Source organism: Astatotilapia calliptera, chromosome 23 (assembly GCF_964374335.1).
Source record: "Astatotilapia calliptera chromosome 23, fAstCal68.1, whole genome shotgun sequence".
Taxonomy (NCBI): Eukaryota; Metazoa; Chordata; class Actinopteri; order Cichliformes; family Cichlidae; genus Astatotilapia; species Astatotilapia calliptera.
This window is the reverse complement of record NC_137443.1, coordinates 20,765,820-20,909,998: the sequence shown is the minus strand read 5'-3', so window position 1 is coordinate 20,909,998 and position 144,179 is coordinate 20,765,820. Positions and strand designations below refer to the sequence as shown.

The following is a 144,179-nucleotide window of genomic DNA, read 5'->3' as shown; positions in this document are numbered from 1 at the left end:
CACAATCACGAAGAGAAAACACAAAACGCTGGGTCAAAAGGACCCAGGATCATGACAATATGTGAATTATATAATGTTAAATTACTATTAAACAAATGACTGACTAAGTATTTTAGGCTTTAGTTTACTTCAGCCATATTCCATATAAATCAGGTGACATACAAAAATAAAAATAGCTTCAAATACACTCATGACAATAAAAGAATATGACTTTAAGGACTTAACAACATTACTTCAGTTATAGTACACCAACATCTCTGACACATTAGCACTAAGGGAACACTGACTGACCTGGTGGTTTTTGGCCATAAAACTACTCATGTAAGATTACCACAAAGTAAAAGATCTCTCAGCAAAATTATGCAATATTTTAGGCACTATTGCCCTCTATCAGATCAGTGAGCTGGGATCTTTTATTCTAAACATGAACTACTGTTACAGCAACAGACATGGACTACTGGTGCCCCACACAACAACTCAATGTCCACTATGTGAAGCAGCCAAACACATGCCCGCTCCTCTCGTTAGCTGAAATGAACTGCTGGCATATTGGTTTTACATCTATACTGTCCAGTCTCTCCTGGTGGACATGGCATACAGCGGCATTGTTTAATCTCATTTGAGTCATTGTTGACCTTAGCCATGTTTTTAGTCTTCTGAGAGCACTGAAGCTTCTTTCAGCCTCAGTACATGCGTTTTATCCTCAGATTAAAATTATTATTCTGTGCTTGATGTGCCTCACCTTTGGCCCTGGCTCTTCCCCTCTGACTACACTAGGACATATTGCCACCTGATAAAATAACGCATGGATTCGTGCCATATAAAAAGTGAGACATGTCAATTCAGATTCTTTGTCAAATATACACTAATGAATCAATTTACATCAGCAGCCTAACAGTTGTCATGATAATAAATACTAGTTAATCTACAGCACCAAATCATCAGTCAGTCACCTGTGACCTCGCCTCTTCACCTCTGTCCGAGCTACAACATAGCAGAGCTGCCTCTGTCACCTGATAAATAACAGTGAGACATTCCACATACATGCAGTCACACATGTGCTTCAAATACAGTCATGAACCACCAGGTCATCATCCAATTTCACCTGTGATCTTGTATCACCTTTGCTCTCTAAGCTCTGTGTTGGTTCTTCTGTCACCTGACAAACAGGACATACATGACATCCATCCATCCATCCATCCATCTTCATCCGCTTATCCGAGGTCGGGTCGCGGGGGTAGCAGCCTAAGCAAAGAGGTCCAGACCTCCCTCTCCCCAGCCACCTCCTCCAGCTTGTCCGGGGGAATACCAAGGCGTTCCCAGGCCAGCCGAGAGATATAATCTCTCCAGCGTGTCCTGGGTCTGCCCCGGGGCCTCCTCCCGGTGGGACATGCCTGGAACACCTCGCCCAGGAGGCGCCCAGGGGGCATCCTTGCCAGATGCCCGAACCACCTCAGCTGGCTCCTTTCGATGTGGAGCAGCAGCTGCTCTACTCTAAGCCCCTCCCGGATGGCCGAACTTCTCACCCTATCTCTAAGGGAGAGGCCAGCCACCCTTCGGAGGAAGCTCATTTCCGCCGCTTGTATCCGCGATCTCGTTCTTTCGGTCACTACCCACAGCTCGTGGCCATAGGTGAGGGTAGGGACGTAGATCGACCGGTAAATTGAGAGCTTCGCTTTTACACTCAGCTCCCTCTTCACCACGACTGACCGGTGCAGCGTCCGCATTACTGCAGCCGCAGCCCCAATCCGTCTGTCGATCTCCAGCTCCCTTCTCCCATCACTCGCGAACAAGACCCCGAGATACTTGAACTCCTCCACTTGGGGCAGGAACTCATCCCCGACCCGGAGTGGGCACTCCACCCTTTTCCGGCTGAGAACCATGGCCTCAGATTTGGAGGTGCTGATCCTCATTCCCGCTGCGTTACACTCGGCTGCGAACCGCTCCAGTGCGAGCTGGAGGCCCTCACCCGATGAAGCCAACAGAACCACATCATCCGCAAAAATCAGAGATGAGATTCTGAGGCCACCAAAGCGAAAGCCCTCCGCCACTTGGCTGCGCCTAGAAATCCTGTCCATAAAAATTATGAACAGAACCGGAGACAAAGGGCAGCCTTGGCGGAGCCCATCACCCACCGGGAACGAGTCCGACTTATTGCCGGCAATGCGAACCAAGCTCTTGCAACGGTTGTATAGGGATTGAATGGCCCGTAGCAATGGGCCAGACACCCCATACTCGCGCAACACCTCCCACAGGACGCCCCGAGGGACACGGTCGAATGCCTTCTCCAGGTCCACAAAACACATGTAGACTGGTTGGGCAAACTCCCATGCACCCTCAAGTATCCTCGAGAGGACAAAGAGCTGGTCCAGTGTTCCGCGACCAGGACGAAAACCGCATTGTTCCTCCTGTATCCGAGGTTCGACTAGCGGACGAACCCTCCTCTCCAGCACCCTGGCATAGACTTTCCCGGGGAGGCTGAGGAGTGTGATCCCCCTGTAGTTGGAACACACCCTCCGGTCCCCCTTCTTGAAGATGGGGACCACCACCCCGGTCTGCCAGTCCACAGGTACTGCCCCTGATCTCCACGCAACATTGCAGAGACGTGTCAACCAAGACAGCCCTACAACGTCTAGAGCCTTCAGGAACTCGGGGCGGACCTCATCGACACCAGGGGCTCTGCCACCAAGGAGTTGTTTAACTGCCTCAGTGACCTCGCCCCCGGAAATCGGTGGGTCACACCCCTCATCCCCAGACTCTGCTTCCTCCCCGGAAGACGTGTCAGTGGGATTAAGGAGGTCCTCGAAGTATTCCTTCCACCGCCCGGCAATTTTCTCAGTCGACGTCAACAGCGCTCCGCCAGCACTATACACAGTGCAGGTAGAGCACCGCTTTCCCCTCCTGAGACGCCTGACGGTTTGCCAGAATCTCTTCGAGGCAGTCCGAAAGTCTTTTTCCATGGCCTCTCCGAACTCCTCCCACACCCGAGTTTTTGCTTCAGCCACTGCCCGAGCCGCATTCCGCTTGGCCTGTCGATACCTGTCGGCTGCCTCCGGAGTCCCACAGGCTAACCAAGCCCGATAGGCCTCCTTCTTCAGCCTGGTGGCTCCCTTCACCTCTGGTGTCCACCATTTGGTTCGGGGATTACCACCACGGCAGGCACCAACCACCTTGCGGCCGCAGCTCAATGCAGCAGCTTCGGCAATGGAGACGCTGAACATGGTCCATTCGGACTCAATGTCCCCAGTCTCCCTCGGAATGCTGTTGAAGCTCTGCCGGAGGTGTGCGTTGAAGATCTCGCGGACTGGGGCCTCTGCTAGACGTTCCCAGCACACCCTCACTACGCGTTTAGGTGCACCAGGTCTGTCCAGCGTCCTCCCCCGCCACCTGATCCAACTCACCACCAGGTGGTGATCAGTTGACAGCTCAGCCCCTCTCTTTACCCGAGTGTCCAGAACATATGGTCGCAGGTCTGGTGATACGATTACAAAATCGATCATCGACCTACGGCCTAGAGCATCCTGGTGCCACGTGCACTTATGGACACTCTTATGTTCGAACAGGGTGTTCGTTATGGCCAAACTGTGATTAGCACAGAAGTCCAATAACAAAGCACCGCTCGGGTTCAGATCAGAGAGGCCGTTCCTCCCAATCACGCCCCTCCAGGTCTCGCTGTCGTTACCCACGTGAGCATTGAAGTCTCCCAGCAGGACAACAGAGTCTCCAGGTGGAGCACCTTCCAGCACCCCCCCCAGGGACTCTAAGAAGGCTGGGTACTCCGAACTGCCACTCGGCGCATAAGCGCAGATGACAGTCAGGACCCGTTCCCCGACCCTAAGGCGCAGGGAACAAACCCTCTCGTCCACCGGGAAAAACCCCAACGTACCGGCAGCAAGCCGAGGGGATATAAGAATACCCACCCCAGCCCGCCGCCTCTCACCAGGGGCAACTCCAGACTGAGACAGAGTCCAGCCCCTCTCCAGGAGACTGGTTCCAGAGCCCAGACAATGCGTAGAGGTGAGCCCAACTATATCTAGCCGGTACCTCTCAACCTCACGCACCAACTCAGGCTCCTTCCCCACCAGAGAGGTGACATTCCATGTCCCTATTGCCAGTCTTGGCAGCCGGGGGTCGGTCCGCCAGGGCCTCTGCTCCTGGCCGCCACCCGGCTCACAATGCACCCGACCCCTATGGCGCCTCCTGCGGGTGGTGGGCCTGCGGGAGGATGGGCCCATGTCTCCTCTTCGGGCTGTGCCCGGCCGGGCCCCATGGACTAAGGCCCGGCCACCAGACGCTCGCCCTCGGGCACCCTCCCCGGGCCTGGCTCCAGGGCGGGGCCCCGGTAACCCGAGGGTAAACTGTTCCCTCGATATTCTTTTCATGGGGGTCTTCTGAATCGCTCTTTGTCTGGTCCCTCACCCAGGACCAGTTTGCCATGGGAGACCCTACCAGGGGGCAAAAGCCCCCAGACAACATAGCCCCTGGGATCCCTGGGACACACAAACCCCTCCACCACGATAAGGTAGCGATTCAAGGAGGATGCCAAATACATGACAATAAGAATAAAATGTGGAGCTGCTTCAGTGTTTCTGTCAATTTGTGCAGATCTTGACTCATCAGTAATGTTTGTAGGCTGAGTGCATTTTTAAAACAATTTGTGCAAACTGCACTACAAGGTGGATATTTGCAAAATCATGACTACCTCAGGATATTTTGTCTCAAAAATTAACCCAATGAATATGTCAGTACCATTAGGATGAAATTATTGTGTCACCAACATTTTAATATTAGACATATAATTTTAACAGCCTCTGTAAACTAATATCCTGGCTTGCTCAAAGCTGCAGTTTTCTCTGACAGTTTCAATCAAAATTAGAAATGCTACTCTGGGAGACTGAGATAACTAACAGTGCCGCCTGTTGTTGGGTTTGTTTTTCTTTACTCGAAGAGATCAAATTATTGGTGGGGACAATTCAATAATCGCTGGATATTGGTGGGGACATGTCCCTTCCGTCCATGCCAAATCTATGCCCTTGAGTTTTTGTTTCCCCCATGTACCCAGATGTGTGTCATGATATGACCTCCCCCACACATCAGAAGCAAGAAACTCAATAATCTATTAGTCTCCACTCATCTGACCCTCCTGCAGCATTCTGTTCACCCCTGCAATGATTCAATCATCCTTCCCCAAAAATAATAGTTCACTAGTCTATGTATCACCTTTTAACCTACTAAGTGAACCGGACAAGATGATGGTAACAGAAATGCATGGTTAAAAATACTGTTTGATCTTCATGAGCTTCATTGCATGTGTGTATGTGTTAGTAGGATTAATGCATTTTTCTGTTTGTGTAATTTTTGTGTACCTCTCCTCTTTGCGGTGCTCCAGACACTCTTCAATTCTCCACACAAGGCAGTCGTTTTTTCTTCCCAGTTTCTTAAACCCAAATTTCATTTCCCACACTAAAACAGCCTTCCTCCATGTCCTCCCCTGCTCCTTCCACTGTGGTCTCATCTCATCTCCCCCCCTTGCAGCAGTCCAACTATTCACATTTCATCTTTTAACTATTTAAATTTTCAGCTTTTCCTTTTTAAACAAATTTAAAGTGAAACAACACAAAACACTGCAAACCACAACACAATTAAATATAAATTAAAATATGAAAACAAAAAGAAGATGCACATTCTCTGTCATATGGACCTGCATGAATAAACTTTCGGAATCCTTTATCATCCGCAACTGAAAATAGTTGTGGATGATTACTATACCTTTTTAATGTGATGTTGTTGTCCCTGGCTCTCTTTCTGTCTCTTTCCCTCCCGCTCTGTTCCTGTGCTACTGCAAGTGTAACTACCGCCCCTCCCCCCTCTGCTCAGCGCAAAGCACAAGGCTTGTGTGTGGAGTGAAGCGGAAAAAAAGTGCGAGAGAGAGGGTGAGACAAAGGGGGAAAAAAACCCATGGCTCCTGTTGTCCGGCTCACTAGAATGGACTGGAGCCTCCTGCTTGAGGGGAGCAGTGTTTCATCTCATGTCCTACTGCTTTAGTCTGTGTAAACAAAATATGAGTAAAACATTACCAAGCCAGATTATATTTGGCATATTTTAAAAATAGAGTACATTACGGTGAAATCTGCTGTCAATTTGACATTTATATTTACCCTTTTAAAACACATTTTAGTTATATACATCAGACAAACTATTTGTAGAGCACTTAAATGTTTAATATTGTTTTTATAGTTGTACTGATAAGCGTTGATCACCAACAGCTTCATTAATTTTTTTTATTTTTATTAGTCCTTTATTTATCCAGGTAAAAAAAATCTCATTGAGATTAAAAATCTCATTTCCAAGAGAGACCTGGCATCATGGCAACAAAAGTCACATACCACATAGGTATATAACATTTAAAACAAATACAATATCCCATACCACCATGTGTAAAATATACAATAACAGATCAAATTAAGAGTACATTAAAAACAATCACACTGAGTAAAAGAGCTGTTCACTTAAACTCTCCCAAGGTAACCAATTCTGATCATTTCAGTTCCTTCTGCAGATTATTCCAGGAAGCAGGGGCAGCATATTTAAAAGCCTTTTTCCCCAATTCTGTTCTGATTTTTGGGACAATCAATTGTATGATTTTGTTCGAACGAAGGCTGTATTGGTTGTGGTTTTTACACATATAAACACATAAATAAGATGGAACCAGCCATCTTATTTATGTGGATGAACTGGACGGTTCCAGGGAAACTATTAGGATCACTTGCCTCTAGTGGTCACTGTAAGTAACTACAACTCTACACTTGCAAGAATTAAAGATATTTTTTATTGCAGAAAGATGGAACAAAATTTTGTTTCACTCACTGGCAAACAATGGCAAGAGATAAAAATAGTTTGTTAAAAAAAGACAAAAATGGTAACAATAAAAAGAAATACAAACGACAGGATTATGATCAATACAATACACAGCAAATGACAGTGATGTTGCCATGGTGACCACTGCCATATATATATATTTAGTATTTCTGTTACCTCCCTTGTCTTAAACGTCAATATTGGCTGTGTTTCATTTTACTAATGAGTCCACTCTCTTCCCTGTCTTCCTCATGTTTGAGATTCTCTGAGAGAGGATTTAAGAAAGGGCTTTGATGATGGCTGGCTATAGCTCAGGAGATAGAGCAAGGCATCTAATGATCAGAATGTTGGTGGTTCAATCCCTGGCTGCTCCAGTTGGCATGCAAAATATACTTGAGCAAGATACTAACCCTCTCCATCATCCATCAGAGTATGAATGTGTGCAGAAAAGTGCTAAACAAGAATCTGTTTATTTACCATGAAAATATCAAAATAGAAAGCAATGTCAGTTATGGTGGACTGCACAGCCAGATCACATGACCAACTGAGTGGTACAAATAACAGGAAACCTTCTCTTATGGTGTTAATAATCATTTGAATTGATAACTTATGATTTGCAGACTGTTTTATATCTTTTCATTGTCATCTGTACCACAGAAAAAAATCATATTGGAAAATATAATATTTATATCTAGTTTCTAAAGGATGGTTTAATTCTCCAAATGCCACCACTGACATGTTAAAGTTGAGTTATTTCATCATTCTAAATGTACTGAAAATAAAATATCAGCATCTTTCATACATCTCATGATGTGTTTCTGACTGAAAGAGCCAAATATGTACAGACTGAGCTGTTTCTCTAACAGGGGAACGCTAACTACACAGAGTCACTGACTCAAAGTCAAATAATAGTTTATTCAAAGGAGGGCCATAAATGTCGATAATACCCTTTGCCAAACCATCCGATGGAGCCCAGAACCCAAATCCAGGATAAAGAGGTTCAGTGAATGTGGTGTTGAAGGTGTGGAGGTGGATCAGAGTGTCAGAGGAGACTCTGTAGAAGGACAGAGTGCCAGCAGGACAGTCCACATACACTGCTGCTCTGTTAGAGACAGAGGAGGAGGAGGCGGACGTTTTTATGCTTCTGTGCCAGACAGAATGAGCATCATTAGAGCATCTGAGACTCCAGGACTGATCATTTAAACCAAACACACACTCATCACTCCTTCCTTTCCTTTTGATTCCTCTGTAACTCACTGATAACCAAGCCGTTCTTCTCCACTCAACCTCCCAGTAACAGCGACCTTCAAGCTCATCTTTACACAGCAGCTGAGGATACCAGTCAAATCTGTCTGGATGATCAGGATATAATGGAATCGATAAAACACGTGTCACCTTCCTGTTGTTGTCAGACAGTTTGAGGTTTCTGTTCACTGTGTTTGTGTCGATTGTGAGTTGACAGGAATCTGATGGAGAAACAAACACAATCCAGCTGCAGTTATTGATCCATCATCTGTTCATTGATTGACACTTTGATGATGACTTTTGACATCAGAGATGTGAATGAGTGATGTGACAGTTTGAAGGTGGTTAAATGTTTCCGTTTTTTTTTTTATGAATCACATTAAAAACACACTTACACTTCCTCAGACCTGGTGTCAGCCATCGGACTCCAGCAGGCTCCACCCTGAAAGGAGGAGGGGGGTCAGACCAGCACAGTCTCTTTCAGCATGCACACGTGGACATTACATCGCTCTCATACAAATACTGATAGACACTGATAAAGGAAAAATCCAACTTTTTGACACATACACTTGAAGAAAATGTCTAAACTTCAAAAGAGCAAAAATGATTAGCACATTACATCATAATCTTTATTATTAAGCATGATGTCCAGAGAGCATTCAACATGTGCCACAGTCACAGTCAATTTCAACACACTGTGACATTCATTCATGCTGTCAGGGAGTGAGTACATATTAAACATAAAGACTGGGACTGGGTACCAAAAAAATGATTTAGTACAGGTAGAGTGCAGCAGCCAGTGCATCACATATTTTGAGCTACTGTAGCGGTCATAGAATATGATGTGATCCTCATGATCATTAGTGTATCCTTTGCTATCTTTGCTATTGCTTTTACAAAGGTTATGCTTCAGTCAGGATGGAATAATTCATAGATTTTATTTACTAGCTCCACGTATTAGAACACAAATCTGCAATTCCATGCTTTAGTCTGTAAACAATTATAACTGTAATAAATGAGACATGATACAACATGCCATTGTGATATGACACAAACAGCAGGAATAGCCAATGAGCTTAATTTACCTAAAATTAAGTCAACATTCCTGCTTCCTGCCACTCATTCTGAGAAGAGTTCCTCTTTCATCACCCTATAAAATCATCTATTATTTTTTTGTTCAGACTCTGTCTCTGTCTTCTCTCTGTTTGTTCTAAATTGACAATATCAGTGACTCTGTGACCTGTTAATTAACAGGTATGTTGTATTTTTCTGCATGTGGATGATCACTGAGGGACCTGCTTGCTTTTCATTTTCCCATCTGTGATGTGCTGCTACTTAACCTGAATGTGAATGGCAAGAATTCATAAATAATCAGATCAATGTGCAAACAGAAGCAGTTGCAGTTAAGACAAAAGGAAGCAATTGTCACTTCACTTTTCATTTGTTTCTGTTTTTGTATTCTCTTGCTCTGTTTCACTCACTCTCATTCTCATACTTGTCGTTTTCGGATTGCTTCTGTCCTCTGGCTGACCTTTATGATGTATAGATTTATTTCATATTCTCCTAACTGTATATAACAGTATATATCCTAACAAATATTTGTACATTTGAGAGTTCAGTTGAGCACAGTATGTAATGTCAGTGATATTTCACAATATGATGTATCACAGCATCACACTAAAATAATTATAGCAGAGGTGGGACCAAGTCATTGTTTTGCAAGTCTCAAGTAAGTCTCAAGTCTTTATCCTCAAGTCTCAAGTCAAGTCTCAAGTAATGTCAGGCAAGTCAGAGTCGAGTCTCAAGTCACTGGTGTAAAAGTCCGAGTCAAGTCACAAGTCTGAAACTTTGAATTTCAAGTCCTTTCGAGTCTTTAAAAAAAAAAAAACAACGAAAAAATAATGTTGCAGTTATGCTAAATGTAAATATTAGACCATGTAATTTTAAAATCTGTGTTTTTCTCAACACATGACAAAATAGTGAACTTAGAAAATATACACAAATTGTGAAATTGCACCTCTTTAAAATGCAGCTCAATTAAACCTAGCTCCAATAATAATTTTCACCGACAGTTCTGAGATAAGCTGCATGTCATTCTTGGATGCGGTTGTAGGACCGGCTTTAAAATCGCATGACAAAAATATCATACACATTAAAAAAACTGTATCACCAACGTAGCCTGGACAACATTTGCTAGTTAGATGAAGTCAGCTATCTCATCGTAGCATATTTATATGCATATTTATAATCATACGGTTCTTGGAGTGAGTGCATACACTCATGAAGTTTAGTAACTTCAGGTCACTGCAACAAGCCCAGGTACAGTTTACGACGGATGGGTGCAGGACCTTGAAATGCACCGTGTAGAAAGTAAAGACCATCGCACGTATCATAAGTTTACCAGTCTCACAAATCGTCGTCATAAATACACATTCGTTAACCGTTTATTAATAGGACCTTTGAGCTCAACGGTAATTAATTAGTAGTGGAAATCATTTCTGGTAGCATCACAGAAATGTAGCAGTGACAATAATACTGTATGCTGTAATCGTACTGGGCAATTAGTGATACAAAAAACCTGTTTTATCCTGTGAATAAAAGTATATGTTTTTGTCAATGTACCATAATAACAGAGGCGAAACGCAATATTGTGTCAGGACAATTCACTATTTATGCACAATAAATAAAGGAGCATAGCGCGACAATTTCTGTTCAGCGCCAGACTTGCTTGTAACCTATATCACCAGTTATGTTATGAAAGTGACGTATTAACTACTAAAAAACACTGACCTTTGTGTAAATGCTTGGAGCAGACTAACCTGTGAGCTGGAGGGTTCTGGGACGTTATATTTGACCTTTGAATGGCTGCAATCCAGGCCATCCGTCGCGTCTTTGTTACTTCGGAAACATGGCTCGAACAATTTCTCTTCAACGAGGTAATCCGATAACAACCGATCTCTTTACCCGTCGGCTTCCCATGGCTGTCACGCGACCGGCTATTGCAGTTAATAATACAACGGCTTCTTGACATTTTTGTGTTTCTTTTTATCGCTGTGTGACTGATTTTAATTGAAAGCCTGCGTGCGCTAGTACCGCTTGCCACGAGTTCCCAGAATCCTTTGCAGTTCTACCCGTGAATGACGTCACATTTTCAATCTCTATATAATATGCATGTTAAATTTTGTATTTGGGGTAAAATATCAAGTCTTTTCAAGTAAACCGGTTCAAGTCCAATTCAAGTCCCAAGTCATTGGTGTAAAAGTCCAAGTCAAGTCACAAGTCTTAGAACATTTTTTCAAGTCAAGTCTAAAGTCATAAAATTAATGACTCGAGTCTGACTCGAGTCCAAGTCATGTGACTCGAGTCCACACCTCTGAATTATAGCATATGTTTACATGTTCCTTTTGTATGTGTGTTTAAAGGCTCATCATCTTCATTTATTTATGCAAAAATATCAATAACATTTGACTGAAGTGCTGGTTGGCTGCAGGACCACCGTGGAGGCTCTTTCTGGAGCTCTCAATGGCACAGTACATATCCTGCAGTGCAGGCTGCAGGGTAACAGGTTGTTAATGCTAGACCGGCTTTACAGTCAAAAACACCCACTAGTCTGGGCCTAACACCCCAACCGGTGACCCAGTTTGCTCCACCAGCTCCATTCCATTGTTCCTTAGTATTCGCTTTCTGCTGTAATTATTATTTCTTATTATAATTGAATTTGAATTTCAACCAAAGTTAATTAACTTTGACTTTATGTAACTGTGACTGTGTCATCACAAAGTCCAGAAGATCAATTTGATATTTTAGCACAAACAAGTCTCAGATGTAAACGCTCAGAAGCAGCAAACTAGCAATGCAAAGCCTATTTTTGTAGGTGGCCAGTTAGGTTGAGTGACCTAGTAATCCATTTATATTAACAATTCTTTTTTTCTAAGCTAGGCAAACAACCCTAATTCTTCCCCTAATTCTAGTTTATGCTAGAATTAGGGGAAGAATTAGGGGCTAAACATGTCCTGGGCGTGGTCTCTACACACAGATAAAACTTAATCTAAATAAAGGTCAGAGAGTAAAGATGTAAGTTCCTTTCCACACATCAGTTAGAACAGGTTGCACCATTGTTGTTGATAGAAAATTTGCCCTTTGAGACCCCATACAGACATCTACTGTTTATGTTAGACCAGAATGGGAAAAATGTTCCTACATGTGTGATTATTCAAATTACACTAGTTTCCAGCATTAAGTAATCAGACAGGGTCAGTTTCCTCATCTATCAGACAGTGTTTGTGGTTGTAACGGCCATCTACATACCTCAGAGTGTCCAGTCTTAGCTGCTCAAGCATCTTCACTACTGCCTCTCCTGGATTATTGTAGCTCAGGTCCAGCTCTTTCAGATGGGAAGAATTGAGGCTAAAAGCTGAGACCAGAGACTTGCAACCTTCTTCTGTGATCAGGCAGCCTGACAGCCTGTAGACATGACAAATACTCTTAGAGAATAGCAACACAGCTAAATGCAAACAGAAAAATTGCAGCCAAAAATCATTAAAAAATGACATGACTGAAGCAGTAGTTAAAAATAGCCATTAGTCAATCTAAACCTTAAAATCTGCAAATGATAAAAAATTAATGAAATAAAAATTAAGACAAAAAATACATAAAGTAGGGCTGAGACTGTTTCGGGTGTCATCAGCTTTGTTGCTTTTTGGTTCTAATGAAAATATTGGGCAAGCGAGACGTCTGACCAGATTATGACAGCAAATTAAGTCTATATTATAAAAGTCTTTATATCTTATATTACCTTGTGAGGACAACAAAAACATCTGAAATAAATATGTTCAATATGTTGGACAACTTCCAACACTTTATTTATACGTTTTTCATTTTTTGATCAGATAAATCGCACAGATTAGGATGAACAATATAATACAGTAGATAATTTAAATCACAACAGAAAGCCCTGCATTGCTTAAAGATTTGAAATAGTCATCTATTGACCATTTTAAGAATGCTGACCTGAGTGTTTCCAGTTTACAACACAGACTTTCTAGTCCAGAAGACAAAACTTTCACTCCAGAGTCCTTCAGGTCATTGTTACTCAGGTCAAGCTCTCTCAAACTGGAAGGCTGGGAGCTGAGAAGTGAAGACAGAGTTTCACAGCTTCTCTCTGAGAGATTACAGACACTCAATCTGTAGAGACAATAATGAGAAAAATAACAGCATGTTAAACTTTGTGGTCTGCACCTTTGAAAAAAAATATGATCTTGATAAAATATAATCTTAATTAATTAAACATGTTATTAAATAATTTATTAAATGTCATTAATTTAATTTAAAACAGTTATTAAATTATTTATTTCCAAATTAATTAATCAATGAGACATTTAATTAATAATTATATATTTAATTAATCAATTTTTGAAATATTAAATTAATTATTTAATGATGTATTTACTTAATTCATTTTAGCACTCCTGGCCCTGCTGCTTTGTTCATTAATTAATTTCATTTGTCACCCATCAAAGTCAAGGGGTGGGGTTAACACTGCCACTCCAGCTTGTGTAACATCTTATTGCTTACCGCGCACAGTAAATGAAGACAGTTTGATCTTAGACAACCAATTGCTATGGACTGGCGGTAGTGTTGACTTGGGACAACCAGGTATCTCAGAATGCATTTCAAATCACAAGCGGTAATGGTGCTGCTATAAACTGTAAATAGTGATGATGTGATGAAGCCCCATGAATGTGTCGAATCTTTCTGGCCAATTGCTTCACCAAAAGGCAGATCACACGAAGCCTTGTTTAACCGCTAATTTGGAAGTACTGACACCTGCTGGTCCTTCGATGTACAGCAGCCCTGTGATTTGATCTGATGCTCATATGTGTTAGACTGGAATTCTATGACACTGATAACTATAAATATGATAACTTTAAATTAACTAATTCGTACATTTCTTTTGTAATGAAAAATGTAAAGAGTCATATCGCCGGTAAGTTATGCCATCTGTTTAATTCACAGTAGCTTTTCCAGTAAGTATGGTAACCACAGACACTGATCCAGGCCAGACTTTGGGGAGTACCCCTCATGTCTCTTTGAAACTAAAAAAACAGTCATTCATGACAGTCAGCTGTGAAGCGAGTTCATTGATTGTCTTCTGCATCGATGAAAATGTCTCTCCTGTTTATCTCTCAATTCGCATTTATTATAGCAATTATATCATGTTTTATGTGCAGTATAGATATAGATAGTCACCAATTACCATTAATTGCTAACCTTCTAGAAGAGGTTGTGGCTAAGCAACTTATAGCAGTTCTAGACAAACACAGCCTTTTTGACAAGTTTCAGTCCAGCTTTCAGAGAGTTCACTCTACGGAAACAGCCCTTCTTAAAGTCTCTAGTGACATTTTTATGAGTAATGATGCAGGAAAATGTTCTGTTCTGCTCTGTTCTGGACCTAACATCGGCTTTTGACACAGTTAACCACACCATTTTGCTTGAAAGGCTAAAATATTGGGTTGGTATATCTGGAACTGCCTTGGAGTGGTTCTCCTCATAGTTACATAACCAATGTTTTTCTGTGACGGTCTCTTATTTCAGGTCATCCTCTACCTCCCTTACTTACGGTGTCCCTCAAGGTTTTGTTTTGGGGCCTTTATTGTTTTTAATATAGCTTCTTCCCCTCCAACGTATAATGAACCCCTCCGAGGACATTTCCTATCACTGTTATGCTGATGAGATGCAGTTATACATTTTTTAAGCCCCAAGATTTATCTAAGCTCCAGTTTCTGAATGACTTCTTAGATTCGATCAAACGTTGGATGGCTGTTAACTTCCTCAAACTTAATGAGGGTAAAACTGAAGTCCTTGTATGCGCTCCTGACAGATTTTTACCCCAGATAGTGTAAGCCCTTGGTCCTCTTTTGGTCTATGTTAAATCCTCTATCAGGAATTTAGGTGTAACTTTTGACTCGACTCTCACATTGGATGGTCATGTCAAATCTCTGGTTCGGTCTTGTTTTTATCATTTAAGAAATGTTGCTAAATTAAGATGTATTGTATCTCGCTCTGAACTGGAGATTGCTATACATACATTTATTTCTTTATGCTTGGACTACTGTAACTCACTTTTTATTGGCTTCTGACCAAAAGATGAGAACTAAAGGTGATAGAGCTTTTGCCACTGTGGCCCCTGTTGGAGTGATTTTGATAAAAGTTGTCATTGTTGTACTTAAAATTGTAAACTTTGTCCTGAACTGCATGTTCAGATATTTTTCTGTCCCTCCTCTACATGTAGGATGATGGGGAGGCAATAGCTATAGTGTTTAATTGCAGGCACATTCTATGTAAGGTTCTGGTTTGCTTATTTAGTAAGGCATGTTTACTTCCTTCCATTTATGGGCTCACCTGTGCTTGTATATGGTGGACCATTAAAGGAGTTGAGCCATATAGGGGAGATGTACGGTGGCCCTGAGAGGCCAAACGGACTGCAACTTCAGAAAGCACTTGCAAAAAGAAAAATGCTGCAAAAAGGAAAACGCTGCAAAAAGAAAGACGCTGCACTGCAACTTCGAGAAAAACGCTGCACTGCAAAAAGAAAAACGCTACAAAAAGAAAGACGCTGCACTGCAATTTCAAGAAAAACGCTGCACTGCAAAAAGAAAAATGCTGCAAAAAGAAAAACGCTGCAAAAAGAAAAGCGCTGCAAAAGCACACAAAGCACAACGGAAATAGGAAAAAAGACAACGGAAATGTTCCTGGGGAGACAATAACCCGACGGACCAGTTGCACGAACCAAAACATGCTAACCAGTGCGCTAGGACTGGGAGACACTTCAAAGAAGTGGAGGAGAGGTAAATATGTTGTAATCTCATGATTCTAATAATACTACAGATATCTGGATTATATATTCAAAGATAATTCTAACAAAGGTAATGTTTAATGTAGCCTTAGAAATGAAGCTTTTTTAAACTCGAGAACAAATACTAATAAGTCAAAGTCATTAAGGAATATTGCAGTTAATGTGTTCAGGTTTTAATTTGGCATTGCCTTCATCAGGCAATGTATTGTCCATATTGTGGAATCCAGCTAGTGGGGCAAATTGGAGTTTTTTGTGGGTCCTGTGGAACTAACATTCAAGTTTTAGCACCTTTTATAGAGAATGGTAGCACTTCACTTTCCTAAGTTCTAGTATTTATTGCTCACCTTTTAATTGCTTCATAATGACTTATATACACCACAGTAGCTTCAGTAATGCGTGTTAAACTTTTTTTGGGGGGGATTATTATTGATGTGCCATTCCAAAGTACTATATTCATTTGCTTATTCTAAGGTTTTTGTATTGTTAAAGACTCTGTATGCAAAGATAAATCAGAATTCCAAAAACGAAAAGGCATGAACTGGTATGTACTAAGAACTGTATTCTGGTTTAAGCCTGCCACCGGTTCTATGGCATAATTTTAAAAACTAGTTTATGACTTAATAGGGCATATGTACACAGTGACGAAATTCTTCTAACTTCTCTAATTTTGCTCATTTTGAGTTGTCAGCATAGAGGTCTTAATGAGAGTGATAAGTCCTGAATCCTGGTCCATGTTCTTTGAGCTTTTGCTGGCCTTTATTTAAGCACACATCAAGAAGATTAAATACTTGAGTCATGTTTATTGAGACTTGTTTCAGATGTGGTATTTTTTTTAAAAACACTTATTAAGTGCATTTGTGGATTCCTGCGGTCGTAATTATCTTTTCATGTTTTCTCTTCAACCTTAGGCCCAGTCTCAGTCACAGACATCATCAATAAGTATTTCTCTGAGGGCCATACATATGAAGTGATCCTGGATTTTCTTGAAAACAAGCATAATATTTGTATGAGTCTGAGAACATTAAAGAGGAGGCTAAAAGATGCTGGAATGACTAGAAGGACAGACTTTACTCCCACTGACATTGTCATTTCCACTGTTACACAAGAACTGAGAGGCTCAGGTCAGCTTCTGGGTTACAGATCCATGTGTCAGACACTGCGACAAAAGTATAATCTGAAAGTTAAAAGAAATGATGTAATGCACATACTCTCAAGACTAGATCCATATGGTGTTAAGCGTCGCTGTAAACGCAGGTTTGTTCGAAGAGGATATTTTTCAGAAGGACCAAATCAAGTGTGGCATGTGGATGGTTATGATAAGCTGAAGCCCTTTGGTGTTGCTATTAGTGCATGTGTCGATGGATTTTCAAGGAAAGTTATGTGGCTCAGCTGTGGCAGCTCAAATAATGACCCAGGTATCATTGCAAAATATTATATGGAGTGCTTGTCACGGTTTGGTCAACTTCCAGCATGCCTTCACAGAAAATGGCACAATGGCAGCCATTCACTGTGCTTTAAGATCAGACCATGGAGATGAACTTGCAGGAGCCCACAGTCATATGTATGGTACCTCAACTACAAATCAACGGATTGAAAGTTGGTGGTCTTCGTTCAGAAAGCAAAGGTACATGGCTTTTAAAATATATTCTGAAACTAAAATTGAATGGTTCTGAAGGTGTTTTGTGGTCAGCGATATACTTTTTTTTGTGGGTGGGGTTTTATACTCAAATATTAAGTTACAGTCACAAACAAAGAAAGAAAAACATAGTCACCTACACATTTTTCTCATGTGATGCACAACTGCTTCAAAATATATAATAAATGGTTTGGTATACCAGTGACATTTGTTTGTATTAAAACAACTCACTCAAAAAGAAAATCCTACTCAGACATTCCACAAAAGTCCTAAAAAGGAACTATAAAAAACAACAAACAAACTGACATTCAACATTTTAATAAATTATTATGAATCCTAGAGGCAATGGCATCAGTAAAGATTGATGTATTTAAAACTGAGTAAAATTTATTCAAATTTGTGTGCCTACGTAGTACCAAACTAACATCTAGATCAAATAGTTTACCTGTAGGGAGTCATATAAATAAAAGAACAAGGGTTTCTTCAAATTTGAGAACTGTAATATTAGTAATTTAAGAACATTGATCCAACATGACAGAAATTTGTTAGAGGAGGTCATTCGTTTCAGACATTTCTTCGACTTTGTGTGCCAAAAAAAAATACTACTGTTTTCACTAGCTTTTGGATTTCTGTGTGGTATCTAACAAGTGATAACAGCTTCAGTGTTCATGGAGAAACAAAATAGTACATTTATATGGACAGACCTGTATATTACAACTTTTCTTAAGTTCAACCGCCAAATGCAGGAATAACAGAAGGATTAATCATTTTGTTAAATTTTGTTATTTGTGTGAAGTTGCTTTTTTTTTCCTGCAGTGCATTGATGAAACACTTCAAAACATGTGAATAAGCTTTTCTTTGAACGAAATTGCGCACATTTCAATATTCTTAAGATTACGACTTTTTTTTTAAAGAGGACAATTACATTGAATTACTTGTGTTATTAAATTTTATATGCCTTGTCATTCCACCATTAGAACTCAGTTCTGGAAGGGAGGAAAGGATCTTTTGTAAAACAATCCCTATAATTGGACAAATTAAATAACTGAAAACAAAATGTTAATTTCTAATGCTTGAAACCCCTTTGCTGGCAATGACAGTCTTGAAGTCTTGAACTCATAGATATCACCAGATGCTGGGTTTTCTCCTTTTTAATGCCCAGTGACTTTACTGCAGTGACTTTCATTTGCCGTTTGTTTGTTGGCCTTTCTTTTTTTTAATTCAAAACATTTTTATTGAGTATTTGTGGATATAGTTTATAAAGAAAAAAAGAAGACGAAAAACACAAACTGTTTACAATGAATACAAAACAGAATTTCTCATGTTGGAACATTGTTTTCCTCTCTTATTATTTACCAAACAAGCAATGAGAAAAAAGAAAAAGAACAAAAACAGAAAACAAAAAGAGAGATCCCCCCCCCCCCCAAAAAAAAAAAACAAAAAACAAAAAAACAACAACCCCATAAGAGCCACACAGAAGTTAGCTACACCATCACTGAGCTCCACGTTCCCGTTAACACAGACAGACATCTGACCACTATGGAGAAGCAAATCCGTTAGACAGCTGGAACATCCTTAAGTTGAAGTTAAGAGAAGTTGTCCAGAAAGAGACATTTGTTGGCCTTTCTGTCTGTAGTTTAGTCTTCAACAAGTGAAATCCATGCTCATTTGGGTTAAGATCAGGTGACTGACTTGGCCTTTCAAGATACTACCACTTCTTTGCTTTGATAAACTCCTGGGTTACTTTGGCTGTTTTGGGTCATTGTCCAACTGTATTATGAAACACCACCCAATCAGTTTGACTGCATTTATGTGAGCAAACAATACATCTCTGAACACATCAGAATTTATTCAGCTGCTTCTGTCCTGTGTCACATCATCATACTTTTTTTTCTAGCCATCATTCTGGTAGACGGTGTTCTTGGTTTCATCTGTCCAAAAAACATTTTTTGTGCTGGCTTTTTTAGAGTCCAATCTAGCCTTTCTATTCTTGAGGCTTATGAGTGGCTTGCACCTTGCAGTAAATGCAGTCATTTGTTTATGGTAGCCTTGAATATCAATACGCTTACCTCGTGGAGAGTGTTTGTTTACATTGTTGGATGTTGTAAAGGGGTTTCTCTTCAACATGGAAATCATTCTGCAGTCATCCAGCACTATTGTCTTCCCTGGACGTCCTAATATTGTAGCAATTTCTCAGATAGGCTTAAGGATGGCTTGTTTCATGGAGAGCTCCTTTGACCATATGTTTTCTGTTCACAGCAAAATCTTCCAAATGCAAGCACCACACCTCAAATCAACTCCAGGCCTTTTATCTGCTTAATTGATAATGACATAAAGAAGGAATTGCTCACACCTTCCCATGAAATAGCTTTTGAGTCTTTTAGTCCCTTTAAAGTAGCTGAAACTCCTAAATCCTTCATCCAATTTGAATATGAGTACCCTCAAATAAAAGCTGAGAGTCTACATATTATGTCCATGTTTCCATTATATAAATAATTAAATATATATATAACTAAACAGGTAAAAAAAAAAAGAAAAGAAAATTTGTGTCTTATAAGTGTGTGCAAGGGGAATGCACTGCCCACTGTACTAAAATCCACTGAAGTGCAATCTGTGTGTCACATTGTCAAAGGAATGCGCATGTATGAATTTGGGAATTTAGAAAATGTATAAATGTTGCTCTACTTGATTCTGATCTGCTGCTGAATCTCTTTTATGCTGATGGAAATGTAGAGTTTGATCTGTGACACACTGAAACATTAATCTCTTATTGGGCTCTTCAGTGTCTCCAAGAACCTGGGCCTGTTGCATGAAGCCTTGTATGCATGCTGGATGTTTGTGTAAACAAGGTATAACATGTTGTCCCCTCTTGTTGCAAAGTCAATGTTCCGATGAAATTTGGGTAGAACTGATTTAAGTTTTGCATTATTAAAATCCCCAGCGACAATGAGGAAGCTGTCAGGGTGGGCTGTTTGCAGATCACTGATAATCTTGTAGAGTTCACTGCGTGCTCCACTAGCTTTAGCATTAGTGCTAGTACTAGGTGGGATGTAAACAGCAACAATGATCACCACAGTAAACTCTCTTGGGATATAAAACGCCTGCATCTGACTGCTAAGGCCTCCACAAGTTCTAAAAATTGCACAGACACAATTGGAGCATTCCTACTCCAGCTGTTATTGAAGTAAACACACAGTCCACCGCCATGTGTCTTGCCGATGATAGGGGGTCTCTGTCGGCACGGTAGCTATCTAGCCATTTAGCTGGATAGCGTGGTCTACGATGCCTCCGTGTAGCCATGTTTCAGTAAAAATAAGAACAAAGCAGTGCCTTGTTTCTTTCCTGGAGTTTATTTGTAGTCTCAAACAGTCCAGTTTGTTTTCTATGGAGCACATGTTGGAGAGTAGTGATGGAAGCGCGGTATACCGGCATGGATACCGGCTCGCTTACTGCACTTCCACTTCCTCGCCGACACCGTTTTCGATGGACTTCCAGGCGGACGCTAAGATGTGGTGGTGCCGTAGCCCGTCTGTTCAGAGCTTGCAGAATGCTGCAGCAGCGCAATTTCTCCACTTTGTCTCCATCTGGTTGAGTTTAATGGTGTTTTCCTAAATCCAAAAGTTGTTGGTGGTTATAGAAGTGTTTGACTGTAGTTCCGACATACATTACAGCTATATAATGAACCAGGACTCAAGTAGAACTTGAGTAAAAACACGAAAATTGCACCATGATTTCGACACGGTGTGGCCGCTGCGACCTAGCACACCACCATCATGGTATTTACCGTAATACCATACCAAGAGTAAGGATATGTCAGTACAAAAACTAAATGTAGCTTTTATGTTGCAGATTTCAAGTCAAATCATAAACAACATAATCTGACCTGAGCGTTTCCAGCTTCCAGTTTGTAGTCTTCAGTCGAGAAAACAGTAGTGTCAAACCTGAGTCTTGCACGTTGTTGTTACTCAGGTCTAGATCTCTGAGCTCACAGTCTTCTAGTTGAAGAGAAGAGGACAGAGCTCCACATGCTCTCTCTGACAGGTTACAGCTATTCAGCCTAAAAAGATATATGTATAATAAGAAGAATGGAATAGCAAGAGTTTTCTGTTTGTAAACTGAATTTAAATTATAAAAACATCATGACTTACAGAGCTTTTTTAGAGGCTTTGACAACTGGCAGCAGCCTCAGAAGAGCTTCCTCTGAAGCAGAGTATTTCTTCAGGTCAAACACATCCAGATCTTTTTCTGATGACAGTAAGATGAAGACTAGAGCTGACCACTGAGCAGGAGACAGTTTATCAGTGGAGAGACTTCCTGAACTCAGGGACTGTTGGATCTCCTCCACTAGAGAACGATCATTCAGTTCATTTAGACACTGGAACAGGTTGATGTTTTTCTCTACAGACAGATTCTCACTGAGCTTGTTCTTGATGTACTGAACCGTTTCCCGATTGGTCTGTAAGCTACTTCCTGTCTGTGTCACCAGGCCTTGCAAACAAATTTTATTAGTTTTCAGACCCAAGAGAAAACGAAGGAACAAGTCCAGGTGTCCATTTGGGCTCTGTAAGGCCTTGTCCACAGAACTCTGATAGAAGTCGTTCTCTGTCTGAGAGCTTGTTTGTTGTTCTTCCAGCTGATTGACTCCGGAGTTGATGAAGGTCAGATGGACATGAAGAGCAGCCAGAAACTCCTGAACACTCAGATGGACAAAGCAGAACACCTTGTCCTGGTACAGTCCTCTCTCCTCTTTAAAGATCTGTGTGAACACTCCTGAGTACACTGAGGCCGTTCTGATATCGATGCCACACTCTGTCAGGTCTGATTCATAGAAGATCAGGTTTCCTTTCTGCAGCTGATCAAAAGCCAGTTTTCCCAGAGACTCAATCATCTTCCTGCTCTCTGGACTCCAGTGTGGATCTGTCTCAGTTCCTCCATCATATTTGATCCTCTTGACTTTGGCCTGAACCACCAGGAAGTGAATGTACATCTCAGTCAGGTTCTTGGGCAGTTGTCCTCCCTCTGTGGTTTTCAGCACATCCTCCAGTACTGTAGCAGTGATCCAGCAGAAGACTGGGATGTGACACATGATGTGGAGGCTTCGTGATGTCTTGATGTGGGAGATGATCCTGCTGGTCTGCTCCTCATCTCCTCATCTCTTCCTGAAGTACTCCTCCTTCTGTGGGTCAGTAAAGCCCCTGACCTCTGTCACCAGGTCCACACACTCAGAAGGGATCTGACTGGCTGATGCAGGACGTGTGGTTATCCAGAGGCGAGCAGATGGGAGCAGGTTCCCCTTGATGAGGTTTGTCAACAGTACATCCAATGAGGTGGACTTTCTTGTTTCAGTCAGGATTTTAGTTTTGTTGAAGTCCAAACTAAGTCGGCACTCATCCAGACCATCAAGAATGAACACAACCTGGAAGTCTTCCAGCCTGCAGATTCCTGATTCTTTAGTTTTAGTAAAGAAGTGATGAACAAGTTCCACCAAGCTGAACTTTTCCTCTTTTAGCACATTCAGCTCTCTGAAAGTGAATGGAAATATGAACTGGATTTCCTGATTGGCTTTGTCTTCAGCCCAGTCCAGAGTGAACTTCTGTGTTAAGACTGTTTTCCCAATGCCAGCCACTCCCTTTGTCAGCACCGTTCTGATTGGTTCATCTCTTCCAAGTGAAGATTTAAAGATATCTTCTTGTCTGATTGTTGTTTCTGGTCCCTTTGATTTCCTGGATACTGTTTCAATCTGTCTGATCTCATGTTCATCATTGACCTCTGCAGTCCCTCCCTCTGTGATGTAGAGTTCTGTGTAGATCTGATTCAGAAGAGTTGGGTTTCCTGCTTTAGCGATTCCCTCAAACACACACTGGAACTTCTTCTTCAGTTGGGCTTTAAGTTCACGTTTATAGAGTGGAGCAAATATTTCTGAAAATAAGTAATTCAGATAAATTAATTATTATATAATAAATATCATAGCCTTTCAGTACCCCGAAAGGATAAATGAGTGAATAGATATTGGTCCATTTCTTGAGATATTAGGAAAGATCAATATGCAATCTTTAGAGAAATTCTCTTACTGCTCTGCAGATGGTCAGCCATCTCATGCTGCTTAAGTCTCCTCAAGAAGTGTAATGTGATCTTCAGAAATGCTTCTCTGCAGCTCTTTCTTTGATCTTCATCCTCACCTTCAAACATCTCCTTATCCTCCCTCTGGCTTTTTATGGTTTCTGGGTCATCTGGACTCAGAACCTTTTTGGTTTTCTTCAGCTCATTCTTCACAAACATCATAATGTTGTCCTCCAGCCGCTGGAAAAGAAGACCATATGAGTTACCGAGCGGTCTTTCTATACAGGCGCTATGGAGAACATCCTCACACAGAACATTGCATCCTGGTATGGGAACAGCTATGTTAAGGACCAAAAAGCTATTCAGAAAGTGATCCGTACAGCAGAACGCTGCTGCAGGGCTGGCCTCCCCTCCCTACAGAACATTTACACCAGGAGATGCTGGACTAGAGCAGCTCAGATACTGAAGGACCTGTCCCATCCCAGCAATACACTGTTCCAACTTCTGCAATCATCTGAGCCCTGAGTCTCAGGCCATCCCCCCCATTCACAACGGCACAAGACACTTTAACACACCATTTAGAAAATGTACATTCTCAGATTTGAATGTAAATTTCCAGATTGTTTTATTTTATTTATATAATATATATAACTCACTCACTTATTGGATATAATGTCATCTTTGTATATATTCACTCCCAGTATATAATGTTCTCTCTCTCTTGTTTTTTTGCACAGTCGAGCGTATCATGTTACATTTCACTGCGTGTTGTACTTCTATAACTATGCAGGTGACAAATAAACAATCTTGAAATGCACTGGTTCTCATACAGCTCTTCTACACTCTGTGCATTCAGAGCACTTTATACAACATGCCACAACTTTAACACTCTGATGGTTGCATCAGAGAGAACTTTGGGTTTAGTATCTTGTCCAGAACATTTACCAGCCAAGGTTTGATCCACCAACCTTCTGATTAGTAACTGACCTGCTCCCCTCCTGAGCTACAGGCACCCCCAAATGGACTGAAATCATGGAACCAAAAATCTGATTCATATTGGACACAATGACAATCCACTGGTCTACAAAGTGCAGCATAGAGGTGACCGAAAAAAAACCACATGTAAAAGTAGTAGTACAGACCATAAACACAGAGTCCAGGTGTGTTTGACGCTGCTGTGCAGACTGACCAGTGGAGACCTCTGCTCTCTCCTTGTCCACTCTGTGGAGAAGTAGTGTATAATTAGGTCATGTTATGTCTGTCCACACACAGACGCAAGGTCCATGAAGTGATGTTTTGATGGGTTCAGTGAATACAATGACTCCCTGCAATGGTGAAGCTTTGCTAGTCCTGGTGATCTCACTGAAAATTAAAAACTCAGTTTTCAGATGTCTGTAGCTTTCCGCTCAGTTTTTTTTAGTCCCAACAGCTCTTACCATCTCGTGCATTAAGCTTTCCCTCCATGCTGAGATGCCCTGGAGCAAGGTACTCTCTTTGCACCAGTGACTGGTTTGAAGTGACAACTTTCTGACTTTTTAGCCTCCAGGGGTCCAGAGTCGACTGCGGATTGAAACTCAGACTCTGGGGAGGCCCTGGAGAGAGTTACTGTCTCTAAACAGGCCAGCTTTTGAGGAACGATTACATTATTTATGGGTTTGTCTCTCTACTTACAATGGACGAATGAAAAACAATTCCCTTCGGATAGAATTGATTTAGCTTGTCGTACTGGAGGAGCAGGTGACACAGGTCACCGGGCTAGTGGCTGCTGAAATAGAGGCTGAACTAAGGGCAACTGAAGTAAAGGTTGAAATGACAACTGTGGTGGAGTTGGAGACTGAGCTTGAGGCCGGGCGGCTAACTGAGCTTGAGGCCGGGCGGCTAACTGAGCTTGAGGCCGGGCGGCTAACTGAGCTACAGGCTGCTGTGTAGGTGACACTGGAAACTGGGTTGAAGGTAGCTGAGCAGTAGACTGAACAGGCGATAAGCAGTCATTGTCCTTTGCCGTACAGAACATAACCCCTGAGTAAACAGTCCCACAGTTCAAACCAATACTATTGTCCTGTCCACTCACCACAGCCGGCCGCTCTGAAATCCCTAGGTCCGACTGTGGTGAGGAGCGTTGACGGCGTGAGCGCCGTTTCCCTTGTGAAGGCTGTGTTGACAGGCCGGGCAGAGCATCCTCCATCAGGACAGGCAGCGAAGCATGAGTTGCAGGGTGGGTGGTAGCAACCGGGGGGTGAAGACAAAGTTCGTTCAGAACAAAATTCTGTGCGAGTGGATGAAGTGAGCTGAGCAACCAGGGGAGACCAGAAACTAAGCGCTGCAGCCGATTAGCTATGGCCTGACGGAATTCTCTCCCCTCGTGCTCCAGCCATAAGTTGATTAATTTATCCACAGAGTTAATAATATCCCCCCCGAAGCTCCTCGGTCGGGTTGAATGCTGCTGGGTCCATTGTGGCCGGTTCGTACTGTCACGGCTGCCGAGGTGAGCCGTGTGATGTTGGAGGGAGAAAGGACCCAAAATGCAGGCAGTAGATGATAATGCTAGTGATGTTTATTTACAAAGTGGCGTAGTGGCAAAACAGGCAATGAGGGATGACAAAACTAAAGAAACCTAAACTGGGAAAACTAAACAACAAACCTTAAATGATACCAAACGGGGTGAGAGGCAGAGAGACGAGGAACAGGGCACCGTGGAACACAGACAAACCGGCAACAAGCAGGAGAACACACAGGGCTAAAATACACACAGCAGTAATCAGGGGATGAGAGACAGGAGGGCAACACACCTGGGAGAAATCAGAGCCGACGGGACAGGGGAAACGTAAACTGAACACACTCACATGAGACAGGGACCTTCAGAATAAAACAGGAAACTCAGACACAGAGAACCAGACAAGGCACTGAACTAAAAAGACAGGTTCACAAACAGACAGTGTGACACCATAGACAGGCAGAACACAGAAGTGGGATCAGGGCAGGCACAGAACAGAAACCTAACAAATGGCAAATCATAACAGAATACATACTCAGAATAAACAAACGCATAAAGAAACACAAAACCCTGAGTCGGCAGGCTCAGGACCATGACACTATGTATGTATGTGGTTTTATGTCACGACGGCCAATACAGGTTAAAGGACTCAGGTGCAGACACCACTCTGAAGCTCGGAGGATGAGCAAAAAGCAAGATTTTATTTCAGCAAGCGAAGGTGACACAAGGGAAAATAGTTAAAGGCAAAAACACTAAACAAGAACAAAAGGCGAGAGGAATAAATCTAACCTCAGGAGTTACTCAAACTAAAAACTAACATGATGCTACAAACTCAGGGGACTAAGAAAGTGAGATTAAACACACTCTATGGCAGGTAAGAAACTCAGTCACTCTTGGTGGCGCTGTCACTTGGTGTTCGCTCTCTCTGCGGTAGAGTATCACTTCCAGTTCCTGCTCAAACACAGTGATGTTTTTGAGTAGCTTATCTGCTTAGCAATTTAATTAAAAACTTTAAATACATTCTTTTTCATAGTATAATCTTCATGTGTTTCATCCGAAGCACACTTTCTGTGTACTCACTACCTAATTTATAGCCAAAGTTTTCACTCACTGTGTCTGTACTGTTTTGCTAGCTTAGCTCGTAGCCGACTCGCTACCACCATGGCTACTTCACCTGTCCCTTCTGCACTTTCCTGCTTATTGTGTCAGATGTTTAGTTACTCCTCGGCCTCCTTTAGCAGTAATGATACTTGTAACAAATGTAGCATATTTGCAGCTCTGGAGGCCAGGATTACTGAATTGGAGACTCGGCTTCGCACCTTTCATTCACCTGTAGCTACCCAGGCCCCTGTAGCTGGTGCAGCCGAAGATAGCGTAGGCCCCGCTAGCTGTTCCCCGGCAGACCCTAAGCAGCTGGGGAAAGAGGGCGGCTGGGTGACGGTGAGGAGGAAGCATAGTCCTAAACAGAAGCCCCAGGTACACCACCAATCTGTTCATGTGTCTAACGGTTTTTCCCCACTCGGCGACACACCTGCCGGGGGTCAAACTCTGGTAATTGGTGATTCTGTTCTCAGACATGTGAAGCTAGAGACACCGGGAACCATATTCAGTTGTCTTCCTGGGGCCATAGCAGGCGACACTGAGGGAAATTTAAAACTGCTGGCTAAGGGTAAACGTAAATTCAGTGAAATCATAATTCATGTCGGCAGTAATGACACCCGGTTACGCCAATCGGCGGTCACTAAAATCAATATTGAATCAGTGTGTAACTTTGCCAAAACAACGTCGGACTCTGTCGTTTTCTCTGGTCCCCTCCCAAATCAGACCAGGAGTGACATGTTTAGCCGCATGTTCTCCTTAAATTGCTGGCTGTCTGAGTGGTGTCCCAGAAACAATGTGGGCTTCAAAGATAATTGGCAAACCTTCTGGAGGAAACCTGGTCTTGTTAGGAGAGACGGCATCCATCCCACTTTGGATGGAGCAGCTCTCATTTCCAGAAATATGGACAAGTTTATTAAACCCCCCAAAATATGACTATCCAGAGTTGGGACCAGGAGTCTTACACGCCTCTCTGCAGCTTCTCTCCTCCTGGTACCCCCCCCAAAAAAAAAACCAAAAAAAAAAAACCAAAAAAAAAAAACCATCTCCATCTCCATTATGTCAGCTCCCAAACAGACAAAAGATAAACTAAAAACCAGCAATAAACAACTTAAACATAAAAAATCACAAAGAAAGATCTATACAGTATCCACATCTGAACCAAAGAGTAAAACAGTGAAATGTGGATTATTAAATATTAGGTCTCTCAACTCCAAGTCTCTGTTAGTACATGACTTAATAATTGATCAACAAATCGACTTACTCTGCCTTACAGAAACCTGGTTGCAGCAAGATGATTATGTTAGTTCAAATGAATCAACACCCCCGAGTCATTCTAACTACTAGAAATCTCGAAGCACAGGCCGAGGGGGCGGTGTGGCAGCAATTTTTCACACCAGCCTATTAATCAACGAAAAACCAAGACAGACTTTTAATTCATTTGAAAGCCTGATGCTTAACATTGTCCACCCCAGCTGTAAAACTCAGAAACCAGTCTTACTTGTTATCATCTATCATCCACCTGGGCCTTACACAGAGTTTCTCTCTGATTTCTCAGACTTTTTATCTGATTTAATGCTCAGCTCAGATAAAATAATTATTGTGGGTGATTTTAACATCCATGTAGATGCTAAAAATGACAGCCTCAACACAGCATTTAATCTGTTATTAGACTAAACTGGCTTCTCTCAAACTGTAAAAGAACCCACCCACCACTTTAATCACACTCTAGATCTTGTTTTAACATATGGCATAGAAACTGAACATTTAACAGTGTTTCCTGAAAACCCTCTCCTGTCTGATCATTTTCTGATAACATTTACATTTACAATAATTGATTACACAGCAGTGAAGAGTAGACTCTATCACAGTAGATGTCTTCCTGAAAGCGCTGTAAGTAAGTTTAAGAATATAATCCACCCACTGTTATCATCTTCAATGCCCTGTACCAACACAGAGCAGAGCAGCTATCTGAACGCTACTCCAACAGAGGTCGATCATCTTGTTAATAATTTTACCTCTTCACTACGTACGACTCTGGATACTGTAGTTCCTGTGAAAACTAAGGTCTCAAATCAGAAGTACCTGACTCCGTGGTATAATTCTCAAACACGTACCCTAAAGCAGATAACTCGTGTGCTGGAGAGGAAATGGCGTGTCACAAATTTAGAGGATCATCATTTAGAATGGAGAAATAGTTTGTTGCTTTATAAGAAAGCCCTCTGCAAAGCCAGAACGTCTTATTATTCATCACTGATTGAAGAAAATAAGAACAACCCCAGGTTTCTCTTCAGCACTGTAGCCAGGCTGACAAAAAGTCAGAGCACTGTTGAGCCAACAATCCCTTTAACGTTAACTAGTAATGACTTCATGAACTTCTTCACAAATAAAATTTTTATTATTAGAGAATAAATTACCAATAATCATCCCACAGATGTAATATTATTTACAGCTACTTTTAGTACCATTGATGTTAAGTTTGACTCTTTTTCTCCAATTGATCTTTCTGAGTTAACTTCAATAATTACTTCCTCCAAACCATCAACGTGTCTTTTAGACCCCATTGCTACAAAACTGCTCAAAGAAGTCCCGCCATTAATTAATGCTTCAATCTTAAATATGATCAACCTATCTCTAATAATCGGCTATGTACCACAGGCCTTCAAGCTGGCTGTAGTTAAACCTTTACTTAAAAAGCCATCCCTAGACCCAACTTTCTTAGCTGATTATAGGCCAATCTCCAACCTTCCTTTCATATCAAAAATCCTTGAAAGAGTAGTTGTCAAACAGCTAACTGATCATCTGCAGAGAAATGGCTTATTTGAAGAGTTTCAGTCAGTTTTCAGAGCTCATCACAGCACAGAAACAGCTTTAGTGAAGGTTACAAATGATCTTCTTATGGCCTCTGACAGTGGACTCATCTCTGTGCTAGTCCTGCTAGACCTTAGTGCAGCGTTCAATACTGTTGACCATAATATCCTATTAGAGCGATTAGAACATGCTGTAGGTATTACAGGTACTGCACTGCAGTGGTTTGTATCATATCTATCTAATAGACTCCAATTTGTGCATGTAAATGGAGAGTCCTCTTCACACACTAAGGTCAATTATGGAGTTCCACAGGGTTCAATGCTAGGACCAATTCTGTTTACATTATACATGCTTCACTTAGGCAGTATCATTGGAAGACATAGTATCCATTTTCACTGCTATGCAGATGACACCCAGCTCTATCTGTCCATGAAGCCAGGTAACACACACCAATTAGTTAAACAGCAGGAATGTCTTAAAGACATAAAGACCTGGATGGCCGCAGACTTTCTGCTTCTTAATTCAGATAAAACTGAGATTATTTTACTCGGCCCTGAAAATCTTAGAAATATGGTATCTAACCAGATTCTTACTCTGGATGGCATTACCTTGGCCCCCAGTAACACTGTGAGGAACATTGGAGTTATTTTTGACCAAGACATGTCCTTCAACGCACATATTAAACAAATATGTAAGGCTGCTTTCTTCCATTTGCACAACATCTCTAAAGTTAGAAATATCCTGTCTCAGAGTGACGCTGAAAAACTAGTTCATGCATTTATTACTTCCAGGCTGGACTACTGTAATTCATTACTATCAGGATGTCCTAAAAACTCGCTGAAAAGCCTTCAGCTAATCCAAAATGCTGCAGCAAGAGTACTGACAGGGACTAGAAAGAGAGAGCATATTTCTCCTGTTTTGGCTTCCCTTCATTGGCTTCCTGTTAAATCCAGAATTGAATTCAAAATCCTGCTCCTCACATACAAGGTCTTAAATAATCAGGCCCCATCTTATCTTAATGACCTTGTAGTACCATATCACCCTATTAGAGCACTTCGCTCTCGCACTGTAGGCCTACTTGTTGTTCCTAGAGTATTTAAAAGTAGAATGGGAGGCAGAGCCTTCAGTTTTCAGGCCCCTCTTCTGTGGAACCAGCTTCCAGTTTGGATTCGGGAGACAGACACTATCTCTTCCTTTTAAGATTAGGCTTAAAACTTTCCCTTTTGCTAAAACATATAGTTAGGGCTGGACCAGGTGACCCTGAATCCTCCCTTAGTTATGCTGCAATAGACGTAGGGTGCCGGGGATTCCCATGATGCATTGAGTTTTTCCTTTCCAGTCACCTTTCTCACTCAGTATGTGTTAATAGACCTCTCTGCATTGAATCATATCTGTTATTAATCTCTGTCTCTCTTCCACAGCATGTCTTTATCCTGTTTTCCTTCTCTCACCCCAACCGGTCACAGCAGATGGCCGCCCCTCCCTGAGCCTGGTTCTGCAGGAGGTTTCTTCCTGGGTAAAAGGGAGTTTTTTCTTCCCACTGTCCCCAAATTGCTTGCTCATATGGGGTCATATGATTGTTGGGTTTTTCTCTGTATCTATCATTATAGGGTATACTGTACAATATAAAGCGCCTTGAGGCGACTTTTGTTGTGATTTGGCGCTATATAAATAAAATTGAATTGAATTGAATAAATACAAAATCAGAATATTACTATGGGAGACTATGAACAAAAGCAGAACTACGAAGCACTAAACTATACTAGAGCAACTGTCATAAAACATGAAAGGATGAAACGAGTGCTTTAGCAGAGTCCAAAAGGAAAAGGTCTCTTTAGCAGGCTGGGGAAGCAGCCAGGGAACCCGACATCGGGCATTTTCTAGAACTGGCGCCGTGAGCTGCGGGGCAGAAGGAGGATTATGGAGTTACGCTCACAGAGTCACTGTAATAAGGGAGAGCAAAGTTAAAGTGAGCCCCAAGCAACAGTCCAGGGAGAAAGGGCAATTTGCAATTATCGTACTTTTGCAGGCGGAGGCGAGGCTTAGGGGTAGTAAAATCCAGGCAAGGCTAAACCAGTCAAGATTCACTCACTGGAAAACCGGGCAAGGAGGTAGTCAGGTTAGTAAACCCCGAAAACAGCACGCAGGCCAGTGGCTGTGTGAAGGGAAGGAAAAATGACGGCGTGATCCAGACATCCGTGAGACTGCAGCGAGTAGAAAGACAAGATTAGTTCCAAAAACTGCTATGAGGAGAACTACTTAACTGTGGCTTTCACTAACAAGGGCTAGCTAACGTTCTGGCGAGAAGTGTTTGTTGGTGGGCGGATTGATTGAAATATCAGTTGTATCGATACTAAATTGGTATTGGATCGATACTAGCCTGGTGAGATCGATTATTTACTTTAAGTTCCGCTCTTGTTTGCAGTGCTGTGGTTTCAGCAAAGACGAAACAGCCAGGTCACCGGATTAGCCGCTCCTGTGTCAGCGCAGAGCAGGCACACTTTGCTCCCCCTCCCCCCTCTTGTGTTTAGATTTTGCACCATTACGTGACTTAGATGCACAAAGCAAACAAACAAGCAACTTGCCAGCTCAGGTTCATCAGCACAGAGAAAATACAACAGAAGAACGGCAGAGAGGAAGAGGAGCGCAATGTGGCTGCATTTTCAAGTCGAAAATGAGACAACTGCAAAATGTGGGATTTATAAAAAGCTTGCCAGGTATAGTGGAAACACTACCATTTTATATAAACATATATAAAAAAAATCTGTCCCATCTGCTCTGCCCCAACTCCTGAAACAACCTCAAGCTCGTCTGGAGGGGCTGCTTCATCCCCACCTGCAGCAAAAGGTGGGATATGGGAATAATTTCACCCTAAAGTCCTAGCATCTCAGCAGCATCGGACAACTGGTACTGATGCCCTAATTGAGATGTGCAGGTACTCTGAGGAAAGGCCAGTTCCTTGGGCATAGGATCCACTACTTTGGTGGAAAAACAATGAACAAACATTCCCATCTTTGAGCAAACTTGCCAAAAAATACCTGGCAATGGTTGCAACATCAGTGCCAGCTGAGAGGATTTTTTCAAAAGCAGGGCAGTTAGCGAGTAACAGACAAAGTGCATTACAAGCAAAAAATGTTAATATGATACTGTTCTTGAACAAAAACCTGTAGCCAAAACCTTTGTTCTGCACAGACTAACTAAAGGCTTTGGGGGTTGTTAAGTTGTTTACATATTATTTATATTTTCACCAGTTGTTGTTGTTGTTTCTGAGAATTTTAATTGTAATTTTTGTATTATAGTTTCTCAACAGTACTTGCTTGTTTTGCTTTGTTTACTGGTTTGCATGCACTTTTTAATTAAGATTTTTCTAAAAAAAAATTATAATAAAGCATTTTCTATTTAATTATGAACTTTGTCCTGATTATGTCCTGTGTTTTAACTATTTAATAATAAAAAAGTAAACATTACAAAAAAAAAACACTTAAGGTCATGAAAATTAATTGAGATTTAGCAATTCAATGACGCATCCACCTTATTTACTGAAAAGTATCCGTATCCGTATCGGCAATACTGGCCCGTATTTACTTGGTATCGGATCCAAAATATGCAGTATCACACTCCACTAGTGTTTGTGAGTGCTGGTCTTAAAAGCCTGTCGGCTGATTACTCACAGGTGCACAAAGCGAGAGGGGGTGTGGCGACTCTCCCCAATGGTGGATTCACTGGCACGCTGGAAAACCCAGCACTCACTCGGACCATGACAGTTTTATTGTAGCAAAATTAAAATCGACTTCTCGTCTGGTCTTCATAGTTTCTGAGGGCTGTCCATAGAAGCTCTCTGTCCTTCTCCTGTAGGTCTTCTTGGCTTGTTTGATGCTTCTCCTCAGGTTGGCTGTGGTAGTGCTGTACAGAGAATTGGTCTGATCAGAGCCTGTACTTTACTCTTCATCCAAGGTTTCCAGTTAGGAAGAACCCAGATGGTTTTGGTCACTGTCACATTCATTACACAGCACTTAACAATTACACAACACCTGCTATTTGAAGATGGACCAGTCTGTGAGATTAAAACAGTCCTGTAGATGGTGGAGAGCATCATCTGGCAATGTTTTAATGACCCAGATGCTTGAAGGAGTCCGTTTCTTTAGGCAGGTGTAAGCAGGGACGAGGAGCAGATAGAGGTGATCAGATGGTCCTAGGTGGGGGAGGGGTGTCGCTTTGTAGGCCTGCTTGATGTTACTATACACATGGTCCAGTGTCTTGTCCTGAAAAACTAGTTCATACATTTATTGCTTCTGGGCTGGACTTCTGTAATTATCATCAGGATATCCTAAAAACTCCCTGAAAAGCCTACGGTTGATCCAAAATGCTGCAGCAAGAGTATTGATTAGAAAGACAGCATATTTCTTCTCTATTGCCTTCCCTTCATTGGCTCCCTGTTAAAGAAAGAATCAAATTTAAAATCCTGCTCCTCACATACAACGTCTTAAATAATCAGGCCCCATCTTATCTTAATGACCTTGTAGTACCATATGACCCTATTAGAGCACTTCACTCTCAGACTGTTGGCTTACTTGTTGTTCCTAGAGTATTTAAAAGTAGAATGGGAGGGAGAGCCTTCAGCTTTCAGGCCCCTCTTCTGTGGAACCAGCTTCCAGTTTGGATTCGGGAGACAGACATTCTCTCTTCCTTTTAAGATTAGGCTTAAAACTTTCCTTTTTGATAAAGCATATAGTTAGGGCTGGATCCGGTGACCCTGAATCTTCCCTTAGTTACATTGCAATAGCACGAGGCTGCCCTGAGTTTTCCCTTGCTGTCTTCTTTGTAGTACAGTTTCCCTATGTAGTTACTTCCTGGTGCAAAGTGGCTGTGATGATGCTGTGATAGCTTATCACTATCAGAGCTCTATGATTAAGACATGTAAGAACACCTATTTGTATTCGTTGGCACTATATCAAATACGTATGGAGATTAAGCCTATGTTTGAATTCTGTTTGAATTTTTACTATCGCTCAGGCTGTTAAGCATCACTATAGCTTCATATCTTTTTTTCTCTGCCAGCTGGAAATTTATTTGAAAAGTTAGGTGGAAAGTTTATTGCTTAGTTTCACCAAAGTAAGAAAGAATTATAATCCATAAACCTTCATAAAGACAAACATCTCCCCAGAAGATTGAGCACTGCTGAAGTGTCATTGAAGAGGAGAAAAAAATATTTGTCCATCCGGCAACACCTGAAACACCTGAATGGAAGTTCCCACCTACACTGTGTTTGATGCAAAGCACAAAGGAGACACGTGCATCTGGAGTCCTACAGACACTCAGCCTCTTCACTACAGAAACCCCTTCTACAACATCCATTCTTTACACTCTGACTGCTGTCTTTGTGGAAACATTCCAACACACACCACTTCACACATGAACATAGAAATGTGTGTGAAAAAGAGGTGAGCTGATATTAAACATGATGGAGGATTTATTCACATTTATTCACAATGACATTTAGATACACATTACCTCTTGGCAGGAGAAGGACATCCTTTAAATTTTTCACCAATATCTTTTGACTGATGGCTCTTTAAAGACGCACAGCTGGGTTCAGGCCCAGGAGATTCTGGCTTCTTACTGATCCTAGAAGTAAAACAATAAATGTAAAAGTTTCATGAGACAGATGGAAAAACTGGAAATATTAAATTACTTACATGATGAACAAAATTACTCAAATCAGAAAAAAATGATGTAAAACAAAAAAAATTAAAATGAGAATACTTAATCCCCCAAAACATAAACAACCAGAAAAAAGTAAACTACTTACTCTTTGTCACATAAAAGTTCTTTTTTAAAGTCAGCACCAATATCCTTCGACAGGTCACTCTTTAAGGAAACACAGCTGGGTTCAGGTCCAGGTTCTGGATTAGTTTTAGGCTTAGGTCCAGCAGACCCTGGTACACCGTGCACCTCTGGGCTTTAAAACAACATACACATAAGTATGAGTGTGAATAATGAATAATGATGGAGCAGTGATGTGAGTGCTGAGCTGTGACATGGAGAAGAGTCATGGACAGTTAGAGATGGTCATCTCACCTCTGAGCTGTGGTCTGGCTCTCATGTTCCCCACACAGAGTGGTTTTAGAGGGAGGGACTCCCTCCTCTCTGTCCTCACACTGATCCATGCTGCTGAATTCACATCCACATCAGCTCACACACAGTTTCTACCTTCACCTACAGAGGAAACACAAATCATTCATGTGCACATCAACTGAAATCCTCCTTTCCATCATGTGTGTCCAAATACCAGCTGCTTCTTTTCTGCTTCCTCTCAGTGTCAGCAGAATGCAGTCAGACAGCAGTGTGAGGCAGAGGAAGCTGCCATCAGCTGCTCTACTTCTACCATCAGTTCAATAGATGGAGCCATGAAGCACACATGATCACGGTTGGGAAGGTAACTTTTAAAATGTATTCCACTACAGATTACAGAATACATAACCCAACCTGTATTTTGTAACGTATTCCGTTACGTTACTCAATGAGAGTAACGTATTCTGAATACTTTGGATTACTTAATATATTGTCATGCTTTTTACAACTGCATGAATGTACTATTGCTGTGTGATTTATTACTATTACTGAACGTTACTCGAGATACCAATAGCAACTAGATTTTTAAATCTTAATATAAAATGAGTAACAGTAGGGTGGACATTAGGTAAGGCTGCACTTTTTGCAGCGATCTCATATAGAAAACTATTCTGCTCATATATCAAACAGATCCGCGGCTCCGAACCGTAGTAAAGGGACCTCTGGCTAATACGTCGGGTTCTGTGTCGGGCTCGTAGCCGAAAACTAGCTTTACTTTGTTGTGTGGGTCAACTTTGCTAGCGAGAGACAGAGAGAGGCGTTGAAAGGCTGCTCCAACGGAACTTATTGTTTCAGAGGAAAACACGAACACAGTGTACAGTCGAGTCTTAATAACTTATTTACAACTGGGCTCGTCGGGCACTCTTTTTGGCTGCAGTGGTTATTATTATATTTACTATATACCGTAAATGTTGGGCTATAAGCCGCTACTTTTTGCACAAGCTTTGAACCCTGCGGCTTTTAGTCAGGTGCGGCTTTTCTATGGATTGTCCGTGATTTTTGTCATATCGTAAGACGATTTGTTTTGTGTGTTCCGCTGTTGTACGGCACTACGTTGCCTGGCGGAAGGATCGGGGTTCAAGAGTGGTATGTTAGTCACATGTCCGTCCGCCAGGCAACGTAGTGCCGTACGAAGTAGCGCGAAAAACAAACTTCAAAGTAGCGCTACGCGTTCAGCGGGAGGCGTGGATGATGAGCGGCGATAAACTTGCAAGTTATGCCCAAAAAGCAAGTTATGCCCAACTCCACCGGTGGATTCTGACAGCGTGGAAAAGTGTGAAAACATCCACGATCACCAACGGATTTTGAAGGGCTGGACTGCTGCATGATGGAGAGGAGGACACCGCCACGGCCCTTCTGAGGGTGTTCGACTCTGACTCTGACAATGAGGATTTCTTTGGTTTTGAAAGTGACAACGAAGGAGAGAAGAAGAGTGGATGACGAAGCCATCCTGAGCCTGTTTGTATCCGACACTGGAGAAGAGGACTTTGGTGGTTTTAGTGCGCAGGAAGAAGAGAAAGATGGTGGTGAATGACTGACTTTTCTTCTTGTTAAAGCTGTGTTACTGCACCTGAGCCTAAAAGGTAGGCCGAATCTATTGTTCTGGTGTGCTGTAGGCTACTGTTATGTACTACATGTGCAAATATGTACCCATAACTTGTTTTTCAAAATATTAATAAAAGTGATGTCTCCAAACAGCCATCTCTTTCCTGACAATTCCCTTTGTGCATATTCTCTTACATATGATAAGTCAACATTGAAACACCTGCGGCTTTTGGTCAGGTGCGGCTAATGTATGTACAAAACAGGATTTTCCCCTGATTTTAGCTTGTGCGGCTAATATTTAGGTGCGCTTTGTAGTCCGGGAAATACGGTATATTATTATATATATTTCTTATATTACATGCTTCCATCTCCCGTTTCTGGTCTGTGACAACTCATACTTTTGACTCTCTTTTTTCTCCCTCCTCGCGCTCACAGACACATAATGGTATGGCAGTCCATTCTCCCTGCAGCACGGACTACACTGCTCATGAGTCTACATTCTTTATGGCTATGCCTGTAACACTCTGCCTATTGCCTTTATATTAAATAATTTTTTGAATAATAATTTTGAAAAGAATTTTCTTCACGTCATTTATACGAGCCGCAAGTAGAGGTGACATGGGCCGCAAGACTGAGACACAGGCATTAGAGCCTCTTATTGCGTGTTTTCTTAGGGTTTTCCACAGGTGTGAAATTAACAAAAATTGAGAGGGCATAGCCTAACATATAAAACAGGAAAAGACTGCCATGTAATCCATTTATCTCAACAAATATTCTGAATATCCCCCTTTTAACTGTAACAGAATACAGTTACTCATATTTTGTATTTTAAATACGTAACATGTATTCTGTTACTCCCTAAATAATGCATTCACTGACACACACTGTGACTGGAAGCTTCAACCCTGGGCCGGTTCTAGACAGGCATATATGAGGGGGCAGTGTTAGGGTTCCTGGGTCGGTGACCCAGTGTTTTGTGTTTTTGGTTATTTGATTTTGTTATTTCATTATATTCTAGCTTTGCTTTACAGGTTTTTCTTAGTTAAGGTCCTCTGGGTGGGGTTTGGTTAGAGTTTTAGTGTTTTGGTTTTCTGTCTGTATTTCTTTAGTTACTCTGTCTCCCCTATCACCTGTATCCCCTTGTCTAGTTCGCGTCTCTGTGTATCCTTAGTTCCTATATCCCCGTGTTCAGTCAGTGTTTGTGTCTGCCCTGGTCCCACGTCTCTGTTCCCTCTGTAGTGCCTACATGTGAGTCTGTGTCTTTGTTCAGTCTGTGTTATGTGTTTCCTGTTTTACTTTGAAGGTCTCTGTCTTATCTCAGTGTGTTCAGTTTATGCTTCCTTTGGTCTCGTCAGTTCTGATTTGCCCCAGCTGTGTTTCCCTCCTGTTATTCATTCCCTGATTGCTCCCTCTGTGTATTTAAGCCCTGTGTTTCTCTGTGTCTGTGTCGTGATCTACCGTTTACCTTGCTGTGTGTTCTGTCATTCCTCCAGTTTAAGGTTATTTTGAGTTTTTTCAGTTATGATATATTTTGAGTATCACATTAAAGCCATTTTGAGTTCACGGCTGTCTCCGGAGTCTGCACCTTCGGTCCTATTCCTGTCTGCACACAGCCACACCTAACAGGCAGACAGAAATACCTAGTGGCAATGGAGGCGAGAAAGGTGTGGGGGTTGGGTGGGCTGATCTGGTCTGGATTAGGGCTACCACAAACAATTATTTTGATAGTCGAATGGTCACTGGTTATTTTTGCGATTAGTCGACTAATAAGATTATACATCCATTGGACATAAAACGTACAGCTTATTCCACCAACATGCTGGTGGAATAAGCTCTTATATAACTATCATTAGCTTAGTGTTTAAGGTATGTGCTAACTAAAATTAAGATGATAGTTTATTAAACTTTTAATGAAATTTGCAGACTCAGCCGTCTGCTCCTTGCTATCTAAAATATACAGGACATTGGAGTAAATTCTCAACCATCTCTCCCTTCTGTTTAATCAGTTTTCTGTTTGACGTTTATTCAGCTGTGTGAAAACTATAACTTTAATCTCAGGCAAACCGATTTACTCAGGAACAAATAAAACACTGAAAAAAGCCAAACAATAAAATTTTTAAGTTATCTAATTGACTTATATATCATGTTTAACCCGAGGAGCGAAAGACCACGGGGGGTTTGAAAACAATGTGCCTGGAGTTTGCTGTTCAAGCTGGCTCTAGAGAGCTTCGAACCCCTGGTCAGCTATCAAGCTGGTGGGAAACAGGCGTCTCTGAAAACATCGGAGCACTTTTGCAAATATGTGATGTCTTGATAAACCGAGCAGATATTTGAAGTGATCTGCTGCTACATTCTCTCCTAAAATATCTGAAAACTATTTTGTGACCCAGAAAGAGTAATAAGAGTAATATTAAAACTAAGTAGCTGCCGCCATTGCAGGAAACTGGAATTGGCTGAGCCGCACTGTGAATTCTGGGATAGGTTGGGCCACGAAGGATACACCAGACCCATCCTTCAAATCTGAGGAAAAGGAGGATGCATTTGTCGGCCGCATTTGTCGGAGTCTTTGAATTTGGCCAGCCTTTGTCACGTCGCTGTAATGTAATTGACTTTCAAATGCGGCCTCCGAAGGATGTGGCTACATTTGGACACAGCCACGATACTGGAGGCTGCTTCTTCTTCTTTGGCGTTTAACAGCAGCTGGCATCCTTGTACATGCATTGCTGACATCTTCTGTTTCACACTCTTAAATCCTACTACCTATTCCTGCGTCTTTCAGGATCTTAGCTTCAAACGACGCACCAAACTCAAATTAGTCGTCGACGTAATCGTGACTAGTAGACTAATCGTGGCAGCCCTACTCAGGATAACTGTTTCTGTCATGTAATTGGATTGCAATTTGTCAGGCCTCTACCCTAAGACCTGACCAACTTGGGTGTCCCACCTGAAGGCTAAGCTTCTGCGGGTCTAGCTTTTATGGTCACTAAGGCACGCAAACCCCCTGACCACGTTAAGGTGGGAATCCCTCAGGGGGAAAACAGAAAAGCGAAAACACCAAAAAATAAAATAAAATATTCTTCATCAGATTCTAACAACTAAAAACACGGCATTTACCTTAATATCAAATATATTCATACCAACAATAAAACTTCTCACTATTGCCAATATGAACAAAACTAAAAATGGTAGGCCCAGTTATAAAAAGAAAAGGAGAATTTGCAAATTCTTGGAAAATAACACTGAAAAATACAAATAGAGAATAAACTAAAATATCCATCCAGATCTTTACAATCAACAACATAAGATCGAACTTAATTGGATGGCCTAATTCAAATAAATGTGCAAAATTAAATAAGACCCAGCAACACACTCACACAAAAACTGGTTCATCCAAAAGACAAAACTCCTAAACACAAACTTAACAATGTGTAGTGTATGCTGTACAGTGTAGCGAGGAATGCCCAGACCTCTACACTGAAGAGACCAAACAGGCCAAACAGGGTTAGGGTTACTTATCATCTCATTTGTGCCTTTTCCAGTGGATTATTAAGCTACTGTAGTAAATCTTGCCCATATTCAGTTTGTGGGCAATCTATTATTTTCTTTCTCAACTTCTACATTTTGATTTAAGGGGACAGGACGTTTGTATAAGGGGGCATTGACCCCTCTTACCCCAGTGTATAGCCGGCCCTGCTTAAACCCATTAATATTCAGTCAGTTCAACACGTCTGAACAACATTTTCAAATATTTCAGCGCATCCATGAAAGGTTCACAATAATTATTCTTAGGCAGAGAAGTGTACACACACATATTGATTTACAGTTAATAAGAAGCATCTTCCATCCAGTAATGTTTTGTCTCCATAAGTTTCAGGATTAATTAGTTGATGAGTTACAATTGGGAATATACCCCTGTAAGAAGTGAAACCCCAGGGTTAACCCTAACCCTGACATTATATGGATAAGATCAAATCCTGTGTCATAGAACAAGCTTCAGTACGTGGATGTGGTCCAGTTGGACTCTTATATGTTGTTAGGAGAAGGACTAAGAAGGACTGGTGCTTCCCAGTCTGCAGTGTGCCTGCAGAAAATCAACCAATGGAACGAACAAATTACAGCTGATTATTTAACACACAATATTTCAGCTCACAGCTTCAGAATTAGAGCATTCAACCGTTGTTACCACAGAGAAGTCTAACATCATTTTTATAAACACACTTTGTTTTAGTAAATTTCTGAGAAAGATCCATGAAATGGACTCTGTTTATCATTTTCATTTCTAGCCAATAATTATTCACTGATTAATAAACATTCTTCATGTGATCTTTTGTTCTGTTTGCCTATAGATGTAGTTTGTGTTTTTATTGAGAGATCTTATTTTAATTTAATGGTTCAGCAACATTTTATCTGTATTTAAGAGTTTTGAATACTTTAGTGTAAAATGCTGTCAGAGCACATCTAGACTCTCTGTAGAGGCTCAACAACTCCTCAAAAATATATTCAGTGATGTTTAGAATCAGTCATATTGGGAAAAAGCTGCCCTGATGTCCACAGACTCCCTAGATAGCAAGAAGATATTGAATTGATGTTGATTTTTGACATCTTAAATTGTAACTTAACAGATGATGGTTATCTTTTTTTAGATAATACACAGTTGTCTTTTTCACATGTTTAAGTATTGATGATAATTTGCAGTGGTTTAGTTGGTTGAAGTCCTGTCGATTTTCAATCATGATTTTATTGTTGTTTCAGTATTAACCAAGGCTGAAAAATGATGTAAAATCAATGTCAGATTTCAGTGTCGATTCAAGGGAATTGCCTGATATTGATTTAACATTATTTCAATGAATGTTCGCTATCTGGATTGATGACAGACTGATGATATTAGCACTCATGTTGAAGACAGTCTGTGTGGTATAAACTGTGTCTAACTGGAGCTTCAATGTCTTTAAGCACAATCTTACAGATTAAGGACATGAGTCACAGACAGCTGTTTCAGGCTCAGCGGGGACAGTCAGTAACAAATGTGACTGATATGTAATCACCTTTAAATGATTATGTTTAAATTTAATAAAGTTTAATAATAAAGTTTTAAAGCGTGATGTGTTTAATCCAGTTAGTCTCTGAGTAACACCACTCCTGTGGGTGTAAACAATGAAAAATAGTCCGCTTTCTGTTGGAAGAGAGCCAAAAGTTTGTGACGCAGTATTTTTATTCATTTTTTATTCTGTTTTGAATTTATGCCTTATCTATATTTAATAATAAAAATCACACCGTCCACTCTCACCCTCTATCGTCGCTTTACGTTTTCCTCCCTACCGTATGCGTGAAAATCCCACAGAGTGATTATAAAGACCCGGAGCTCTGAGTTTCTCCAGCGGCTTTCCGGTGCAGCTCAGGCCAGATTTAGCGTGTCAGTGAACGGGAGGGCAGCGGCTCCTCTCCGCTTCCTCCATAGACTAGTGGAGGCAGAAGAAGTTGCCTTCAGTCATCAGTAAGTGGATCCACAGTAACAATGATTCTGAGTCCAGTTGCTGACCATCAACTAAAAGACCTTTCACATAGGACGCGGCACTCATTCGTGTCTATTCTTTGCGCCACGCAATAACGGTTTCCCGCTGCGCGGACGTACCTTCGCGCGACCAGTAAAAACTGCTGCGCTAAGTTGAACCTCACGATGAAGGAAAACATTCTGTCCGAGTCCGGTGAACTTTTTGTCACAGATTCAACGGACCTCCAGAGCCTTTTCAATGGCTCTGCGGACCTCGGCGGGGAAACCCGAGTTGTGGAAACGACACACTCGTCACTGGTCGGGATAGTTACAAAGCTTTCTTCTTCATGAATGCGATACATTTTTCTTATTAAACACTTGAACATAATACATAAACCACAAATTCTCGTAGAGGATACTAAGTCAGTGAGGTGAAAGTCTCGAAATGACAAGGAGCAGGCGCATCTGGTACACGAAGAAGAAAAAATAAATAAATACGTACAAGCAGAGCGCGGCGGCCAGCGAAGTTTGACGCGCATGCCGCGTCCAGTGTGAAAGGGCCTTAACTTTGCTGCTGCTCTCATTCCCGGACTCTGATCTCACACACTAGCAGAAAATAGTGTGTGACACACCTCGTTGGTCCAGCTGTGAGTCCGTTACCGTGAAGTATGCAGTTTCACTTACCTTCCATTCATACCGAGACGATCATCTGCGACGCCAAGTTCAGGAAAAGGAAAAGAAAGTAAAAAAAAAAAAAAGAAGAAAAAAAAGGGAAACAACAAGGGCAGGAGGGGTTTGTGGGAACGCTGGGGCTCGGGAACATAAGTAACGGATTAGTTATGATCAATTTCTGTGTTTAGGAGTATTAATGTTTTTAAGCATATAAATGTTTGTTGGAGGGTTTACAGACGCTGAATCATTTTGTGTGACAGTTAAAGTGAAATATACTCGCAGCAGAGAGAGACTGTCTCCGCTGATCAAACGGGAGAGTCTCACTGTAATGTCCCTTTAGTCAGACTCTGTCTCTATCTCACTGAAACTTGTCACATTCACATTTAGTCATATGAATGCAGTGTGAATGTGCCTTACAGCAGAGATACACTTTTCTTTTAATACTCTGCTGAAGGAATACATTTTATAAATTCAACCTGTTGAGCCTTATCTAACACAGAAGGAAGCAGTGCAATAAAGTTACAGCTAAACAAAAGTCATGAATTTACCTGCATTCAGCTTGTGATGCATAACGTATATGTTTTTATGTTTGATCTTAATCTGCTTGACATACCTGATAAAATAAAGATTATAAAACTGATCAGTCTGTTTGAAGGCTGTTCATCACTGCCTGCATAAGTCAAATGAATTTCACTTTTATCTGAACTAATTTAGATGTCTGCTTGAACTGTGGAGCGGCAGATAAGGATGTGGTACACAGGCTTTTTGTAACATTTTATTGGACTTTGTATTAAAGGAAAATGAACAAATGTACAATGTTGGTGAATACATAAAATTCCATATAGTTTTTAAAGGATCATTTAATTCTTCAAACGTCACCACAGACAAGTTAAAATCGAGTTCTCCTTATATCATTCAAGTAAAAATAAATATCAGGATGAACCCTGGCTGCTCACCAAGAGCTGAGCAGTTTGTAAATTCATCTTTTGAGTCACGCAGTGATTCCTCTCTGATATCACAGTTTGTCTCATCTGCAGCTGACATGAACTCAATCATCTCAGCTGAGCTCAGAATCAGAGAAACACAACATACTGATGCTCACTGTGAAGCTTTGAGTGGAAAAAGACAGAAAAAACATGTGGATTACAATTAAGGACAGTTTCTGACCCACCCAGGAACTTGAAATAAATCCATGCACAGATTATTTAAATATATGTTTATCATGTAAATGACACCTATCATGAGACAAAATACAAACCTAGTTGTTAAAAAAGTGATTACAAAATATTATTTTAAATGCAAAATAGTAATTATGCACTGCAAGTTCATAATTATTGTTCCCACAGCCTATGTGTTACCCTGCTTCTGAAAAATACTTTGTCAAAACAAAGAAAGAAAACTGTGACTGTTATTGCTAACTTCATGAATATACAAAAGGTCAGTCCTCTTTGACAAATGCTTTTAGTTTTGGAGTATTTTCTGAGAGTTGGAAGTTCGCCTTGTAATTGGAAGGTTGCCGGTTCGAGTCCCGGCTTGGACAGTCTCGGTCGTTATGTCCTTGGGCAAGACACTTCACCTGTTGCCTACTGGTGGTGCCAGTGTCCGGCAGCCTCGCCTCTGTCAGTGCGCCCTGGGGTGGCTGTAGCTTGCCATCACCAATGTGTGTGAATGGGTGGATGACTGGTTGTGTAAAGCGCCAGGGTTCATCCTGATATTTATTTTTACTTGAATGATGTAATGAGAACTCGATTTTAACTTGTCTGTGGTGACGTTTGAAGAACTATATGGAATTTTATTTATTCACCAACACTGTACATTTGTTCATTTTCCTTTAATACAAAGTCCAATAAAATGTTACAAAAAGCCTGTGTACCACATCCTTATCTGCCGCTCCACAGTTCAAGCAGACATCTAAATTAGTTCAGATTAACAGAAGAGGACAAATTATTTTCAGCGTTTCCTTCCTTTATTCAGACAACTACACTTATCCTTGACTTTCACAGTAAATGATACTCCACAGCTGGTGTCTGCTTCTGAGAAAACAGTAATACTAGCACTGATCTGCAACCATGTTATCATACATATAAAACCAGGATTACAAACATGCTGTAAGGTGCAAAACAACAAAAGAATATTATTAAACAACCTTGTAGGTGGTCCTGAGACTTCGTTTGTTACATATATGTCATAATCTACAAGTAAAAGTAACATGTCCATTCAGTTATGTTGTGCTACTCGGTTTTATTTTACCCCCATTATCACAACATTTTAAAAATACAATAATGATAAATGTGTTTGTTACCTCGCAGGGGTTTAATCTGATACCTTTGTAATTGTTTGAATTATAATATGAATACTTTTTTTGAAAAAACAAAAAGACAAACAAATGTTTACTGAAATGCTGGATGAGGTGGATTTCTAAAGTTTGTTGACTCAATACGTATAGAGTATGAGTGTGACTGTCTTTTACTTAAGGATCAGGAATGAATTAACAACATTTATTTCTTTGACAGGGCCCAGGTTAGCACTGAGTCTACTGCCCTGAATTTTGTCCCACCTTCTGCCACGCTTGACAAATCTACCATGTCATGACTATTCCCAGAAGCTGACCTTGAATCTGAATTTGAGCTTTCTACTCTCTTAGAGACAGAGGAGGAGGGCGACGAGATGCACATTTGTCTGTTATTGTGCCAGACAGAACGAGGACTACCAGCAAAGCAGCTGAGACTCCAGGACCAAACAGACAGACATTGCTGTGTCCTTTCCTTTTGATTCCCCTGTAACTCACTGAGATATTAACATCTCCTTCCCAAGCGACCTTCCAGTAACAATGGCCAGACCATCTCTATACAGCAGCTGATGCCAGTGAAATCTCTCTTGATGCACAGGATCACTCCACATGTGTCAACTTCCTGTTGTTGTCAGACAGTTTGAGTTTTCTGTTTACTGTGTGTCAATTGTGTCAGTTGTGAGTTGATAGGAATCTCAAGTGAATGAGTGAATGAGAAAAAACACACATGCAAGAAGCAGAACATGAACTCTCATTCATGTTCTCTTTTATATTCATATCAATATGATATATATATGATATGATATATAATATGAACAGCAGCTCCAGAGAGCCCAAAGCAGGAGGCTTCAGATCCAGGAAGAGGAGAGCTTTAGAGAGAAGACAATAGAGAAATGCAGCTCTACATGAAGAGGAGGCTGCAGCTGTAATGGTAGGAATGAACACTGTGACATCATGGTTCACAAATGTACTTTCCTAAATCCTTTTCAAGCAAGCAAGAAATATATAGTCTAAGGAGCTTGGAAAGAAAAGCGTCTGGACTTTTTTAAGTTGCCTAAAGACGTTTCACTCCACATCCGAGAAGCTTCTTCAGTTCTAGGGTCAAATGTCCCAGGTTTAAACCCTGTGGGGGTATCCCCCCCAATGATCCTCTACCTAATCACGTGAGCCAAGGTGTGAAAACGGGTGTACGTCACCATCAGCCAAGGTTTCGGGTGAGGTTTCGGAAAATTAAAGCAAATGGTAGTTTAGATTTGAACAAATTCATTTAAGCTTCAGCATTACCAAATACACTTATCAATTGTCTTATAACTAACACTATTTGTCTAAATAATCTCCAACACCCTGGAGAACAACGAGGAGAGTTTAGAGACTCTCCAAGATTATATTGATCAGTGCTTTCAGGATCTCGTGATGAAGAAGACCCAGTGTGCAGCTTCCCCGGCCAAACCTGAGACGCCGTCGTCGAAAAGGCAACGCCCGGCAGATTCCCCTGGCTCAACATCGCCAGCCGGCAAAGATATTGCTGACATACTGGAGTCAATCGACAAGCGATTGTCCAGTTTCGACGCAAGGCTGTCCTTGGTGGAGATTCTTCACCGAGAATTTAAATGCTTGCGAGAATCCCTGGAGTACAGCCAGCAGGTGGAAACGCTTGCTGCTGAAAATGCCACGCTAAGGGAGTCGGTGAAATGTCTCACAGATAATGTTACCCAGCTCAATAGAGAAAATAAAAAAATAAAAGAAACAGTTATCGATCTACAAGCTCGTAGCATGCGTGATAATCTGGTATTTTCTGGTATTCCAGAAGCCGCTGGAGAGGACGCGGAGACCACGGTAAAAAGCTTAATCAAAACCCACCTGAAGCTGCCGGAGGACACTGTGAAGAACATCGTCTTCGATCGGGTACATCGCCTCGGCCCCATTCGGGCTACGGCCGGGAGACCACGTCCTATCGTGGCCAAATTCGGCCACTTCAAACAAAAGCAACATGTGAAAAGCCGCGGCAGGGAATTAAAAGGAACGGACTTCAGCGTGAACGACCAGTTCCCCAAAGAGATCTTGGAACGACGCAGGGTCCTCTTCCCAATCCGACGCGGCTTCATCCAGAAGGGCTCCCGCGCTGTCATCGCTGTGGACCGGCTGTACGTGGACGGACAGCTCCACCGCGACCCCAACATCACTCCGTGGCTGTATTAACCTCACACCAGATAAGAATCAGCTGCACCCTTTCCCTATCCACTCACACTAACTTGCATTAACATCTGTTTAACTTACCAGTATCAAATCGCATCTTAAAGTGTGATTTCATAGCAGAATTAACACCGTCACTCTCCGTCAGTGATTTAATTGGAATGTTTACGTTTTGTTTTTGTTTTTTTTTTCTTCTCGTTTTTCCTCCTCTCTTTTCCCCCTCTTGGTTTTATGCTGCTCACCCCTGTCCTTGGTTTCTTTCTTTATTCCTTTCACTGCCTCGATCACCTGCTTCGACACTCATCCACAAACATCCTTTATTTCGACACATACGCACCATGCGCTCAACGGCAGCACATTTACATCAGTCAGACAGCGCACACAGTCATATAAGATACACACACACTTAAGCCAAGCCTACTCATATTAGTAACTATGCATACACAAAGTCAGACTCAGGGAGCATCTCGCCACACATTTTTTCTCTCTCTCCTTCTCTTTCTTTATGAACAAGTGACGTATTCTCTCCACCTGTCTAAGCGACGCACACAGCATACATCCCTAGTTATACACAAACATCTATGGGTACACTGAGGTTCATTACATGGAATATAAATGGAGCTGGCTCCAGAGTAAAGAGGTTAAAAATATTTAACCAACTCAAAAAACTACAGGCAGATGTTGTCCTTTTACAAGAGACCCACAGACCTCTTAGAGGTTCGAATGAACTTAAAACACCTGAGTTTCCCAATGTGTTCTCAGCTTGTTATAATTCTAGACAAAGGGGAGTAGCAATTTTAATACATAAAAATATTAATTTCACAGTACTCGATACAGTTATAGATCCAGAGGGCAGATTCTTAATCATTAAACTATCTATACTTGATAAAAAGCTACGTATTGCAAGTGTATATGGTCCAAATGTTGATGATCCCTCATTCTTTCACGGTTTTTTCAGTGCACTCTCTGAACACTTAGATGGCACACTTATTCTTGGAGGCGACCTCAACCTTGGACTAAATGAAGACATGGATAGGCTCAATACAGCAGGAACTCAGCGTAATTGGCAGTCCATAAATATAATCAAACAGTATATGAGCGACTTTGGTCTTTGCGATGCATGGCGCTCCCTTCACCCCACCAGTAAGGAATATACTTTTTTCTCACATGTCCATCACTCCTACTCTCGTCTGGATTATTTTTTGGTCAGCAGCTCACTGCTGAACGACATTTCAGACACTGAGATTCACCCTATAGCTGTCAGCGATCATGGTCCTGTATCTTTAACACTAATGCACAAGAATAATACTACGCCAAGAAAAAACTGGAGATTTAATATATCACTACTTAAAGATGAAGACTTTATTAAATATTTTAAAAAAGAGTGGACTTCATATTTGGACTATAATAACACTCCCGGAACATCAGCTTCTGTTCTATGGGAAGCAGGGAAAGCTGTGATGAGAGGTAAAATCATTTCTTTCTCATCACATAAAAAGAAAAAAGAAAACAAAAATATTCAGGAATTAGAAAAAAAACATCAAATCACTAGAAGAAGCCTACACGTCCCACCAAGATCAGGAAACATTGATGTCATGGTCCCGGGCCATGTGGGCCCGGTATTCTCAGTTTTTGTATGTTTTGTATTTCATCCCCTAGTCATGCCTTGGTTCCTAGGTTCTTCTGTTAAGATGTTCCTTATTTGGTTACCTCCTGTGTGCCCCTGTGTAACTGTGAGCCCTCGTGTTTTATTCCATGTCTTCCTCAGCCCGTTATGTCTGTGTTTTCCCCGTGCTCTCTCTCCTCCTGTTTGAACCTCTGTACTTCCTGTTTGACTCTGCCTGTCTCCCGTCAGTGTTATGTTCACCCCGCCCTGTCTCGTTATGGTTATCTGTGTCAGCTGTGTTCCCCGTGTGTTCCCACTTTCCTCGTTAACCCTCTGTGTATTTCTGTCTGCGTCTCCCTCTGTTCGGCGTCGCGTTCTCCCTCATGCTGTGTGTGATTCCCCCTGTGTTTCCTGGTGAACTTTATGTTAGTTTTTCCCAGTTTAGTTTTCCTATTATCTTTTGTCAGCAATAAAGCTGCATTTTGAGTTTATCCCTTGAGTCCGTGAGTTTTTGCGATTGGGTCCTCATCCTGCCTGCCACACAGCCGTATCATGACAATTGAACAAAATACGCAAAACAAAACTAGAATTAAATGAGATAATTGATAAAAAAACAAAATTCTTACAAAGACTACGCCTACAAAATTACGAACACGGTAATAAATCCGGTCAATTTCTAGCAAACCAGCTAAAAATAAAGAAAGAAAAAACAACTATATGTGCTGTTCAAGATTCATCTGGGAACACAATATATGATCCGATACAAATAAACAACATTTTCAGGGATTTCTATAAAACGTTGTATTCACCACAAATAAACCCATCTGAAAAAGAAATTGATCAGTTTTTGGACAACATAACTCTTCCAAAATTATTAGACACTCAAGCAATGGCACTGGATTCACCACTGACACCAGGTGAACTCCAGGAAGCCCTGATAAGTATGCCCAATAATAAGGCTCCAGGTCCAGATGGCTTCGCTGCAGAATTCTACAAAGAATTCTGGTCGATTCTAGCACCAGTTTTCTACAGAACGTTGTTGGAAATTAAAGAAAAGGGCAGACTTCCTTCAAATATGAATTCTGCAAACATTAATCTCCTGCTAAAACCAGGCAAAGACCCTGTATATCCCTCAAGCTATCGTCCAATATCCCATATAAATGTAGACCTTAAAATAATCTGCAAAGCTCTCTCAAAGAGACTGGAGAAAATAACCCCCCTCTTAATTCAGCCTGACCAAACTGGTTTCATAAAAGGTAGGCACTCATCAACAAATACACGTAGATTACTTAATTTGATAGACTACTCATACAGTAAAAACCTAGAAACTACAATATTCTCTTTAGACGCAGAAAAAGCATTTGACAGAGTTAACTGGAAATTTCTATTTGCAACTTTACACAAATTTGGTTTTGGATCCTCTTTCATAAACTGGTTAAAAATATTATATAATTCCCCAACAGCGTGTGTTAGAACAAATGACCAGACATCCTCCAGCTTCTGTCTCTTGAGGGGCACCAGGCAGGAATGCCCACTCTCCCCTTCACTGTTTGCAATTTTTATTGAACCACTAGCAGCAGCAATTAGACAGAATTCAGTAATTAAGGGCATAAAATGCAAGAACGTGGAACATAAAATCAGCCTTTATGCAGATGATGTGTTACTCTTTCTCCAAAATTCACAAACCAATATCTCTGGGGTGATTGAATTGATAAACTCTTTTGCAAGAATATCAGATTACTCAATTAACTGGTCAAAATCTACAGTTCTACCGATTAATTGCTCCCTCCATAATTCCTCTTCTACACCACTGCAATCGGGAAATATAAAATATTTAGGTATTAATGTTTCTCCCAAGCTTGCAGATCTAACTAAATTAAACCATATCCCACTTTTAAAGAAGGTAGAAGGCGATCTGGCTAGGTGGAAATGTCTACCCATATCACTCATGGGAAGGGTTGCCGCTATAAAAATGATGGTCTTACCAAAAATAAATTATTTATTCTCAATGATCCCAACTAAACCGCCACAAGATTGGTTCAGATCTCTAGATTCATGTATGTCCAAATTCCTTTGGAAAAATAAACCCCCACGTATAAGCTTAAAAACACTACAAAAGACCAAGGATAAAGGAGGACTAGAACTGCCTAACTTTCAGCACTACTTCTTAGCCAACAGGCTTCAGTTTATCTCAGGATGGCTAAAACATACCCTCTTAGATGAACCTTGGCTAGATGTAGAACAAGCACTTTGCAATAATCTAGAGATCTCAGACCTACCATTTATCAGCTCAAACATCCAACGACATGAATGCTTTAAAAGCATCAACATCAGCTCTTCTCTGACAGCATGGTGGGAGTTTCTAAAATTGACGGCGTCTTCATTAATCCCATGCAAACGTACACCTATCTGGAACAACCCTGACATATTACAAAACAATAATATGATAAACTTTTCAGATTGGAGTGGTAAAGGAATCAAATATTTAGAACATATAGGAACAGAATTTATCTCATTTGACGGACTAGTTACACAATATGGGATCAACAAGAAAAGATTTTTAGAATATCAACAAATTAAATCCATAGTAAAAAAGAAATTTAAACCAGGTCAAGTTGAACTACAAACACCACCAAGTGTGGTTCAATTTCTTACTCTTAAAACCCCCAAATTACTATCCAAAATATACAGAATGCTTTCTAAAACAGATGAATCAATATCACTTCCTATTGCAAAATGGTGTCATGAATCGCTGTGCGGCAGGCAGGAGTTGGACCCAAAGTGCAGGACTCACAGACTCAGGGAGGTGAACTCAAAACTCAGCTTTATTTGCTGGCAGGGAAAAAACATACAAACTAATCTAAACTGGGAACTTGGAAAACTCACAGAGAGACACACAGGGAGATCCACACAGCATGAGGGACGACGTCACGCTGAACAGAGGGAGACGCAGACAGAAATACACAGAGGGTTAACGAGGAAAGTGGGAACACACGGGGAACACAGGTGACACTGATAATCATAACGAGACAGGGCGGGGTGAACTGAACATGACATGTACGGGCGTGAGAGTCACAAAGTAAACAGGAAGTGCACAGAGGTTCAGACAGGAGGAGAGAGAGCACGGGGAAAACACAGACATAACGGGCTGGGAAAACATGAAACAACCACAAAGGGAGACGAGGGCTCATAAATACATAGAGGGCACACAGGGGGGAAGAGAGAGCACGGGGAGAACTTAGACATAATGGGCAGGGGAAACATGGAATAAAACATAAGGAGAGACGAGGGCTCACAGATACACAGAGGGGCACACAGGGGGTAAAAGCCCATGAAGGGAAAACACTTAGGGAACAACACAACAGGGCAACTCAGAAAACATGGCCTAAGCAAGGAACAAAATACAAACGTACAAGGAAACTAAGAACACTGTGCCAACATGGCCCAGGACCATGACAGTACCCCCCCCTCAAGGGCTGGCTCCAGACAGCCCAAACACAGAAAAACAAAACCAAACAGAAAACAACCCAGGGCGGGCGGCGGGGGCCCAGGACGGAGGGCTCGGAACAGAAAACAAAGAGCATAGAAAACACCGGAGCCCAAGAAAACAACCCAAAACACAGAGCAGTTCAGGAGGCCGACCGCGCGGAAGGCAGCGGCGGCGGCGACGACGGAGCAGTTCAGGAGGCCGACCGCGCGGAAGGCAGCGGCGGCGGCGACGACGGAGCAGTTCAGGAGGCCGACCGCGCGGAAGGCAGCGGCGGCGGCGACGACGGAGCAGTTCAGGAGGCCGACCGCGCGGAAGGCAGCGGCGGCGGCGACGGAGACGGCGGAGCAGTTCAGGGGGCCGACCGCGCGGAAGGCAGCGGCGGCGGCGAAGGAGACGGCGGAGCAGTTCAGGGGGCCGACCGCGCGGAAGGCAGCGGCGGCGGCGAAGGAGACGGCGGAGCAGTTCAGGGGGCCGACCGCGCGGAAGGCAGCGGCGGCGGCGGCCCTCCAGTCTCAGGCGTGCTGGCCATGGCCTGGTGGGCGCAGGGCCAGACGAGGCAGAAGCGGAGGCTGGACCAGACGAGGCAGCTGATGCGGAGGCTGGACCAGACGAAGCAGCTGATGCGGAGGCTGGACCAGACGAAGCAGCTGATGCGGAGGCTGGACCAGACGAAGCAGCTGATGCGGAGGCTGGACCAGACGAAGCAGCTGATGCGGAGGCTGGACCAGACGAAGCAGCTGATGCGGAGGCTGCAGCGGACGAAGCAGCTGATGAGGAGGCTGCAGCGGACGAAGCAGCTGATGAGGAGGCTGCAGCGGACGAAGCAGCTGATGAGGAGGCTGCAGCGGACGAAGCAGCTGATGAGGAGGCTGCAGCGGACGAAGCAGCTGATGAGGAGGCTGCAGCGGACGAAGCAGCTGATGAGGAGGCTGCAGCGGACGAAGGCTCTGAGGAGGCTGCGGCGGACGAAGGCTCTGAGGAGGCTGCGGCGGACGAAGGCTCTGAAGAGGAGGCTGCGGCAGACGAAGGCTCTGAAGAGGAGGCTGCGGCAGACGAAGGCTCTGAAGAGGAGGCTGCGGCAGACGAAGGCTCTGAAGAGGAGGCTGCGGCAGACGAAGGCTCTGAAGAGGAGGCTGCGGCAGACGAAGGCTCTGAAGAGGAGGCTGCGGCAGACGAAGGCTCTGAAGAGGAGGCTGCGGCAGACGAAGGCTCTGAAGAGGAGGCTGCGGCAGACGAAGGCTCGGAGGCCGGGCCAGGCGAGGTTGCAGAGGCTGAGGCCGGGCCAGGCGAGGTTGCAGAGGCTGAGGCCGGGCCAGGCGAGGTTGCAGAGGCTGAGGCCGGGCCAGGCGAGGTTGCAGAGGCTGAGGCCGGGCCAGGCGAGGTTGCAGAGGCTGAGGCCGGGCCAGGCGAGGTTGCAGAGGCTGAGGCCGGGCCAGGCGAGGTTGCAGGTGGCGGCTGGACAGGCTCCTCGGGCCCTCCAGCTGATGCGGCGTGAGGCTGAACGGGCCCCTCGGGCCCTCCAGCTGATGCGGCGTGAGGCTGAACGGGCCCCTCGGACCCTCCAGCGGAGACAGGAGGCTGAACGGGCCCCTCGGACCCTCCAGCGGAGACAGGAGGCTGAACGGGCCCCTCGGACCCTCCAGCGGAGACAGGAGGCTGAACGGGCCCCTCGGACCCTCCAGCGGAGACAGGAGGCTGAACGGGCCCCTCGGACCCTCCAGCGGAGACAGGAGGCTGAACGGGCCTCTCGGACCCTCCAGCGGAGACAGGAGGCTGAACGGGCCTCTCGGACCCTCCAGCGGAGACAGGAGGCTGAACGGGCCTCTCGGACCCTTCAGCGGAGACGAGGAGGTGCTGGCCGGGCTCACTGGAACCCCCAGCGGACGAGGTAGATGGCGGCGTGGGAGCCGCGGAGTCCTGGATGAGCTCATCCGAGCTTCCAGCAGGAGCTGATGTAGAGCCAGAGAGGTTTGGGACCCCTGGCTGAATGTTAAGCCGAACAGAAGACCGTATTGCTATCGGGGACTGGGCCAATGGTTCAGGTGCGAGCTGAGCTACTGGAGATGCGGATGAGAGTGGGAGCTGAGCTACTGATGGTGGTGAAGTAGATAACTGCACGGGAGACTGAACTGAGGGTGTCCGCACTGGCACAGGGGACTGAACTGATGTCTGTTGTAACGGAGGTGGTGAGAGTGGAGTAGGTGGTGGAGTTAATGACTTCACAGGGGAACGAACTAGAGGTAGTGACGGTTGTGGTGCTGGTGGTTGAGTGGGTGACTGTGCTAAAGGAGGCTGCACTGGGGACACCGGAGACTGCACTGGGGACACTGGAGACTGCACTGGGGACACTGGAGACTGCACTGGGGACACTGGAGACTGCACTGGGGACACTGGAGACTGCACTGGGGACACTGGAGACTGCACTGATGGTTGTAGTGGAGGTGTAACGGGTGAAGGAGTGGCTGAAGTGGCTGTGGGTCGGACGGCTAGTGGCTCAGCTACAGGGTATGGCAACGGCAGGGCTATGGGTTGAATGACTGGCTGAGTAGCAGCCTGAGTGGCTGGGTGTAGTGACGGTTGTGGTGGAAGAGAAACAGGTGGCAGTGTGGATGATGGAGCTAAGGGCGACTGAGTGGCAGACCAAACTGATGACTGAAGCGATGGTAGAGGTGAAAATGGAGCTTGTGGTGGAGTTAATGGCTGAGCTAACGGGGACACAGGAGACTGAACTGAGGGTGGCTGCGAGGGAGCCAACGGAGCTGTGAAGGACTGCGAGGGAGCTAACGGAGCTGTGAAGGACTGCGAGGGAGCTAACGGAGCTGTGAAGGACTGCGAGGGAGCTAACGGAGCTGTGAAGGACTGCGAGGGAGCTAACGGAGCTGTGAAGGACTGCGAGGGAGCTAACGGAGCTGTGAAGGGCTGCGAGGGAGCTAACGGAGCTGTGAAGGGCTGCGAGGGAGCTAACGGAGCTGTGAAGGGCTGCGAGGGAGCTAACGGAGCTGTGAAGGGCTGCGAGGGAGCCGACTGAGCTTCTGGTAGCACAACAGGTGAATTAGAAGGCTGAATGTCCGGCTGTGGGGTGGCGCGTCGGCGGCGTGAATGCCGTTTTCTTCGGGAAGCCGGAGGTGCGGTGATGGAGGAAACCGGCAACGACGGAGAGATCGCGGCCGGCTCCTCATCCTCCGACCACATTGCTGCGAGAAAAGCAGCGGGTGAGTGACAGTCAGAGTGGAGGGTGGATGGAGAGGAGTCCAGTGGCAGCAGCGTGGAAACGTTTCCTGATTGTGGCGGTCGCTGTTGCGGTATGACGAGCTCGCGAATTTGTACTGTCTCCTTGGCTTTCTGCAGGTTGGACAGTAGGCCCGAAAATCCTGAGAGCTCGTGGAGATGGGGATTCCCTTTGAGAATAGCCTCGATGGCGTTTATCCCAATGGACATGGCTTTAATGTCCGAGGCGTGGGAAACTCGCTCCCACAGGCCGAAGATGCGGGCCAAATCGCTTTCCCGGGAGGAGCCTGCTGGGTCCATGTCTGGTGACGTCGTACTGTCATGAATCGCTGTGCGGCAGGCAGGAGTTGGACCCAAAGTGCAGGACTCACAGACTCAGGGAGGTGAACTCAAAACTCAGCTTTATTTGCTGGCAGGGAAAAAACATACAAACTAATCTAAACTGGGAACTTGGAAAACTCACAGAGAGACACACAGGGAGATCCACACAGCATGAGGGACGACGTCACGCTGAACAGAGGGAGACGCAGACAGAAATACACAGAGGGTTAACGAGGAAAGTGGGAACACACGGGGAACACAGGTGACACTGATAATCATAACGAGACAGGGCGGGGTGAACTGAACATGACATGTACGGGCGTGAGAGTCACAAAGTAAACAGGAAGTGCACAGAGGTTCAGACAGGAGGAGAGAGAGCACGGGGAAAACACAGACATAACGGGCTGGGAAAACATGAAACAACCACAAAGGGAGACGAGGGCTCATAAATACATAGAGGGCACACAGGGGGGAAGAGAGAGCACGGGGAGAACTTAGACATAATGGGCAGGGGAAACATGGAATAAAACATAAGGAGAGACGAGGGCTCACAGATACACAGAGGGGCACACAGGGGGTAAAAGCCCATGAAGGGAAAACACTTAGGGAACAACACAACAGGGCAACTCAGAAAACATGGCCTAAGCAAGGAACAAAATACAAACGTACAAGGAAACTAAGAACACTGTGCCAACATGGCCCAGGACCATGACAAATGGGAAGCGGATTTATCAGTTAACTTAGACCTAAACTTCTGGTCTCAGATTTGCTTAAAAACCTGTCATCTAATTAGAAATCCCAGTCTTCAATTAATTCAATACAAAATATTACATAGAGTGCACTATACAGGTCATCGGATGTTCAAGATGGGCTTTACGTCTACCAACAACTGCTCACACTGCCAAACCAATTCACCGGACAATTATATCCACGCTCTTTGGTTCTGTCCACCAGTTCAGAAGTTTTGGCGCGAGATATGTGAAGACTTATCGAAGTGTCTGAAATGTAACATTCCAACTTCCCCCTTAGTGTGTTTGTTGGGCAGCTTAGATAATGTCACTTCAGAAAGAATATCGCCCATATGGTTTTCACTGCCCTATGCATAGCCAAGAAAACAGTCCTCATGAACTGGAAAAATAAAAATAATCTTAATTCTAACCAATATAGAAATTATCTATTAGATTACATTAGTCTTGATACAGCCTCTGCCACCACATCAGATCAATTGCTCTGGGCTCCTTTGATCAGCTCCATCACCTAGTGGGGGGTCATTGCTTGGTCCCGCCTTCACTGTTGTGATTGGTGAGGGGGTAGGGACAGGCTTAGGGCGTCGGGGGGTTCCCCAGAGGCATCTTCCTTGGGGGGCTCAACCCGGGGTAGTGGTCATGTCCGGTTAGGGGCTCTGTTGGCTCTCAGGTGACTGTTTCCTCGCGGCTGCGTGCAGCGGGGCTAGGGGAGGGTCTGTGCTGACGGACGTGGGTTACTGACCTGGTAGCCTGGCTGCCCCTGGGTGGGTCCGGGATGGGCGTGAGGTTCTGGGGGCGCTCCGTCTCTGGGCTGGGGCCCGGGCCGGGCCTCGGGGGCTTGGGTCCTGGTTGGGGTGTTGCCCGGGTTGTGGGCGGGTGGGTGCATGGGGGCCCACCCCTGGAGCAGGGTGCCGCCGGTGCATCGAGCCACCTGGGGGGCTCTTCAACTGGTGGGGGAGATTGTCACATCTTGCAGGAGCTTTCCTCTCCTCGGGAGCTCTCTCTGCAGGAGGGGGAGATACAGGAGAGGTGGAGGAAGATCTCAGCCTGGGTGTTTATTGTCTTATGTAGTCTGGAAGATGAGTGGATGGTGGGGTGGGTGCAGTTTTCTCTGTGGTGGGGTTGGGTGGACTGTCCCGGGCTCTGTGGGGCCGGGAGGCGCTGCTGCACTGGGCCCCGGTCTGGATGGGCCTGGGCCCCCTTTCCCTGACGGGTCGCGGACTATGGGGGTGCCTACTGGGGTCAGCGGGGGAGCTGGCCCCAGGGAGGGGTCACCTGCCCCTCCCTTCCTTCCCTCCCCATCTCCAGCTGCCTCCCTCTTCCCGCTCCACCACAACCACCCACACATGCAGGACCTTGGAGTAGGGGTATGTCAGCAGGGTGCAGAGGAGGCTACCCCCCCCCCCCCCCCCCGTCCCCTTCTGGCTGCCTCTGCCTCAATTTTATCCCACAACTTAGACATTCACATTACTCACACTCTCATTACACATACATATAGGATCTTGGGGGTGGGCACGATACACGAAATCCAAAGTACCATCAGGGTGTACACCCCACCCCTGGTGTCGTTGCCCGCCTCTCAAGGTTAAATGCACGTAGACATTGAGGGCTAGCAGGAGGGACCATGCGCTTACCTGCTGCTCTCTGGCAGGTAGCTCCATGCCCTCCTGGGTTTTAAATGCACCTTAGAACACACATGCATCAACACTACAATGAGCGGGTGGAGGGAGGTTTGGAGTCTTCTCTCACCCCCATTCTCTGCGGCCTGCTGGAGCGGGGGGGCTAGGAGGAGTTGGCCGTCCGACTGCGGTCTGGAGTGTGGGGCCTCCCTGCTGCTGCGGAGTCGGGGCGCTCTGCCTCCCCCCACCGCAGGGAAAAGGGTAACACCACCTGGGTCTGGGTGCAGTTCCCCCTCCAGGGGCAAGGGTACCTAGACCCGGTTTGTAGAGTACGCTTGGGGAGTGTGATCGTGTGTACAGCGTCTCTTTATGTCTGTCTCCACGTTGGTTGAGTGTGGAGTAAGTGCATATGAGAGCATGAGGGTGGGAATGGATGTTTGTATATGTGTGTGCCTGTATTTCTGTGTCTATATGTCAGGTTGGGTGTCAGGCGCCACCTCTCTGGGGACATTTCAGGCCCTCCAAGGTTTGGAGGCGTATCTCCCCCTACCACCACTTCCCCTGCCAGTGGCGGACTCCCTCAGACATCCCTCAGTTGGTGGTTCTTTGTGTCCGGGGATGGGCGTCCAGGTACACACCGGCTCACTCCTTGGCGGCCGCTTATCGGGGCCTGGAGCCTGGGGCTCGCTCGGGCCACTTCGGAGGTGGGGTGCCCCCAGCCTCTCGGCCTGGGGCTCGGTCACTCAGGCACGGCTGGCTGCCGGCGGAGCTCACGGGCGCGTCACTGCAACTCCCCCTGGCTTCTGCTCCGCGGCTGCTGAGTGAGCCCTCATCTGGGACTCTCCTCAGCTCTTTCTGGGACAGTGGCGCGGCTGCCCCTCTGTTGGTCTTCCTTGGTCTCTTGTGTTCTGGGGGCCTCTGGGTGTCTGGAGTTTTGATCTCCTCCATACCTGCTTCATGCCCTGGAGGACGGGGCTGTGGCCCCCCCACACCCTCTAGCAGATCATTACATGAAGGAACCTTTTAAAAAACAAGCGCGTCCATGCTCACAGGTGTACACACGGGTGATCACACCCACAAACTACACCCTTTTTGGCTCCTACCTCAAAGCACACTGTGTTCTGTTGATCTTATGTGCTGCACAATAATGTTTAATATTTAGTATTTACTGTCATATTCCCATATATCATTGTGATGCTGTTTATTCTATTACTCTTGTTCTCTTCTGCTTGTTTTCTTTTTTCTTTCTCAGCAGGTGATCCAGGTGATTGATATATGCATTTTTTATTTATTTATTTTTTCTGCTCATTCTGTTGGTTTTTGTTTTTTGCCCTTCTCCCCCGTCCCTCTTCTCAGCTGTTTCTCTTTCCCTCTTTCTTTCTCCCCTTCTTTCCCCCACTCAAGTCTGTCCCGTATTCAGTAAGTGAAAATAAAATAAACAATAAAAGGTGAATCAAATGGACCATTTCTGTCACGGAGGAGCAGGGAGGACTCGGCGCAGACTGAAATCTCAGAAAAACAGGTTTATTTACACACTCCAGGTGCACTATATACAGGTGAAGGAGAAGGGGGCCAGGGTTCCCAGGGGTGCAGAGCGGGGTCGGGAAAAGCGTCCAGAGTCTCCAAACCAAACACGAGAAATCTGCATACAGAGAACAAGGGTTAGCACGGAACTTTCACGGACAGAGCTCAAAACTGGCTGAGGCTAAAGTAGCACTGACGAGCGTTATTCAATAGTCCAGCGGCGAGGTGCTCTCAGTCACTGCCTTAAGTAGCGGGAGCAAACAAGGTGAGGAGCCACAGGTGATTGCCTACAGGTGGTGGAGGCCGGGAGCTCACAATGAGCTCCGCCCAGGCAGCGAGCAGAGAGAGAGGAGAGAGAGAAAAGACAAAACATAACATGTAGCCACACAGGGCCAGCCGAGCAGGCACGGGGACCATGACAGTACCCCCCCCTCAACGGGAGCCTCCCGGCGACCCACCAGGCTTACCCGGATACCGACGATGGAAGTCCCGGATCAACTCCTTGGCCAGGACAGCCGACTGGGGGACCCAGGATCGTTCCTCCGGCCCGTAGCCCTCCCAATCCACTAGGTACTGGAAACCCCGTCCCCGGCGCCGAGAGTCCATAATACGAGTGATGGCGTACACCTCCTGACCATCCACAAGCTGGGCGGGCGGAGGGGCCCTAAGAGGGGGGCACAGCGGGCTGGAGAGCACGGGCTTGACCCGAGAGACGTGGAAGACGTTGTGTATGCGCATATTGCGCGGCAGCTTCAGGCGAACAGACACCGGGTTGACAACAGAGTCAATTTCAAAAGGCCCAAGGAAGGTGGGCGCCAGTTTCTTAGACTCAGCGCGAATAGGCACAAAGCGAGTGGACAGCCATACCTTCTGACCCGCGGCGTATGCAGGGGCAGGGGTCCAACGGCGATCAGCGAGGGCCTTGTTTCGCTCCTTAGTTCGGAGCAGGGCCGCTCTGGTAGTACGCCAGGCCCGACGGCACCTTCGGAGGTGGTGTTGCAGAGAGGGGACCGCATGCTCGCCTTCAAGAGCAGGAAACAGCGGCGGTTGGTACCCCAGAGAAGCCTCGAACGGCGACATTCCCGTGGCGGACGACGTGAGGCTGTTATGAGCGTACTCAATCCACGGTAACTGGTCGCTCCAGGTGCCTTGATTGTGGGAGACAACACAGCGAAGGGCAGCTTCCAGCTCCTGGTTGGCACGCTCCGTCTGTCCGTTGGTCTGAGGGTGAAAACCAGATGAAAGACTAACCTTTGCGCCCAGGGTCGTGCAGAACTCTTTCCAAACCCGCGAGGTGAACTGAGGGCCTCTGTCGGACACGATGTCGTCAGGGATGCCGTGCAGCCTAAACACATGTGCCGTGAGCAGTTGAGCAGTCTCCAGTGCGGTCGGGAGCTTTGTGAGGGCAACAAAATGTGCAGCCTTAGAAAAACGGTCCACAATGGTTAGTATTACTGTGTTACCTGAAGAGGACGGCAGCCCCGTGACGAAGTCCAGGGCGATGTGGGACCAGGGCCGGCCAGGAGTGGGGAGAGGCTGGAGCAACCCGGACGTCGGTTGGTTGGGACGCTTGTTTTGAGCGCACGTGGGACAGGCGGTCACATAGTCTCTAGTGTCTTTTATCAGGGAGGGCCACCAGAAGTAACGTTGCAAGAAGGAGATCGTGCGATGAAGTCCAGGGTGGCAGGAAAAGCGGGCGGTGTGACCCCACTGGAGAACACGTGACCTGACGGATGTGGGAACATAAAGCCGCCCTGGTGGGCCCGTCCCTGGGTCGGGTTCGGTGACTTGTGCCTCGAGGATTTGGGATTCAATCGCCCAAGTGACTGCTCCGAACACGCAGGAGGAGGGGAGGATGGGCTCAGGGTCAGGGTCTTTCTCCGTAACGGTGAACAGCCGGGAAAGGGCGTCAGGTTTTACGTTTCGTGACCCGGGCCTGTAGGTGAGAGAAAAGTCAAACCGTGAGAAAAACAGAGCCCACCTGGCCTGCCGGGAGTTGAGACGCTTCGCTGACCGGATGTACTCCAGGTTTTTGTGGTCTGTCCATACAATAAAGGGATGCTCAGCGCCCTCTAGCCAGTGCCTCCATTCCTCTAGTGAGAGTTTCACAGCCAGCAGCTCTCGGTCCCCGATGTCGTAATTCCGCTCCGCTGGTGTGAGGCGGCGAGAGAAGAAGGCACACGGGTGGAGTTTACCTTTAAAGCGCTGAGACAGGACTTCCCCAACCCCCGTCTCCGACGCATCCACCTCCACCACGAACTGTTGGTTGAGGTCAGGCTGTTGAAGGATAGGAGCGGTGGCAAACCTTTCCTTTAGGCAGGCGAACGCCTCCTGGGCTGGCGGGTCCCACTGAAACGACACCTTCGGGGAAGTAAGTCTTGTGAGAGGCAATGCGATCTTACTATAATCTTTAATGAAGCGCCTGTAGAAATTGGCAAAGCCCAAAAAACGCTGGAGCTGCAGGCGATTTGGGGGCTTGGGCCAGTCTAGGACTGTTTGGACCTTTGCCGGGTCAGGCTTCAGATTACCTTGAGCGATGATGTACCCCAAGAACGCCACTGAGTCTACATGGAAGTCACATTTCTCCGCCTTCACAAAGAGTCTGTTCTCCAACAGGCGCTGGAGAATCTGTCTCACATGGACTTCGTGCTCCTTCACAGTCTTTGAAAAAACAAGAATGTCATCAAGGTAGACAAAAGCACAGCGGTTAATAAAATCCCTGAGGACATCATTGACTAGCGCTTGGAAAACAGCAGGGGCGTTCGTCAGACCGAAGGGCATTACCAAATACTCAAAATGACCAAGATGTGTATTGAATGCCGTCTTCCACTCGTCTCCCTTTCGAATCCTCACTAGGTGGTAAGCGTTTCTCAGATCGAGTTTGGTGAACACTGTAGCCCCTTGAAGTAGTTCAAAGGCAGAGGAGAGAAGGGGCAGCGGGTATTTGTTTTTGATCGTGATTCTGTTGAGGCCACGATAGTCTATACACGGCCGGAGGGTTTTGTCTTTCTTGCTGACGAAAAAAACCCCCGCACCCACAGGAGAAGAAGAGGACCGCATAATGCCCGCGGCCAGCGAGTCGGTGATGTATTTCTCCATTGTCTCTCTCTCAGGTTGGGTGAGACTATACAAGCGGCCAGAGGGAAGCGGCGCCCCCGGGAGGAGGTCAATGGCACAGTCGTAGGGCCTGTGGGGGGGGAGCATTTTTGCTTTGTCCTTGCTGAATACTGCTGCCAGGTCGTGATAGACAAAGGGAACAGCGGACAAATCGCACTCCTCTGTGGGCTCAACTGTGGTTAGCCGAGTGACCGGGGGGGTAGCAGTTTTAAGACAGTTCATGTGGCATTCCACACTCCACCCCGTAACACGCTCTTTCTTCCAGTCTATCTGGGGGTTATGTTGCACCAACCAGGGGTAACCTAACACAAGTGGTGCAAACGGTGTCTTGAACACGAAGAAGCTAATCCTTTCAGTATGGTTACCGGAGAGTGAGAGAGACAAGGGTTCAGTAATATGAGTGATGTCTGGCAAACGTTGGCCTGATAAGGCAGACACACGGAGCGGATTAGGCAAAGCTATGGTAGCAACGTTCAGCTTTGTGGCTAGTGAGATATCAATGAAGCTCTGCTCAGCACCAGAGTCTATTAATGCAGAAAGAGGGTGAATCGCTGTCTGTATCGTGAGCTTTGCGGGCAATGTTAAACGTGGATGGGAGTGTTTACCAGACAGGTCGCCCACCAGTACCCTCTCCATTACTGGTGGGCGCGCTCTTTTGCCAGAGCCGGGCAGGTGGAGATAAAGTGACCCTTACGGCCGCAATACAGGCACTCACCAGCGGAGAACCGACGCTGACGTTCCGCGGGTGAAAGGCGGGAGCGTCCTATCTGCATCGGCTGCTCTCCTTCCTCGCCCCCGCTGTACTCACGGGCTCCTCGTGACTCGGGGGAAGGGTCTCTTGTTGCCCGCTGCAGCCGATCATCCATCTGAATACACAGCGACATAACAGCCTCCAGAGATTGAGGGAGTTCACGCATCATTAATTCGTCCTTTAGGTCGTCGTTGATGTTGTTTAGTAACGTGGTCCTTAATGCCTCCTGCCCCCACTTTGTTTGCGCTGCCAGGGTCCAAAAATCAACAGAATAATCAGCCATGCTGCGCTTACCTTGTTTAAGGTTGAGTAAGCGGTGACCGGCGGCTTCTGTGCTGGAGCCCTTATCAAACACAGCCTTAAACTTGGAAAGGAAGTCAGCATACGTAATTACAGGGTTTGCTTGAAGTTGAGCCTGCGCCCAGGTCAAAGCACGGTCACGTAACAGCTGAACGAAATAGGCGATCTTGACCTCATCGCTAGAAAAGACATGTGGCAATTGGCGAAAATGCATAGCGCACTGCATCAAAAACCCCGCGCACTTCCCCAGCTCCCCCGTGAATGCCTCAGGTGTGGGCAACAGCTTATCCAAAGACACAGAGGAGAGAGGTGGTGCAGCAGCGCTTGCAGCAAAGCCTGATGTTACCTGAGGAGATGAGGCAGAGGCTGGGCGCTCCGGGGGGCTCGCCTCGGGGGGGCTCGCCTCTAGTGGTGTTCGTTGGGCAACGGCCAGAGCCAAGGCGGCCACCTCTCCACTGAGCCGGACTAACATCTGCTCGTGCCGGTGTAGTAGCTCCTCCAAGGTAATCGGGGCCGGGGCCGAGGAAGCAGAGTCCGCTGAGTCCATGGTTGGCTGGACTATTCTGTCACGGAGGAGCAGGGAGGACTCGGCGCAGACTGAAATCTCAGAAAAACAGGTTTATTTACACACTCCAGGTGCACTATATACAGGTGAAGGAGAAGGGGGCCAGGGTTCCCAGGGGTGCAGAGCGGGGTCGGGAAAAGCGTCCAGAGTCTCCAAACCAAACACGAGAAATCTGCATACAGAGAACAAGGGTTAGCACGGAACTTTCACGGACAGAGCTCAAAACTGGCTGAGGCTAAAGTAGCACTGACGAGCGTTATTCAATAGTCCAGCGGCGAGGTGCTCTCAGTCACTGCCTTAAGTAGCGGGAGCAAACAAGGTGAGGAGCCACAGGTGATTGCCTACAGGTGGTGGAGGCCGGGAGCTCACAATGAGCTCCGCCCAGGCAGCGAGCAGAGAGAGAGGAGAGAGAGAAAAGACAAAACATAACATGTAGCCACACAGGGCCAGCCGAGCAGGCACGGGGACCATGACAATTACGGCAAGGCTGGGATGGTCAATTTGGTAAAGTAAATCCGTTGGGCATCTTTCTTTGCCTTTAGACAACAATTCTGATGGCAAAAGAGCCAAACGGGACAGGCAAAAAAGAAAAAAAGAAAAAAAGACAATGTTGTTGTCTTTCTTATCCTCCCGAGCTGGTGTCTGATGTTCTTTTCTGTGCATCTTTGCTGACTTGATGAAAGCCCAATTATGATAACCACATGTTTTAATCATTAACCGCTGATTACTCAAAGTTTGTGTTCCATATGGTGGTGGAAGTCAAAGAGTAGGTACTGGTCCATGCGTGTGGGCTTCTGGTAAACTTAAACGCTGAGGTTTCCATTCTCTTCAATGCGCACAGCGCAGTCCAGGAAAGGCAAACAGTTGTCCTTTGTGTCTTCCCTGGTGAACTTGATGTTTTTATCCACAGCTTTAATGTGAGCAGTGAAGGACTCCACTTCTTGTGTTTTGATTTTGACCCAGGTGTCATCTACATATCTGTACCAGTGGCTACGTACTCTCCCTGGTACAGATATGTAGACGACATCTGGGTACGTATATGAATAGGAAGTTAGTGTGGGAACACACTGCTTCCTATTTTGGTGTATTTGTAATGATTACAGTTGGTAACAAATGTGTGTGTGTGTATGTGTTTGTTTGTTTGTTTGGGGGGGGAGGGGGTGTCAGTGTCTATCCAAACTTAAAAGTGTTTCCAATAAAGAATCTGGGGGAGAAGACAAACATATAGATCTGTATGCAAGAACTGAGTGACCTTCACTCTTCTAATGCAATTGTAAATTAACAATTTATTAATGCTACACTTCATTACGCAAGGTGCTTTCATTCAGTAGTGATCTCTCATATTCGCAAATCCTAAATTAGTGCAATGTCCCATAAATAATTGTAAAACCTATAAATAAATGTATGTAGCTTATTCTCATTGGTCTAACACTGTCATATGCGTCAAGAACCCACCCACTACTTTAATCACACTCTAGATCTTGTTTTAACATGTGGCATAGAAACTGAACATTTAACAGTGTTTCCTGAAAACCCTCTCCTGTCTGATCATTTCCTGATAACATTTACATTTACAATAATTGATTACACAGCGGTGGAGAGTAGACTTTATCAAAGTAGATGTCTTTCTGAAAGCGCTGTAACTAAGTTTAAGAATATAATCCACCCACTGTTATCATCTTCAATGGCCTGTACCAACATAGAGCAGAGCAGCTACCTGAATGCTACTCCAACAGAGGTCAATTATCTTGTTAATAATTTTACCTCCTCACTACGTACGACTCTGGATACTGTATTTCTGGTGAAAACTAAGGCCTCAAATCAGAAGTACCTGACTCCGTGGTATAATTCTCAAACACATACCCTAAAGCAGATGACTCGTAAGCTGGAGAGGAAATGGCGTGTCACAAATTTAGAGGATCATCATTTAGCCTGGAGAAATAGTTTGCTGCTTTATAAGAAAGCCCTCCGCAAAGCTAGAAGGTCTTACTATTCGTCACTGATTGAAGAAAATAAGCACAACCCCAGGTTTCTCTTCAGCTCTGTAGCCAGGCTGACAAAAAGTCAGAGCTCTATTGAGCCAACTATCCCTTTAATGTTAACTAGTAATGACTTCATGAACTGCTTTACAAGTAAAATTTTAATCATTAGAGAAAAAATTACCAATAATCATCCCACAGATGTAATATTATCTACAGCTACTTTTAGTACTATTGATGTTAAGTTTGACTCTTTTTCTCCAATTGATCTTTCTGAGTTAACTTCAATAATTACTTCCTCCAAACCATCAACGTGTCTTTTAGACCCCATTCCTACAAAACTGCTCAAAGAAGTCCCGCCATTAATTAATGCTTCAATCTTAAATATGATCAACCTATCTCTAATAATCGGCTATGTACCACAGGCCTTCAAGCTGGCTGTAGATAAACTTTTACTTAAAAAGCCATCTCTAGACCCAGCAGTCTTAGCTAATTATGGGCCAATCTCCAACCTTCCTTTTATATCAAAAATTCTTGAAAGAGTAGTTGTCAAACAGCTAACAGATCATCTGCAGAGGAATGGCTTATTTGAAGAGTTTCAGTCAGTTTTCAGAGCTCATCACAGCACAGAAACAGCTTTAGTGAAGGTTACAAATGATCTTCTTATGGCCTCTGACAGTGGACTCATCTCTGTGCTTGTCCTGCTAGACCTTAGTGCAACGTTCGATACTGTTGACCATAATATTCTATTAGAGCGATTAGAACATGCTGTAGGTATTACAGGTACTGTACTGCAATGGTTTGTATCAAATCTATGTAATAGACTCCAATTTGTTAATGTAATTGGAGAGTCCTCTTCACACTAAGGTCAATTATGGTGTTCCACAGGGTTCGGTGCTAGGACCAATTCTGTTTACATTATACATGCTTCCCTTAGGCAGTATCATTGGAAGACATAGTATACATTTTTACTGCTATGCAGATGACACCCAGCTCTATCTATCCATGAAGCCAGATAACACACACCAATTAGTTAAACTGCAGGAATGTCTTAAAGACATAAAGACCTGGATGGCTGCTAACTTTCTGCTTCTTAATTCAGATAAAACTGAGATTATTTTACTCGACCTTGAAAATCTTAGAAATATGGTATCTAACCAGATTCTTACTCTGGATGGCATTACCTTGGCCTCCAGTAATGCTGTGAGGAACCTTGGAGTCATTTTTGAGCAGGACATGTCCTTCAATGCACATATTAAACAAATATGTAAGACTGTTTTCTTCCATTTGCGCAACATCTCTAAAATTAGAAATATCCTATCTCAGAGTGACGCTGAAAAACTAGTTCATGCATTTATTACTTCCAGGCTGGACTACTGTAATTCATTATTATCAGGATGTCCTAAAAACTCCCTGAAAAGCCTCCAGTTAATCCAAAATGCTGCATCAAGAGTACTGACAGGGACTAGAAAGAGAGAGCATATTTCTCTTGTTTTGGCTTCCCTTCATTGGCTTCCTGCTAAATCCAGAATTGAATTCAAAATCCTGCTCCTCACATACAAGGTCTTAAATAATCAGGCCCCATCTTATCTTAATGACCTTGTAGTACCATATCACCCTATTAGAGCACTTCGCTCTCACACTGCAGGCCTACTTGGACTTGGGTGAGAGGAGGATGCTAGTAAAGCTGATATCCATCATAAAGAACCACATCACCCTCTGCATGAGTCTGTGAATGTGCTGAGCAGCTCCTTTAGTCAGAGACTGAAACACCCTTGCTGCAGGAAGGAGTGCTTTCACAGATCATTCATCCCAACAGCAGTTAGACTAGCTCCTCAATCACAATGTCATAAGTCACTTGTAATTGTGGACATCCACGGTCACCACTTTATGCATAATGCACCTTCTATGTGTAAGGACGTGTGCAGGTATATATGTATGTATATGTATACATATGTATATTTAGTGTGTACATGTGTGTGTGCATGTGCATGTCTGTACTTATAGATATCTATAACTTACATAGGAATAGTGGTGGTAGAATAGTTAAGTTAATCTATATAGTTTATGTCTTGCATTTCTCCACAACCATATCCATAATCACATACTGAGTATGCTACTGTTGTATATTACGTATTATCTTACTTGTTTTGTATTTTTTTGTTTTTTATTTGTATTTTTTGTATTTTCCTCTGATACCTGAGATGAGGTAACGCAAAAATTTCCCCGTCGTGGGATCAGCAAAGTCCCACCTAATCCCAACTAATAAATTTAGTTGGGATTAAAATAAATCAAGGCTGATCAGGCGTCAGACTGGTAATTTCAAAAACTCTATGAAATCTGAACTTGAGTGTCTTAGCAAAGGTATAAACCACATTGAATCAGTGCTACCACACATAATGACATGAAGAATGGCTTTATTTGAGTTACAAGCACAACACGTGTTTTCATTACAACAAAGGAAAGAAATTATGTTATCTTAGATAACTTACATTAACCCTTTAAAGCCTGAATCATGAAATAATTGTCAGAAAATTTTACTTTTTAAAAAATAGTGTTTATTTAACCTTCTTTTGTTTAATTTTTTAAATTAAAAAAAAAATCACATTTCCATATATGACATATTTTCTTATGTTTTTTTAATTGCTTAAAAATACATTTTGCAATTTTTTTAGGCTTTACAGGGGAAAAAATTCACACTGTTGAAAAATTCACAATGATGTTGAAATCCCCAAAACTGGCAACCCCCCCCCCCGTATGTGTCAAATATGATACACTAGGCGTTAAGGAATTAAATAAGGTCACAACCAAAAAAGCGATGTAAAAGTCTAGACACACCAACATAATTTTAGGTTCTCAGAGGCAGTGTCATGCTCATCCAATAAGAGGACTAAACATTTACTAAAAATTCATCGTTCTTTGAATGTACATTGGAGAAAGATTTTATTTGCTGATCAAACTTGAGTCTCACTGTAATATGCCGATTAGACTTTTTTTGTGGAAACTGAGCAGGTTCACAATAAAACTACAATACTGGCATCCACCAACACAAAATAGTGATTCAACAATGAATAATGTTGGGAACTAATACATTTAGGGGATCACTTAATGCCACCACAAGGAAGTTAAAGTCCAGCTATATTTCATTATTCTAAAAACAAAACACATATCACAATGAACCCTGGCTGCTCATAAAATTTGTATCCATTGGAGACTAATGTGTGAATATCTGAACAGTAAATTGATCTTTTGGGTAAGCTCAGTGACTCCTCTCTGATATCACAGTTTGTCTCATTTGCAACAAACTAACTGCAACTAAAATGAACTGAATCATCTCACCTGAGCTTAAAAGAAAAACAGCATACTGATATTCACTGTGCAGCTTTGAGAGGGAAAAGAAAAACAACACGTGGATCCTGGAAGCTTCCATCTTTGAAGGACTGAAGAAGAACTTTAAAAGGAATCATTTAGTACAGTTTAAACAATAACTGATTGAATGCACAAATCTGAAAATGTCTTTCTGAGTGAAAGAGACAGACATGTACAGACTGAACTATCTCTTCAACAGTCAGAGTGTTTCTCTAACAGGAGGAAACTCTTTACACTCAACTCAGCACAGAGTCACTGAAGCACCAGACTGACCAAACCATAACCCAAATCCAGCATAAAGAGGTTCAGTGAATGTGGTGTTGAAGGTGTGGAGGTGGATCAGAGTGTCAGAGGAGACTCTGTAGAAGGACAGAGTGCCAGCAGGACAGTCCACATACACTGCTACTCTGTTAGAGATGAAGGATGAAGAGGAAGAGGAGGAGATGGATGTGTTTTCCTTATTCTGATAAACACTGTATCCATAATCATGAGAGCAACTCAGACTCCAGGATTGATCATTCCTTCCAAACAAACAGTCATTACTGTCTCCTTTCCTTACGATTCCTCTGTAACTCACTGATATATTAACCAGTTCTCTCCATTCGACCTCCCAGTAACAGCGACCAGTCAGCTCATCTTTACATAATAGCTGAGGATACTGGTAATCAAATCTGTCTGGATGATCAGGATATGACTGATCCTCCTCCACACGTGTCACCTTCCTGTTGTTGTCAGACAGTTTGAGTTTTGTGTTCACTGTGTTTGTGTCGATTGTGAGTTGACAGGAATCTGATGGAGAAACAAACACAATCCAGCTGCAGTTATTGATCCATCATCTGTTCATTGATTGACACTTTGATGATGACTCCTGACATCAGAGATGTGAATGAGTGATGTGACAGTTTGAAGATGGTTGAATGTGTGCTGCTTTGTTTTCATGAATCACATTAAAAACACACTTACACTTCCTCAGACCTGGTGTCAACCATCGGACTCCAGCAGGCTCCACCCTGAAAGGAGGAGGGGGGTCAGACCAGCACAGTCTCTTTCAGCATGCACACATGGACATTACATCGCTCTCATAAACATACATTTAATACATACACTTGAAGAAAATGTCCCTAAAATCCTGTCCTATCATCTTCCATTGTAAAACATATTCACTAATTAATTCAAAAGGTCTCCTACCAAAATGTTTCACTCTAGAGAGGAAACTCCTACAGCAACAGTCCACATTTTTCTCCTACTGGTGTGACATGGCCAGAACACCTCACCCAGGAGGAATCCTTGTCAGATCCCCTAACCACCTCAACGAGCTCCTTTCAATGAGGAGGCTTAATGGCTCTACTCTGAGTCCCTCCCGAATAGCAAAAGTCCTCACTCTATCTCTAAGGGAGAGGCAAGCCACCCTTCAAAGAAAGCTTATTTCCACTGCCCGTATCTGTGATCTCATTCTTTGGGTCACTACCCACAGCTCGTGATGGTATTTGAGGGTAGGGACATAGACTGACCGGTAAATCCAGAGCTTTGCTTTAATGCTCAGCCCTCTCTTCACCATGATGGACCGGTACAGAGTCCAGATCACTGCAGCCGCAGCACCAATCCTTTTGTTATTCTTCTGCACCCCTGTCCTTACACTTGTGAACATGCTCTTTGTCATGGTCCTGAGTCTGATGACTCAGTGTTTTTGTTAATATTATCTTATGTTCTTGTTTATTCTGTTTAAGTCTTCTGTTAAAGATTTTCTAGATAGGTTTTGGTTCTGTACTCCCTCTGTTCCTGTTTGGTCAGTTCTGAGTCTGTGTCTCTGCATGTGTGTTGAGTTTCCTGTTTTACTTTGAAGGTCTGTGTCTTATGTCAGTGTTTTCAGTTTTACGTGCTCCTCCAGCTCATCTATGTAATCGGTGTCAGCCGTGTCTCCCAGCTGTTTCCTCTTGGTCCTATTCACCTCTTGTATTTAGTGTCTACGTCTTAACCTGCTCATCATTGTGTTGTTCCTCATTCTGCACTGTGTGTTTTGTCTGTCAGCCAGCCTGCATAGTTTATTTTTAAGTTCAGTTTAGTTATTTTGATGTCCAGCAATAAAACTGTTTGAGTGCACTTTTTCACATCCTGGAGTCTGCACTTTGGGTCCACCATTCCTGCCTCCCTCCCATGACACTCTTTCTATTTATTGTCTTGGTGAATGCTCAATCATCCAGGAAAGCATCTCCCAAAGGGTTGATTCTGTTCATTTGGACGTAGCGTTTTCAGTGGGAGAAACGTTTTGACACCCATCCAAGTGGCTTCTTCTGTCTCAGCTCCAACAGAATTAACCTTTTGGGATTGACACACATTGTTCTTTGCCCAGTGAATTTACTCTTGTTGTCTTGGTGGCTGTCTATGTTCCTCCCTCTGCTAACCCCACAGCTGCATGTGACATTATTCGCTCTGCCATAGTCCGGTTACAGACTCAGCACCCAAGTGCCTTTATATCTTTCGGTGACTTCAACTATCTTCCTCTGTTCCCCCCACTGGGTCCTGAACCTGAGTTAGCTCAGCCTCTGCTATGTGCCTATTGTGAAGAGGAAGCCTGTGACCATTAGGAGTATTAGGAGGTGGTCAAAGGAGGCCTTAGTGGCTGTTTTGAGGTGACAGAGTGGGAGACACTCTGTGAACCTCATGGTGAGGACACCAATGGGCTTACTGAGTGTATCACTGACTACATAACCTTCTGCATTGACTCCATTGTCCCAGTGGTTAGCATTGTTGCCTCACAGCGAGAAGTTCCTGAGTTCAATTCCTCCATCAGGCCTGGAGTCAGGCCGAGCAGAACAGCATGAGTGAGGTATGGTGTGGCATGAATCACTAGATTGAGGCCATCCAACAGCGTTGGAGGACAAAGTCATTGAGTCTAATTTGTTCTTCAACGGATTAGACACTGCAGTTAATGCTCACGCCCCCTACGCAACTTGTTCCCTCTTTTTCCACTTTGTACCTTAGCCTCCAGTGAAAGTCCTGACACCCTTCCCCACATTTCCCCTACACTCACAACCAGGTTAGATTTTACAACCAGTTTCTCAACCAGCAAGTGACATTGTACTTCAGAATCGGTTGTAGTTATAAGGAAATTATTTCTATTTTAGCACATAAACACAGTGTGGTAATAAGTACAAGTACACTAAAAAGATGGTGCAGAAAGCTGAGTCTCAGAAGAAAAAATCCCCACTAAAACTTGGAAGAGTTGGTCAGATTTGAACAAAATGAAATGGTTGGCAATAGAGACATGCAAGGATACCAATAGTTACACCCTCGTGCAATAAAGAGGGTGCATGTTGTATCAGAAGATCAGGCTGATACATTTATTTAATTAACTTACTTTTTCCACTAGCACAAGGAGTTTTGCAGAGGGTATAGCAAACGTGGCAGTTTGTCTTGAAAGAACAACTGTAATGTCTAGATTTTGACTTTTTTCTCTGTTTTGATTTTAATCTTGAAATATCGACTTTATTGTCAGAATGATCAATACCATTTGTTTACTTGATCTAGCCCTAATACCCCTTCATACTCCATGGCTGCACAAGTCTCTCCATACCTGAGAGTTTTCAGTTCCAGATTCTGCAGCAGCTTGACTGCCCCTCCTGGATGATTGTAGCGCAGGTCCAGCTCTTTCAGATAGGAGCAGCTAGAGCTCAGACTTGAGGCCAGAGAAGTACAACCTACTTGTGTAATCAGACAGCCAGACAGCCTGTAGAGATCATACATAACAGATGCATGCTCTTAGAGAAAAATGGTACAATTAATGCAAAGATTAAGTTGTCTCCAAAATAAAAAATAAAAATAAAAATAAAAAATAAATTTAAAAAAAAAAAAAAGGGTGAGGCTGATTAATAAAGTATAAAGTAGGGGACAGACCAGAATTGTCACCAGTTTTCCTTGGACAACTAGAACATGTTTTAATTAAAGTGAGATCTTATTGATCACATGGAGTTCTGGCGAATTTGTTTTGGATTTGCATGTGGCTTATTTAGAGTTTAATAGAGATTAATGCTAATTGTATATATGCGAGTTTAGGACAAGGTGCACAGTGGCTGCAGACTAACTTCTAATCAGAGAGAAATGCTGGGGAGGATCTTTCCCAATGAGCAAGCGCCATATCACAGCTGACTCCATTCATCTTGAGCAATGGATGTTTTAGTCTATCTCAGTTACTGGATAAAAAGGGAAAAGGTCAACAGTATGAAATCATAACATTTACCTTAGTCTTTAATTATTTTTAAACACCCCTTTTAAAAAAAAAGAAGAATTTCAAGGTGATTTTAAAAAAATGTATAAACAGGGAAGCACAGTGGTGTGGTGGTTAGCACTTTTGCCTCACAGTAAGAGTATCCTGAGTTTCACTCCACCATCTGGCCTGGGAGTTTGCATTTTCTCTTCAGGTATTCCCGCAGTGAGATTAGGATAACTTGTGATTCTAAAACGCCCATAGCTGTGACTGTGAATGGTTGTCTGTCAGACTGATTACCTGTTCAGGGTGTACCCCACCTCTCAAATTAATGGAAGAGGATGGATAGTATTAATATGGTTTCTGTGAAGTTGCTAATAACTGATCATCTGTTGCTTTTGCTTACTTCCAAACAGGCTTCTGGCACTAATGGGGTTTGTTGGGGGCGCTGTCAATGAGGAAACTATTGCTCTCCTTCCAAATCCCCTCCGTCTTGATTCAGAGTCTACTAATGTCATTTCTGAAAGAGGTATTTTAATGGACTGCCTTCAGAAACTTCATCAATTACTTTACCTCTTATTTCAACTGTTAATGATTTACACATGGTGTAGCCTAAAGCAATGAAATGCATTTAAATTCATTCAAAGGCTGATGCATGGCTTGGAACAGAAACTAAGAGACTTCTACTAAATCTGCAAAGTTTGAGAACTCAAAGTTTTTAGAGTCTGAATGTAACTAAATATATATCTGCAGATATGGTTCTAAATCATCACACATAAAAAATGCTTTGTCACTTCTAATATGTAAGCAATGGCAACTTGTGCAGAATAAACCTGTTTTCTGAAATTTGGGCCTCCTGAATATTTTTCTACTAAAACCTCCACTGATGCTAATTTTATTTTCAGATGAATAGTGTGACTTTTTTAGAAATGAGGAATGGAAAATGTGAATACAACTGTACTTTGAACTGTATTTTGTCCTCTGTTTTTTTAATGTAACTATATATGTAACTATTGTAGGAGAATGGAATCTGTTTTTCACTTATCTGTGGAGTCCAGAAGCATTTGAATAACATGAGTAACACTTGCTTTAATGAGGTAATCAGTTTGTATGATTTGAATGCATAAATGAGACTCTTGTTCAAATGAAAGCAACTAAAAAATCATATGTTGCAAGAACTTTAACATTAGTTGTATTATTAATAATTATTTTTATTATTATTATTAATAATAATAATACTTCTGAGTAGTCTTTACTAATTTAAGTGTGCATATGACATAAATATGTACAATTTAAACTTAGGTGTGAGTGAACTACACAATAAAATCCATTCTTACTAAAACCTACTAAATTTCCACTTGTTTGTTTGCAGGGTTTGGGGTTTTGCTTTGCTTTCCTTTTTTTAAGGTTTGAATATATATATTTGGTAAGGTCAACTAATTACAGTTTACAGTGTAACATGGTTACAAATCAGAGGTGGGACCAAGTCATTGTTTTGCAAGTCTCAAGTAAGTCTCAAGTCTTTATCCTCAAGTCTCAAGTCAAGTCTCAAGTAATGTCAGGCAAGTCCGAGTCGAGTCTCAAGTCACTGGTGTAAAAGTCCGAGTCAAGTCACAAGTCTGAAACTTTGAATTTCAAGTCCTTTCGAGTCTTTAAAAAAAAAACAAACGAAAAAATAATGTTGCAGTTATGCTAAATGTAAATATTAGACCATGTAATTTTAAAATCTGTGTTTTTCTCAACACATGACAAAATAGTGAACTTAGAAAATATACACAAATTGTGAAATTGCACCTCTTTAAAATGCAGCTCAATTAAACCTAGCTCCAAGAATAATTTTCACCAACAGTTCTGAGATAAGCTGCATGTTATTCTTGGATGCGGTTGTAGGACCGGCTTTAAAATCGCATGACAAAAATATCATACACATTAAAAAAACTGTATCACCAACGTAGCCTGGACAACATTTGCTAGTTAGATGAAGTCAGCTATCTCATCGTAGCATATTTATATGCATATTTATAATCATACGGTTCTTGGAGTGAGTGCACACACTCATGAAGTTTAGTAACTTCAGGTCACTGCAACAAGCCCAGGTACAGTTTACCTACAGATGGGTACAGGACCTTGAAATGCACCGTGTAGAACGAAAGACCATCGTACGTATCATAAGTTTACCAGTCTCACAAATTGTCGTCATAAATACACAATCCTTAACAGTTTATTAATAGGACCTTTGAGCTCAACGGTAATTAATTAGTAGTGGAAATAATTTCTGGTTCATTACAGAAATGTAGCAGTGACAATAATACTGTATGCTGTAATCGCACTGGACAATTAGTGATACAAAAAACCTGTTTTATCCTGTGAATAAAAGTATATGTTTTTGTCAATGTGCCATAATAACAGAAGCGAAACGCAATATTGTGTCAGGACAATTCACTATTTATGCACAATAAATAAAGGAGCATAGCGCGACAATTTCTGTTCAGCGCCAGACTTGCTTGTAACCTATATCACCAATTATGTTATGAAAATGACGTATTAACTACTAAAAAACACTGACCTTCGTGTAAATGCTTGGAGCAGACTAACCTGTGAGCTGGAGTGTTCTGGGACGTTATATTTGATCTTTGAATGGCTGCAATCCAGGCCACCCGTCGCGTCTTTGTTACTTCAGAAACATGGCTTGAACAATTTCTCTTCAACGACGTAATCCGATAACAACCGATCTCTTTACCCGTCGGCTTCCCGTGGCTGTCATGCGACCGGCTATTGCAGTTAATAATACAACGGCTTCTTGACATTTTTGTGTTTCTTTTTATCGCTGTGTAACTGATTTTAATTGAAAGCCTGCGTGCGCTAGTACCTCTTGCCACGAGTTCCCAGAATCCTTTGCGGTTCTACCCGTGAATGACGTCACATTTTCAATCTCTATATAATATGCATGTTAAATTTTATATTTGGGGTAAAATATCAAGTCTTTTCAAGTAAACCGGTTCAAGTCCAATTCAAGTCCCAAGTCATTGGTGTAAAAGTCCAAGTCAAGTCACAAGTCTTAGAACATTTTTTCAAGTCAAGTCTAAAGTCATAAAATTAATGACTCGAGTCTGACTCGAGTCCAAGTCATGTGACTCGAGTCCACACCTCTGTTACAAATACAAACCAGATTTTAAATGATTTGTAGAAATCTGACCTGAGCGTTTCCAGTGTCAAATGTAGACTTCCCAGTCCGGAAGACAATATTTTCACTCCCAAGTCTTTCAAATCATTGTTACTCAGGTCCAGCTCTCTCAGATTAGAAGACTGGAAACTGCAAACCGAGGAGAGAGCTTCACAGCTTCTCTCTGAGAGGTTACAGCTGCTCAATCTGATGGGACAATAGCAAAGTATGATATTTTTATTCTCTGTTAAAGCGATAGCAGAATTTTTCAAGAATAAAACTTATTATAACTTACAGAGCTTTACTGGAAGCTTTAACTACTGGCAGCAGCTTCAAAAGAGCTTCCTCTGAAGCAGAGTATTTCTTCAGGTCAAACACATCCAGATCTTTTTCTGATGACAGTAAGATGAAGACAAGAGCTGACCACTGAGCAGGAGACAGTTTATCAGTGGAGAGACTTCCTGATCTCAGGGACTGTTGGATCTCCTCAACTAGAGAATGATCATTCAGTTCATTTAAACAGTGGAACAGATTGATGCTTTTCTCTGCAGACAAATTCTTACTGAGCTTCTTCTTGATATGCTGGACTGTTTCCTGATTGGTCTGTGAGCAACTCCCTGTCTGTGTAAGTAGGCCTCGTAGGAGATTCTGATTTGTCTGTAGTGAAAAACCCAAGAGGAAACGAAGAAAGAGGTCTAGGTGTCCATTTAAAGTCTGCAACGCCTTATCCACAGCACTCTTGTACAAATGAGTCTCTGCAGATTTTCTTGTTTCAGAGTTCTGATAAGCTGTTTCTTGTTCTTTGAGCAGATTGACTCCGGAGTTGACGAAGGTCAGATGGACATGAAGAGCAGCGAGAAACTCCTGAACACTTAGATGAACAAAGCAGTACACTTTGTCCTGGTACAGTCCTCTCTCCTCTTTAAAGATCTCTGTGAACACTCCTGAGTACACTGAGGCAGCTTTTATATCAATGTTGCTCTCTGTCAGGTCTGATTCATAGAAAATCAGGTTTCCTTTCTGCAGTTGGTCAAAAGCCAGTTTGCCCAGAGACTCAATCATCTTCCTGCTCTCTGGACTCCAGTGTGGATCTGTCTCAGCTCCTCGATCATACTTGACCTTTTTTACTTTGACCTGAACCACCAGAAAGTGGATGTACATCTCAGTCAGGGTCTTGGGCAGCTGTCCTCTCTCTCTGGTTTTCAGCACATCCTCCAGAACTGTAGCAGTGATCCAGCAGAAGACTGGAATGTGGCACATGATGTGGAGGCTTCGTGATGTCTTGATATGGGAGATTATTTTGCTAGTCAACTTCATATCTCTAAATCTGTTCATGAAATACTCCTCCTTCTGTTGATCAGTGAATCCTATCACCTCTGTCACCATGTCAACACAGCTAGGAGGGATCTGATTTGCTGCTGCAGGTCGTGTGGTTATCCAGAGGTGAGCAGATGGGAGCAGGTTGCCCTTGATGAGGTTTGTCAGTATCATATCCACTGAGGTGGATAGTGTAGGGTCAGTTATGATCTCAGTGTTGTGGAAGTCCAGAGGAAGTCGACACTCATCCAGACCATCAAAGATGAAAACAACCCGGACATCTTCAAAGCTGCAGATTCCTGCTTCTTTGGTTTCAGTAAAGAAGTGATGAACGAGTTCTACCAAGCTGAACCTTTTCTCTTTCAGCACATTCAGCTCTCTGAAACTGAATGGAAATATGAACTGAATGTCTTGGTTGGCTTTGTCTTCAGCCCAGTCTAGAGTGAACTTCTGTGTCAACAGTGTTTTCCCAATGCCAGCCACTCCCTCTGTCAGCACTGTTCTGATTGGTTTATTTCTTCCAGGTGAGATTTTAAAGAGGTCTTCTTGTCTGATTATTTTTTCTGGTCTGTCTGGTTTCCTGGTTGCTATTTGTCTGACCTCATGTTCATTATTGACATCTGCTGTCCCTCCCTCTGTGATATGGAGCTCTGTGTAGATCTGATTCAGAGGGGTTGGGTTTCCTGCTTTAGGAATTCCCTCAAAAACAGTGCAGAGCTTCTTCTTCAGTGTAGATTTAAGTTTATGTGGGCACAGGGTGGGAAATTCTCAAAGAACACACAAAAAATATATTCTTCAGGATCATGAACTTCACAAAACCTTTCAGGCTGAGAATTAAGGAAATGTAAATCTATAAATTTCATATCATTTAACCACTGTTTTAAATCTTTAGAGAAATCCTCTTACTGTTCTGCAGACGGTCTGCCAGTTCTCCCTGCTTCATTTTCCTCAGGAAGTGCAGAATGATCTTCACAACTGCATCTCTCATGCTCCTCTTCTGCTCTTCTTCATCCTCACTTTCCAAAACCACCTCATCCTCCCCCTGACTCTCTAAGCCATCTGAGTAATCTGGGCTGAGAATCTTCTTGGTTTTCTTGATCTCATTCTTCACAAAGCTGAAAATGTTGTCCTCTAGGAGCTGGAAGAGAATTTTAAAAAAGTGCTTTGTCCATGTTTTTTTTGCCTTGCTGTAGAGTTGCTGATTTGCTACTCGGTCATGTTGAAAACAAAAACCAGAAATAACTAAAAAAAAAAAAAAGCACTTTTATTTTTACCCAACTAACTTTTTTCCCTACATTTTACTTTGTCAAAAATTGGATGTACGTGCTAATTTTAGGATGTTTGCTCATCGTAATCAGTTCTAATTTTGATTAATTTGTGTTTGTGTCATATGGAGTTGTAACAAGCATGAAATGCGATCAAATTAAAAGCCTGTACTTTGACCCTGGACCTGACCTTCCAATTAACAAGAAAACTAGGAGCCTCCAGATTATAATAGCAGTCATTACTTCTGCATAGTGCATTCAGTTGGGAGTCGTCAAAATAACAAAAAAAAAAAAAAGTGGACAGTGCAAACTTTCCATCAGCCAGTAAATGGCACAAAATAAAATAAAACAATCAATCAAATAATTGTGGCAAACATACTACTTTTTAATATTTTTTTAATTAAATGAAATGTGCTGAATACAAAATATGAAAATTACTCTATTTTATCCTTTGAAAAAATGTTAACCAGCATGATATACTGCTCTTCCAACTGCAGAATGGCGATGTCTGTGAACAGAACAGATACAAAAGTACTTCTTGTACATGTACAAACCATAAATATTGAGTCCAGATTCCTTTCTTGCTGCTGGGAAGACTGATCACTGAGAACTTCTAAACTCTCCTGGTCCACTCTGTGGAGGAATCATGGAAAAATTAGTTCACATAACAGAAAAAAACTGTTCCAACTCAGTTCCAAATTTTAGGTACACATTACCTCTCTGAGGCAGACTGTTGCTCTGTGTTGAAATTAACACCATATAACTCCTTTGACTTTTCACTGCTCAAGGATACACAGCTAGGTACAGGACAGTCTAATCTTTCAAAGCTCCTGATGGAAAAAGCGAAACAAAAACATGATTACATTATAAGTACATTTTCTATATATCAAACACAGAATCATTTTAACGGAGATGAACATAGTCTTGTTTAGAGACACATTATCCATTACATTTCACAAACCTGCTGCTTTATTGATACACTGCTGAGTTCAGGTTTAATTTTCTGTTTACGTTTTTGTCTTCTTCTAGATTTCTTTCTGTGAATAATCATGGAGCAGTGATGGGAGTGCTGAGCTTCAGTTCAACCTTCAGGAGTCTACTACAATTTTAAACCTGTGTTAATAGGCCAAGTAAAACCAGAGTTATACTAAATTTTCCTGAATACTGCAGTGTTTGCTAGTGCAGGAAGAAACAGTAAAAACATGTTTTTTGAAGAAAACTGCTCACAAGTTGAAAGTGCTTGCCAGCAACCCCCAGCCCCCCCCAAAAAAACAACAAACAAAAACAAACAAAAAACATGACATCAGATTTTTTTGTAATTTTAAATAGTTGTACAAAAAGCACCTGAGGCATTGGCTGCACGTTTGTGCATTTTTTTTTTGTGGGATTTTAGGTCAGATGTGTTAATACTGTTTGTCGAAATGACACTTAGCATCTTCACTACAGCAACATCCTAGAAAAATTCATTTTTCAAATTTAAAAAAAAACAAAACACAAACCCACACAGCTTCACATACGAACATAGAACTGTGTGTGAAAAAAAGATGAGCTGACATCAAATATGTTGGAAAATTTGTTTAGAATAACTGAGTTGCAACATTTCGAGACAGATTACCTTTCTGTAGAAGAAGGATTTTCTTTAAAATCAGGATTAAATTCCTTTGACACATCACTTTGTAAGGAAACACAGCTGGGTTCAGGTCCTTGTCCATTTTTATGTTTTTTCCCACGTTTACGTTTACGTCTTTTCCTGTGAATAATGATGAAGCAGTGATGTGAGTGCTGAGCTGTGACATGGATTAGAGTCCTGGACAGTTAGAGATGGTCATCTCACCTCTGAGCTTTGGTCTGGCTCTCATGTTCCCCACACAGAGTGGTTTTAGAGGGAGGGACTCCCTCCTCTCTGTCCTCACACTGATCCATGTTGCTGAATTCACATCCACATCAGCTCACACACACTTTCTACCTTCACCTGCAGAGGAAACACAAATCATTCATGTGCACATCAACTGAAATCCTCATTTCCATCAGCTGCTTCTTTTCTGCTTCAGCTCAGTGTCAGCTGAATGCAGTCAGACCATGAAACTGGGTCTTATGCATTTAAATTAAAGTTTATTTAAATCATTTTTTAATAAAATTAATCAACAATAAACACCCAAGGCAATTTAAGATGGATGACAAGCTGCAGGAATGATGTAGACAGTCTTTGGATTTGGTTAATAAGCTTTGAACTGTTCTTGGCTTTTTTAATGAACAGAACACATCAATGACAACTTTCCATGAAAACACATATGTATCTTCCCCAAGGACACCTTGGCATGCAGACTGGAGCAGCCAAGAATCAAACCACCACCCTTCCAATTTTTCGATGAGCTGCTGTACCTCCTGAGCCACAGCCACCCCAATTTGACAACATATATCCTAACACTCGTGTCTGACTGTCAGTCAGTGTCAGACTGAAATATTTAAGTTAACAGTAGATGAAAAAGTATGGAACTTTGACTTTATACAGTGGAACCCTGACTTACGAATACCCCATTTAATGAAAAATTCAAGTTACGGCAATATTTCTGCCCATATTACGGCAAAATGCCCGCGTAACGAAATCTGCTGGCTCTGATTGGCTGAGCTCACAATGCCTTCCGAATCATGCGACAACCCCCTTGGCTTTTGTACTTGGCTTCGCTGTTCCACTTGAACTACGTATTGTTGTTGCAGTTAGCAAATAGCCTATAGACTATCGTTCACTCAAAAGGCGCGATGGGTGCTTCGACTTACAAAAATTTTCGAATTACGAAAGACCCTCGGGAACGAATTAATTTCTTAAGTCGGGGTTCCACTGTACTTAATACTGTACTTAATACTGACAGCTTAATAGTGTCAGTATCAGAACTCCAACACTGGGTTTTAAATAGTTTTAATGCTTTTATTTCAATATTTGCTGCTGATGGCTTCCATTTTAAAATAGAAGATAAAACATATTTGTCATTATTCTGGGTTTTTGACAAATGTGTTTTCTATGTTTGGACTTTTTAATTCTTATTTAATATTCTGAGTTTGAGACGTGAGGTGTTCCAGGATTTGATTTGAATTATACTTTCAATTCTTTTGTGTCTAGTCTTCTACTCCAAATATCCTGTTTAATTTCAACTTTGTTTAGTATTTCTATTCTCAAGTCTTCTTAGTTTTTTCCCCAAAGTTGGTTTAGTTTGCTTTTTGTGTCTCTTGTTCCTGATATCATACCTCCCCTTTGTTCCCTGTACCCTCTTGTCAAGTCAGTTCTGTGTTTGTTTACCTTCCTGTTGTATCAACTCTGCGTTTTTATTTTGTTTTGTCGTGTTTTATTTTGGTGGTCTACAGTTTTTGTGCTTTGTATTTAGCTCTACTTCCCCTCTCTCACCACCTGTAGTTAGTTTCAGCTGCTCTCTCTTCAGTTTGTTCCCTCGTCCTTTCCATGTTCTACCTCATAGCTGTGTCTCCCAGTTAGTTTTGGTTTCTGATCTGATATTATGTTGTGCTTTGGTAAAAGTGAAGCAATAAAGCTGCTTTTAAATATATTTCTTATTTTTGGGTCCAACTCCTGCCTGCCACACAGCTGACCTCCACAATATTTCACGAGGGGAAAAAACTGCTCCAGGAATTAATGTTGCTGCCCAGACGACACTAAACTGGGAATGAACAATGTAACTGTGGTTGTGAAGGAGTAACTACAGTGGGGTAATAAAATGGAAAAGATAAAGTGATAATAGGGAACAGGCACTTTTTAAATGACACCAAAGTTCATGTAACTGTACAAGACCAGCCCCATATGTTAAAGCGATGTTAAACTAATTTGTTTTCAGAGAAATTATATTATTAATAAAAAGCAAATAAGCTGGACTGCCGAATGGTCAGTGTGTGTTGATGTGTACATTTGATTACATTTTTGTGTTCACCTTATTACCCCACTATTTTTTTTTATATAGTATTATTACTGAGATGTAATATAGAGTTATACTGGATCAGCTTTTTGGTTTTGAGTCTTTATCCAAATGAGTCTTCATCTGTTCTCCACATAAATGAAACTTTGCTTTGTGATGAAAAGGAACTCTTAAAAACTCTAATGAGTCAGATTTCTACTCACTCAGCTATTTCCCGTGAACTTCACTCTGCAGCTCTCTGGACAGAAAAAAAGAAATTCCTCTGAATCATCTCTGTCATCAGTCCTCTATGTGTGAGGGCTGTCGTCATATTAAACATTTGAAACCATGAAAGAGTCTTAAGCTCGAGCTCACAGGTCAAAAGTCAGCTGTTCCACCTTAATATGATGCTTTCATCTCATAAATGATTAATCTGTAATAACCTCATGCTCTGACTCTGACATCCTGAACAAAACATGATAACAGTCTACTATGTTATAATATACAGTCTATATGAATTCTATATAGTCTGTAGTGATTTACAGTCTATAATAGACACACAGAACGTGACAACAGAACATGGAATGGGTGTTCTGGTGGATCAAATTAATTGACTGACACTATTTATTTCAAAGAGTTTGGACATTTAAAAAATTTGAAAAATGCTGAAACATATTTCATGAAGGAAAGATGATGATAAATGTTTCACAAACTGGAAATAATAATGGACTATGATCCTCCATAAAACAACATGCACATCAAAATCAAACTGCAATCCACCACCTGAACCAGTGTCTCATATCACATCTCCAGTTTTATAGTTTGCCTATGAGCCTGTTCAGAGTCCAAGTAAACATCTCATCACAGTCAAACTGCTCTTTTAAAGAGGATCAACTAATGAACTCCAGGAAGCTCTGATAAGTATGCTCAATAATAAGGCTCCAGGTCCAGACGGTTTTCTAACAGATTTTTACAAAGAATTCTGGACAATTCTGCCACCAGTTTTTCACAGGATGTTGCAGGAAATCAAAGAAAATGGTAGACTACCACCAAATATGAACTCTGCAAATATCAGTCTCTTACAAAAACCAGGCAAAGACCCTGTATTTCCTTCAAGCTATCGTCCAATATCCCTTATTAATGTAGACCTTAAAATAATCTGCAAAGCTCTCTCAAAAAGATTAGAGAAAATAACCCCCCTTTTAATTCATCCTGACCAAACTGGTTTTATAAAAGGTAGGCACTCATCAACAAACACACGTAGATTACTTAATTTAATAGACTACTCATGCAGTAAAAACACTGAAACCATAATATCTTCTTTAGATGCAGAAAAAGCATTTGACAGAGTTAACTGGAAATTTCTATTTGCAACTTTACATAAATTTGGTTTTGGACCCTCTTTCATAAACTGGTTAAAAATATTATATAACTCCCCAACAGCTTGTGTCAGAACAAATGACCAAACATCCTCCAGCTTCTCTCTTCTGAGGGGCACCAGACAGGGATGCCCACTCTCCCCTTCACTGTTTGCAATTTTTATCGAGCCACTAGCAGCAGCAATTAGACAGGCTACAACAATTAAGGGCATAAAATGCAAGAACGTGGAACATAAAATCAGCCTTTATGCAGATGATGTGTTACTTTTTCTCCAAAACTCACAAACCAATATCTCTGGGGTAATTGCATTGATAAATTCTTTCTCAAGTGTCTCAGATTATTCAATTAACTGGTCGAAATCAACAGTTCTACCGATTAATTGCTCCTTCCATAATTCTTCTCCTTCCCCACTGCAATGTGGAAATATAAAATATTTAGGTATTAATGTCTCTCCTAAACTTTCAGAATTAACTAAATTAAACCACATCCCACTTTTAAAGACTGTAGAAGGCGACCTGGCTAGATGGAAATCTTTACCCATTTCACTCATGGGAATAAAAATGATGGTCTTGCCAAAAATAAACTATTTATTTTCAATGATCCCAAATAAGCCATCACAAGATTGGTTCAGATCTCTAGACTCGTATATTTCTAAATTCCTTTGGAAAGATAAATCCTCACGTATCAGCTTAAAAACACTACAAAGGACCAAGGATAAAGGAGGATTAGATCTGCCTAACTTTAATCACTATTTTTTAGCCAACAGGCTTCAGTTTATCTCTAGATGGTTTAAACATACCCTCTTAGATGAACCTTGGATAGATGTAGAACAGGCACTATGTAATAACCTAGAAATTTCAGACCTACCATTTATCAGTTCAAACATCAAACGACATGAATGCTTTAAAAGCATCAACATCAGCTCTTCTCTGACAGCATGGTGGGAATTTCTAAAAATGACAGAGTCTTCATTAATCCCATGCAAACGTACACCTATCTGGAACAATCCGGACATATTACAAAACAATAATATGATAAACTTTCCTGATTGGAGTTGCAAAGGAATTAAATACTTGGAACATATGTTGGAAGGAACAGACTTTATTTCGTTTGACAGACTAGTTACACAATATGGGATCAACAAGAAACGATTTTTGGAATATCAACAAATTAAATCCATAGTAAAAAAGAAATTTAATCCCAGTGAAGCTGAATTACAAACACCACCAAGTGTGGTACAATTTTTTAGTCTAAAACCCCCCAAATTATTGTCTAAAATATACAGAACACTTTCTAAAATAGATGAATCAATATCCCTTCCTATTGCAAAATGGGAAGCAGATTTATCAGTCAACTTAGACCCAAACCTTTGGTCTCAGATATGCTTAAAAACCTTTCAATGGATCAGAAATCCCAGTTTGCAATTAATACAATACAAAATATTACACAGAGTGCACTATACTGGTCATCGGATGTTCAAGATGGGCTATACGCCTTCTGACAACTGCTCACACTGCATAGCAAATACACCGGACAATTACATCCACGCTCTTTGGTTCTGTCCACCAGTTCAGAAATTTTGGCGTGAGATATGTGAAGACTTATCAAAGTGTCTGAAATGTAACATTCCAGCCTCCCCTTTAGTATGCTTGCTGGGCAACTTGGATGAGGTCACTGCAGAAATAAAAACAGCCCACATTGTTTTTACGGCCCTATGCATTGCCAAGAAAATGGTCCTCATTAACTGGAAAAATAAAAATAATCTTAATTCTAACCAATATAAAAACCATCTAATAGATCACATTAGTCTTGATACAACCTCTGCCATCACATTTGATCAATCCCTTTGGGCTCCTTTGATCGGCTTCATCACCTAGTGGGGGTGGGGGGCCATGGTTTGGTCCTGCCTTCGCTATTGTGGTTGATATGGGGGTAGGGACGGCCTTAGGGAGTCCGGGGAGTCCCTAGGGACGTTTCCCTAGAGGGTCTAACCTGGGGGATGTGGCCATGACCTGGTTAGGGGCTCTGGGGGCTCTTAGATGGTGTTTTCCTTGTGGCTGCATACAGCGGAGATGGGGGAGGGTCTGTGCTGGCGGACGTTGGTTACTGGCCTGGCTGCCCCTGGGAGGGTCCGGGACGGGCGTGGAGGCTTGGGGGTCTGGGGGTGCTCCGCCCCCTGGTCTGGGGTGCTGGCCGGGCCTTGGGTGCTTGGGTCCTGGCTGTTGTGTCGCCGGAGCAGTGGGCGGGTGGGTGAAGGGGGGCTCAGCCCCAGTGCAGGGGATCTCTGGTGCATCGGCCCAACTAGGGGGCTCTCTAACTGGTGGGGAGGTTGTTATATCTTTGCAGGTGGTCTCCTCTCTACAGGAGCTCACTCTGCAGGTGGGGGGAGAGATATAGGAGAGGTGGAGAATGAACTCAACCTGGGTGTCTATTGTCTTGTGTAGTTTGGGAGATGATTGGATGATGGGGTGGGTGCAGTTTTCTCTGGGGTGGAGTCAGGTGGGCTACCCCGGACTCTGTGGGGCTGGGTGGTGCTGCTGCTGCGGGCCCCGGTCCGGATGGGCCTGGGCCCCCTTGCCCTGGTGGGTTCCAGAGTGTGGGGGTGCCTACTGGGGTCAGCGTGGGAGCTGGCCCCAGGGAGGGGCCATTTGCCCCTCCCTTTCTTCCCTCCCCATCCTCAGCTGCCTCCCTATTCCCGCTCTACCACACCCACCCACACACACAGGGCTTTGGGTGCAGGTATGTCACCAGGGTGCAGGGGAGGCACTCCCCCTCTGTCCCCTTCTGGCCGCCTGTGCCTCAATTTTATTCTGCAACCTAGACATCCACATTACTCACACTCTCACATAACACATACATATAGGGCCTTGGGGGTGGGCACGTTTTACAGCATCCAGAGGATGGTCGGTGTACTCCAACCCACCTCTGGCGCTGGTGCCCTACCCTCAATTTTAAATGCATTTAGACACTAAGGGTTTTCGGGAGGAGCCGTGCTGCTCTCTGAGAGGAAGCTAGTACCATGCTCTCCTGAGTTTTAAATGCACTTTAGAACAGCACACAGCAACACTACATATGAGCGGGCGTAGGGAAGTTTGAGGTCTTCACTCACCCCGGTTTTGTTAGCCGTCAGGGCTGGGGGGCTGGGAGGAGGTGCTGGCCGTCAGACTGGGGTCTGGGATGCGGGGCCTCCCTGCTACTGCAGATAAGGAGGTGGTCCGCTTGCCTCCACCCCAGAGAGAAGGGTTACATCTCCTGGGTCTAGGTGCGGCTTGCCCCTCTGAGGGCGGGGGTACCTGGACCTGGGATATAGAGTATGTTTGGGGAGTGCGACTGTCTATGCAGTGTCTATTTATGTCTGTCTACACGTTGGGTGAGTGCCGAGTATTTGGTCGTGCATATGGGGTGGGAATGCACGTTTGTGTCCGCGTGTGCCTGTTCGTCTGTGTCTATATGTCAGGTTGGGTCTTAGACTCAACCTCTCTGGGTACATCTCAGGCCTTCTAAAGTACGGAGGTCTATCTCCCCTCACCACACTCCCTGCCGGTGGCTGATGCCCTCAGACGTTGGTGTGTTGGTGGTCCTTGTCGTCTGGGGCTGGGCGCTCATGTATGTACCGGCTCACTCCTGGTGGCCAATTGGCGGGGCCGGGCGCCTGCGGCCCGGCTGGGCTCCTTCCGGGGGGTGGGATGCCCTCAGGCCTCTGGCCTCTGGGCCTGAAGCTCGGTCCTCTCTGGCACAGCTGGCTGCCGGCAGAGCCTGCGGGCACGCCACTGCAACCCCCTCTGGTCTCTGCTCCGTAGCTGCGGGGTGACCTCTCATTTGGGGCTCTACTCAGCTCTTCCCAGGAGGGTGGCACGGTTCCCCCCCCCCCCCCCCCCCCTTTGGTGGTCCTCCTCGGGTCCTTGTACTCTGGGGCCTCTGGATTTCTGGGGCCTGGATCTCCTCCATATCTGCTTCATACCCTGGTGGACGGGGCTATGGCTCCCCACACTCCCTAGCAGATCGTTACATGGAGAAACCTTTGGAATACAAGCATGCTGATCCACACAGGTGCACACAGGTGTACACACGGGTGTTCACAGACGCGGACTACACCTTTCTTGGCTGCTGCCTCAAAGCACATTGTGCGCTGTCCATCTTGCGTGCTGCACAATATCGTTTATTATTTAGTATCTACTGTTATCTACTGCTAGCTAGTTTATTGTGATGGTGCTGTTTTTTTTTATTATGTTGCTCTTTGTTGTTTGTTTTCTCTTCTGTTTTTTTTTCTCCATACAGGTGATCCAGGTGTTTTGTTTGTTTGTTTGTTTTTTCTTTCTTCCCCCCCTTCTCACCGTCTCTTCTCCCCTTTGGCTTTCTTTCTCTCCCTCTCTTTCTTTCATTCTTTCTCCCTGTCCTATCCCTCAGTCATGTCTGTCACGTTTGTAGCAACCGAAAATAAAATAAATTCATAATTATAATAAAGGTCAATCAAATGGACCAATATGGCAAGGCAACCCGTTCTCACTCCCAAAGCGTAACATTTTACGCTAGGTGACAAATCGTCACCATATTACCTTTTCGGCTATCCACCACGTTCCTAAATGACGACGACCTTATTGTTGGAGGAACTTTGTGGTTTGATTTCCAAGACTTCAAAGATTAAATAAATCTCTACATAAACACGTTAACAAAACCTCAGATAATCAATTAATCAAACTTCTGTTCTAAAACTCCACTTTCACAACAAAAATGGGGGCTGCAGATGATACTGTGGTTTTATCAGAGAGACACAGCAATCAATAATCCTGAATTAACATCTATGGCAGATTTCTATGAAAATAATGGTGGTATGAATGGAGCCTCCAGGGGAGAATAAAACTTCACACTGTGGCAGTGAGCTGAGTTTTTAAATCGTTTTTGAAAAATTTATATATATTATTATTTACTTATAACTTATTATTATTTATTTATTTAATGCAATTTGCTCATGATCATGCAGATTTTGTGGTTATTGAAACAGAAGTTTATTTGGATGAGAATAATAAATAAGTTTTCACTAACAGAACAGAAAAATCATTCATTAAACTTTATTGATCCCAAAGGTTGTCCCAAGTTTTATCATTACCCCTATTATCACAAATTATCAGCAGTGAGTGAGACAGGCTACTTAATTTTACCTTGTATTTATTACTGATTTTCTCTCTATGCTTCTCCACACATCACATGTCACATATGTGATCATTCACACTACCTGGTCTCCCTTACAATCTGTTGGTATTTTATGTCTTGTTTGTAGGCACCATAGAACTGGTGTAGCTCGTATCAGTGGAACTGCAACTGATTATGTAGCTGTGAGGGACCAACTACAGCAGAACTACAGTGAATCCCTCAAAGCCTCCATAAATCCATTCTGCAGCATAACTGGAGACTGAGAGCAGCACTTGAGGGAACCAGCAGATGGAGCTCACCGATCGATGTTAAATATTATCCACGAATTATGGAGAATATTTAACAAATTAACATGAACCTTGATGCCCATAAAAAAACTTGAGTATCAGTCAGACTGGAGTCCAGCATCTAAACCAGGTTCTCAAATCAGAGCTCGTTTTATAGTTTGATTATGAGCCTGTTCAAAGTTCACAAGAAAACTGAGTTTTACGAAACGTCACATTACAGTCTGATCTCCTCTGCTAAGGGGGACCAAACAGTGGCAGATGTGACATAAAATGCAGAATGAAAAACATTTAATGAAGCTGGTAACAACCTGCAGCCGTCTGAAGACACTGACACAGACTGTTCGTCTGAAGAGAAGAAAGTAAAGCAAATATCTACTTGTGGATGTTGTCAAGTTTATTATTCAAGTCACATTATGTTTTTGAGGCTTTATCCAATGTATCACAGTCTTCATCTGTTCTCTGCAATAAACACACTAACATAGAGCAGCTGCTTTGTGATGAAGCCAAAACCTGAGAGACTCTAATGAATCAAAGTTTCACTTACTCAGCTCCTTCCAAAGAACTTCTTCACTCTTTGGCTCTCCACTGTGTGGACCACGTCTGTTTAGAAAAACAGAAAATCCTCTGCTTCTTCTCTGTGATCTGGCTGCCGCCACATTGAACACTTTAAACAATAAGAGAGTCTTAAGATGCAGCTCAGAGTTCAAAGATCAGCTGCTGCACCTTAATACGTCTTTAAATTTATCAATGATTACCACAACAGCAACAACTTCCTGCTGTGACTCTGATGCTATAAAACAAACCTGATCACAAACAAACCCGTCTCTGACACAGCCACACCAGGCCTGCTTGCTTTATTTGAAATATATAAATAAATATATGAAATAAATAAACAAAATGTTTTTGTATTACTGTTACACCTCTTGGCAGGTATTAACTAATAATCACACCATTTTAATACTTATAACTACTATATAACATCATGGGGTCATTTAAAGAAAAAGTCATACTCTGTATTTTCACTTATTTATTCGTTTTCTGTCACAAATTTCTTAGGGAAATGACAACAGGAATAGTGCACAGAGTGCTTTAACAGCACGATCCATTTTTGTTTGGGTTTTTTTTTTTTTTTTTCATTTTTGATTTTTGATTTTTAGCCTTTAGCAGGTGGTGTTGTGACGTCTGCCTTTTGTGACTGGGAGCTCTGCAGCAACCCCAGCACCTCTTCTTCCAGCGGCTGTGATCCACAGTAACAACTCTGAGTTCAGCTGCTGACCATCAACTAACTGTGCTGTTCCTCTGTGGAATTATTTTATGTCATAACAAACAAAACAGTAAAAAATAAATACAAAATCTGAGCAAATCCTTTAATTTTATGGATGTAATGATGGGGTAGACCTGAATTAGTATTAATAGTAATTCAGTGTCCAACCTCACATGCTCAGGTCAGTAGCTCACAGTTTAATGACCCATGTAAATTTTTATTGGATTGTGCAAAAAAGCTTTTATTGTTTAGTTCGTGTAATATTAAAGCAATTTAAATAATACAATATTTTATATTATTTTCTGAAAAAAAAAACGTTGCAAAAGCCTTGAAATAAATATGGTCTAGTACACCCCACGCCCCCCTTTAGACTCACCCCTGTTTGCTACAGGTATCACCTCCATTCAAAATAGGACAACTGTCATAAACTTATACACCAAGCTGTATAATTTAAACCTGCTAACAGACAAAGTTAACTGTTCATCTGCCTCTTTTAGTACAACTGCCAGAGGCTCACTATGATTTTTCTCTGTGTAAAACAAAACAGCAGAGGATGGAGCAGCTGCAAAATTACACTTTCTTCACATCTGATTTTGTTGATCAGGTACTTTGATGAAGCACTCCCGCTCGCTGTTTCTCAATAAAGGTTTTGATTTTGATTACAGGAACAACACTGCTATTTTGGATGTTGGAAACAAGTTTTCTTTCACTCAGCCTGAGCTTTTCATCTCTTTAATGGCTTCGCCTTTTTGCTCTTCTCTGTGTGTGAACTGACTCCTCCTCTAACTGTGCCTGCATCATCATCACTGCTGCTACTGTGTTATCAGTGTTTTTGTTTAAAACTGAATGCTGTGTGGGCTTAATGTCATTTATCACAGCTACATAGCTGTGTGTAAAACAAAGCACTGAAGCCAAGAATTTGTGTGGAGAATTTTTTATATTATAACTGCTGCCCCAATAATAATTAATGATTAAACGCAGTGAGGTGTATAAACACATAGCAGCCTACACCTATAGCAGCATAACTAAGGGAGGATTCAGTGCTAGCTGAGCCAGCCCTAACTATATGATTTAGGCAAGGCAAGGCAAGGCAAGGCAAATTTATTTGTATAGCACAATTCAACAACAAGGTGATTCAAAGTGCTTTACAGAGACATTAGAAACAAAAACAAATAAAAAGCATGATTTAAAATTGATTAAAACAAGCAAACAAACTAACTAACTAAACACACACATTTCACACCTGTTCACGCGATCTGAACCCTTATCGTAAGGGGAGCTACCAGTCCTTCTGTGGACGAGCTACTTTCTATTTTAAATTCTCTGAATTTAAAATACTCTCTAGACCCAGTCTAGACCCAGTTGGGGAGCTACCCAGAGCTCTAATCCCACACCTGTTCGCGCGATCTGAACCCTTATCGTAAGGGGAGCTACCAGTCCTTCTGTGGACGAGCTACTTTCTATTTTAAATTCCCTGAATTTAAAATACTCTCTAGACCCAGTCTAGACCCAGTTGGGGAGCTACCCAGAGCTCTAAACCCACTTAACAAACAAACAAACAAACAAAACAGTATATAAAATCAAAACAGATAAAATCAGAACAGTAGATAAAATCAGTAGTTAATGTAAGTTTTGGAATTTAAGCTTAACAAACAAACAAAACAGTATATAAAATCAAAACAGATAAAATCACAAATAGATAAGATCAGTAGTTAGTGTAAGTTTTGAAATTTAAGCTTAAAAGTGTGGATTTGGTGCTTTATTCAAATGCAGCTGAGAATAGGTGAGTCTTCAACCTGGATTTAAATAAACTGAGTGTTTCAGCTGATCTGAGGCTTTCTGGGAGTTTGTTCCAGATATAAGGAGCATAAAAGCTGAATGCAGCTTCTCCGTGTCTGGTTCTGACTCTAGGAACTGATAAAAGACCGGATCCAGATGACCTGAGGGATCTGGAAGGTTCATACTGGGTCAGGAGGTCACTGATGTATTTTGGTCCTAAACCATTCAGAGCTTTATAGACCAGCATCAGAACTTTAAAGTCTATCCTCTGACGGACAGGCAGCCAGTGTAAAGACCTCAGAGCTGGACTGATGTGGTCCACTTTTTTGGTCTTAGTGAGGACTCGAGCAGCAGAGTTCTGAATGAGCTGTAGTTGTCTGACTGATTTTTTTAGGTAGACCTGTAAAGATGCTGTTACAGTAATCAAGCCTACTAAAAATGAATGCATGGACTAGTTTTTCCAGGTCCTGTTGAGACATCAGATCTTTTATCCTTGAAATATTCTTGAGGTGATAGTAAGCTGATTTTGTTATTGTCTTAATGTGTTTTTCTAAGTTTAGGTCTGCATCCATCACTACACCCAAATTTCTCGCCTGGTTTGTGGTTTTTAGATGTATAGATTGAAGTTCTCTGGTGACCTGTAATCGTTTTTCTTTGGCGCCAAAGACTATTACCTCAGTTTTGTTTTTGTTTAGCTGGAGAAAATTGTGGCACAACCAGTCATTAATTTCCTCAATGCATTTACCAAGAGCCTGTACAGGGCCTCGGTCTCCTGGTGACATTGTGATATATATTTGTGTGTCATCTGCATAGCTGTGGTAGTTTATTTTGTTGTTCTTTATAATCTGTGCCAGTGGGAGCATGTAAATGTTAAACAGAGGGGGTCCCAAGATGGAACCTTGGGGAACTCCACATGTGATACTTGTCTGCTCGGATGTGAAGTTACCTATTGATACAAAGTATTTCCTGTTTTCTAAGTATGTTTTGAACCAGTTTAGTACAGTTCCTGAAAGACCTGCCCAGTTCTCCAGTCGTTTGAGTAATATGTTGTGGTCAACTGTATCAAATGCTGCACTGAGATCCAGTAAAACTAGGACTGACATTTTTCCACTGTCTATGTTCAGACATATGTCATTAAACACTTTTGTCAGAGCAGTTTCAGTGCTGTGGTTGTGTCTAAAACCTGACTGGAAGGCATCGTAGCAGTTATTCTGTTTTAAGAAGTAATTGAGCTGTTGAGAAACTGCTTTTTCAATGATCTTACTTAAAAATGGGAGATTTGAGATCGGCCTGTAGTTTTTCATTTGTGTCTTGTCAAGATTGTCCTTTTTCAGTATAGGTTTTATTACAGCAGTTTTTAGTGGTTCTGGAAACACACCTGACATTAAAGAAAAGTTGACGATCTGTAACAGGTCTGACTCTAAAGTCTTTGAGACCTTTTTGAAAAAACTTGTTGGCAGGACATCTAAACAGCAGGAGGAGGAGTTCAGTTGACCTAAGATGTCCTCCAGGTCTTTGCTGTTAATCGGGTGAAACTGTTTGATGGTGTTTAAACTGTTTTTCGGTGGACACAGTACATATCCTGGATCTGCTGTTGATGTACCAATTGCTTGTCATTGCAGGCCATGGTCGAATGAAGTTCAGCTGGCACTGGCAAAGGAGGGTTTGTTAGCCTGTCAACTGTAGAAAATAAAACCCGAGCATTATGGCTGTTTTTAGTGATGATGTCAGAGAAGTAGGACCTCCTTGCACTCCTCAGTTGTAAATTATAATTGTGAAGTTTCTCTTTATAGATGTCATAGTGAACCTGGAGGTTTGTTTTTCTCCATCTGCGCTCAGCTTTCCTACACTCTCTTTTTTCATTTTAAACTAGTGTGGAGTTTCTCCATGGAGACTTTTTCCTTCCAGAGATAACCTTCACCTTAATGGGAGCAATTGTATCCATTACATTTAACATTTTTAAATTGAAACTATTGACGAGCTCATTGACTGAACCTCTGGACAGGTCAGGTGTTAATGGGAAGACCTGGTTAAAGATCTCACTACTGTCTTCAGTTATACACCGTTTTGTGATCACTGCTGTTGATATATTTGTGTGGGCTGAGATTTTACTTTCAAAGAAAACACAGTAATGATCAGACAGGCCCACATCAGACACAGTAAGGTTTGAAATGCTCAGGCTCTTGGAGATCAGTAGGTCAAGAGTGTGTCCTCTATTATGTGTGGCCTCTGTTACATGCTGAGTCAGCCCAAAGTTGCCCAGAGTGTTACTCAGGTCTTTAGTCCCTTTGTCCTGAGGGTTGTCCACATGGATGTTAAAATCCCCAACAATAATTACACAGTCGAAATCAACACAGATCACAGACAGCAGTTCACTGAGGTCATTAAAAAAGTCTGTGCAGTATTTGGGAGGCCTGTAAACATTGGATGGGGCCTTCAGCTGTAAAGCCACATATTCAAAAGACTGAAAACTTCCAGGAGATAGCTGCTTACATTGAAATGATTCATTAAATAGGACAGCAACCCCTCCTCCTCTCCTGCTCACCCTGGCCTCACTGATAAAACTGTAGTTAGGAGGGGTCGTCTCGATGAGAACAGCTCCACTGTTACTTTGGTCCAACCAAGTTTCAGTTAAAAACATAAAATCAAGGCTGTGCTCAGTGATTAAATCATTAATTAAAAATGTTTTCCCAGCTAAAGATCTAACGTTTAATAAAGCCAACTTAAGTGTTTTAGAGGTATTACTTGTCCCCTCGTGTTTGGGAGCAGTCTGTGGCACACAAGGTATGTTTACTATATTTAAAGATCTTTTAGAGTGCAGCTCTCTGTGTTTTGACCAGGCCACATGTCTCCTTCTGTCACCTAAAAGTACAGAAATTTTAAAACCTTCTAGTAAACAGGGTCCCAGCTTCTCCTGGGAAAAGTCACCACTGCCATAATCCTCGCAGCCCGGACCCTCCACACATCACACATCACACATCAGACTTCGGAGACAGAGCATGAAGGTGGTAAGGAGAAACTAAGGGGGGCGAGGCTGGGCAATGTGACTTCGATTGCTCTGTTGAGGGTGGGGCTCGGTGGCGAACCTTTGGCTGCTTTGGTGGGGGGTTTATGGGGGACAAAGAGGGATTGGGCCGGGGGGTAGATCTGAGCCCAGCATTGACCCGCTCCATCATCTCTTCAGTGAATTTCAGGTGTGGGGAGGAGGGAGAAAGGGAGGGGGAGGAGGGTGATGGGGGTGATGGCCTGTCAGGGGTTTGGGGGACTGGGGAAGATCCTGGTCCTGGTCGTTCGTGTTGTTGAGAGAGTTGGAGGCAAATAGGGACCCCTCTTCTTGCCTCTTCTTGCCTCAGATGTCTCTCCTTTCTGAGGCTCTTCCCGGGTGGGGGCAGATGGAGCTCCTCCTCAAGGTTTCTGCTGGGCTTTGTCTGTTCTTGGAGTACTGTTTGTTCCTCTTTATGAGATAACTCCTCGTTTATCTCAGCCTTGGCTCCAAGCACAGCTGGATGACGTATGGAATAAAACAAGTTGGAGGTGAACAGTTTCACCCCTGACTTGTTAAAATTAAATCCATTTGCTTTAAACAGATGCCTGCGTTCCCAAAAAATATTAAAGTTGTTGATAAAATGCACTGAGTGGTCAGCACATGCTGATATAAGCCATTTATTTAGCAAAAAGGAGCTGGATTTCACAGAGGGGCCTGAAAACTAGGGCTGGGTATCGTCACTGATTTCTAGAATCGACTCAGATTCACAAGGTCCCGAATTGATTCGATCCACGATTCGATTCGATTCGATTCAATTAGATTTGAATCTGGGAAATTTTGCCTCAGACAGTCAGAAATATTATAATTCAGATCAGTACATTTACATATTTTTGAATCTATAAAAAGGAAGCTGACACTCGCAAGACTTTATCAAAGGTGTAAGCGTCACAGCAGATGCCTTTGTGTCAAAGTAGCTGAAGATAAAACACAGAAAAACAGGAAGGTACAGAGGTTTTATTAGAGCCACGGCTAAGCGTTTTGCATTTTGCATAATTTTTAAAAAGTTTACATTTGGTCAGAAGCCTATTGAACAGCAGAAATGAGGCTTTCTTTCCGGAAGTAAATAAAAGGAAAAAAAAAAAAACAGCGGCCGACAGCGCTGTAAACAACGGTAGACTTGTGCGTAACAAGCAAATAATGCAGAAAACAGATTTTTAGACGGGAAACTGTTCTTGAAGTATACAGAGAAAGAGAGAGAGAGAGAGAGAGCTGTGCATGAAGTGTGATTTTATTGTGGTGGAAGCAAAACGGCAGAAGTAAGAGTGAATTCATGATGATGTTTTTGTGAAGCGTAGTTTGGATCTTCTTTTGCTGCTGGTTCGGTCAATATTGTTTGGAGAGAGATAAAACTAACAGCTTTAGAATCAGCGCAAAAAGGGCGCAAACCATAGCTGGACTGGCCATCGGGCATACCGGGCATGTGCCCGGTGGGCCGATGGTGATTTTTCGTTTTTATGGGCCTATGGGGTTTTTTTTTTCGTTTTTTTTCCGTAACGGTATAAACACTGAAAGGTGGTGGATTGGCCAGATGCTGGGAGATGTGTAAAAATAACTCAGTTGTTTGGTGGTGGCTATTGCGGAGTGTTATGGTTCAAAAATATTGGAGATGGACACCAGAGGAAAAACCCACAATAACAACACTGGTCCGGTCGGGTTGAGTCAAACGATGATTTAATGATCACACACGTGGGAGATGGACACTGTATGCAGACAGCCTCAAAATCTCATCTCAAAAAACACATTTCCATAGTTTTATGAAATCAGGGTATTAGAACGCCCCCTCATGCGTAGTGACAGGTGTAATACAATCAATGTTGACAATTTTATTTAACACAAAGAATAACATTGTCTCCTTCCCGAGGGCAGACGCTAACTGCCCCCCTTCTCCTGGAACCGTCTGTACCCTGCTGAGACACAACATGGCAACTACAAGGACTCTTTCATTTATTAAGACCATTAGTGTGTATTGCTCTAAATCAAGTATATAATATTAAATGAATATTGCTGGATCAGCTACTTCTACTTAAAACATATTAAAACATGACTAAGCACAAAATCACCAAGAATGACATCTTATAAGTGCTGTGTAAGCGCGTGCGGCCTTCCAAGCTCAAAGCCTTTGCCCTCCATAGATCAGCCAGACTCGCGCTGGCTGTAGCTTTTAACCTTTAATTACCTTGAGCACAACTCTAAAATGAGCAACAAACTGCAATGTGTATGGAATGATCATGGTTACATCTGCAATGGAAAATCATGTTATTATTCTGGTACCTGTAAGAAAGATCAAATTAAAGTTATCACCATCACTGTAATGCAAAGAATAATATAAGATCAAAAACTTCAATTTATGCTTAATGCAAAGCTGGTTATATACTTCTAATGAACTAATAATGGCATATTAAAATATTAAATGATAATGAGAAAAACATCCCCTCCTTATTCTACAGGAGCTTCCACAGATTCAGTAACATTAGCAAGTGGTGGAGGCCAGCAGATGCAACACGCTGGCAGGTGGATGACAGAAAGGCAGGAGGAGCAGAGACCCGAGGCGGTGAACTGAACTTCAGGTAAGAAGTTATGACCTGCAGTCTATCTGCGTCAGATATAAACACCTCAGGCCCTCCAAGGTTTGGAGGCCTATCTCCACCCACCACCACTTCCCCTGCCGGTGGCGGACTCCCTCAGGTGTCGGTGTGTTGGTGGTTCTTTGTGTCTGGGGGTGGGCGTCCGGGTACACACCGGCTCACTCCTTGGCGGCCGCTTGTCGGGGCCTGGGGCCTGGGGCTCGCTCGGGCCCCTTTGGAGGTGGGGTGCCCCCGGCCTCTCGGCCTGGGGCTCGGTCACTCAGGCACAGCTGGGGGCCGGCGGAGCTCACGGGCGCGTCACTGCAACTCCCCCTGACTTCTGCTCCGCGGCTGCTGGGCGAGCCCTCATCTGGGACTCTCCTCAGCTCTTACTGGAACAGTGGCGCGGCTGCCCCTCTGTTGGTCTTCCATGGTCTCTTGTGTTCTGGGGGCCTCTGGATGTCTGGAGTTTTGATCTCCTCCATACCCGCTTCACACCCTGGAGGACGGGGCTGTGGCCCCCCCACACTCCCTAGCAGATCATTACATGGAGAAACCTTTGGAATGCAAGCATGCTGATCCACACAGGTATGCACACATGGGTATTCACAGACGCGGACTAAAGCTTTCTTGGCTGCTGCCTCAAAGCACACTGTGCGCTGTCTATCTTGCGTGCTGCACAATATCGTTTATTATTTAGTAAATATTGATATCTATGACTAGCTAGTTTATTGTGATGGTGCTTTGTTTTCTCTATTATTATGTTGCTCTTTGTTGTTTGCTGTCTCCTCTGTTTGTTTTTTTTGTTTGTTTTTTTTTTTCTCCATACAGGTGACCCAGGAGTTCTTTTTTTTTCTCTCTCTTCCCCCCCCCTCTCACCGTCTCTTCTCCCCTTTGGTTTTCTTTCTTTCTCTCCCCCTCTTTCTCTCATTCATTCCCCCTGTCCTATTTATAAAAAAAAAAAAAAAAAAAAAAAAAAATGACAAAGGATGAACTGAAGCTCTGCCATCACGTAATGTCGCATACTGCTGTTTCTGATGTCATTTAAAAAAAAAAAAAGAAAAAAAAAGATATAAACCAAGTTTATGTGGAGTTTATTTTCGTTACGCTGACTTTTTACAGTCAGTACAATCACTCGTACTGCGTACTAGCTAGCATGACAGAGTTTATATACAGCTGGGTGGGTGCTATGATATTATTGATGTTGAACTTGTTTTATCTTATTTTATTTATAAGGTTAGTTATTAGAGTTTCCAACCGTCTGGTAAAAAACGGAATCGTCTGGTATTCAGAGAAAATATTGCGCGTTTCGTATTGAGGTGAAAAGGAACAGTTTGTCCCGTACTTCAGCTACAATGAAAAAGACACAAAGCTGGAGTTATTCTGTGTCTTTGCTGCACAGCTGCCTCTTCTTCTCTCATTCTCCCCCCTCCCTCTCCTGTTTCTACTTCAATCATGAAACTGATCAATGATCAGCTGATCGGCTTTTCTCTCTTGTTTGTTTATCTCCCACTTTGCGCCAGAAAGAAGAAACCGGCGGATGTCGCACTAAACAACAGCAGCACGTTTAAGCTTGATCAGCTGTTGTTAGAATTTATTTAATATTAATTTCCAGTATCAGCTGATGTTTGCTGGAGCCACAACTATAAAAGCTGCTGGTCATGATATCGGTTTGGTTATCTGAGAGGGAAACATGAAGATGAAACCAGGAGATGTTCTTACTGAATCATCAGAGCTGATGGAGAAACAGGTTTACCTTTTAGGTCACACAAATGAGTTGAAGGGAAGTTATGAACTATTTCTGAGAGACAAATAACACCAGGATCCTTTTCTAAGTAGCTGACAGCTGGTAAATGTGCAGGGGCGGGTCTAGCAAAGTTTTGCCAGGGGGGCCATGTAGGGCATTAACAGGGAAAGGGGGGCACAAAGAAATACTTTTCTTTGTTATGTCATTTAAAAACTTTGAATAAATAATCTTAATAATCTGAATCTTACAACAAACGTTTTCATCTGATGTAAAATGTATAGAAATCCATTATTGTACATAGTAATTTTTTTGAGGGTCCCATCATAATTTCTTCAGAAGTAAGTACTGTATATGATGCCAGTATTTTCCCACATTTTCTAGATACTGTACTAGTACTGTGTGTAAAATGCCATCAAAAAGTCAATTAAGTTTTATTCTTTCTCACCTGTCTTTCTGTCTCCTTTCACTTTTTAAAGGTTGCCATGTTAGAAAAAATATTTTGCTCTGCCATGCTGTTTATTGATGTGGTAAATGAATAGTTTATGAAAATATATCTAAATCTGTCATAAGTAATCAGTAATGGTCATGTCTCACCTCTAGTCTCCTCTGTCTTAATTTCAGGTTTTCACCATGTGTTCTAGATAGTTTAGGAGGTTAACTCGACCAAGCAGTCTACTTTTGGGTACAGTTTAGAATACCAGAATAGGGAGGATGGTGTAGGTTTTTAACAACTATAAATAACTTGTTGGTCTATAAAATGTGAAACGAACAAACAACATTCCTGTCACAAGGTAAAAGTTTCAGTATCAGTTTTCTGGAAAAGTGACTTTTATATAACCTTCATTTATCCAGGTAAAAAGTCTCCGTGACATTAAAATTGTCTTCTTTTTTTTTTTTTTAAAGAGTGACCTGACCAGGAGGGCAGCAGAAATTGCAACAAATATAACAACAGTTCTATCAGGATTTTTTGTGACCAATGGATCTGCGCTGATTATACTGTAGATACAATAACACAGAATCTTAAAGATACAAAACAGGTAATTTCATTATTATACATATAACCCCTTTGTACAGCCTCTTTACTGAAGCCTATTTACCTTTATAAGTAAAGACATTACACATAAAAAATAGAGAAATACTGGAAATCACTTTATCCTGAAACAAGAGCTGAACATGGTGTACAGATATTATAGAGCCGAAACAAACAGTAACGTTTCCAAAGACTGACAATTAAAGCAGGAAACAAAGGAAACTTACAGTTTCTTCAGCACGAAGAATTTCCACTCGGCACCTGACACTAAACAATAATACACAGGTGAGCTGCTTCCTGAAAGAAGGTTGGACTTCACCTGAAGCAGGTGGGAGGGGTTCAGCAGGAGTTACAGTCTAGTACAGGTGCGTCAAAAATTATTTTACATGGCGGGCCACATACAGCCCACTTTGATCTTAAATGGACTGATTCTTATATAGTGCTTTTCTACTCTCCTGGAGTACTCTATACAACACGCCACATTAACCCATACACACCAGCACTCTATGCTTTATCAGCGCTTTACCTAACTTATACACATTCATACGCCGACGGATGCATCGGAGAGCAAGTGAGGGTTAGTATCTTGCCCAAGGATATTTAGCATGCAGACTGGGGGAAATCCAGGAATCGAACCACCAACCTTCCAATCAGCAGATGACCTGCTCTACCTTCTGAGCTACAGCCACCCCAACAAACAACCAAACAGGCCAGACCAGTGAAACTCTTCCTTCTATCAGTGTGAAGAAGTCACATACTTATCTGTTTTTCTACATGATGAAGAAAAAAGCTGCTGTGACAAAGAAAGAAATCTCTCGGCACCACTCATTTTTAAATTGTAAGAAATGTGTGTTTCCAATTTTGTTTTAACTGTAGTTGTAAAACACTGAAATTTCTATAGTAAAATGTAAAAAAATAGAAACTTTGTCATTTAATTGTTTATTGCATAATTACTTTATCTAGTATAAATTTCTATAAGGAGGTTTTTTATTGGTAGGAAAATGTCTGAAAATAAAAACTGCTATCACTTTGGCCAGCTCCGAAAAATTTTGCAGTCTCCGATATCATTGAAATGCAGAGCAGTCAGATGCTGCTCATTCTCTTTTCTAAAACCCACAACTTAGACATTCACATTATTCACACTCTCATTACACATACATATAGGATCTTGGGGGTGGGCACAATCACGGAGTCCAAATCACCATCAGGGTGTATACCTCACCCCTGACGTCGTTGCCCACCTCTCAATTTTAAATACACTTAGTCATTGAGGGTTAGCAGGAGGGACTATGCGCTTACCTGCTGCTCCTTGGCAGGTAGCTCCATGCCCTCCTGGGTTTTAATTGCACCTTAGAACACATATGCATCAACACTACAATGAGCGGGTGGAGGGAGGTTTGGAGTCTTTTCCCACCCCCATTCTCTGCGGCCTGCTGGAGCGGGAGGGCTAGTAGGAGGAGTTGGCCGTCCGACTGCGGTCTGGGGTGTGGGGCCTCCCTGCTGCTGCGGAGTCGGGGTGGTCTGCCTCTCCCCACCGCAGGGAAAAGGGTAACACCACCTGGGTCTGGGTGCAATTCCCCCCTCCAGGGGCAAGGGTACCTAGACCCGGTTTGTAGAGTACGCTTGGGGAGTGTGATCGTGTGTACAGCGTCTCTTTATGTCTGTCTCCACGTTGGTTGAGTGTGGAGTGAGTGCATATGAGAGCATGAGGGTGGGAATGGATGTTTGTGTCTGTGTGTGCCTGTATGTCTGTGTCTATATGTCAGGTTGGGTATCAGACGCCACCTCTCTGGGGACACCTCAGGCCCTCCAAGGTTTGGAGGCCTATCTCCACCCACCACCACTTCCCCTGCCGGTGGCGGACTCCCTCAGGTGTCGGTGTGTTGGTGGTTCTTTGTGTCTGGGGGTGGGAGTCCGGGTACACACCGGCTCACTCCTTGGCGGCCGCTTGTCGGGGCCTGGGGCCTGGGGCTCGCTCGGGCCCCTTTGGAGGTGGGGTGCCCCCGGCCTCTCGGCCTAGGGCTCGGTCACTCAGGCGCAGCTGGGGGCCGGCGGAGCTCACGGGCGCGTCACTGCAACTCCCCCTGACTTCTGCTCCGCGGCTGCTGGGCGAGCCCTCATCTGGGACTCTCCTCAGCTCTTACTGGGACAGTGGCGCGGCTGCCCCTCTGTTGGTCTTCCATGGTCTCTTGTGTTCTGGGGGCCTCTGGATGTCTGGAGTTTTGATCTCCTCCATACCCGCTTCACACCCTGGAGGACGGGGCTGTGGCCCCCCCACACTCCCTAGCAGATCATTACATGGAGAAACCTTTGGAATGCAAGCATGCTGATCCACACAGGTATGCACACATGGGTATTCACAGACGCGGACTAAAGCTTTCTTGGCTGCTGCCTCAAAGCACACTGTGCGCTGTCTATCTTGCGTGCTGCACAATATCGTTTATTACTTAGTAAATACTGATATCTATGACTAGCTAGTTTATTGTGATGGTGCTTTGTTTTCTCTATTATTATGTTGCTCTTTGTTGTTTGCTGTCTCCTCTGTTTGTTTTTGTTTGTTTGTTTTTTTTGTTTTTTTTTCTCCATACAGGTGACCCAGGAGTTTTTTTTTTTTCTCTCTCTTCCCCCCCCTTCTCACCGTCTCTTCTCCCCTTTGGTTTTCTTTCTTTCTCTGTCAGGCTCTCTTCTTGGCTGCAGTGGTTATTATTATATTTACATGCTTCCAGCTCCCGTTTTTGCTCGATGACAGCTCGTACTTTTCGACTCTCCTTTTTCTCCCTCCTCGCGCTCACAGACACATAACGTGTATGGCGGTCCAGTCTCCTTGCAGCACGGACTACACTGCCCATGAAGCTACATTCTGCATTCTGTCTATTAGCTTAGCACAACAACAACAAAAAGGCGCTCTCTCACCGAGGAAACACGCAGAGCGAGAGCGTCACCCTGTAACCATGGCAACCGCAACGCTGCCGCCTGGAACAACAGAACGTAGCTTTCAAACAAAACCCAAACAGTGCTGACCCGCCACAATATGAAACAGGAAAGTACCGCCGTGTAATCCATTTATTTCAACAAAGTAACTGTATTCTAAATACCACCTTTTTAAACGGTAACTGTAACGGAATACAGTTACTCATATTTTGTATTTTAAATACGTAACATCCGAGTAAATCCGTTACTCCCCAACACTGCCAGTGTTAACAGTGTGAATATAAATCTATATCAGTGTGGTTGAAAACAGTTATCAGTACAATTATTTGAAAAAGAAAAAAAAACAACATTAAAACAGGTGGGATATATAAATAAAATTTAATTGAATTATTGTCATAAATATCTTTTAATTAACGCAAAAAACGCTTACTTACAAACAAAATAAAAATATGGAAAATGGGTTCAGCTCTCCTACTTACAGGTCTGTAGGTGATGTTTACTCAACATAAGACCAAGGTTAACGTCAGGGCTATACATGTAACCAGTTATATATCACAGAAAGTAAATGAAGGAACGGTCTACATATTAAATAAGAGCCTGACATGAGTATGAGAATATAGTTAATCTTTTAACCAGTAATGAGTATCAAGAGATATTTTTCTTTCAGAGTTAAAGAAAATGCTGGTTTCATTGGAGCTTCAGTGAATGTTGATCATAATCTAAACTCAGAGTAAAGAGAAATTTTATCTTCTGATGAAACAGGAGAGTCTCACTTTCTGAGTGAAAGAGACAGACATGTATAGACTGAACTATCTGTTCAACAGTCAGAGTGTTTCTCTTTATACTCAACTCAGCACAGACACACTGAGGAACCAGAAAGCCAGACTCTAAATCCAGGATAAAGAGGTTCAGTGAATGTGGTGTTGAAGGTGTGGAGGTGGATCAGAGTGTCAGAGGAGACTCTGTAGAAGGACAGAGTGCCAGCAGGACAGTCCACATACACTGCTACTCTGTTAGACACAGAGGAGGAGGAGATAAATGTTACTTTATCATTGTGACTGACAGAAGGAGGGCCGTCATCACAACAGCTCAGACTCCAGGACTTTTCATTAAATCCAAAGGTACAGTCTCTACTATCTCCTTTCCTTTTGATTCTTCTGTAACTCACTGATATGTAAGCCAGTCCTTTCCACTCGACCTCCCAGTAACAGCGACCAGTCAGACCATCACTGCAAAGCAGCTGAGGCCAGTAATCAAATCTGTCTGAATGATCAGGATATGACTGAACCTCCTCCACATGTGTCACCTTCCTCTTGCTGTCAGAAAGTTTGAGGTTTTTGTTCACTGTGTTTGTATCAATTCTGAGTTGACAGGAATCTGATGGAGAGAATAAACACAATCCAGCTGCAGTTATTGATCCATCATCTGTTCATTGATTGACACTTTGATAATGACTCCTGACATCAGAGATGGTTGAATGTGTGCTGCTTTGTTTTCATGAATCACATTAAAAACACACTTACACTTCCTCAGACCTGGTGTCAACCATCGGACTCCAGCAGGCTCCCACCGAAAACGTGCTGTCCACATATGTGGATAAGATAAGATAAGATAAGATAACCTTTATTAGTCCCACACGTGGGAAATTTGTTTTGTCACAGCAGGAAGTGGACAGTGCAAAAGTTATGACGCAAAAATTAGAATACAATAAGAATAAATACAGTACACAGCTGTACAGAATAGAATAAAATAATATACTATATACAGTAGAATAAAATAGAATAAAAATATACAATAAGATAAAAATAGAATACGAATGCTATATACAACTGAGTAAAAATACAACGATGCCAGAAAAGATTATTGCACTTAGTGTTATTGCACATGTGTGGATGTGTGTGCTTGATCAGTTAAAGTCTTTGTTGTGGAGTCTGACAGCAGTGGGGAGGAAAGACCTGCGAAATCTCTCCGTCCCACACCGTGGGTGCCGCAGTCTCCCACTGAAGGAGCTGCTCAGTGCTGTCACAGTCTGCTGCATGGGGTGGGAGACGTTGTCCAACAGGGATGACAGCTTAGCCGCCATTCTCCTGTCACTCACCACCTCCACTGGGTCCAGAGGGCATCCTAGAACAGAGCTGGCCCTTCGGATCACCCTGTTCAGTCTCTTCCTGTCCCCAGCAGAGATGCTGCCGCCCCAGCAGACCACACCATAAAAGATAGCAGAAGCCACCACAGAGTCATAGAAGGTCTTCAGGAGTGGGCCCTCCACCCCAAACGACCTGAGTCTCCGCAGCAGGTACAACCTGCTCTGCCCTTTCCTGTAGAGGGCGTCTGAGTTATGAGTCCAGTCCAGTCTGTTGTTCAGATGAACACCAAGGTACCTGTAGCTGTCCACAGCCTCAATGTCCATACCCTGGATGTTCAGTGGTTGCAGTGGAGAATGTTTGTGCCTGCGGAAGTCTACCACCAGCTCCTTGGTTTTACTGGCGTTGATCTGGAGGTAGTTCAGCTGGCACCAGTCCACAAAGTCTTGAGTCAGTCCTCTGTACTCCTTGTCGTCCCCATCAGTGATGAGGCCGACTATTGCAGAGTCATCAGAGAACTTCTGCAGGAAGCACTGGGTGGAATTGTGGGAGAAGTCTGCAGTGTAGATGGTGAAGAGGAACGGAGCCAGAACCGTTCCCTGTGGGGCCCCCGTACTGCAGACGACCCTGTCCGACACACAGCCCTGAGTCCTCACATACTGTGGTCGGTCGGTGAGGTAGTCCAGGATCCAGGTAGTGAGGTGATGGTCCACTCCAGAGTTCACCAGCTTGTCCTTCAGAACCGAGGGAAGAATAGTGTTGAAGGCACTGGAGAAATCAAAGAACATGATTCTCACAGTGCTTCCAGCGGTCTCCAGGTGAGCGAGGGAACGATGTAGGAGGTGAATGACGGCATCATCCGCTCCAATGCCAGGCTGGTAGGCAAACTGAAGTGGGTCCAGTGATGAGCTTGTTAGGCGCCGAAGCTGAGCCAGGACCAACCGCTCCAGGGTCTTCATCAGGTGGGATGTCAGAGCCACCGGCCTGTAGCTGTTGAGGTCCTTGGGGCGTGAAGTCTTTGGCACTGGTACAACACAGGAGGTTTTCCAGAGCTGTGGGACTCTTCCCAACCTCAGGCTCAGGTTGAAGAGGTGCTCCATCACCCCACACACAAACTCTCCTTTACTTTTCTCAGTTTTTAAAGGCACAGACATTAAAGCATAAACTGTACAAATGTTAATATTTCATTATTTTTATTCACCTGGGGTTAAATATCAAAAACTAGGATTGATAAACTGTTCTGTTGTTTTAACATGAAATGATTAAAAATATGAACTTTTATCATCTCCTGTGATGGTTTCATTGAACAAAGCTGTTCAATTTTTTAACCTTGAACAAAGCTGTTCAATTTTTTAACCTTGCCAGTTAAGTTATAAGAGAGAACATAACAGACTGGCGGCGAGGTTAAAACGGATCCCGGATGTGCAGTGGGCGACAGAGAGGGGGAAATCCTTGTGAAAGTGGCCAAAAGATGCGAAAAAAGATACGAAAAAACCAACTAACCCTCCATGTGGATGCTAACTCTCCTGCCTAGCTAGTGAGCTGCAGAGAGGACGTGAGTAACATCAATTCTTCTTCTTCTTCGTGAGGGACGCTTAAAGGCACCGAGAAAATGTCAGGTGTTGTTGGACAAATGTACATTTTATGGATCTGCTAAATGGATCATTTAAGTTCAGCTTTTAAATTCATTTAACCCTCTACTGCATAGCGTTGCCCTGAGGCAACAAACCACATTTTCATGTCTCACACTGGCCCTTCAAAAAAAAAAAAAAAAAAAAAAAATTCTCCATTTGGAGGTAAGATAAAGACAGAGGACAGTGAGCTTTTAGGGAGTGACAGTGAAGTTAAGGAGTGGATCCCTGAATCAAGTAAAGTAATTGTGTGTGTGTGTGTGTGTGTGTGTGTGTGTGTGTGTGTGTGTGTGTGTGTGTGTGTGTGTGTGTGTGTGTGTGTGTGTATGCATGGGGTTAGGGTCAAATGTTGGATGTATTTGGTGTTTTATTGTTCTGTGAAATGTTTAGATTGTTTATTTGTTCATTTTTGTTGTACTAATAAAACTTATTATAGAATAACTTGGTGTTTGATTACCCTTATCGCACCATGTTGCCTTTAAGCAACAAACCAATATCATTTTGGGGAGGTGTCATATTTTATGATTGATATATTATTACGGACCTTAAATCTCCCCCAAAATAGGGTGAAATATTAATATTTCCCCAAAAAATAAAAAGTCATGCAGTACAGGGTTAAGAGACCTTCAACTGGGTGTCTTTCCTTTTTGTTATATTTCTTTAAGAGTTGAGAATGTGTTAATTACATGAATAAAATGTAATTTTCTCTGTAGCACTTCATGGATTTCATAAGCAACACACTTTAGTTGTTTACACAAATCATAAAGGTAAAAAATAGTATCTACAGTGTTATCTTCATTTTAAATGTCAAAAAGTATTTGTGGCCCCACTTTTTCATTTGTGTGGAAACCGGGTCCAAATGGCTCTTTGGGTGTTAAAGGTTGCTGACCCCTGATATAGAATATGCTGGCCCATTTATGGACCAAATGTTCCTGGTTGTGGTTGATGCTCACTCATAGTGGCCAGAAATCATCCCCGTAAAGCAAGCAACAGCTGCCAGCACGATCAATAGACTTCGGTCAGTGTTTGCACGCACAGGTCTGCCACAACAGCTCATAAGTGAAAATGGTTGTCAGTTTACTGGAGAGGAGTTCCAGTGTTTCCTTAGGAGTAACGGAGTACGATATATCACTTCAGCCCTCCATCATCCTGCAACAAATGGACACGCTGAATGGTTCATCCAGTCCTTCAAGCAGTCAATGAAAGCCAGTCGGACAAAGGGTAAGCCGCTACAACAGAAAATCTGCAATTTCTTACTGGCTTACAGGAACACCACCGATGCAACAACTGGACACACACCTGCACTGCTCTTCATGGGACAGAATCTGAGATCGCGTCTAGATTTGCTGAAACCAGACATTCGCAAGGATGTCCAAGGTAAACAGTCTTCCATGGTGGAAACAACAAGAAAAAAAAACAGATTCTTCAATGTTGGACAAAAAGTTCTTGTGTGAAATGTGAAAATGAAATTAGTTGAAGTGCCTCAATGGTTTGCTTTATATTATTAACAAATGTCATATAAACGCATAGTTCAGAACACTAAAGAAGACACGGCCCTGAACAATAAAGGCTCTTATAGCGTGTCATTGTCTTACAAGTAAGTTTGCAGGAGACTCTCATGCACGCTTGTATGCAGAAGTTAATAACAAGGAACCATCTGCCAGTGGAAATTTACTAGAAGGGAGTAGGGCAAGGTTGCAGCCTCCCTGGAGCTGAGTAAAGATGTTTTGCAGCTAATAGACAATAACCTATGAGTACGCTATGCAACGTGGCTACTGAATGCTTGTGTAGCACTGTTGTTTAGACTAGAGTGGGACACCCTGTAACAAAACTGTTAAGTGGACACCGCCAATTCGAGATTCGCTGCAGCGTGTCATACAGGACGCATCTCCCTTCCGGAAGTAATAAAAGTGTGAAATGGTCTACTGAGCAGTGTGTTGTCTTCCATCTGATGGCTATGAGGAATCAAAAGAACTCGGTGAAGTGTTAATATTTAACACTTGCCAGATACTACAGAGACCCAAGTCAGAAATGGCAGTCTGGCATGATTCTGTCATGGACCAGACCGCTGACATACATCATAAATGTTGGAGCCAACTCAGTCTGGCGTAGAAATGTTGATCAGATTCAGATAGATGCAGAAAGTCTCATGGTTCCAGAGCAACCGGAGAGCACAGCTACATCTCAAGATTCAGAGGAGTTTACCTTCGTGTGTGTGACTTAGAAACTGGCAGACAATGGTGGACAAAATGCTTGCTATGCATTCCAACAGACTAATGTTACATCTTCAACAGTCAAAATCCCTAAAAATATTTAGTTCATGATCCTGAGTACTGTCAGCACACCTGTTAATTGAATCGACCACAGCCCCAACTTTAACCTTTAATAAAATCCAAGCAGGTGAGTTGCAAAAAGATTCACCCACCTTACAGCTATTACGGAGGGAGAAGTTAGCGTTAAAGACCAAGACTGCTTTTGTATCAAGTTATAAACATGTTTTCTTCTGCTGTAATTCTGCACATTTTAGTGAAGTAATCCCAAAGGACTGACTCACTTATGGAGCCTGTCTCTAGTGGACAATAGAGCTGCAATTTCAGCACTGACACAAAACAGCCTTTTTACTGCCTTATTGTGTGCAGTCAGGGAAAGATTTCTGGAAATACATGTGATTCATATTTAACCTTCCTGCCTTCTTGGGACCTTTTTGTGCCACTGCTATGTGTTAAATGGCTGCCATTTCCACTGTGTTCAGTGGAATATAACCAAACTTGCCACAGGATAGTTTTTACCTGTCAATGTTAATATTCCAGTGTGAATTCCTTAAATCAGCCTAAAATGGCTGAGCAGCAGAAATCCCCACACCCATCACCCTGGGGACCATTTTCTGCCCATTGACTTCCATTATAAACGCTATTTTTCAACCCCAAATTATCATCATATGATTTTATTTTTTCTTCTTTTCTTGGATGTCAATGAAGACTCAGGGCCTTGAAGTTTTAATTTTTAAATTGCAAAAAAAATGCAAAAAAAATAATGGCAGGTCAAAATGTATGTTGGTGCCAATCTTTGGTCCATCTAAAGGCCTACTTATAATGACAATCACATATTACTTCAACTGGTTTTTTGTGGAAATATTTAGTTTCGTTTTTTGGTTTTTGGGGCTTATAACACAGGGCGCTCATGTAATAACACTGGGATTTGAAGGGTTAAAACAATGAAAATATAATTAAAACTTTACATGAATATTTCAGGGAGAAGTAGTTTTACAAGGTTGGCTAATTTAAAGTGGAATAAAATATGGATATATGGTCTTTTTATGGAGTGGCTGAGAATGGTCCCTAGGGTGATGGGTGTGAGTTTTTTAAAGGATGGCAGGAGGGTTAATCCAGATCAAGCTTTCTGTAACTTAACTGCTACTGTAGCTGAAGTGGGTATTGCTGATTCTGAAGTAAAATACAAATACTTTAAAAGTGTTAAAATTTTATTAAAGCCAGAATTTAAGTAGCAGCTTTATTCAGTGAAGCTTTTGCTACTCAAATAGGTTCCATATTACTGAACTGTGAATATAGCAAATGTGGAAGCTCTAACAGGTGCTATGATATAATTTTCCGTGTTATTTGGAATTGTATTTAGTTGGATTGAAATAGTCCCTGAGCCATTTCTGGGCATCAGGCCATCTTTTGCCCATTTGGGCTTTAAAGGAGCTTTTGTTGCTCATCAAATTTTTTTATTGTACAGTCTGTGAACTCTCACCACGAGATGTCAATAGATTACAGATTGCTGTCAACTGAATTCTGGTTTTTGTAGGCCTCCTAATTCAAGTGCCTGTCCTTGCTACATCGCTAGTACATCTTTGCTATCGTGGCCCTTGTAGGCCACTTACATGGTTTAGTCAGCCAAGAGAGAGCAAAAATATCAAATTAAGACACCATAATGGCCAGTGAGCTAGTTTATTCTAATGTTTAAGTTTTGTTGGTAGGAGGTAGCAGGCAGATGTTTCTTCCCTGCATCTTCAGCTTGTAGAATGAGTTCTGATTGTCATTGTGCTCAGGTAGGTTCCATCTGGTAACTACTGGGACATTTGATTCTATTACTGGACTTCTGTGCAAATCAAAATTTGTCCATAATGAACACTGTGTTCAAAATTAATGATGTCCATGAGTGCACATTGCAACAGGACATCCTAGGTCACAAGTCAATTATTTTGTGATCTCTCCCCTCTTAGACTGCTCCTCTCCTTTTTCTGTGTAATTACTGAAGCCCCTGCATTTCCCTGCTTCAACATAAATCCTCTAAGTGTGAAAATAAATATTTCCATTCTCTGTGGTTCGTGTTTGGATTCTGCAATTGAGTTCACTTGTCACTGGTTTTGGTTGTTCATGATGAGTGTACTACTAACATTTAATTTCAATTAAAATTTCTACTTTAAGTGTGTATTTTGTCGAGAACGCCAAGAATGCAATTAAACTATAGGTGTGTTTCCACCCAACACAACCTGACTAGCAGTGAGAGAGAGAGGAAGAGAGAGGAAGAGGGAGAAAGAGAGCGAGTGAGTGAGCCAGGGATGGAGAGTAGCCCATCTGGCTACACTGACATCATGTAGTTTATCTTATGAACACAAGTAATGCTTTGAAATGAGATGGGAACAGAAGAGTATAGCTTCTTTAACAATGGCAGAAATGAAAAGCAAAGATCTAAAACATGAATATCATTCAGACTTTTATTTACTGTTTCCACAGTTTTCAGTGGCTTGAACTAAATAAAGACCAAATGTTACATAAACACAAGGAGTTCATTACAGGTATGTGATATTTTCCCAACATAACTCCAAAGTTAACCGTATCTAAATATTTAACATCACAATTACCCATCAAATCAATTATATGTCACAGAAAATAAAGAAGTATATTTAATGAAGCCATCGGTGGAGCGGGAGGGTGGCTTGCTGGGCTTAAGCCTGGGTCATTTTTTCGGAAGCCTTTTGGAGTGTAATTTGTTTCATAGTTAGATGCCTGACTGACAACTGTATAAAACAAAACCTATACACACAATATTTGAAGCACATAGCGCACAGTCGTAAATTCCCCCTAATTTTGGTATGAGCCGAGCTCAGGCACTAGGTGACTGAGCACAGCACTTACGCATGTGAGGGAGGGGGGAGAAGCTGCTGCCTGCGAGTTTGCTGTAGGAGAAGTGCAGCCAGGCAGACAGAGGAGAGCTTAAGTTTGACCAAGTACCAAAGCAAATCATTTGTACTTTTACAATGTAAATATGATGTTGTATCACAAAAGATTGATATCAAACTGGTTACTTGACCCATATTAAGCTACTTGCTCTTCGAGTGAACCAACAAATGGTGAAATGAAAAGCCGAACAACAACAATGCTGTTTTTTAGAGAGTCTTAGCCAGTGTTGGGTAAGTTACTTTAAAAAAGTAATTAATTACTAATTACTTAGTCAATATTGTATTTAAATACTTATCTAATTACTGTGTCAGAAAAGTAACTTAATTACTAAATAAGTAATTTAACTAAATACTTCTTAAAATAGCTATATACAATGAGTGGGCAAACAATAGAAATTAAACTCTTTAAATAATAAATAACTTTTTATAAAGACAGAGACTCTACAGTACGCAGCGGTAGCATCTCTTCCACAATTTAGCCTGCAATCATTTTTTTAAGCTCACCTTCAGACGCCTTTCGTGCTTAAGTAAAATCAACCGCGTTGTTATCCATGGATGATGAACAAGGATCACTCAGAAGTGTTCGTCTATGCTCTCGTGTCAGGCGCTTCGGTAGATTACTCGCGCTATTAACAGCGGCCGATAGTTTTTTCTCCCCAGCACATAGCTTACATATTACTGTAATATTCTTGTCTGCTTGTTTCAGAAAAGTGAAGAGACGGGAATATTTCCATTTCATAAAACAGCCACTCTCTTCAGCCGAGTCCGACATCTTCCGCTTTAGAATATGACTATGCAGCAAACTGGTGCAAAATAACGTGCAGCTGCACTACAGCGATGTTAAAGCGGCAGAGTTTACTTCTACGTTTAGAAGACAAATTATTGAAATTAAACAACGATATTCAGCGAGTTTAATTATTTTACAATGTAACGCAAGTACATTGTAAGTAACTGTAATTAAAATACCTAAAAATGAACAGTAATTAGTTACTCTGCTTTTTCAGTGGAAAAGTAATTTAATTACAGTAACGCGTTACTTAGTAACACATTACACCCAACACTGGTCTTAGCTTACATGTGTGTTTATTTCATATTTTCAGTTGTTACCCTCTATGGCTAAATAAAGCACTCTAAATCGGTTTCAGTTATGTACTGATGAACACAACAATGGCCATAAGGAGCTTCTTTCAAAGAAAAAACTCAGGTAGATGTTATTTTATATATTATGCTTTGTATGCTGTTCAATATTTCTATATTTCTATGCAAAACAAGAGGAATTTCAATACACAGCATTATGTTCACAGGTGAAACCAGACATTTACATACACTTAAGGGAAAAACAAGAACTTTTTTTGCTGTTAAACATCAATTTAGAGTAAACTTGTTTTGTTTTAGATAAATAAATATTGAAGCATCTTTTGAATTAGTTAAATGTCAGAATAAAAAGAGAGGGCTGTCTATTTTTTATCACTTTCATCAACTTTAGTAGTACATATACACTAAGTTTATTGTTAATTAATAAGAGTTAATAAGAGTTTAAGAAGCTTCTGATAGGTTAGTAGAGGCCATGTGATTAAATTGGTGGCACACCTGTGGATCCATATAAGGCACCCCCAAAACACAGAGCCTGTTTCTTTGTCATGGGAAAATCAAGAGATATGAACCAAAACACCAGGAAAAGTATTGTGGACCTCCGTAAGTGTGGCTCAATTTTGAATACAATTTGGTGCCATTTGCAATTACGAAATACAAACAATTTCTCTCTTTACTTTTAAATTTAACAAATATCTTTTTTTATATTTTTCAATCAAAAAAATAAACATTTAGTCTGATTTGATGTTTTACAATTTGAAAAAAAGATTCTGGTTCTGAGTAAATTGGTGGGAATTGGTGGCCTAAAGTAGTCCTGAATTCACTGTGAATTAACTATTGTAGTCCTGTTTTAATTCCAGATCTTTTTTGAACATAACTCAAAACACACTTCCTGAGGGCAGATGGCCCAGGACTTGAGTGGGCTCAAAACTGGATTGTACATGGCAGACAGTTGGTGTAGTAAACCTACCAATAACAACATACCAATATTCAATGTGAAGCTTTGAGTGTAAAAAAACAGAAAAAAAAACATGTGGATCCTGAAATAATTGTAGCTTCCACCTTTAAAGGGCTGAAGAGGAAGATGTTTACAAGGAATCATTTAGAATATTTACAACTGACTGATTATCTGAAACTGTGTTTCTGACTGAAAGAGACAGACATGTACAGACTGAACTATCTGTTTAACAGTCAAAGTGTTTTTCTAACAGGAGGACACTCTGTACACTCAACTCGGCACAGACACACTGAGGAACCAGGAAACCAGACTGTAAATCCAGGATAAAGATGTTCAGTGAATGTGGTGTTGAAGGTGTGGAGGTGAATCAGAGTGTCAGAAGAGACTCTGTAGAAGGACAGAGTGCCAGCAGGATGATCCACATACACTGCTACTCTGTTAGAGACAGAGGAGGAGGATTGCAGATATGTTTCTGTGTTACTGTGTAAGACAGAGTAACCCTTAACATCAGAGCAGAACAGAGACCAGGACTGATCATTCCTTCCAAAGACAAAGGCATTGCTGTCTCCGTTATTTGAAATTCTTCTGTAACTCACCGATATATAAACCTCTCCTTTCCACTCAACCTCCCAATAACAGCAACTGGTGAGACCATCTTTACATAGAAGCTGACAATCACCATCAAATCTGCCTGGATGATCAGGATATGACTGATCCTCCTCCACACGTGTCACCCTCCTGTTGTTATCAGACAGTTTGAGTTTTCTGTGTACTGTGTTTTTGTCGATTGTGAGTTGACAGGAATCTGATGGAGAGAACAAACACAGTCCAGCTGCAATTATTGATCCATCATCTGTTCATTGATTGACACTTTGATGGTGACAGATGTGAATGAGTGATGTGACAGTTTGAAGATGGTTGAATGTGTGCTGCTTTGTTTTCATGAATCACATTAAAACACACTTACACTTCCTCAGACCTGGTCTCAGCCATTGTTCTCCAGCAGGCTCCAGAATGACCCTGAAAGGAGGAGGGGGGTCAGACCAGCACAGTCTCTTTCAGCATGCACACATGGACATTACATCACTCTCATACTTTTAGACACTGATAAAGGAAGAGCCAAGATTTTCAGATATACACTTTAATCCATATGTGTATTGAAGAGCATTTCCATCCATCCATCCATCTTCAACCGCTTATCCGAGGCCGGGTCGCGGGGGCAGCAGCCTAAGCAAAGAGGCCCAGACCTCCCTCTCCCCAGCCACCTCCTCCAGCTTATCCGGGGGAATACCAAGGCGTTCCCAGGCCAGCCGAGAGATATAATCTCTCCAGCGTGTCCTGGGTCTTCCCCGGGGCCTCCTCCCGGTGGGACATGCCTGGAACACCTCACCCAGGAGGCGCCCAGGGGGCATCCTTGTCAGATGCCCGAACCACCTCAGCTGACTCCTTTCGATGTGGAGCAGCAGCGGCTCTACTCTGAGCCCCTCCCGGATGGCCGAACTTTTCACCCTATCTCTAAGGGAGAGGCCAGCCACCCTTCGGAGGAAGCTCATTTCCGCCGCTTGTATCCGCGATCTCGTTCTTTCGGTCACTACCCACAGCTCGTGGCCATAGGTGAGGGTAGGGACGTAGATCGACCAGTAAATTGAGAGCTTCGCTTTTACACTCAGCTCCCTCTTCACCACGACGGACTGGTGCAGCGTCCGCATTACAGCAGCTGCAGCCCCAATCCGTCTGTCAATCTCCGGCTCCCTTCTCCCATCACTCGCGAAGGGAGCCGGTGAAGAGCATTTCATGTAAAGATAAATTTGTATGACCCTTTAGTTCCCCGACTCATTACTTTTAGGGAGGTGCTTCAGTCAGTAGAAATAATCCACATGTGCCATTTATTAGTATCACATGTTAAAAGAAAACTCCCGCCTATAATATTTTCCACATTTACTTTTTTCTCACTGCGTGTAATGAACTTTGGCTTTCTGATATCTGCCCAAAATAAAGTTAGTGTTCAACAGTGCTCTTTTTCTGAGTTTAGGAGATAAAATCAAAAGAGGGAAACAAGAAGGACATGGAAATACAGAGCAATGGGGCCAACGTGACACCAAGCAGAGGAAGACAGAGGACATACTGTAAGTACACAGAGGATAGCGGATGGAAAACAGGGGAGAACACAGCTGGAACAACAGAACAGGTGAAACAAAAATAAACAGTCAAAATAAAACAGGAAGTATAATAACTATGAACACAAACACTAAGACACAAAGGTATGGCACTGGGAGAAACAGACGTGGAACAAGACTGACTGTGGAGAAAGAAAGGAAACACCAAACAGAGAAACAGTATTGCTCTCTTTCAAAGAAAAGAGAGCAATACCAATGCTAAATCTCTCTCTCTCTCTCTTTCTATATATATATATATATAGAAAGAGAGAGAGAGAGAGAGAGAGAGAGAGAGAGAGAGAGAGAGAGAGAGAGAGAGAGAGAGAGAGAGAGAGAGAGAGATTTAGCAAAGAAAAGAAAATCTTCTCTATTAGACATAATCTTTGGCTACAAACAAGTCTCTCCATACCTGAGAGTTTCCTGACTCGATTTCTCAAGCAGAGTCACTCCTGCATCTCCAGGATGATTGTAGCTCAGGTTCAGCTCTTTAAGACGTGAGGAAGGGGAGCTCAGAGCTTTTGTCAGCAAAGAGCAACCTTCTTCTGTGATCATACATCCTGACAGGCTGCAGAAACATTACATACTCATAAAGAAGTGTGGTGCAGTGGACTAATAATATTATTAATAATAATAATAATAATAATAATAATAATAAATTATTATTGTTGTTATTATTATTATTATTATTATTATTATTATTATTAATAATAATAATAATAATAATAATAATAATAATAATAATAATAATAATAATAATAATAAAACACTGAAGGTTCTACTTTACAGAAGTAATAATAATAGATACTTTGATAAATTCCAGTAGACACATTCCCTCATAGCCTGACTCAATGCAAACCAGATTTTAAATCACCATAATTAAAACATTTTAGAACCCTGACCGGAGTGTTTCCAGTTCACAGTGTGGAGATTCCAGTCCTCGGCACAGCACTTCCACTCCTGAATCCTTCAAGTCATTGTTGCTCAGGTCCAGATCTCTCAGACTAGAGGACTGGGAGCTGAGTACTGAGCAAAGAGCTTCACAGCTTATCTCTGAAAGGTTGCAGCCACTAAGTCTGGTGAGACATCAAAAGAATCTTGAGATATTGTTTTTTCTTTGCTAGTGAATATATAGCAGTGTATTTAAAGCAAAACAGTTTAAAACTTACAGAGCTTTTTCAGAAGCTTTGACGATAGGCAGCAGCCTCAGAAGAGCCTGCTCTGAAGCAGAGTATTTCTTCAGGTCAAACACATCCAGGTCATCAGATGACAGTAGGATAAAAACCAGAGCTGACCATTGAGCAGGAGACAATTCATTCGTAGAGAGACTTCCTGAATTCAGGGACCTTTGGATCTCCTCCACTAGAGAACGATCATTCAGTTCATGTAAACAGTGGAACAGGTTAATCTTTTGCTCTGCAGACAGACTCTCACTGAGCTTCTTCTTGATGTAATTAATTGTTTCCTGATTTGTCTGGGGACTAATTCTTGTCTGTTTCAGTAGACCTTGTAGGAGATTCTGATTTGTCTGCACTGAAAGACCCAGGAGGAAATGCAGAAATAAATCCAGGTGTCCTTTTGTGCTTTGCAAGGCCTTGTTCACAGCGCACTGATAGAAGTGATTCTCTGTCTGGGTGTTTTTTTGTTGTTCTTCCAGCAGATTGACTCCAGAATTGATGAAGGTCAGATGGACATGAAGAGCAGCCAGAAACTCCTGAACACTCAGATGGACAAAGCAGAACACCTTGTCCTGGTACAGTCCTCTCTCCTCTTTAAAGATCTCTGTGAACACTCCTGAGTACACTGAGGCTGCTGTGATATCGATGCCACACTCTGTCAGGTCTGATTTATAGAAGACCAGGTTTCCTTTCTGCAGCTGATCAATAGCCAGTTTCCCCAGAGACTCAATCATCTTCCTGCTCTCTGGATTCCAAGGTGGATCTGTCTCAACTCCTTCGTCATACTTGACCTTCTTCACTTTGGCCTGAACCACCAGGAAGTGGATGTACATCTCAGTCAGGGTCTTGGGCAGCTCTCCTCCCTCTGTGGTTTTCAGCACATCCTCCAGAACTGTAGCGGTGATCCAGCAGAAGACTGGGATGTGGCACATGATGTGGAGGCTTCGTGATGTCTCGATGTGGGAGATTATTTTGCTAGCTAGTTTCTTATCACTGAATCTCTTCCTGAAGTACTTCTCCTTCTGTGGGTCAGTGAACCCTCTGACCTCTGTCACCATGTCAATACAATTAGCAGGGATCTGACTGGCTGCTGCAGGTCGTGTGGTTATCCAGAGGCGAGAAGAAGGAAGCAGTTTCCCCTTGATGAGGTTAATCAACAGCACATCCACTGAGGTGGACTTTTTAGGATCAGTTAGGATTCTAGTTTTGCGGAAGTCCAGAGGAAGTCGACACTCATCCAGACCATCAAAGATGAACACAACTTTAAACTCTTCAAAGCTGGAGATTCCTTCTTGTTTGGTTTCAATAAAGAAGTAATGAATAAGTTCCACCAAGCTGAACTTTTTCTCTTTCAGCACATTTAGCTCTCTGAAAGTGAATGGAAATATGAACTGGATGTCCTGGTTGGCTTTGCCTTCAGCCCAGTCCAGAGTGAACTTCTGTGTTAAGACTGTTTTCCCAATGCCAGCCACTCCTTTTGTCAGCACTGTTCTTATTGGTTCATCTCTTCCAGGTGAGGCATTAAAGATGTCTTCTTGTGTGATTGATGTTTCTGGTCTGTCTGGTTTCCTGAATGCTGTTTCAATCTGTCTGACCTCATGTTCATTGACCTCTGCAGTCCCTCCCTCTGTGATGAAGAGCTCTGTGTAGATCTGATTCAGAAGGGTTGGGTTTCCTGCTTTAGCGATCCCCTCAAACACACACTGGACCTTCTTCTTTAAAGCACATTTAAGTTTATTCCGGCATATGCTGGGAATTTCTTAAAGAACACAGAGAGGATATAGCCTTGAAATAAAAACATCAACAAGTTCTGCTTTCAGAAGTAGATATATAATATGAGATCGCAAATGTAATGTTATTCTACTACCATTTTAAATATTTAGAGTAACCCTCTTACTGCTCTCCAGGTGATCAGCCAGCTCCGCTTGCTTCATCATCCTCAGGAAGTGCAGAGTGAGCTTCACAAATGCTTCTCTGCTGCTGTTCATCTGCTTTTCATTCTCAGCCTTCAACAACTCTTCATCCTCCCTATTACTCTCTAAGCATTCTGGGTAATCTGGACCCAGAATGTTCAGAATCTTCTTCAGCTCAATCTTTACAAAATTAACAATGTTTTCCTCCAGCAGCTGGAATAGAATAGAATATGAATGATTCAATCAGTGTGAAATCATGAAGTGAATCATCAGATCAATGTTGGATACACTGGACTTCAGCCAGAATGTTTCCAATAAAAATATCATATTTTGGTGTCTCTCAAACTAAAAAATAATGCCTAAACAATGGGGTGTTGGTTTCATTATATACTACTCCATTCTAAGACAACAGGTTGCTAACTAAAACTATAATATAATTTGAACTATACAACATATAAAATGCAATCAGAATTTCCCTTCATGATCACTACTCTTTCTCGTAATTTGACTTTACATCCTAGTAGTAGGAAATCTCTTAAGTAATATTTTTAAAAATCAACAAATTAAAATACCCTCAAATGTTTCCATTTCCTTTCCTTTGCTGTTGAAAAATGCTGTGACTTTCAGAAGTCACACCAGTGAAATACTAATTGTCATGGTCCTGGGTCAAGGACCCAGCGTTTTGTGATTATGATTATGATTATTATTATTTTCTCATGTTCTAGTTTCATTCTGATTTTGTATTCTGTTAAACTGCCTGGGAACTTCCTGTTTTATTTTGTAGATCCATATGTGACATCATTGTGTTCAGCTTGCGTTTCCCTGTCATCATGTGAATTAGGATCAGCTATGCTTCCCTCCTGTGTGTCATTTCCTAATTACCTTGTGTGTGTATATATAGTGGGCGTCGGTCTGTGCTCAGTGTGTGTCATGTATTTTTGGTTTGTCATTAGTTTTCCCCAGTCTAGGTTTTTGCTCATCATTTTCTGTTTATGTCACTCTGTAAATAAACAGTCACTTGCATCACAGCCTTAGACTGCATTTTGGATCCTTTTCCACAAACACCACCTGGCAGCCGTGACAATACAAACCAACCTGAGTCTGGACCCAGCAGACTCAGGCTCTTTCACAGAGGAGAAAATTGCTCACACAGCTATGGGATTACTGCCGGGCAGTCATCCACGCCTTGGACACTCCAAAGAAACCCATTCAAGTCGTCTTCTTGGATGCCTTCCTGTCTTCCACTGTTTTTCCTCAGAACTTCCTGGATGTCAGGGAGCTGGTTTGTATTATTAAGGATTTAAGAGCGACCTTCAAGTTTGAACTGTTTGGCATGGATGGCCCAGGCAAAGAGGATTCTGTGGCCTTCCTAAAGACTCTTGCCACTTGGTATTCCCAGCACCAACGGGCAGTTTCCCCGTCGCTGGTCACTGCTACACCACCCGACACTTCATCCCGGAAAAGATGGTGCCCCCACCGTCATCATCACACAACTCCTCAACTCACTCCTGTGGCTTCAGTTGGGACTGCTGACCACAGACCGGCAGTGAAAAACATCACAGTGAGCAAATTGGACTCTGTGGTGCGTGTACAGGACACTGGTTGTGTTGTGTCAGCCGTGACAGTAATAACTTTTCCATAAGCTTTATTGGTGCCTGTGGCGGTTTCTGGTTTGTGGCTAGCTGCAGGGTGGGTGGGTTCAGGGTATAGTGTCATTGGAGGCTGTCTCACACACCTAACCCCATCATATAATCATGTCTCCCCTGTTTAAGATGTTGTCGGGACCTGAGAAGGGGGTTGTGTGTGCTACAGAAGCAGAGCAGCTGGAAAGCTGCACTCTGGAAAACTAGACAATGAAAGATGTTTAAAGCTGCGATGCTGCTGTCGTCAGGTCCTTCACTGCCACAGTGTCCTAGAATCTTAAGTATGGTATCTCAGAATATTCTGAGTAACTGCTGAATTTCACATTTCTCTAGCTCAGACATGTTGGCCTCTAAATAAATTCATTAAATTTCTTTTGTGAACTGAGGTGGAATAACTTTCCTGCACTAATGCCAGTGCTGTACAGTGTCGGGGAGTAACAGAATACATGTACCAGTGTCACATACAGTGGCTTGCAAAAGTATTCGGCCCCCTTGAACTTTTCCACATTTTGTCACATTACAGCCACAAACATGAATCAATTTTATTGGAATTCCACGTGAAAGACCAATACAAAGTGGTGTACACGTGAGAAGTGGAACGAAAATCAATACAATAAATAACTGCAAAGTGGGGTGTGCGTAATTATTCAGCCCCCTGAGTCAATACTTTGTAGAACCACCTTTTGCTGCAATTACAGCTGCCAGTCTTTTAGGGTATGTCTCTACCAGCTTTGCACATCTAGAGACTGAAATCTTTGCCCATTCTTCTTTGCAAAACAGCTCCAGCTCAGTCAGATTAGATGGACAGTGTTTGTGAACAGCAGTTTTCAGATCTTGCCACAGATTCTCGATTGGATTTAGATCTGGACTTTGATTGGGCCATTCTAACACATGGATATGTTTTGTTTTAAACCATTCCATTGTTGCCCTGGCTTTATGTTTAGGGTCGTTGTCCTGCTGGAAGGTGAACCTCCGCCCCAGTCTCAAGTCTTCTGCAGACTCCAAGAGGTTTTATTCCAAGATTGTCCTGTATTTGGCTCCATCCACCTTCCCATCAACTCTGACCAGCTTCCCTGTCCCTGCTGAAGAGAAGCACCCCCAGAGCATGATGCTGCCACCACCATATTTGACAGTGGGGATGGTGTGTTCAGAGTGATGTGCAGTGTTAGTTTTCCACCACACATAGCGTTTTGCATTTTGGCCAAAAAGTTCCATTTTGGTCTCATCTGACCTTCTTCCACATGTTTGCTGTGTCCCCCCCACATGGCTTGTGGCAAACTGCAAACGGGACTTCTTATGGTTTTCTGTTAACAATGGCTTTCTTCTTGCCACTCTTCCATAAAGGCAACTTTGTGCAGTGCACGACTAATAGTTGTCCTATGGACAGATTCCCCCACCTGAGCTGTAGATCTCTGCAGCTCGTCCAGAGTCACCATGGGCCTCTTGGCTGCATTTCTGATCAGCGCTCTCCTTTGACAGCCTTGTCTTGGTAGGTTTACAGTTGTGCCATACTCCTTCCATTTTTGAATGATCACTTGAACAGTGCTCCGTGGAATGTTCAAGGATTGGGAAACCTTTTTGTAGCCTAAGCCTGCTTTAAATTTCTCAATATCTTTATCCCTGACCTGTCTGGTGTGTTCTTTGGACTTCATGGTGTTGTTGCTCCCAATATTCTCTTAGACAATCTCTGAGGCCGTCACAGAGCAGCTGTATTTGTACTGACATTAGATTACACACGGGTGAACTCTATTTAGTCATTAGCACTCATCAGGCAATGTCTATGGGCAACTGACTGCACTCAGACAAAAGGGGGCTGAATAATTACACACACCCCACTTTGCAGTTATTTATTTGTAAAAAATGTTTGGAATCATGTATGATTTTCGTTCCACTTCTCACGTGTGCACCACTTTGTATTGGTCTTTCACGTGGAATTCCAATAAAATTGATTCATATTTGTGGCTGTAATGTGACAAAATATGGAAAAGTTCAAGGGGGCCGAATACTTTTGCAAGCCACTGTATTTAAAATGCAAAATATGAGTAACTGTATTCCGTTACAGTTACCATTTAAAAAGGTGGTATTCAGAATACAGTTACTTTGTCGAAATAAATGGATTACACAACGGTCTTTTCCTGTTTCATATGTTAGGCTATACATTCTTTATTTTGTGAGTGTTACAGGCATAGCCCTAAAGAATGGAGCCTCATGGGCAGTGTAGTCCGTGCTATAGGGAGAATGGACTGCCATACCGCTTACGTGTCTGTGAGCGCGAGGGAGGGAGAAAAAGGAGAGTCAAAAAGTACGAGTTGTCACCAACCAGAAACAGGAGATGGAAGCATATAAATACAATAATAACGACTGCAGTCAAAAAGATGGCCTAACGAGCCCAGTTGTAAGTAAGCTATTATATAGTCTAGTTGGAATTGATATGGCAAATAACCTTCAGTAAAAGTAATAAATCACACAGCAATAGTACATTCATGTAGTTGTGAAAAGCATGATACTATATGAAGTAATCCAAAGTATTCAGAATACGTTACTCTCATTGAGTAATGTAACGGAATACGTTACAAAATACATTTTGAGACATGTATTCTGTAATCTGTAGTGGAATACATTTTAAAAGTAACCTTCCCAACACTGGTGCTGGATTTTGCTAAAGTGAACAGAGACACCTTGCGTGTATAAGAACAAGGCATATAAAGTGTGCTGTGTTTTTAAAACCAGTGCCAAAAGTCTTCACTGGATTTTATCATAGTGCCCTCCAATCTGGCCACCAAAGACAAAAAGTGTCTGTACTTCTTTAAGTTGCTTGAAGACATTTCACCTCTCATCCAAGAAGCTCCTTCAGTTCTAGGGTCAAATGGTGAAGAGTCCCAGATTTAAGCCCTGTGGGAGAATCCCCTCAAGAGGGACAATGGACTCCCTAATTATCCTCTACCTAATCACATGAGTCAAGGTGTGAAAATGGGTGTAGTCACAATCAGCCAAAGTTTTGGGTGAGCTCATTGTGAAACCAGCCCCACCCTACCAAATGATTCCTGAGGTCAGATGGCCCAGGATGTGAGTGGGCGTTAAGGTGTATGGGAAGAGATCTCAAAACTGAATTATAGATGGCAGACAGTTGGTGTCGTATGCAACCGCCACTGTTCAAAGATGGTTTTTCACAGTGGACAAAGATGACTTCTTCCACTCCGCTTTCAAATCATCTGTCTACTCTGTCCAAAATGTGAACACTGGAAAGAGTTCACTCTTTCGAGGGCTTCAATCTGGGACTCTCCACCATTTGACCCTAGAACTGAAAAAGCTTCTCGGATGAGAAGTGAAACATCTTCAAGCAACTTAAAGAAATCCAGACACTTTTCTTTCCAAGCTCCTCAGACTACTATGACCTGGATGACTGAGAACCTTCACAGGCACATCCCCACATCCCATTCACCCACCAATCTGAGCCATGGTCTGAGTAACCCTCACACCCTGTACAGACCCTAAATATGGAGTCCAGATGTGCATGATTCTGCCAGTCAGACTGATCTCTGGCAACCTCTGAGCTTTCCTGGTCCACTCTGTGGAGGAATCATGAAGAATTAGTTTACATCAGGTCTGTTCATACAGAGTCAACCACAAGCTAAACGCTCATGAAGTGAGGTCTGAATGTGAGCAGTGAATCAGATGATTCCCTTTAGTCGTAAATTTTTACTAGTCCTGATAATGCCATTGATAATCAGCAGCTCAGCCTGCAGCTGTTTGAAAATGTTAGCTAAGCTTAGTTTTGTCCTGACAGCTTTCCATTAGTTTCAGCTAAAATAAAAGCCCTTCTCTATCTGTATGTATAACTGGTTTCACAGCTCACCTTCCAGTTCTCAGAAAATGTCTATGTTTGTAGTCAATTATTGTACCATTTCTTCTAAATATGTTCTAAACATGTTATAAATGTCTTGAAGAGGCATATTTCTGTCTAATGTATGTTTTCAACATACAACTTTGTCTCCTCGTGATCTAATTCCCTTTTACATTTGTTTTAGCTATTACTGTCAAACATTTTCCAATCACCCAAGATAAATCTGAATTTATCTTGGTGAGTTTGTGGTATTTTTAAGTTTTGTACATTTTTGAAATGTTTCCTTGTTGTTGTTGTTGTTGTTGTTATTGGTTTTATTTCCTCAGGCGATCTTTAAAGTGGTTAAAGTTATCTGGGTTCAATTTATTATCCTAGCTTATTTGTATTGTTTGTTTTAGTTTACTTTTCATTCCCTGTGTAAAGTCTGCATTTCTGTGTTCTGTATACTGTTACTTCCTGTTTTATTTTGGCAATCTGTCTTCTTTCAGATTTAGTTGTATGTTTCTTCCCAAGTGTCTCCAATATGGCCTCATCTTCTCTTATGTATTTAAACCTTTAAACCCTCGTTTGTTGTGCCCCCCCCCCCCCCCCCAAACGTAATGCTGACGTTTGAAAGACGTCAGCATTAAAACTGTTTTTGAAGCTGGGTAACTTACTTGTGTGATCTGAGCAGAACCATCTGCAACTCAATGCAAAGACTAAATACTGGGGTGTGGACATGAGGAGGAACAGAAGAACCAATGAGAACTATTTCTATTGGGTCTGTGTGCAGTCATTGGAAGATGGCAAGTGCCATGTTCAGACTGACAATAAGCTGGACTTCATTAAAAAAAAACAAAAAAACACAGAAACACTCTTCATTCTATTTTCTGAGATTACTGAGGTCCTTTGACATTTGCTAGGTGATGCTCAGGATTTCTTATGAGTCTGTTGTGGTCAGTGCCAGTCTCTATTCTGCTGTGTGCTGGGGCTGTAGACGGGGGTTAGTGGATAGCAAAAGACAATAAACTAAGCTTGACTGAGCTTGACTCTCTGGCAGGCATTTCACAAAGGATGACACAAATGGGAGTGATTGACAATCTTTCACATCCTTTCCATTTCATGTTGGAAAGCACATTCAGGAAAAAGCTCATTCCACCAGTGAATGCTACAGGAAATCATTCCTGTATGTGTCCATCAGACTTTATAACTCCTCATTATGACTTGTTTATATTGTACATAGTATTGTTGAACTTTGAAATATTAAACTGAATATTGTAGTTTGACCACCATCTTCTGCTACAGCATTGGTTCCTTACACTTTAACTGCTGTGTTTTTAAAACAAACTCCATCGCACACCACTTTAAACATGAATATAGAAATGTGTGTGAAACAGATCTGACCTGACATTAAACATGTCAGAGACTATTCAGTCAAACTGTTTAAATAAATAAAGTCAGTTCCAACATTTAGATACATATTACCTTTCTGCAGCCGAATGGTGTCCTTCCTTAAAACCTACAGGGATATACATTGACGAGTCACTTTTTAAGGACACACAGCTGGGTTCAGCTCCAGAAAAATCTGGTCTGCAATGGAGCCCGACAGAAAAAGAGAAAAAAAAAGTTAACAGTTTCTTCAATTGATTAATTATAGTTTAATTTAACTGAATTACAATTTGTCCCCTGGGATGTTTTTCAGTCCAATCTAAACAATGAGAAGCACTTACTCTGCATTATTTGATGCTGCTTTTTGAAAATCTAAAATATTCGCTTTTGACCAGTCACTCTTTAAGGACACACAGCTGGGTTCAGCTCCAGGTTGGTTCCTGTGAATAATGATGGAGCAGTGATGTGAGTGCTGAGCTGTGACATGGAGAAGAGTCATGGACAGTTAGAGATGGTCATCTCACCTCTGAGCTGTGGTCTGGCTCTCATGTTCCCCACACAGAGTGGTTTTAGAGGGAGGGACTCCCTCCTCTCTGTCCTCACACTGATCCATGCTGCTGAATTCACATCCACATCAGCTCACACACACTTTCTACCTTCACCTTCCGAGGAAACACAAATCATGCATGTGCACATCAACTGAAATCCTCCTTTCCATCATGTGTGCTGTCCAAATATCAGCTGCTTCTTTTCTGCTTCCTCTCAGTGTCAGCTGAATGCAGTCAGACAGCAGTGTGAGGCAGAGGAAGCTGCCATCAGCGGCTCTACTTCTACTATCAGTCCACTAGATGGAGCCATGAAGCACACACGATGCATTCACTGACACACTGATTCACTCTGACTGGAAGCTTCAGCTCATTAATATTCAGTCAGGTCAACACATCTGAACATTTTCAAACATTTCAGCTGATCCATAATTCATAGAGGATCAGCAGAGTTAAAAGTGGGGAAGAACTTGGCATTTAAGAACATTTAAGCATTCAAACATAAATATTGAACACATTAACTGAATTTGTAAGTAGGTGAAGTAACTGTGAAATGAGGAAGTACTGAAAAACATACTTCAAGACAGCACTAGAAACATACAGGAGAAAGTTACAGAATATAACATTTTAGTAACTGTTTCAAAATAAATTACTTAATACCTCTAATATCTTGACCATAGTATGAGTTCATATTCTGACTTTCTGTTCACACTCACACACAAGATGTCAGATGGATTGTTGGTCAGCTTCCTTTGTTCACACCTTCCCAATTCCAGATTTTTCTCTGTTAGTTTGAACTATGAAGCAAATTTTTTGCTGTTTCTGCAGGTAAAAAATGAAAGATTCCTTACTGTGTTACAGAGCTTCAGACTGAGGCAGTAATGTGATCCCAAGTTCAAGAAAATGAAGTGAAACTGTAAAAAGGAAAGAAAGACCCAGAAAGGAGCTGACACAGGACTTGTCCAAAAACTGAACTGATCTGTTTTTGATTATCTGGAAATGTCTGATCAGAGTTTTATTGTTTAAAATAAATAGATAAAACTAAAAAAACACAACTTTCCTGTTAATCAACTTAACCTCCAAAATGATCTGTTTTATATTGTAATCTGACACTTTGAATTTACACTGGTGTCACTGCATATTAAAGAAAACACTGTAGTTTAATTTGAGCTGTTTCCTTAATCAAATTTTAAGAAGGAAATGTGTGCAAATACATTCGCTGACAATGTGTCATTTTGAGTGTAAGATTCAGTTCATTGTTTTCAGCCAATTCAACACATCTGGACAACATTTTCAAACATGTCAGCAGACGCATGAGTCAAAGACGATTGTGGAACATGAGGCTGCTGTGGTTGGTGTTCAGTCCCTGGATCCTCCTCTAGTCTGCACGTTAAAGTATCACTGAACAAGAGTTACAGTTTTAAATAAAGTTTTGAATCCACTGTGTCCACAGATCACTGTCTTTACACTGATGATAGATGGAAGATGATAGCACTCATTTTAAAGAGTCTGCAGGGAGCAAGCTAATCTCTAAGTGGGATTTCAATGTTTTTAATCAACTGTAGATTAACCCTTTAAGACCTACCATAGAACCAAGTCCGCCAGAGCTTATAGTATATTTTTACCTGCTGTGGAGCCATTTTTTGGAGCATTTCAAGTTGCTATACATCAATACAAACATTATAGCCCAAATTTTAATAATATGTCTGCATTAAGTGCATAGTAATTACATAAATTGCAAAAAAGTGCAATAAACTACAAAAAAATAGAAAATCGTTTTTGATCTTTTAACATAAATTTCTAGTTAGAGAAATTTAAGAGGCTTATCCCTCAAAACTGTAAATACAAAAAAGTTGCACAAACTAGTTTCCCACCAAAGGAAATTTATTTTAAGTGTCTTCATAGTTTTATTTTTGAGATACACCAATTTTCATATACTGCAGGAAAAATGAAAAAATATATTATAGTGCAAATTTGCAAAATAACAGCATATGCATCAAAATAAACTATTTCCAGCAGTGCAATATGAGTCCTCAGCATCCCAGAAACGACACAGAAAGTCATAAAGTCAAACATAACTTTTAAAAACACAAGTATAGGCTCATAAGGCCATGATGGTAAAAAACTACATTTCCGCAAAATGACGTCACTTCCAGTTCCGGGCAGGTCATGCCGGACATGCGATAGTTCGCGCTGATGGACGTAGGAAGCTGATCGGATCGGCAAAGCGTGTTTCTGGAATATTATGTTTTTGTTGCTGCAAGTGCTTTTTATGCAGTTTTTGCAAAGCTATATGTGGAAGGAAACTGTGACCGAGGACAAGCTGATGGCATAAGATGCAAGTACAACTTAAAACACCTGAGTTTCCTAATGTGTTCTCAGCTTGTTATAATTCTAGACAAAGGGGAGTAGCAATTTTAATACATAAAAATATTAATTTCACAGTACTCGATACAGTTATAGATCCAGAGGGCAGATTCTTAATCATTAAACTATCTATACGTGATAAAAAGCTATGTATTGCAAGTGTATATGGTCCAAATGTTGATGATCCCTCATTCTTTCACGGTTTTTTCAGTGCACTCTCTGAACACTTAGATGGCACACTTGTTCTTGGAGGTGACCTCAACCTTGGACTAAATGAAGACATGGATAGGCTCAATACAGCGGGAACTCAGCGTAATTGGCAGTCCACAAATATAATCAAACAGTATATGAGCGACTTTGGTCTTTGCGATGCATGGCGCTCCCTTCACCCCACCAGTAAGGAATATACTTTTTTCTCACATGTCCATCACTCCTACTCTCGTCTGGATTATTTTTTGGTCAGCAGCTCACTGCTGAACGACATTTCAGACACTGAGATTCACCCTATAGCTGTCAGCGATCATGGTCCTGTATCTTTAACACTAATGCACAAGAATAATACTACGCCAAGAAAAAACTGGAGATTTAATATATCACTACTTAAAGATGAAGACTTTATTAAATATTTTAAAAAAGAGTGGACTTCATATTTGAACTATAATGACACTCCCGAAACATCAGCTTCTGTTCTATGGGAAGCAGGGAAAGCTGTGATGAGAGGTAAAATAATTTCTTTCTCATCACATAAAAAGAAAAAAGAAAACAAAAATATTCAGGAATTAGAAAAAAACATCAAATCACTAGAAGAAGCCTACGCGTCCCACCAAGATCAGGAAACATTGAACAAAATACGCAAAACAAAACTAGAATTAAATGAGATAATTGATAAAAAAAACAAAATTCTTAGTACAAAGACTACGCCTACAAAGTTATGAACATGGTAATAAATCCGGTCAATTTCTAGCAAACCAGCTAAAAATAAATAAAGAAAAAACAACTATATGTGCTGTTCAAGATTCATCTGGGAACACAATATATGATCCGATACAAATAAACAACATTTTCAGGGATTTCTATAAAACGTTGTATTCACCACAAATAAACCCGTCTAAAAAAGAAATTGATCAGTTTTTGGACAACATAACTCTTAAAAAATTATTGGACACTCAAGCAATGGCACTGGATTCACCACTGACACCAGGTGAACTCCAGGAAGCCCTGATAAGTATGCACAATAATAAGGCTCCAGGTCCAGATGGCTTTCCTGCAGAATTCTACAAAGAATTCTGGTCGATTCTAGCACCAGTTTTCTACAGAACGTTGCTGGAAATTAAAGAAAAGGGCAGACTTCCATCAAATATGAATTCTGCAAACATTAATCTCCTGCTAAAACCAGGCAAAGACCCTGTATATCCCTCAAGCTATCGTCCAATATCCCTTATAAATGTAGACCTTAAAATAATCTGCAAAGCTCTCTCAAAGAGACTGGAGAAAATAACCCCCCTCTTAATTCAGCCTGACCAAACTGGTTTCATAAAAGGTAGGCACTCATCAACAAATACACGTAGATTACTTAATTTGATAGACTACTCATACAGTAAAAACCTAGAAACTACAATATTCTCTTTAGACGCAGAAAAAGCATTTGACAGAGTTAACTGGAAATTTCTATTTGCAATTTTACACAAATTTGGTTTTGGATCCTCTTTCATAAACTGGTTAAAAATATTATATAATTCCCCAACAGCTTGTGTCAGAACAAATGACCAGACATCCTCCAGCTTCTGTCTCTTGAGGGGCACCAGGCAGGGATGCCCACTCTCCCCTTCACTATTTGCAATTTTTATTGAACCACTAGCAGCAGCAATTAGACAGAATTCAGTAATTAAGGGCATAAAATGCAAGAACGTGGAACATAAAATCAGCCTTTATGCGGATGATGTGTTACTCTTTCTCCAAAATTCACAAACCAATATCTCTGGGGTGATTGAATTGATAAACTCTTTTGCAAGAATATCAGATTACTCAATTAACTGGTCAAAATCTACAGTCCTAACGATTAATTGCTCCTTCCATAATTCCTCTTCTACACCACTGCAATCGGGAAATATAAAATATTTAGGTATTAATGTTTCTCCCAAGCTTGCAGATCTAACTAAATTAAACCATATCCCACTTTTAAAGAAGGTAGAAGATGATCTGGCTAGATGGAAATGTCTACCCATATCACTCATGGGAAGGGTTGCCGCTATAAAAATGATGGTCTTACCAAAAATAAATTATTTATTCTCAATGATCCCAACTAAACCGCCACAAGATTGGTTCAGATCTCTAGATTCATGTATATCCAAATTCCTTTGGAAAAATAAACCCCCACGTATAAGCTTAAAAACACTACAAAAGACCAAGGATAAAGGAGGACTAGAACTGCCTAACTTTCAGCACTACTTCTTAGCCAACAGGCTTCAGTTTATCTCAGGATGGCTAAAACACACCCTCTTAGATGAACCTTGGCTAGATGTAGAACAAGCACTTTGCAATAATCTAGAGATCTCAGACCTACCATTTATCAGCTCAAACATCCAACGACATGAATGCTTTAAAAGCATCAACATCAGCTCTTCTCTGACAGCATGGTGGGAGTTTCTAAAATTGACGGCGTCTTCATTAATCCCATGCAAACGTACACCTATCTGGAACAACCCTGACATATTACAAAACAATAATATGATAAACTTTTCAGATTGGAGTGGTAAAGGAATCAAATATTTAGAACATATACTAGAAGGAACAGAATTTATTTCATTTGACGGACTAGTTACACAATATGGGATCAACAAGAAAAGATTTTTAGAATATCAACAAATTAAATCCATAGTAAAAAAGAAATTTAAACCGGGTCAAGTTGAACTACAAACACCACCAAGTGTGGTTCAATTTCTTACTCTTAAACCCCCCAAATTACTATCCAAAATATACAGAATGCTTTCTAAAACAGATGAATCAATATCACTTCCTATTGCAAAATGGGAAGCGGATTTATCAGTTAACTTAGACCTAAACTTCTGGTTTCAGATTTGCTTAAAAACCTTTCATCTAATTAGAAATCCCAGTCTTCAATTAATTCAATACAAAATATTACATAGAGTGCACTATACAGGTCATCGGATGTTCAAGATGGGCTTTACGTCTACCAACAACTGCTCACAATGCCAAACCAATTCACCGGACAATTATATCCATGCTCTTTGGTTCTGTCCACCAGTTCAGAAGTTTTGGCGCGAGATATGTGAAGACTTATCAAAGTGTCTGAAATGTAACATTCCAGCTTCCCCCTTAGTGTGTTTGTTGGGCAGCTTAGATAATGTCACTTCAGAAAAGAATATCGCCCATATGGTTTTCACTGCCCTATGCATAGCCAAGAAAACAGTCCTCATGAACTGGAAAAATAAAAACAATCTTAATTCTAACCAATATAGAAATTATCTATTAGATTACATTAGTCTTGATACAGCCTCTGCCACCACATCAGATCAATTGCTCTGGGCTCCTTTGATCAGCTCCATCACCTAGTGGGGGTGGGGGGTCATAGTTTGGTCCCGCCTTCACTGTTGTGATTGGTGTGGGGGTAGGGACAGGCTTAGGACGTCGGGGGGTTCCCCGGAGGCATCTTCCTTGGGGGGCTCAACCCGGGGTGTTTATTGTCTTATGTAGTCTGGAAGATGAGTGGATGGTGGGGTGGGTGCAGTTTTCTCTGTGGTGGGGTTGGGTGGACTGTCCCGGGCTCTGTGGGGCCGGGCGGCGCTGCTGCACTGGGCCCGGTCTGGATGGGCCTGGGCCCCCTTTCCCTGGCGGGTCGCGGAGTATGGGGGTGCCTACTGGGGTCAGCGGGGGAGCTGGCCCCAGGGAGGGGTCACTTGCCCCCAGAGGTGGGACCAAGTCATTGTTTTGCAAGTCTCAAGTAAGTCTCAAGTCTTTATCCTCAAGTCTCAAGTCAAGTCTCAAGTAATGTCAGGCAAGTCAGAGTCGAGTCTCAAGTCACTGGTGTAAAAGTCCGAGTCAAGTCACAAGTCTGAAACTTTGAATTTCAAGTCCTTTCGAGTCTTTAAAAAAAACAAAACGAAAAAATAATGTTGCAGTTATGCTAAATGTAAATATTAGACCATGTAATTTTAAAATCTGTGTTTTTCTCAACACATGACAAAATAGTGAACTTAGAAAATATACACAAATTGTGAAATTGCACCTCTTTAAAATGCAGCTCAATTAAACCTAGCTCCAAGAATAATTTTCACCGACAGTTCTGAGATAAGCTGCATGTTATTCTTGGATGCGGTTGTAGGACCAGCTTTAAAATCGCATGACAAAAATATCATACATATTAAAAAAAACTGTATCACCAACGTAGCCTGGACAACATTTGCTAGTTAGATGAAGTCAGCTATCTCATCGTAGCATATTTATATGCATATTTATAATCATACGGTTCTTGGAGTGAGTGCATACACTCATGAAGTTTAGTAACTTCAGGTCACTGCAACAAGCCCAGGTACAGTTTACCGACGGATGGGTGCAGGACCTTGAAATGCACCGTGTAGAACGAAAGACCATCGTACATATCATAAGTTTACCAGTCTCACAAATTGTCGTCATAAATACACATTCGTTAACCGTTTATTAATAGGACCTTTGAGCTCAACGGTAATTAATTAGTAGTGGAAATAATTTCTGGTACGCATCACAGAAATGTAGCAGTGACAATAATATTGTATGCTGTAATCGTACTGGGCAATTAGTGATACAAAACAACTGTTTTATCCTGTGAATAAAAGTATATGTTTTTGTCAGTGTACCATAATAACAGAAGCGAAACGCAATATTGTGTCAGGACAATTCACTATTTATGCACAATAAATAAAGGAGCATAGCGCGACAATTTCTGTTCAGCGCCAGACTTGCTTGTAACCTATATCACCAATTATGTTATGAAAATGACGCATTAACTACAACAGCAGACTGACCTTCGTGTAAATGCTTGGAGCAGACTAACCTGTGAGCTGGAGGGTTCTAGGACGTTATATTTGATCTTTGAATGGCTGCAATCCAGGCCACCCGTCGCCTCTTTGTTACTTCGGAAACACGGCTCGAACAATTTCTCTTCAACGACGTAATCCGATAACAACCGATCTCTTTACCCGTCGGCTTCCCGTGGCTGTCATGCGACCGGCTATTGCAGTTAATAATACAACGGCTTCTTGACATTTTTGTGTTTCTTTTTATCGCTGTATAACTGATTTTAATTGAAAGCCTGCGTGCGCTAGTACCGATTGCCACGAGTTCCCAGAATCCTTTGCGGTTCTACCCGTGAATGACGTCACATTTTCAATCTCTATATAATATGCATGTTAAATTTTATATTTGGGGTAAAATATCAAGTCTTTTCAAGTAAACCGGTTCAAGTCCAATTCAAGTCCCAAGTCATTGGTGTAAAAGTCCAAGTCAAGTCACAAGTCTTAGAACATTTTTTCAAGTCAAGTCTAAAGTCATAAAATTAATGACTCGAGTCTGACTCGAGTCCAAGTCATGTGACTCGAGTCCACACCTCTGCTTGCCCCTCCCTTCCTTCCCTCCCCATCTCCAGCTGCCTCCCTCTTCCCGCTCCACCACAACCACCCACACATGCAGGGCCTTGGAGTAGGGGTATGTCACCAGTGTGCAGAGGAGGCTACCCCCCCCCCCCCCCCCTTGTCCCCTTCTGGCTGCCTCTGCCTCAATTTTATCCCACAACTTAGACATTCACATTACTCACACTCTCATTACACATACATATAGGATCTTGGGGGTGGGCACGATACACGGAGTCCAAAGTACCATCAGGGTGTACACCCCACCCCTGGCGTCGTTGCCCACCTCTCAATTTTAAATACACGTAGACATTGAGGGCTAGCAGGAGGGACTATGCGCTTACCTGCTGCTCTCTGGCAGGTAGCTCCAAGCCCTCCTGGGTTTTAAATGCACCTTAGAACACACATGCATCAACACTACAATGAGCGGGTGGAGGGAGGTTCGGAGTCTTCTCTCATCCCCGTTCTCTGCGACCTGCTGGAGCAGGGGGGCTAGGACTAGGAAGAGGAGTTGGCCGTCCGACTGCGGTCTGGAGTGTGGAGCCTTCCTGCTGCTGCGGAGTCGGGGCGGTCTGCCTCCCCCCACCGCAGGGAAAAGGGAAACACCACCTGGGTCTGGGTGCAGTTCCCCCCTCCAGGGGCGGGGGCACCTAGACCCGGTTTGTAGAGTACGCTTGGGGAGTGTGATCGTGTGTACAACGTCTCTTTATGTCTGTCTCCACGTTGGTTGAGTGTGGAGTAAGTGCATATGAGAGCATGAGGGTGGGAATGGATGTTTGTATCTGTGTGTGCCTGTATGTCTGTGTCTATATGTCAGGTTGGGTGTCAGGCGCCACCTCTCTGGGGACATCTCAGGCCCTCCAAGGTTTGGAGGCCTATCTCCCCCTACCACCACTTCCCCTGCCAGTGGCGGACCCCCTCAGACATCGGTGTGTTGGTGGTTCTTTGTGTCCGGGGATGGGCGTCCAGGTACACACCGGCTCACTCCTTGGCGGCCGCTTATCGGGGCCTGGAGCCTGGGGCTCGGTCACTCAGGCGCAGCTGGCTGCCGGCGGAGCTCACGGGCGCGTCACTGCAACTCCCCCTGGCTTCTGCTCCGCGGCTGCTGAGTGAGCCCTCATCTGGGACTCTCCTCAGCTCTTTCCGGGACAGTGGCGCAGCTGCCCCTCTGTTGGTCTTCCTTGGTCTCTTGTGTTCTGGGGGCCTCTGGATGTCTGGAGTTTTGATCTCCTCCACACCTGCTTCACGCCCTGGAGGACGGGGCTGTGGCCCCCCCACACCCTCTAGCAGATTATTACATGAAGGAACCTTTTAAAAAAACAAAAAACAAGCGCGTCCATGCTCACAGGTGTACACACGGGTGATCACACCCACAAACTACACCCTTTTTGGCTCCTACCTCAAAGCACACTGTGTTCTGTTGATCTTATGTGCTGCACAATAATGTTTAACATTTAGTATTTACTGTCATATTCCCATATATCATTGTGATGTTGTTTATTCTATTGCTCTTGTTCTCTTCTGCTTGCTTTCTTTTTTCTTTCTCAGCAGGTGATCCAGGTGATTGATATATGCATTTTTTTTTCTCTGCCCGTTCTGTTGGTTTTTGTCTTTTGCCCTTCTCCCCCGTCCCTCTTCTCAGCTGTTTCTCTTTCCCTCTTTCTTTCTCCCCTTCTTTCCCCCAGTCAAAAAAAAAAAAAAGATGCAAGTACAACTCCTCCGGTTTCATATGCAAAAAAAATTATTGCGCTAGCTTACGTGGTTGCAGTGCTACCGGGATTTAAAAATAGTTACGCAAAATGGAGCGTGTCCGCTCCGACCGGCTTTAAAGGGTTAATGTGTTCTGATATGAGGTTTGACAACAGCTATATGAATGAGGAAATGAGTAACAGACAGCTGCTTCAGGCTCACATGACAGAGGAGTCAGAGAACAAAATGAGAGTGAGGCAAAGAAAACCTTCAGCAGGTCAGATATGGTATCAATAACAGATCCATGCTTTCTCTTTGTTTAATAGAACACTGGAAGCTTTTTCCCTAAACCTCAGATGTAATTGCCATGGTCTGCGGTGGGTGGGTGGAATTTCCATAAGGCCCCTGAACTTACCTGGGATCTGCCCCTGGGCAGGGCCAACTCCTCCAGCTCCTGCACACCTGGAGCCTATTGCAGGCAATCCAGCCAGAGGGATTTAAGCCACACCTTGATGTTCATTCACTGCCAGTTTGTCATGTTGGTAACAGGCCTTATGCTTCAAGTTCTTGCTGTGATTTAGCTTACTAATGAGACTTTCTTGTGCTGCAGTTGCTGAATTCACTTTGGCTCACACTCTACCTCTGGACTCAGGATACCAAGCAACCATTTTGAAAATCACTCTGTGCCTCACCTGCCTGCCCTCCTGCCATCACACTGCATCTGAAGACCCCGGATCTCAGGTCAGCCTTGTCACGCCACTCAGCTCCCCTGGATTGTCATCACCCCCCTCTCAACACTCTATGTCCCCAACTGCAAGTAAGAATTGCTACTCTTACAACTTACCACTTCAGAGCTGCCTCCACTACCTCCCTAACTCCACTGTCTTCTCTCTTCAGTGTGACTGTTCCCTGCTCAGCTCCACTTTGCATCTCAGGCCCCTTTCCCTCGCCCTAGCCACGTTTCCCAGGCCACGCCATGTCAAACTCCACGTCTTACTGGGGGTTTTTTTGTCCTTACTACGTTTCTTGCACTTAAGCCTAATAAATTATTGTTACATCATCTGCTGTCTCTGCTCTGGGGTTCTGCATCTGAGTCCTGTTCAGTACAGACCACTCGGTCCCGTGACAGTAATGCTTTGTGGTTTCACAGTCACACTGATGTATGTTTGTAGACTTACTGAAATAGCCCAGAGTGTCAGTCTGTTTGTGTCACACTTCCCTGTGCTCAAGTGACTGTCAGTGTCATGCAGTTTGATTAAGCACTGAACAGTCTTCCAGTCTAGAAGGGAAGGTCTCAGGAGTAAAATTTCACAGTTAGGTTACATTTAGGTATTTGCTTTGATTTGTTCCCAAATAATGAAAACTACATTGTGGGCGGTGCTATATGACTGTTTTACTGTACACCCAATGTATAATAAATATTAATGAAATTCAGCCTCACATGTTCCTTTAATTTTTTTTTTTTTAAAAATAGCTTGTTTTTAAAATTGATATAATAAAAGAAACATGAAGTTCCATATTAATCAGATCAGTATGTACAGCACTAACGTCACCAATGTCTCTTTTATCTCTGGCGAGATGTTGAGTTATGTCCCTCTGCCGGTGAGAAGATGAACTGCATGGAGTCAGTTTAATGAACGTAGATGACATGAAGTGTTTTTAAATCAACCTTTGATAATTGTACAGATGACTGCTGATAACCATACTCACCATGACACAAACAGCGATATCAATTAAAGTCATATGTCAAAGTCATAATATGATCCTGGGTGTACACCCAAACACATTACCACAGGGTAACACACAGAGAAATAATCATTCATACCTGTTTTTCACTTAAAAGAGCACTTTCTCAGCAGTTTTACTTTGTGATACTGTATTTATTTTGACCTAAGTTGAATTCAATGTTTATGAAGGTAGATAGATCTATATATATATCAATCATAATAATCTGACAATACTATAATATTGGCCATATTATATTTTCATTACCACAGTGAGAGGACTTTAGTCTCATGAACAACATTAACTAATTGTTATTTACTAACTAATCTTGGAATGACTGTTCAGCACAGAAATGAAGCCCAGCAATCATGTTTTACAGTCCCGTGGTCTCAGCCTCAGATACTCAACTAATCAAAGTGATGTCATGACAAAAATGAATGACCAACAAAACATTTTTCTCTTTCATTTTTGTCAAACAATGCTGTATGTAACGTGTCTCACGGAGTTAAAATGGCTGTGTCCCTGAATTGGGACAATGCCATTGGCTGTATCCCAATTCAGGGTCTGCAGCCTTAAAGGCCGCATTTTAATTACGTCACAGCGACGCGACGAAGGCTGTCCCATTTCAAAGGCTGCTCGAAATGCGGCCCTCAAATGCGTCCTTCATTTCACTGAATTTTAAGGATGTGGCGGTGTAGACTTGGTGGCCCAACATATCCCAGAATGCATAGCGCGGCTGTGGGTGTGGATAATTTTGAAAAAAAACGGCAGAAGAGGGGTGGCCGAAGAGCAAACTTTTAAAAGTAAGAACTGAATATTATGTTACTTATGTGCAAATGCTTAATAACGAAGAACATTAAAACATTACTGTTGGCCACATGTCGGGAAAGTTATGTGACATTAGCGATGTTTGTACTAACTTGGTTTTAAAGCCTTTACTTTAATATATACGCCGTTCAATAGTTGACGTTAATCTTACAGAGAATGTGATGATTTTATGGATATTTAAAGTCAGCACTGAGACAAATTTAGTAATGCCAACATATTAATATGTCATTTTGGCAACCGTGGCTCAGGGGGTTGGGAAGCGTATCTGTAACCGGAAGGTCGCTGGTTCGATCCCCGGGTTCTCTGTCCTGGTCGTTGTGTCCTTGGGCAAGACACTTCACCCTACCGCCTACTGGTTGATTGATTGATTGATTGAATGCTTTATTGGTCATATGCAGGTTGCCCCGCAGAGGAATAGGACCCCCCCCCCCCCCCCCGGACTTACACACACACAACAAAGACATCACATGGGAATACAGTCGGAGATCGGTGCAGAGAAAACACTGAAAAGTTACACAACAATGGGAAAAAGTACAAGAGGAAAAAAAGAGACCTCTTCTCAGGCTGGGCACCTATGGGAGGACAGCATGAGAACAGGAAACAAAAAAAACCTCTGCACAGAGAGCACATTAATGTCCACATCACAACATTAGAGCACGTGACTAGCCACAGGAGTGGATTGGGGGGTAATCCGAAGGAAGACAGCAGTCGTCCTATACAGCGCTACCATTTCAGCGCGGCACGCAGACCCGCCGTCTTCCCCCGCAGGAAACAAGCATCGAAGGCGTTTGGAAAGGGAGGGGGATGAGTGCGTGCTTATCAGTGTAAGTGTATGTGTGTGCATGTCCAGAGTTCAGCTGAGACAGTGTCCTTCGCCCTATCAGGCTAAGTAAACAGTATCCAGCCAACCCAGGTGGCCTTGCATGGGAAGAATAGTCATCACACAGTCGTTATCAGGGAGTTGTTTTGGTGGGCTCCAGCCTTGGGCCTGAGCAGCTGGCGCCGTGATGTCCATATGTTGAATATTGTTGATTTCTCCTTTATGCGAGCAGCGAATTTAGCACTCTGACACTGGTCTCTCGATCTCCCGTTGGAGAGCCGCGAGCCTCCCCATGATGGTGTTGGCCAGAGGGGCTGATGGCACGATATGGCAGCCTCACTTCTGTCAGTCTGCCCCAGGGCAGCTGTGGCTACAACTGTAGCTGCCTCCACCAGTGTGTGAATGCGAGAGTGAATGAATAGTGGCATTGTAAAGCGCTTTGGGTGCCTTGAAAAGCGCTATATAAATTCAATCCATTACTATTATTGTTATTATTAAAAGAAAAATATGTCTCTCATATATATAACACAGTTATATATACAGTGTCAAAGAAACCTGTCTTTGAGTGAAGATTTAAGGTGACAGGAAATATAAATAATATAAATAAATGCAGCTTGAATCTTTACTGAAGCTCAGTATTTGAAACAGACTTCATTCAATGCTGTAATAACTAATAATGATTGAAATTATAACTTTAATATTGCCCATATTATATTTACATTACCAAAGTGATATGACTTTAGTCTCATGAACAACATCAGCTAATTGTTATTTACTAGCTAATCTTAAATGACTGTTCAGTACAGAAGTGAAGCCCAATAATCATGATTTCACAGTCCTGTGGTCTCAGCCTCAGATACTTATCAAATCAAAGCTCATGTAGAAAGAAACAAATAAATGAACAAAACATTTTCTCCTTCATTTCTGTCAAACAAAGCTGTACGAAGTGTTTCCAGCTGTCGGTGTCACGGTTGCTAGGCAACCTGGGCAGCATGACGGAGGTTAGACCGTCCCATTTCACAAGCCTCTCACTTCCGACCTTAGCGGCCCTTGTGGACCGTTAAGGCTGTGTACTTTAAGGCTGCAGAGCCTGAATTGGGATATAGTGGTTGAGAAGGTAATTTATCCATTTAAATCAGCTGTGATGGATCAAGGACACATCTAAAACCTGCAGGGACACCGGCCCTCGTGGACTGGGATTGGGGACCCCTGCTTTACAGTCACAGGACGCTGTAGGAGGGACAGCAGTCCCAACAACAGGTGGAGGAAGGTGAAATTATCGCAGTAAGAAAATTGATGGGGGGACATAATAAGCAAGGGAGAGATTCAAGGGTTCAGGTAAAATGATTGACTACTTTGACCATGAGCCACTGCTACTGTGTGTTGCTTATAGTTGCCACATGCAGTGCAACTATCCTAACCCAGTAATTGTACAGACCTGATCAGACCTGTTTCAATATCAATAATTAAACAAAATGACATATACACATGTGTATGTATGTAATGTACA

General features: G+C 42.6%; 3 protein-coding genes, 3 long non-coding RNA genes and 2 pseudogenes across 8 annotated transcripts; 2 read left to right on the top strand and 6 right to left on the bottom strand.

The window, feature by feature from the left end:
- Positions 1-6,810: 6,810 nt before the first annotated feature.
- LOC113015721 (NACHT, LRR and PYD domains-containing protein 3-like) lies at positions 6,811-44,253 on the bottom strand (annotated as a pseudogene). The gene is made up of 12 exons (XR_013905386.1): positions 43,910-44,253; positions 36,136-36,273; positions 35,867-36,016; positions 35,569-35,682; positions 24,797-24,875; positions 23,666-23,894; positions 21,743-23,513; positions 21,478-21,651; positions 13,114-13,287; positions 12,412-12,567; positions 8,499-8,545; positions 6,811-8,324 (listed from the first exon to the last, which is right to left on the bottom strand). The product of XR_013905386.1 is annotated as an NACHT, LRR and PYD domains-containing protein 3-like (transcript).
- On the top strand, positions 26,724-28,464 carry LOC145424338 (uncharacterized). The gene has a single exon (XM_080297586.1). It carries the CDS (start codon positions 27,310-27,312, stop codon positions 28,180-28,182), a length of 873 nt encoding a protein of 290 aa, XP_080153712.1. The 5' UTR covers positions 26,724-27,309; the 3' UTR covers positions 28,183-28,464.
- Positions 44,254-60,898: 16,645 nt separating the features above from the next.
- Positions 60,899-61,426, bottom strand: LOC113015724 (uncharacterized). The gene is made up of 2 exons (XR_003271147.2): positions 61,112-61,426; positions 60,899-61,032 (listed from the first exon to the last, which is right to left on the bottom strand). It is a non-coding gene; the product is annotated as an uncharacterized LOC113015724 (long non-coding RNA).
- Positions 61,427-65,685: 4,259 nt separating this feature from the next.
- LOC113015725 (uncharacterized) lies at positions 65,686-66,580 on the bottom strand. The gene is made up of 2 exons (XR_003271148.2): positions 65,899-66,580; positions 65,686-65,819 (listed from the first exon to the last, which is right to left on the bottom strand). It is a non-coding gene; the product is annotated as an uncharacterized LOC113015725 (long non-coding RNA).
- Positions 66,581-70,384: 3,804 nt separating this feature from the next.
- LOC113015720 (protein NLRC3-like) lies at positions 70,385-88,516 on the bottom strand (annotated as a pseudogene). The gene is made up of 8 exons (XR_013905145.1): positions 88,335-88,516; positions 81,661-81,774; positions 81,499-81,577; positions 80,586-80,817; positions 78,396-80,446; positions 74,570-74,722; positions 71,959-72,005; positions 70,385-71,784 (listed from the first exon to the last, which is right to left on the bottom strand). The product of XR_013905145.1 is annotated as a protein NLRC3-like (transcript).
- Positions 88,517-106,381: 17,865 nt separating this feature from the next.
- LOC145424172 (stonustoxin subunit beta-like) lies at positions 106,382-111,097 on the bottom strand. The gene is made up of 2 exons (XM_080297193.1): positions 111,037-111,097; positions 106,382-107,447 (listed from the first exon to the last, which is right to left on the bottom strand). Exons 1-2 carry the CDS (start codon positions 111,095-111,097, stop codon positions 106,873-106,875), a joined length of 636 nt encoding a protein of 211 aa, XP_080153319.1. The 3' UTR covers positions 106,382-106,872.
- A 3,335-nt stretch (positions 111,098-114,432) lies between these two features.
- On the bottom strand, positions 114,433-130,465 carry LOC113015514 (protein NLRC3-like). Its single transcript, XM_080297558.1, has 10 exons — positions 129,596-130,465; positions 129,413-129,511; positions 129,168-129,272; positions 127,350-127,428; positions 122,201-122,429; positions 120,295-122,062; positions 120,028-120,201; positions 119,538-119,693; positions 117,940-117,992; positions 114,433-117,777 (listed from the first exon to the last, which is right to left on the bottom strand). Exons 1-10 carry the CDS (start codon positions 129,682-129,684, stop codon positions 117,206-117,208), a joined length of 3,324 nt encoding a protein of 1,107 aa, XP_080153684.1. The 5' UTR covers positions 129,685-130,465; the 3' UTR covers positions 114,433-117,205.
- Positions 130,466-139,906: 9,441 nt separating this feature from the next.
- On the top strand, positions 139,907-140,736 carry LOC145424337 (uncharacterized). Its single transcript, XR_013905384.1, has 2 exons — positions 139,907-140,113; positions 140,194-140,736. It is a non-coding gene; the product is annotated as an uncharacterized LOC145424337 (long non-coding RNA).
- Positions 140,737-144,179: the final 3,443 nt, after the last annotated feature.

What these genes read in the sequence shown, in the direction of transcription:
- LOC145424338 (XM_080297586.1), top strand. Translation starts at nt 27,310, where the DNA reads ATGGCTACTTCACCTGTCCCTTCTGCACTTTCCTGCTTATTGTGTCAG.
- LOC145424172 (XM_080297193.1), bottom strand. Translation starts at nt 111,097, where the DNA reads ATGTCTGGTTTCAGCAAATCTAGACGCGATCTCAGATTCTGTCCCATG. An exon ending in TCCCATGAAGAGCAGTGCAG is followed by an intron (nt 107,448 to 111,036) that starts GTGTGTGTCCAG and finishes ATCAATGAACAG; the next exon opens with ATGATGGATCAATAACTGCA.
- LOC113015514 (XM_080297558.1), bottom strand. Translation starts at nt 129,684, where the DNA reads ATGGATCAGTGTGAGGACAGAGAGGAGGGAGTCCCTCCCTCTAAAACC. An exon ending in AAAGCTTCTGAAAAAGCTCT is followed by an intron (nt 120,202 to 120,294) that starts GTAAGTTTTAAA and finishes ATGTCTCACCAG; the next exon opens with ACTTAGTGGCTGCAACCTTT. An exon ending in TGTGAACTGGAAACACTCCG is followed by an intron (nt 119,694 to 120,027) that starts GTCAGGGTTCTA and finishes ATGTTTCTGCAG; the next exon opens with CCTGTCAGGATGTATGATCA.